Genomic DNA, 144,179 nt, shown 5'->3' with positions numbered 1-144,179 from the left:
GTTTGGTGGCAGACCTCAGGTGATGTCTGTGGACTTCTGGAGACCGCTCTAGTCCTCTGGCATACTGCCACTCCAGCTTCAGAGGAGAAACATCATGTGTGTGAGGGAGACCATATAGCAAAGTAGAGACTATAAGAGACTGAAAGCAGAAAGTAAGAGAAGCTTAAAAGATTCATACCTCCTTCTCTAAAGCTGTTTTTATACCAGGGGTTCACTGGATCATGCTTTTAAAATCCAAGTGGATGCCTCAGGCTGATGCAACTGACTTTGTTCTCAAGGAAGGGCTGAAGAGCAAGGGGTTGCATTGAGTCATGATGAAGAAAGAAACTTTGGTGCAGCTTTTGTGGTAAACGAGATCAGACGTCGCAGCTGCATTAAAGGACCTAGTGAGAAACACCACAAGGGCTGGCTGATATCCAGCAGCCCATCAAGTGGGTGCCATTTCAACATGGGGAAGCAGTGGTCTGCAGGAGCTGTTATCTGCAAAATTTTGTTATGGGCAAAAAGAAACACACCCTATGTGTAAAGTCACACAAAAATTATTATTAGTATAACTGCAACCTTACCAGTCTAATCAAAGAATTATTATTAGACCAGATCTAAATATTGCAGCAAAAGAAAGGAATTAAAACCAAAAAAATTGTATAGAAAGTCTCAATAATAATACTACAGTTAAAATCATTATGCATGCACTGTCTAGTACCTACCTCTTCTCCTGGTGTCATGCTGACCCTTTCACTTCCCTGTGGCTTCCATCTGGTGGAGGGAGCACAGCGGACCATCATCAGCATCCAGAGCCCTGTGCCTGTAGGAGTACGATGTTGGTGTTCATGGTTTCTTCTTTTTTCTCTGCTTCTTCTTCTTTTGGAAATAGCTCTCACCTGGGGCTATTTTTACATGTTTTCTAATAAAAGTTTTACACCTTGCTTTTTCTTCGTTAGTGTGCAACTATGTATTTTGCGGTTTATTTATCTTCGTTCTTCCTTCTCTTTTTTACCCCTAAGACTAGTTTTGTCTGGTCCCAGGTCTGCCTTTCTTTAACTGACCATTGACAAGTTGCTCATAGCCCTGGGGTCTTCAGTGCCAGCCTGTGCCCCACCTCTTACTGTCCCGTGCCTCTACTCTACACTGCAGCTGGTGTCTTCTCTTCTGCACACTGTAACACTATGTTAGACTCATAAATATAGCATTCTGCACAGAATAACTACTTATTGTTAATATCTATATAAAAACTGTGGTTACACCATACAAAGCAAAAGTAAAACAGATCAGCCATAGTCTCCTGTCATTAGAAAAATTGTTGTTATAGCTAAATCAAATAAAACCAAAGCTCCAAGAAGATCAGGGAAAGTTCAGACAAAGCACATGTGGTACACCTCCGTCCTGAGGTCTTGTAAACTCAGGACAAAGCCTGTGGACTGTTAATAGCAACAGCAATACAGTTGCAGCATTGTTTCTACTATTACTGGGCTACATGACATTTATTACCTTCCAATTCTGAATTAGTATTTGTATGTTGCATCCTGTATCTAGCAGCAGAGGTAAATATTTCCACAAAGGGCATGGGAAGGAAGCAGGAACACTACTGACTAGAAAACAAGCTACTGCACCTGAACTCGTTAGTTTTATGAGTACAGTTCATAGTCCACGCACACTGAGCTTCAGCACACTGGGTGTGTACGCTGCAAACAAGGTCACAAAACCCTGATATAATAATTACTGTGTGGCAGTTGAATTGGAGGCCACACTAGAATAGGATAATGATGACTCCTGATTTTATAGTTTATTTCAAGGAAGTAGGGGAATATTAAACATCTTCCAATAGATATTCTCTAAGTATAGAACAGGATAATTGTTTGAGCTTTTGTCTAGTCTCATTTAAAACTATTAAAAACTATTTAAAGCAGTGTCAGGTCATTTATTTAAAGCATATATTCATGGCAGAAAGGAATGAGCATTTGGCTTTAAAAAAATAATTTTAATCAATTTTTTCATCAGCATGGTCCATCATGTTATTCAGAAATGGCTTCTTTCAGTAAATGGATTGTGAATCGATAGTAGATATAAATAAAGCAGTGTAAAGGGCAAAGCATTCAACAAGCTGCCAATCGTTGGAGCACAAGACGGCAGAAATCAGCGTTCCAAGATGGATACACAAATAAATCAGAAACAGGCAGATAATACACCAAGCTGCCACCTTTTTACAGAAAGTCCAGAGTTCTGTCTTGTCTCAAGAACCACTGAAATATAGCTAAGTTTGTATGTTTTTTATATGAGAGATCAGCACAAGATGCAGCTTGGTCTGAAGTCTGCTTTTCACTAAACATTTTCAAGCTCATCCCTTTTAGAACTTGCAGAGTTCTTGAAATATAGACAATTCATTCCCAGGCTGCCAAAGATCTTTCTGGAGCCAGGAAAAAAAAAATCAAAACCTGCAGACTTTGTATTATACCTCAAAGAATCAATTCTTGAGATATATTGAATACCCGCAATTCCTGTAAGGTCAGCAAAAAGTGGTATTACTCAGCACTTTTTAGGATCTGGTCTCCAACAGAAAATGGCATAAAAAAAGTTTTTTCAAGCACACAGATTATAATGAATTTGTATTAATTATTCACATCAGGACAATCTTATTTAAAGGTCGCTGGTAAGAACTTAGAACATGACTCATATTGTGTCTATAATCAGAACTGTTAATTATTAATGAATAAATATGTCATTTGAGACCTAGCTAATATTTCCAGGGCATTTGTGAGAATAGTTGTTTTCAACTGTGAGAGTACATCCTTACATATTTCATAATTACTAACCAGACATTATGATAATCTGAAAAATCTCATTACTCTCTTATCCAAACTATGAGCTTTGTATCTGTTCAAAAAATGTGATTCTCATGGCATAATTTAGGCCTGCAGATTACACATTCAGTTATGTTTTTAAAAAAATAAAGATAAGGACAGAGTATTTGTAACTACTGACCTCCAATTTAAGATTGCACAAGCTGGCATGCTGACTAACCATGAGGTTTTACACCTTTTCCAGAATAATTTATTATTTAAATGGGAATTCTGGCTAGTTATTGCAAATCATACAATTGTCCAATTTCACTTTGAACCCTTTTAAATTACTGACTTCAAAAACCATGACTGCAGTAAAAGAGCAACTTGACTCACAGGATGAATGCACTTGAATCAGTTTCGAATTTGCCACATTTTAATGTAGCTGTTCTGGTCTTACTGCCTTACAAGACAAAATTTCCCATTATATCTTCTTAACACCATCTGTTAATAATGTTTCTGACAGTACTGCACAGGGGGTCAGCTGGGAATGGGACCCTAAATGTACCAACACTGTAGATAAAAGAAATAGAAGCTAGTCTCTCCCTGGAGAAGTCAATAGACAAAATGCTGGAAGGAAGCAATAGGGGCAGAGGGAACAATGAGATGGCTGCATACGTCGCAGCATTTTTATTTTTGTTTTCATTTTAATATTTCAGTCCTTTTCCTGAGGCTCTGTTATGAAGGAATTGAATAGACAAGACGACCAAGGTAATAAGGACACAGACCAAGCCGTAGCAAGCAGCCTATCAAAACACATCAGAGGAGATTTTGGCGTGCAAACTTCAAGAAAGCAATTCAGTGGTACTGCCTTGACTTCAGCTTCTAGATGTGCCTCACTTTTTCTTCCCTGTATAGCCCACGTTCAGTCCTAGTACTACCTTAAACGGCCCACCCCTACACACTCTGGATGAGAGGGTGGACTTTCTTATTTAGTACCTGCTCTCTAAGAGGGTAAAAATTCAGTGAATTTGTGCTTTCGATACATTTGTTAGCTAGAAAGCATTGCTATTTCATAGACAGAAAACAGAAAGACAAAAATTGTCTGACTCAGGAAATCTGGGAACAAATAAGTAGGTCTACAGCATCCATTTTTAAAAATCTATAATCTTCACTTCCTCAAGCATACTTTACAATAGCTAATACATGTAATACTTTTGTCATTATGTTGTAGTAAGAAAGGTATGCATTACCCTATTTTTGTTAATAAAGCCTTCCAAACTATACGACTTCATTGGATTAATACTAACAATTATTTTGAGCACACTTCAGATGAATATGGACAAAAAACACATGCTAATTATAGCAAAGCAGTCTCAGGCACCCTTCTTTTTAGTGGGATTGGCAACACCAGTACAGATGAGTGAAAGTCTTTCTTAGACTGTATCTCCCAAACGATCTAAGTACATTAATGCTTAGAAATTATAACAGTTGCAAGCCAGTACTGGATCCAGGATATAATTTAGTTTTTCAAAATTCAATCAGATGAGTGTAAGGTCCATTTGTATCCAGTTTTAACACCTGCCTGTTTCCATACGTGCCGTGCTTGACGAGAACACCTGCTTCCCCACATTTGGCACTGGCAGCCAGTTCTTCTTCACACAAAGTCACAAACTGAGAATAAAGTTCCAGCCCTTTTTCTTTTTCAATATTTGCATGGTACTGCATCTTTCTTCCCTTTGGTTTACCACCTAGGGTAGCTTGTGGTATGATTAGTACATCGCCTGGTAAGTCAAGAATAGAAACGTACTCGCCTCTCTCATTTTCACTTAATTTAACATTCAATAGCACGTTGACTGCAAATAAAAACAAAGTTAGTGTTACTAAAGTAAATTAAACGGGACCTAATATAACATCATAAAACAAGATTCAACAAATATTGCAGTATGTGACAAAATGTTCAAGTAAAAGACGCTTATTATTAATGCAATGAAACAAAGTCTGTAAATACTATTAACTGACTAAGATGTTTGAGTCGTGTGAAGAATGTGAAGGATATTTATATTAATGTAATATGTCTAATGAGTTATTGAAAGTGGTTGGCTGTCTGAAATCCTAAAGTTGATTCTAGTCGGACACACCCAAAGGAACCCAGGATCCAATTAGTGACCCTAACCTAATTGCCTGATACTCAAGCAGGCAACATTTGCACAACACTCCACATTGTAGGAGATAACACCATCTTCTGCGCGCTTTGGAGAAGTTTCTGCCCTGACTGTTTTTCCATTCTGGTCGCAGTCGTTCGCAGCAGGACCCAGCACTGATCAGGGCTGAAGCCACAGCTCAGCAGTTCGGTCTCAAGTGGAGCAAGTGCCCTTCAGTGCTCCACTTCGAGCCGTGCAGGTGCCAGCTTGTCTTTTGAGAGAGGAGATGGACAGCAAGATCAGAGATGCGGTTTGGCCCATAAGCCAGAATGTATAAACTTGCAAATAAAATCGATGCATTTACTAGCATTATATTTTCCAATGTTTCTATAACATATCAAATCATTCCCTCAAAACTTCCTTCAACTCTGTAAAAGCTGTGAAGATACCGGTTATGCCTCCAAACCCATAAAAATTTAATGTTGTTCGAAGCAAAAAGAGCTGAGTTGTGATTCATGAAGCAAAACTACTCATTTAAACAGTTTCAAAATATATTTAGGAAAAACTACTCGGTAAGACACAGGCTTGAGGAGGATGGTCACAGATGAATCCCCTAATAGGAAACAGAACTTTCTTTTTCTGGCCTGTTTCAGCTGCCACACAGCTGAAAAGGTCATTATTCTCAAGTAACACTCTCGTGAAACTCTCACAAGTACAAAATCAGTTTTCATATCATAGCTTTAAATACACCCAAAGATTTCAACTTAGTTTAGCATCACAGAAAGACTGTGCCCTTCAAGACCAAAAGAGAACCCCCCAGGAGCTGCTCTCAGCATTTTCAATAGCATCTGTGCTTGCACACTGCCAGGTCTTTTCTGCTGGTCCCAGCAAGCAGCCTGAAATAGACTATTCTTACATGACCTTTTGCGAAACTACTAGTATCAGCCAGCCGCAGAAAAGAAAAGGGGCACTTTTATGTGGAGCACATTGCATCACGGAATCTCCCAGGTTATCCAGTGCTACTGATGGAGGAAAGGAGGGAGAAGAAATGAAAAAAAAAGTAAAAAGGAAAAAAAAAAAAACCAAAACAAAAAACCTCAAGACACAACAGTGGGTGAAGACAGAAGTCACTACCACTTGACCTCATCCAGAGCATCTTCTCCTCTTTGATGTAAATGTTAAAGTGCATAGCGAGAAAAGGGAAAGAACGGCAGATATTGCTGTTGTCACTTCCAAACCAGAAAACTGCACTTGAAATGCTAACAGTGTATATATTATCTCTGAAATGAGATGGGAAGGACACTGTTTAGTTATCCACCCAACTCCCTCTACTGGCTATAATTTTAAATATCCTGCACATACAGTGAGATCAAACTATGAATGATTTGAAAACCGTTGTCTCTAAATTCAGTTCTGTGCTGGACTGTACCTATTGCCTGATACATGTAATATCTCAAAGAGGTGATATCTGTGCAGCAGGTGCAGCACTATCTGTATTTGCTAGAATGTTACAACCATGGGAATTGATTTTCTTACAGGTTGATCATGAGCAGACAGACAGAGAGGTATGGACAACTGTCAAAAGAAACAACACCGACCAAGGTGTTCTTTCAGCCAGATGATTGATTTGGAATTATGCTATCTGATGCCTTTTTGACAATTTCTTGTCGAAATGGTTGCTGCCTTCTCTGCTTCTATTGCTTTTCTTCTTTTTCAAACAATACAAGAATTTGTAAGGATTATACCATACCAATTTTTGGAACAAGATCCGCATCAGCACCTTTGAAGAAGCATATGTAGATAACAAGCCCTCGCTGGATCTGCAAAAGATTACAGAGAACAAAGTCAATGTTTCTCATTGTCCACCATACACAGTTATCATTAAAACTGGTATCAAAAATGACAAAACTACACAACAAAAAAGCTTCAGAGAGTAGTTTTAGTTATTCAGGATAGCTTCAGACATCAAGTTTACACACCACACTGTGGAAGCTTATGAGATATATACTGATTATCTGCACAATGCTTCTACATACAATTAAGCCAATTTATTAGCTCCATGTGAAGCCAAATTTAATTGGAATGTACAATGTACCGTATTAACATAGTCAAGGTGACAAGATGAATTAGTGTACTTAAATCCAGCATAGGAAATAATTTAAGCTTTTTTCCTATCAAACATACAGATGAAATAATTTTCAGTGTGAATTATGAGCTATTTCCAATTATGAAACATGACAAACATCACAGGACTTGTCAGTGAACTGAGTTATATTTTGATGTTAAAAGTAATCTAGTACAGGATAATTCTGAAAAAACACAGAGTTTGTTAAGTAAAGATTTAAATATGATGACCAATTTAAATATGATGACCAACAACTATTCAGTCATTCAGAGTATTATAAAGTTGTTTAAATATCATTTATCAGTTTGGGTGAAATCTTTTGGGTGAAATGGGACCTTTCCCCTGATTTGTATAGGGTAAAGGATATGCCACTTCTTTAGCATTCAGAGAGACTACTTGTAAGAACTATCTATTTGAGGGATCAATTAGATTTGTACAGAGGAGAGAGCACAAGGAAATTCCTGTGTAGCTTTTCTACTCTCTTGGTTAGTTCACAGGGAATGCATGTGCAACAAGCTATGCTTTATTTAAAGACAAAGTGATAGGCTCTGCAGCCAACAGCAATTATGTCTTATGCACAAGTATACCTGAATGGTTTAAGTTCTTCAGAAAAAAACAAAAAAGGCATACAATATCCACAGGCACACAGTTTCTAACAAACCTCACCACTGCTTTGTCCAGAATAAGTATCTTTATGTTTTTGTTAGAAGAAAAATAAATGTCAGCTTATGAAATACCACCTAAGGGATGCTAGTTAGATTGGGGCAGGAAGGAGTCATTAATATCAATATTATCAAAGCAAAAGGATAAGAAATGTGAATGGTTTCTTTGAAATACTTTTTTTTTAATTTTTCTGCTCCTCTGTTTTCCTTTCCCCTTTTCTTTAAAAGAGAAAGGTTTTTGGTGAAGAAAACTTAGCTACATACATCAGATTTTATCCCTTTGTTATTGCAGAGATTAAACAAAATGCTCAAGGCCATGACTGAGAAGAGCTATGCCTTCTCAACTATTTTTCTAGTGACTAACTTCTGGAAAAAGAATGTTCTTTGTAGCCAAAACGTCACGTGATGAGAACTTTTGAAAGCTTTAAATGGCTCCTTTCAGAACTCATTTGGACCACTGCAGAATATTATACAGGTTCCCAAATGACTGCCATATTTCATAAACACTGTAAGAAATTTCATGGCCTGAACCTCAAATGACATTTCAAACCACCTGTTTGAATAAGGGAGAGCAACACAGGCTGCCAGAATAAGGGAGAGCAACACAAGCTGCCAAAACTTAGATATCCTTACATGTTTAACTAAATATTTGTTCCAGAAATGGACCAGTGTCAGGATATTAATAGAGAATAACAATGCACACACACCTACTAATAAAAATGTTTGTGATAAAATAGGCCAAACACATTTACATTGCATATATCTGATCACTGCATTACAAATAAGTGACTCCATCATATAGCACACATCACAGAAAATCGTTCTAATTCTGAGACGTGTGACTTTTTTGCACAGTCTGACATACAGATGTAACAATATTCTGCAAGCAGCTCATTTAAAAAGACAAAAAGGTAAATAAAGTGACATCTGCAAGTCCTAAGGCCAGACAGCTAAAGATTAAGTAAAAATATTAATTTTTTTTTCCAGCCTCTCTCATGATTTGATGCCTATTTTTGAACATACTTTTTATCACAAGATGAGACACATTGAGGGAAATTAGAGGGACAGGAGGTTAAATGAAGAAAAAATTAAGTCAGAGACAAGTTAAAGCTGCAGGAGGATGCTTCTATCTATATTGCATGTTTATGATCTTCCAGAACACTTTTCAACCACGTTATAGCTGAAAACTCTTCAACTATTATTAAGTTGAAACTTACAGTTTCAACTATGACTGAAACCTGGGGTTGAATCCTACTTTCAACACACGTGCAACCATGTTTCAACCTCTTGTTATGTCTTAGTCTTTTGTTCTTTAGTTTTCTTAATTGAATAGAAGATGTAAAATTGAACGCAATTTCAAGAGCTAACCTAATAATAGTTCATGTCAGTTCTCTGATCTTGTATCAGTGTTTCAGGTGTAAAAGACTCATGCTGTTTGGCAATGTAAGGAATGGGAATGTGTAAACCTTTGAACCAAAGCAAAAACATCGCCATTGCTGAAGGTTCTCTGTGGCCTATCAAAGTCTAGTTGGCTGCTCTTCCAAGCTATATTTAACACAGGAAAAATCAAGCGAAATAACACAAGTAAGAAGGTCATAAATATTCAACATGCTGATGTGCAAACTGCCACTGCAAGGAACTTACGTAGTGACATGCAGGCGGCTGGGCAAGGAAACTGTGCTCTACGTGGATTTATTGCTATGAGTAAAATGCCTACATAAATAAGCCACTAAAGCATGTTACTTTGCAACACTGGCATTTATCATACAACTGTCCTAAGTAATCATCAGACCAGGCAACCTGCATCATGAAGGGCTGAAGTACCCAGCCCCTAAGGCCATACAGCCAGCCTTAGCAATGCTGCCTCCAAACACTGCTTTTTAGCTCTTCTGTGGGAAAAACAAATAACTAACTCCTTCCCCACCCTCCTTACTAAATACATTCATCTGAATTTTCCAGAATTTCATTAGCAAAACCCAGATATATTCTGCAAAATGTTATCTCAACTCTACTTTTTTCTTTTTTTTTTTCCTCCCCAGGAAAATGTAATACAACTGATAACGAAAACAGAGACACTTTGTAATCCTTAGGAAGCCAGTTTGTGGAACTAGCTTATATAAAGTATTCTTTGACATTTCCATTTCAAGTTCAGATTTGCCACCCCGTGAGAAGATTTCTTCATATTTCTTACATTCAGCTGCAGCAAAGAGAGATTACATCATCTACCACAGGTCACAGAACAAGTCTGTACCTGGTACTTTGCACCTCTTTTTGCTATCTCAACCAGAAAACAAATCAAGGGAAAGAAGATAAGGGAAAGACAGTTTTCAATGCATGAAGTGTAGACACTTATACTTTTCAGCTGAATATTCATTTTACATTTATTTTCTCCCATACACGTGAAATACACCAAATCTCACCTTATTTCTCCCCTATCTTTAAAAGGAGAATTCCTTTTTTTGCCTCCTAAGTCTTTTGCTGTAGACCTTTTATGGATGCTACCTAACAAACATTTCTCCATAAACAAGACATCCCATCCCCAGTAGTCCTCAACAGGCCAGAAAAACTCAATCATGAAAACACAATGAAGGCAGTGATTCATGTATATATATAAAGTACACTCCTAACCTTTTTGCAGATAAAGAACCTCTGCTCTAAAATTCCTAAAGTATCTACAAGGGTCTTTTAAAGCTCTGAAGCTATTCAAAGCCACCTACATAATGTGCTATTTATAGTAAACTAGAAATTTCTCAAGGTGAGGACCTACTTTTAAGTTGTTATAGAACATCAGGGACACACTGGTTTATGTAAATAGTGGATTATGAGGTCTATATTTTTTATTTTTTCATTGACATGCATATATGGGGAGTAACATTGCCCCACCAGAAAACATCAGCAGCAAAGATTCCTTCCAATGACATCTAAAGTAGCCAGACTAAAGAAACGATGAACTTCCCATAGCTTTTTGCTGCATGGTGACTAGTTCTTGTTACAACAGATTTCTCCTGAAAAGGCCCAGGTATCCAGGAAAGATTCCTAAGTGCCCATGACAAATATTAGTAAGGTTCATGTCTGAAAAGTATCTGCTGCTGAGACTGCCCAAATCTCTTGCAGATTCCTTTAGCGCAATCTATTACTTTCCCAGTGATTTTGGTTAAGCCATTTAAAACTTCAAGTAAGAGATATAAACAGCATAATGTCCTTGTAATAGAGTTAGTCATGGTATCTCTAAACCATAACATATGCCTCTTTTTGGATAGTTTAAAAGACAGCCAGTAAATGACATTTCTGCTTTTATTTACTAGATCTACAATTACTTCTGAGATTAGCAAGCTAGAAATAGGATATTTCACCCAGAGTTAATTTGTGCTGTGCTGAGCAACTTTCACAATAATTAACCTTACACCGCAAGGCTAATAATGCAATACACACAGATGCACTTCAGCCAAACGCAGTATCTGCGAGATGACACGTATTTCCTTTGAGCAAAATGTTCTGGTTTCCCAGACCACGCTGCAGAAACTAGGTCTTATGGATCCATCTGCCTCTTCCAAACAAGGAGAGAAATGTTTTAAAAACAATGTGAAAGTCAACCAGTGAAAAGACCTTTTTTAAAAAAAAACTTTTCAGATTTGTTGAATGAACTCATAAGCCCTTTAAACACACTAGATTTTTTACTTTTTAAAAGTTATGTGAGTGACTATATTTAGCCCTTTACTTCTGTTGTAGTAGTCTTTAAGAAGGACAAAAGACAAATACAAAAAACCCCAAGGGCTAAATAGCTAACACCTGCACAGATGAGTTATTCTAGTGTAGGTAACCCATAAACAGTGACAACTATAGTGTGGTGTGTGTGGTGTGTGTTAGGTTAGCTCTTGAAATTGCATTCAACTTTACATCTTCCATTCAATTAAGAAAACTAAAGAACAAAAAAGTACGGCATAACAAAGGGCAGCCTTCATGCTTTGGTAAATAGCCCTGGGCTGTGTGCACAGCACATAGCCCGAAGAGTCTGCAGACCTACCTACCTCTCCCCACAGAAGACTATGAGAGGAAAAGGGAGAAATGGCAACGTTTCCCTCAAGTTGTGTGGTGGTCTACATCCTAAATTTCATTTTTGGTTAGTGGTCTGGGAAAAAAAATAAATCAGAACTATTGCTGCCACAGTCCCACCGCCCTGCCTACCCCTTCTTTGCCAGCTGTACACTATTAACACAGTATACAGCTGGGCCCATCAGCCAAGACCGTAGGGTCTCTGTGAAAGTTTATTTAAGAAAGAGCAGCCAAAGTTAGAAGGGAAGGAGGGGCAGGCATGTTCCCGAAGGGGCTGCAGCCTGCGGAGGCCCAGGAAAAGCAGGAAGGAGCGGTGGAGAGAAGTCCCTGTGTGCTGTCCCCAGCCTCCTGGGCGGCCCGTTGCCTCGCCAGAGGGACAGTGTAATCTCTGGTGATAAGAAGGGGTAAGGAGAGGGCTCTGGAGAGGAAACTAGGAAGGGGCAGGAGAGGTGCCTGAAGTGAAGCTTAGCCTGGAAAAGGAGGAGGGGTGTTTTCCTCAAATGTCTATAAATATTTTTTTGTTTTGCCCACTACCCAAGTCACTAATTAAATGTTTATGTTAGTTGGTAACTTAAATTCCTCAAGTGAAGCCTGTTTTGTCCCTGACGGGTAAAAACTGGTAAATGTTTTCCCTGACCTCACGCTAACCCACGAAGCTCCTTACTCCTTTTGCTCCCGTTCGCCCCCCCGCCCCGAGGTGAGCAGCGGCTGGGTGTGCGCCCGGCTGCTTGGCGGGGCCAGCCGCCGCCGGGGGAGCCTCCCGCGCAGCCAACGAACCCTGGCGGAGGCATTTGAGGCACGGGTAGACGACGATTCAAACTGGGATCGGCTGAAGTCCCACGGGCGTCGCGACAGGGATTAGTGCGCTGACCGCGCGTGGGGAGAGGAGGGCGGTGCCGCCGGGCCCTCCCGCAGCTCCCGCCGGCGCCTGCGCGCGGGAGGCAGAAGCGTTCTCCCGCCGCCGGGGCCGCTGCCTCCCGCCCCGCGAGGGAAGAAGGGGCGATGCCGAGGGGGACGCGGCCCGCGGCGGACGTTACCTCCACCCACTCGGCCAGGGAGTCGCGTTCGGGCAGCTTCACCTGCAGCCGGGCAGACACGCACTGCTGCAGCAGGGCCCGAGCCAGCGCCGGCCGCGCCGCCGCCATAGCGGGCTCCCTACAGCGTGCGGGCGGGGGCGGTGCCTGGGGCGGCCGCTGTCGCCCGGTAACGCCTTTCCGCCAGCGCAGGCTGCTCGCATCGGTACCCGGTGGGGCTGGGTACCCAGGCTGCAGGAGCCCAGGGGTCACAGGCGACTATCGCAGGCAGCTGGAAGGCGGGGGGCGGGGGTAGGAGACAGGGCGCTGGCGCCGCCATCTTGCGGGGGAATAACGGGCGCGGCAAAGCGGGGCTGAAACCGGCGCCGAGGGAGAGGCTAACGATGGGGGCTGCAGGATGGCAACGGCTTTCCTCCGCAAGTATTTAAAAACGGCTTATGTGACATGCAAGCGATAAAAGTCCTTGCTAAAAATGCCAGAGAAAATATGCAAATACCATACTGGTTTTGCGGAGGGTGAAACGGGGCTCGTGATTTCGGCAGTGACCTCTGAGGAGGGGGCACGCAGCGGGGGTACAAGCTTCAGAACGGAATAAACGAAGTACTTCTACAGCTCAACTTACCGATGCCCTACAGCTAGCAGGGAGCGGGTTTTTGTTTCTTTTTCTGGCGAGAAATGAAAAATCTGCCTGTCTTCTAGTGGGGAAGTGTTGCATGCTTGGGGTAAGAATAGTATGCTGTGTGGCTTCTGCATGGAAATGAAAGACAATTGTTGTCACTTCTTTAAAAACAAGTAATGTTTGTGTTTCAGGTGACTGAGGTGAACCTATCAAGTTGGAGCATTTCTCTTCAACGGTGTTGCTGTGGAGCCGAGGGAGCAGAGAAGAATGCAGTTAAAAGGGACCTGGATAGCTAGGGATCAAAATCATGACCCGAAAAAAAAGTGCATAGTTCTGAAACGAGCTTCCGTACCTAACGGGAAGTTAAAATATTGCAACTGCTTCTCTTACTATCTTTCAGGTTCTTGGCTACATACCCTAATATTCATCAGGCAGCTCCTAAATTAGAAGAGTTGTGCCTTTCTCCTGTCCATGAATGCTGACAGATACAAATTTTGAATAACATTGGCAGCAAAGTCAGGATAAAGCGAGGCAGAATTCAGTCTCTAGGAATTAGTTTTAAGACTGTGGATTTTGTTTTTATAACTATGTTTGTTTTTAAATGTAATACACAGCAGCATGGGTAAGAAACCAAATTTTATTCCCTGGCCTCAATCATAGAGTACTGAAGTTATGTGTTGCGCATCAAGGGGCAATATCCACTCATTAATAGTCCGTGTTACACATAAGGATACATTCAGCTTCTGTCTGTTACTTTAAAACAACATTCTCTTGCATGAGTGTTCAGCTAGGTTGCTCTTGCTAAAGCAAACCTTTGTGAAAGAAGAGGAAGTGGCACTAGGTGGTTAGTGCGTAAACTAGCTCATTTTTGCTAGCTGTAGGGTATTGTTAAGTATGAGCTGTTTTTATTTAAACTTAGCTAATTTTATTTAAAATACCTTCTGTTCATTTACTCTAAAGCTGTATCCCCAGACACATTAAGAAGAGCTTAATGAGGTAGAAATCCACTTCATGTGAGGGTTTTTCCATAATATATAGTGATATAAATTGATTGTTAAGGAAAATGGTTTCTACTACAGTCTGAGCAAATTAGGTAAGCAGATTATACAGGAATATTAATATAGAGGGATATGGATGTTCTTTGTTGTACTATCATTAAGCCAGGATTTGATGGAGAACGCTTACTCATGTGCAAGTTTCAACACAAATGCCCGTGAAACAGTATAAAAAAATCAGTATGACATCATTGTTTATTTATGGATTCTTGGTGTAATTATGTCATATTTTCCTTGGGAAGCCAAATTCATTTTGTTGTAATTCATCTTGCATTTCTTGAATCTTACTGGGCCATAGTTAAGGGCCTCTCTTTATATGCCAAAGAATGATAGTAAATTTGTTGGTTAAATTTTAGATGAGAGTTTGGATTTGACTGTGGGTTTTGTATAGAAAAGAACCTCCTGACATGTAAAGAATATATCCATGCAGCAATTATATTGATATTTTTATCAGTTACTATATAAAGGCATTTTGCTGCATGTTTTGGATTTGACAGCTGTCCCAGAATATATCTTGTGTCCTCTCGGCTTGTTGTCCCTGGAGCACAGAGTAGGTATTTTGAGACTGGTATCCAGAAGACGTTTTGGTTATTTTCGCATCAGTTCTCTTTCAGAGGGGCAGATGGCAGTGTGAACCATTTCTCACAAATTTCAGTGGACATGTGCTTTTCCCTACCCTTTGTGTGAATGGTCATGCATATTTCATGTACATTTAATGGAATGAATCCTTTTGTGAAGAGGGACGTGGGTGCTGGGAGCTCTGCCTCTGCCAGTACTTGGCTTTCTCCTGTTTATCAGAGGATGAAATGCTAGAGATCTTTCAGTATCAAAATGGTCTCAAGTGGTCTTGAATTATTCTCTCGGGATGATTTTTTTAGTTATAAGTTTGGTATTGTATACCATTTGGCAGAGGCAATAGTTGACTGGACCTTTGAAGGGACAAGACTCATCATAGATGTTATTCCTCTGTCTCTGGTGTCTGAAACCGTGACCAAAGGTCTTTCAAGCAGCTATCACATCAACAGTGTGCTCCTGGGCAGTGTCATCTGTTTTGAAGAGAAACAAAGCTGCAGTGGCACTTAGATAACAAAGATACAAAATAGGTTGCTGGTAAGGGTTATGTCTTGGTAGAACTACCTCTTGTGGTACAGACATAGCTGAAAGGCTGCAGTGTGTCAAGGGACGAACTAGATTTCAGTGTTTTATTTTTTCCATTGTCCAGTGTGGAACTCTGTCTTCCCACACATACAGAGATTAAAAAAAGGAAAGAAGACAAGTATCAGGGCATATATAAGGAAAGAAAGAGTACTTTGCTAAATCACTTGGAAACATTTAGTAAAGCATCACAGGTGGATGCCACTACTGCTGTGAAGGGTGAGACAGAACTGATGGACTCTGCTGTGCCAGCTAGTAGAGGTTGCTGTTAGAAGAGACTTTCATCAGAGATGGCCTGGGAAGTGGCATTTGTAGCAATGAATTGCAAATTTCCATCATGAGAGAAAGAAAATTCCACAAAATACTTTGTAAAGTGGGATTAATGTTTAGATAAAGTACTCTTTTTTTTTTTTTTTTTTTTTTCACTTTGGCCATGCTGAAACAACAGATAAATCCCTTGAAGAAAAAAAGATATGCAATATCTTTAGTCTGAGATTTTAAACCTGCCACCAGACAGCTCAGAATTACAGTGTTTTTGAAGTGATGTTTACAGTCTAACATCCTGAACTGAGTCCTCTGCTTTCTGTTGGATGATGATCCCTTTTTCTTCTGTTTTGCTCCCAGTTTACCTATTCTGCTTCTGTTTTTCAGCTGCTTAGCCTACTCGTTCTATCAGTGATGAGCTGTCTCTTTACATTTGGTGATTACTTTTGTTTGTTTCTCAGTCTAGTTCAAGACCCAATTAAGCTTTCTTTTTTTCTACAGTCTTAGAATTGCTATCTGAAATGCTGATTAGCTGGAAAAGAGAAGATATTGCTGAACAGCGATGTGGGTGTAGAGAGGATTAGGTGGTACTGTTGGAATAATTTTATTTAAGTAGCAGACACATGACTGTATTTAGTACTGAATTCTTTCTTATTCAAAGCACTGTCCAGACATGAAGGTCAGGAGTATGTCTGCCTCCCAGCCATCCTCCTTCTTCCTCCAGAGGCATTTAAATAAGGAAAGCAGAGAGAGTGCATGAAGAATTTACCTAGTACAAGTCAAACAGCAGAAAGGAGATGGAATAGCTGTCCTGTCACTCAAAGACTGCAAGTATTGCACAATGTCTGTGTAAAGGTACCAGAAACAGCTCTTTCAGAGAAGACATGGGGTGAAGACTATCAATTGGCCTTCAAAACAGGCCCCAGATCTGGTTAGCCTTCAAAAAAAGCATTGCAGACTTCTGGGGAAGATGAGAGGATTGAGGATGAGAGGAAATGGCCTCAGGTTGCACTGGGGGAGGTTTAGACTGGATATTAGGAAAAATTTCTTTACTGAAAAGTAGTCAAACATTGGAACAGGCTCCACCAGGGAGGTGGAGTCACAATCACTGGAGGTGTCCAGAAAAATGTGTAGATGTGGCACTTTAGGACATGGTTTACTGGGCATGGTCGTGTTGGGTTGATGGACGGACTTGGTGATCTTAAAGGTCTTTTCCAACCTTAATGATTCTATGATTGAGAGGAAGAGATGGCACTGTGATTTTTATCTGTCTGGTTTGCACTGTAGCTCTGAGGAAGGTCGTGAATTCTTCATCCCCAGTTTTATAGCTTCAGAGTTGGTACACCTCTTTAGCTATTCCAGCAGAGCATTTACTGCCCCCACAAATGTCGGAATAGTTTCCAGTGAAGGCTGGGATTCCTGTTGTGGAGGAGCAATCCTGTGATTTGAGAAGTTGATTTTATGCGTGTTTAAAGTACACAGCAAAACCTAAATACGCTATTAAAAATAGATTAGTGTTTTGTTCAGTCCTTCATACAATTATAAAACAGATACTAAAATATGTTAAATTAATCAAAAATTAACTAAATTTCTGAAGAGAAACAGATTCAGTGTGAAGGCTGTGTCAGGTACAATTACAGCTTTTCTAAGTGAGAAGCAGAAATTTGGCTCTATTGGGGGGGGAAAAAAAAGGTAGGCAGATGAAGACACGCAATCTGGTTGCTTACCATGATTGCCTAAAGGAAAAAAGAACACTATTAATCATGTTTTTTTCTCTGCGGGTGTCAGGCATGTTCATTTGCCTATGACACTTAACTGCTGTATTTTTTCCTTGCTTGGGTGTCTCCTGCATCAAACCTTTGTCTGCATGATTGACAGACATTAATGTTAAAAGGATTTCTGTGTCCTGCTCCAATGAAATCAACAGGGCAGTGGGAGCAGCCTACCTACAGTATGTACCACAGGGTCTCATTGTAACACCTCATACAGGTTAGAAGCAATACAATTTTTTTCACAGAACTGAGCTAATCTAATGAGCTACAGTCCTGAACCTTTCTTGTGTAGAGCCAGCCTTGAGTTTCAACACAACACTCCCAGTTCTGGAATTTAGAGGGAGGTTGCACAGAGCCACCTCTGTAGGAATTAAAATCTGGTCTTTTCCCCTGGTATTGCTGCATCACTGCTCTCTTCACCTCATAAACACTTTTGCAATAGCAATTAGTACTACAGAAGTGTGGTTTTGTTAGTTAATCCCATGTCTTTAATTTTCAGTGAGACATTTTGATGGTAATGCTATAAATAAAAATGCATCAATACCTTCTAGGATTTGGGCTGTGAGTTCTCCATGTTTTCAACAGATGCCATATGTAAAAAATACACGTGGATTGAGATGTGGCTCTTTCTGCTCCTTTCACAAATGGCATGAACAGTCATTCATTATTCTCTATGTACCTGGAGAACTCCTTGCCTCCAGTTACTGTTGAGTATGCAGGTGTTATCAGGCTGCATGTCATTTTTTTGCATTTATATGGATGACTTTCAAAATAAAACTCTTACTACAGCTTCAGGCCAAAAGCTTTCTCCTTGAGCCACAGCTCCTATCATTTTTTTTTCCCCTTGGGCATACTGATCCTTAGCTAGTTAGGAAAGCATGCACACAAATGATAGGTCATTAGGAAATTCTCTGAATAGCAAACCTCTGAAGTCATCCCAAGTGCTATTTGCCATGCATCATGATGAAACTGGGTAAGTTTGAGGAGGCACTAATTACATGGTCGGTCTGTCATTTATCACTTGCTGGAGCTGTTGTTCCCAGAACATGACAACCTCTTTCACAGCGTAGTTCAACAAGATTGCCAGAGTTCAATGAGCCAAGCAGCGTTGACAGATTTTGGCATTTTATGCCCTTTGATGCAAGATCATTGCATTACAACACAAATGGGTATTTTGCTTCATCATCATACATAGATACAGTAATGTTTGTCCATCTGCTTTTCTTAAAATTGTATTTTGGGAACTCATCCTCTTAGAACAAATAGCAACTGTAGGACTTTAATTTACCATCAGCCTTTAGTTTTTGATGGTTTGTTTCAGTTAATACAGTAGTGTATACATAATCCTTTTATGATTTTTACCAACTTAAATAGAAGGTGATCTTGTTTCCCCTCAGGTCTTGGGGGGGGGGGGGGGGGCCGCAAAAAGCAGATGTTTAATGCAGTGAGATAAATAATAGAAGATTGTAAATTCTAATGAATATTCATGGTGTCAAAGAAGATAATGGACCATGTGTCAAGAAATAATGTGGCTTCCTGCTATGACTTCCAGTGTGGCTTAACATGTTTCAAAGAGCTTCCAGTGTCAAGAATTGGTTTTTAATTTTCACACTTTCTTAGAGCACAGGTTTTTTTAATGCATGTTTCTGAACTCATTTAGGGTGATGATATTTCTTCATTTGATACCTCAGAAGCACTGCAATGATGAAAAAGAGATTTTTCACATAATCTTTGATTGTTTTTGTTTAAGCTGCCAAAGGGGCACAGTTTCTTTCTTTTACAATAGATGCTAAATAGCTGCTAAAGAAATAAAACATTTTATCTTCAATATTTGATGTTCTAACAAAATAGAAAAAATGGTATTTGGTATAACTTTTTCTAAAAGAGCTCTTTATTTCACAGATAATTCTTGGAACTGCTGGAGGCTTACATTTTTATGAATAGCAGGGTAAAACAATTACTCTGTAACTTGGGATATGTTAATATCAATTACAGATATTTAATCTTTCCCTGGATACTCTGTTGCCCATAGGACAAAAAATAATTGTGTCTTCATAGTGACAGTCTGAGTGAAGGCCACATCCAGAAAACATTCATTTTGGTGCCCACAAATAAATTCCAGCACAAATACGAGGTGTTTTAGCTCCTGTTGTAGAAAACACAGGTCTAACTAATGTACTCTTGAGCTTAGAGAATAATTTGTCTCACCTTCAGGTTAACTTCTGGGCTACATCTGTACTAGGAAGTTAAACAATTACAGGAGATCTTCTTGGATATTGCAACTCATCTTTAACGGTTCCTGACATACTTTTGGCCAGGGATAACTCACTAACAAAAAAAATCTCGTCCTGGTTCATATGTTAAGAGGGTCCAGAGCCCATTCTCAGGAAGCAGGTTGCACCACACCACCCTGCTTCGCAAACCTCCTTTCTCTAGTGACTTAAGTCCTAAGTGTAAGCTAATAAGTCAAGTGCTGAATTCCACAATTTCTTAGTGTAAAAAAAAAAAAAAAAAAATTGTGTTTTCTATCAATAGTTCCTCTATTTCCTGTAATACTGTTATATTTCTTCATGTCAAAGTTTGATTAAATTGGCATTTTGAAAGGTACAATGCAGTCCTTTAGTGGCGGTAATTAGAAGAATGTAAATTACATTTATTTCTGTGATAGAGTTGTTTTTTAGACCTTAGTTTCGAGATCCATAGGCCAAGAGCTTTCATGAAGGATTCACTAGAAAACTACCTTCCTCTGAAGCAATTACAATGAGAAACCTAGTTACTTTTTTGTAGGGAGCCATGAACCCAGTCCCTCTTCCCTTCATGCCCAGGGAGCTGGGATGGAAAAGAAAGCAAAGTTCTCTGAACTGAGAGGAACTTGCTCAGGTTCTTGTTAAAAGTCAAACTTCAAAGGTGCTCTTCTTTAGGCCATTCTTCCCTTGGTCTAAGCTTCCTATAAAGGAGAAAAAAGGCAGGTTATAAAGATGCCTATCTTCGCCCTCTATGCTAGGAACATAAGTTGGTTCTATTCTGCCTAAAGCAGCCTGCTGTTTGATGTTAGAGGATGTTAGCATGATTAAAAATCTGAGGCACTGTGTCTTTTTTTTGTTGTTGTTGATAAACCAGTAATAGTAACACTTCAGCATAGGAGATTAGAAATCAGGAACTCCAGCTTATATTCCTGGATCTGCCTCTGGCTCAATATAAAAAAAGTTACGAAGACTTTCCTTCACAGCTGAGGATTAACCAGAGGAACGCATTCCAATAATCGACTGCTCTGGCTCCACAGTGGTGGAGTGCCTCACAGTTTTACATGATAGTACTTCAAACAGGGTGCACAGAAAATAAAGGAAAGAAGAAAGAAAATGCCAGTCTTCCTTCAGTGTTTGTAAAATATAATGCAAAGCTTAGGAATACTTAAAAAAAAAATCAAACCCTTTGCTTTTTTCTTCAAGTATGGAAATATTGTTAATTGGAGTTAATTCCATTCATGCAAGGAATATCTATATATTAAGTACCTAAGAAAAATTATGTGGCTTTGTTACTGAAGGGCATATTCAACAAAATAAATCTCTTCATTTTCTGCACCACTTGCTTAAGGCTGGAAAAATTGCTGTAATATCAGCTGCATCTTCACTGTGATGTGACTGCTACTGTAGTAAGCAATATTAACCTGAAGAACTTGATGACTGACTTCAGAAGAATCTAGTGATAATTTAAATAAGGTTTTAATCTCTTCTCGACTGTGAGGGACTGCACTGATTAAAATGTCCACATGAAAGCAATATACAAACTAAATGGGGCTCAATTCTGCCAGACTTTCTTCCTCGTTTAGCAAAACAGAACTAAAGGAGACCATTTCTTTCTCAGGTTTGGCAAAGCATTCACATAGGATGAAGCTACTTTTGTGGCCCTACTTACTATTTCTTAGGTGTTTTCACTGTGCTTGTTAAGATGTTGCGGTTTCAAGTATTGCCATGTATAATGAACGGTAATATGCCAGGTAAGGTAAACCTCACTTATTTTGTATGGGTATTTGAAATCAGAATCTGTTAAAATATTTTGGGCAAAATTTACTTTGCAACAGGAGGGCATAACTGTCTCGGTATCAGTGATGTTGGCCTTGGTACCTAAGCCTAGCAAGGAAAAGCTGCAAGAAGAGAAATTCTAATGAACAACAGAGAAGCAATAGCGTGAGACTCTCCTCATATGTACCTGCAGTTGTTTTCTCTTCTCATGCCCAAAATTGCCTACTTATATGTTTCTGAGGTGTGTCTTACTGGTACGGCTGGAGCCTGTTACCCCCAGGTGCGACACACACACTTGCCCTGGTATGCTATGGGTATACCTCTGCGGCCAAAGGTTACAGGCCTCGTCATAAAGCTAAAATGACCCCTTAGTTTTGAAGAACATTTATTTAGCCTTTCTTTAATATAATTTCTAGTTTAAATTGTGACCAAAATGCATGGCTCATATGAGTAAAAATCTGCAGCGTGCCCTTAACTTACTATATTATTAATATGGTATGATGCTGGCACCCGGAAATGAGAATGGAAACATAGGGCTCCATCAGCCTTGAAAGCTTACAGTCTTGATAATATACTCTTTTTTTTTTTTTTTTTAGCGGCTTGCTTCCTATTGCACACATATCAACCTAGTTATCTACGACATCATTTTTCAAATGTTAATTCATTTTTAAAATTTGGACTCATTTGGCAACAAATCTCTCCCAGCTATACCTAGATACCCTTAATTCATTTTGCGAGGAGAAAGAATACATTTAAACACAAGACAATCTAATTTCTGACAAAAACCAATTATATTTTTATTATGTTAGTGTTCAGGCTGAATAGTACTTTAAAGTCTTTGAAACATTCTTACGTTTATTTCAAGAAAATGTTATCAATTTGCATTAAAATTAAATACTGTGTTTTTCATTTTATTGAACAACTGAAAAGTCCAGAGTGGAATTTTCTGAAAGATGCAGAGATTGCCAGTAGCTTCCATGAAGACTCAAGTCTGGCAGTAAAATCTTCGTTAATTTTTGGTTGCATTTTCCTAGACTCATATTTTAGCATTGTATGTGGACTGCAATGAGATGTTGGGCAAATAATTTAGACCACTACTTTCAAATGTTAAAAATTAAATAGGAAGCCAAAAGCAATTATAAGAAGTGTATAATCCATAAAACTGTCTTCACAATTAGTAGAGATGGTGGAATACTACTCAATCAAACTGTCATCAATGTATTCCACTATTAACAATCAAGGTATTTTGAAAATGTCTGCTTTATTGTTGAGCATATTTAATTCCTTTCTAACGGCAAATTCTACTTTTCATATTCACATTCAATACAACCTTCTGCCATATTAACTCCCGTACTACTAACAAATCAGTGCTAAAAGAAATTATTAAAACTATTGAGAATTGTTCTTGCTTAGGTGGCAGCTTGGAAAACTCCTTCGGCTTACTTTTCTAAAAATCAATTTTATTTTGTGCTAGATCAGCTTTACAAAAAACAAACCCAGAAAGTTTTTTGTGAGGGTTGTTCTAGTTGGTGTTAGAGCTATTCTCAGAACCAAAGAGTATATGATGGAACTTTTTTGCCATTTTCTTTTACTTGGTATAGACTTTGAAGTGCTGGGTATCTAAACTGTATGCCTACCAGTGATCCTGCAGTACCGATGTAATTTCTGTGAGATGTATTTTGCACTTTAACACCATGTGGAACTGCTCAAGGTAGGAAAAAACCAATTATGCAAATCTCTTGCAAGGTGAAAGGTAACGTGGTTTCTTGAGGCAGTGAAAAAAAGGCCCTTGAGGCAGATCTATATTATAGTTTCAAAATGAAGTGGCTCATTGGTTTTCAGTGTTCTTTTGCATTTTGGTTTGGCAGTAGGGTAAATTATTAGGAAAATATTTGACCTCTTCAGGTGTCTGTGCTAGCTACGCCAAATATGCTCATGTGGGTACCACAAAAATGCAGTTGAAAGAGATTCACGTAAGGATAGCAAAAAATGTTATCATTGTAATTTTTGTGTGGTAGCTGAGAACTGGAATAAGCCTTTGAAAATGGTGGTTTTCAGCAAAATGCTTAATTAGCACTTTTAATAATACAAGTCAAAATATAATATTTAAAATAGTGAAAATTCCACTCACTGTGAAAGAGAGGAAATGTTTATTATAATGCTGCTTTAAACTGATGTAAAATCCTCTGATCCGTCACATATTACAACAGATACCAACAAAGGACACTATCTACACTGTATTTTGTCTTTGAAAACTAATGGCCTGAAACTGCCAAGATCTGAATTACTTTTATAATACCACTTGGATGAATCAGGTCTATTCATGGAATTGTGAAGAGCAAATCATGTCAAACCAATCTAATTTCCTTCCGCAACGTGGTTAGAAGCCTTGTAGGTGGGAGAGAAGCAGTAGATGATGTGTATCTTAAAGCTTTAAACAAATCTCGCACGACATAAGGAACAGAAACACGGTTTTGATGAAAATCCTACAGAGTGGGTGTAAACTGGCTGGACAACCAAAACCATAACCAGAATCAGTGCTTCAATATTAGTATTATTAACAAAAAATACCGAGTAGCATCTGTCCTGGCTACAGGTCTCTCTGTTTTTTTGATTAATGACTCAAATGATTAAATGGAATATATTTATTATATTTGCAGAGGACACAAATCAAAGAGGGACCAAGCTCTTGGCCAACCACTTTTGTAGGCCAAGATGAGAATTCAAAAGGCACCGACAAGCTGAGAGAGCACTGCAGAGAAGCAGAACGAGATTCAGCGGGGACAAGTACAACAAAATGAAGAAGAACCCCAAACCTGGTCACCCGGTGTTTTCTCCTTGGGCTCAGTTTTCTTACAACCAGCGCCAAGGAGCTGCCTTTTTTTGTGCTGCTGCTTCACACTGCCGCCGCTCGGCACTTCATCCGGGAAGGCCTCGGTCTGGTCCACCAAGGTCCGGGGCCGCAGCAGTTGTGTCAGCGCAAAATCCTCCATCTCCGCTCTCCCCGGGGCCTGCCGGGTCGGGCCAGCCTCAGCCCCGGGGCCCAGCGGAGAGAGGCCCGGCCCAGCGCGGCGCAGGGGGCGGGCCGAGGCGCGGCGAGACGGCGCCATCTCAGCGCGCCTGGGGTGGGGGAGGCGGCGGGCATGGGGGCTCTCGCCTGGCGGTGGGCTCTGCGCGCCGCCCGCCTCCCCGGCGGCGGGAGGGCTCCAGCAGCGCCGCGGCGCGACCCGGGCTGCCGGCCTGCCGCTCCCTTTGCCGACTGCGCGGTGAGTGAAGCGTGGGGTCTCCGCCGTGCCCCGCCCCGGGGCGGGAGGGGAGCCGGCCTCGAAGGGTCGGGCTGTCTGTGTGTGCTGGGGCTGGGGAGGGCTGGAGGCAGGAGGGCCGCCCTGGCCTAGACCTGCTGGGGTGCGCCGGCGGGCTGTGTCCTGCCGGTTCAGCAGTTGCTCTGCGCTGTGGGGATACGGGCGGCGCGGGGTAGTCTGGGGCAGCGGCCGGACCGAGCAGAGGACGTTGAGTCTCTGCCCAGTTTTTCCACTCGATTCTGTGGAAGTAGCGAGCGGTCGCTCCCCGCCTTTGGCGGTAAGATTGGGACACCGGGTAGTAGGTGGGACGCTGCCCGTAGAGGTGCAGGCTCCTGCCCGGTGGTCCGTCCGCCCCGCTGCGGAGGGTCCGCAGGGCGCCGAAAAGCCGTCGTGTACCTCTTCTTCCGAAGTTACTTCGGAAGCGCCCGAGCGGGGCTTGCGCCAGCGAGCCGGCCCTGGCACGGCTGCCCCTGAGGCGGCTGAGGGCAGCAGCCCTCTGGGAAGCCGCCTGTGCTTCGCCGGCGCCTGGGCACCGAGGGCTTCTCCTGCTTTGGTATGGGCGGGATTTGTTGTGCTTGAAGCAACCGTAGCGTGAAAGACCGCTAGGTCTAGTCCGTTTTTTAAAGCTTCCAACTTTTTAAGTGGTGATTTGGTTCATTTTAATACAAGCCCTCATTTTTTTTTCTTCTTTTAAGTGTTAAGATCGATCATATTTAACTGTTTGTCTAAACAAAATGCCTGCTGGGTTTTTTTTTTTAAGTAGGCCCTATTCCTGCCTGCCTGTGAAGCAGACTCCCTGTGGGTGAGCCTGTGTGCAAAAAGTCTTTTTTTGACCAGTAGTGAAAATTCCTTATCGTGCCGGTGGTTGCTTCCCTGTCAGCTTTCTTTGAGAACACTGCAGGTTGGTGCATACACATTCACTTGCTTTCTGTTTTTGTTAGTCCTCAAGCTCCAGGGATGAGGCTCTAAGGGACAAACGCACCCGGATCCTGTCACGCGGGCTGCCGAAACAGAAGCCCATAGAAGGAGTTAAGCAGGTGGTGGTCTTGGCTTCTGGAAAAGGGGGAGTTGGAAAATCAACAACAGCAGGTAAGACTTTTTCTTATTGTTTACTTTGCACATTTGGTAATACATCGTAAGGGATATTTGGACACTTGTGTTGTTATCTTGTAATTGAGTCCCACTAATGCAGCCCTTCACCTCTGTCAAGTCCCATTGCAGTCCTTGAGAATCTATGTGGGTACAGAGGTCTTGGCTTTAAATGAGGTGCAAAATCGAGCAGACAGCTTTGAAATAATATCTTTGTAATAGTTCAGTGCTGTCTTGGGACAGCCTGCTTTCTTAGGAGGCAATGTAAGATGAGGTGGGGGGGTTCATATGGCGGTGCAGTGATACCGTTCCTCCTTCCCTAGTGCTCCTTTGTGCCATGTCAGCAGTCATGTGCTCTGTAGGGGATACTAATATTTAGAAGGTTTCAGAATCAGTTCTCTTTCCAACTTTCTCAACTACTTGTATAGGCATTTCATAAACAAAAGGTGAAACAAAGCCTTGTGTATGTTTAAATACTTCGGTTGTTTTTTCTTGTTGTTTTGCTTTGCCTAGTACAGTGTTAAACTGTGTGTTTCCTGTGCTTCCTATCTTCTTCCTGTCAAGTTGCTGTCTTTTACCAGTGTTCTGCTGTATTTACTTCATCTGGCCAAAGTAATGTTTTTGGTGGATTTTTTTTTGGTGTGGGGTGTTTTTGTTTTGGTTTGGTTTTGTCTCTCCTGTCTCCTCTTTTGCATTAGAAAGATGAATATTGTAGAAAATTGATCCTGTCATTTCAAGGTTCAAGCTGTGGTCTTGAAAGAAGAGAAGTTTCTAAAACTTACTGAAACTCTTACTGTTTTTAGCTATGGAAAATTAATGGCTGGTGTTCTTGCTCGCATTTGTTAATCCTGCAGTTTGAGGAAAATAAAACTACTGATACTACCAACTACTTTGGCCTTAAGACATTTTTAGCAACGATTAATGGGCTGAGATTTTTTTATTATTTTTCAGGAGAGCTGATACATTTGACCACATGTTGACTTCATCTCAGTCATATTAACTCTATTTTATTTTTTTTTCTGTCGCATGCTTTTATTCTGCATGTATAATGTCCTGTTATTGAAACTTACCCTTCCAAGGCAGAGGCCAAAATCCATCTGTTCGCCTGACCAGCCCAGACACAGGTCTGAGCTTTGGCAAAGGCGATAATAGTGGTTGTTCATGGTTCTTTTCCAGGATCAATGTCATGTTTTTTTCATTCTGGGCCTTCTCTACGTGTTAGAATATTCTGATAAATAGTCATAAACTGGTTATTCTATTTCTAAATGTCATTTACATTGATATGTAAGTATTGAAAGTTATCTTTCAGACAGAATTAATCTTGGTTATCTATAGGTATTTTATTGATGATGTAGATTAACCACGTCACAAATGCAGACACACTCAGCTGGCTCTGTACATGTCTGATTTTGGGTGAAGAAGTTTTATTTGTATTGTTAGCTCAGTGGTCTGAGAATTCAGCTGTGCTATTCCTGGGGCCATTTTGGATTTGGAAGTTACAAAGTCCAAACTAATAAACCCTCCCAGAACTGTACTGAATTCAAAAAGGCTAACTCGTATCTCCCTGTGCATTGTTCTTGATACTGGTTGGCTGGTTTAGCATGGGCAGCGATACCACGGTGACTTTTCTTGGACCCTGCTGTAAAGTTTAAAAAAAAAAAAGTTTTATTGAACTTATGGAATGTATCTACCCTGCTCTCCTGCATTCCTGGTTATGGGAACTTACTAGTTAGGGTCAACATGAATGTTTAGGATCAGGTTAGGTCCTATGCTGCATTTCTATGCCCTCTCGCAACTGATGGTAGTACAAAGACAACGGAGTGCAAGGATCAGCTGGGATCCAACAGAACATGAAATGTCCATCTAGAAAACTCAAGGTTTTTCCCTCTGTATTATTCTAACTGTCTCCCTTTTTTCCCTTCAGTAGTCAAATATCCTTTACTGAAGAAGCATTGTGGATCATACTTTAATTTTCACACATGATAATTATGTAGGAAGAAGACAGATCTATAAAGTGGTTTTAAGGAAGTGTGTGGGGTAACTCGCTGCTTCCTTTGTGCCTCTTCAGACGTGAGCTACAGTTGATTTTTTTTTTTTTTTTCCTTCATTTATCATTGGTTTGCATGTTTTTTTTCTCCTTCTCTGTGGTTTGTAGATTGGTCTCCAAGTTTCAGAGGATCAATTTTCCTGTCATTGATTCAGGGAATGGCTAATCAAGCATCTATTTAAATAGCAAACTGAAGAATAAAATCTATATACTTTATCAGCTTAGGAGTAAACAGGCTGTGTGCTTCTTAGGGAGCGCTGTACAGTTTTTCTTGTTAACCTCCTCACCATTTTGTTTAAAGGAACTTGTCTTTCTCAATACTAAATTCTTTAAGCTCGCTCCCCAGCTTTTTTTGAGTACCTTCATACTCTTCTAGTAGAATAAGGCTGATCTTTCTTAAAGCTTATCTTTCTTAAAAAGGCTCTGTGGACTGACATACAGCAATGTGTAAAGAAAGCAAAAGATGTTACCCAAGAGAGAGTTTTGTGTGGTGGGTTTTTTCCATGTTTTTTTTCTTTCCTTTTGACACATGTTACTGCTTTGGATTATAGCAGTCACTGTTGGTTATACTGAAGCTTCTGGGAGGTCTTCCAACATAATTGAAGCTGGTGGGCAATTAAAAGATACCATTTCTTGCATGTGCTTTTTAGTTATGGGAGTTAAGTATTGATGGAAATGTAAAAGCTGTTAAAGTCACAATCTTTTTAATTGCTTCATCCTGTTTTTGTGTTTCTTTAATTGTTACAGAGGCTTTCAAGGTAGATGAGACTTTGTTTTATGACATAAAAATCAAGTGAAAAGCATGCATTGCACCTTCTTCCAGGAAATATTAATATTTAATACGTCACAAGAAATCAGAAAGAGGGGTATGATCATCTTTCCAGTCACTGTACTTTAATAGTGGAGGTCAATACTTACCTAATCCCTAGTTTTAAGAAAGTTCACTGGAGACTGTGGTGAAGGTTGCCTATGGTAGGGTTATTTTAGTTTTATAGTCCGCTCCTCAAAAGTCAGGTACCTCAACAGTTTTTTTCTTAATGTTTTCCTTTGGCAAAATACCTAGATTGTATTTTTATTTTGCGGTGTCCTCTAGAAACTCAGAGTTTGGAAGTTTTTGCAGGTTAGCTTGAGTACTGAAATGTGGGTGCTGCTGCCACTTAAACTAGTAATATTGCAGAGGTGCAAGAAGCTTAAGAACCGAGATGATGAATGCAATTATTAAGTAAGTGTGATGCATTTATATGATATGTTAGTAATTCTAATTTTCTCAATATTTAGGAATTAAGTTTTATTGCACTTAATCTTTTTTTTTTTTTCCCCTTTCTTGCAGTAAATATAGCCCTCGCCCTAGCAGCAAATGATTCGGTAGGTGAACATCTAATTATCAGCCTTCATGTGAAACAAACATGTGTCATAAATAAAATGGTTACTGCTGGGGGCAGTCACATACATTAAATCTAAGTATTTACTCTGACAGTTAATTTCTTTATTTGTTTTTCATGGACTTTTGAGTTTTTATTAATTTGTTTACATTTTATCAGTACCATGTATGACTTAGTAGCTCTCATCCTTCATCTGAGTTTGGCTGTGTCCTTTCCCTTGTGTGTCTCTTGAGTTCAATTGCAATTCTGTAAGGATGTGTAGACATAGTAGAGGATGTTTGTGCAGGTTGGAGACATGTAATAAATAATTAAATTCTATCACTTCAGAACACTGACTTGGAAAAAATATGAGCAAGTGCTGGATGATGTCCAAAACATTTTTTTATAGCTCTAAAGATTTACTTTTTATGGAGAAATTAATGTCCAAAAATATATATAAACAGCCGAGGGAAAAAAAGGAGCTACGTATCTTCCCTAAAGCTTGGAAATACTTTTTTTTTTTTTTGGGTGACAAAATATCATTGCCCAGTTTGGCATTGCTTGAACTGTTACTTAGACTATAAATAGACAGTAGGAACTGTTCAAGTGTAAAAACAACAGGTCTTAGTTATGTCCACCTGCTGCTATAAACTGGGGGTGGTTCCATTGTGCACATTTATTGCCACAGAGGTAAGCTCAGAAGCAAGCTTCACTTCTGTGTAAGAGCGTATAATGGAGGTTTTGCAGTCATAAAGCATTAATTAAATACAAAATATCCTCAAGTACTTTAATTTGGTAAATGTAGAATCTTTTTCTTGTTGTAAAAGACAACAACAGGTAGAAGGAGTGAGGTTTACATGCAATCTCCACACTTCTTTTAGGAATTCTGTAAAAGATGAAAAAAAGTCCATACACTCAGTCATACTTGATAAGAGGAGTATGTTTAGAGCTGTTATATGAAATATGTACTGTTTGTAATGGCATCTGATATTTCACAGTTTTTAATTCTGTCTTTTAAATAGGCTGCTGGAGTAATTTGATTTCAGAAAAAAAATCTGTCATCTTGAAAAGCAAAACTGAATAGTTCCTTCTAATTAACTTTAAAACATGGCATTTGCTGTAATACTTTTACAAAATGAATGCAATCCTGCAATGTGATCTGTTTTGTGGCATGGTCATGGAGTAGCTCCATGGAAACCATGTCAACTAACTGCACATAACTTTCTATACCAACTTAAGTGTTTTTTGCATTGTGCCTGATACTTTTCAAACATGCAGTTTTGTGCATTGTTTAAATTTATATTTACATAAAAGCATCCCTTAGTAATTCTGACATACACAAGTTTTTGGGATTATGCCCTTTGTTAGGAGTTAAACATCTGGCTTTAAACATAATAATGTGATACACCACTTCAGTAGCCCATTAAAACGCTTGTAGAACACACAAATAAGAGAGACCATAGTCTAGAATGATTGAAGAGGTTGTTGCTGGAGTTACTTGGAAAATCAGCACCTGAGAAATACCTTTAAAAGAAATTGAGCCAAACAAGTTAAGTTAGAATGCACTAGTAATTTCTGATATTATGATTATGTGCTGGTGTAAAATTGGAGGCCAGCATCCAGTGGATGTTTATCAATGAGTAGCAGCTGCAATTGATGAAGTAGCTGTGACTTGCATGAACTAATGGTCACAATTTAGCAAGCTGATGCTGTGGCAAAATTGTTCATCAATGTAGTTACAGATTAGAAAATATGAAATTCAGGTGGATTGAATAAATGCAATTCTAGCTGTATGTTCATGCATTAATATCTTTTTAATTAAAGATAATGATGGCATATGTAATGTTTATGTTTAACCTTTGGGTTTGAATTTGCTGGTATGTTCATTTGTGTACTCTGGTTGATTTCAGTTCACTAGTTTTGTGAGTCAAGGTTATGAAATGAATATCTCTGTGACCTTGATCTAGGCTGGGATGGTCCAGTGCTCTGAATTGTAGGGATCATTGTCATGTTCAGTTTTGTTATGGTGAAATAAATAAGGAGGTTGTTTTCCAGAGTCCGTTGGTGCCTCTTGCTGAAGTTTATAGTGAATGTCTTTGAGCTCTGACATGCAGCAATGGACTTCGTCATTTTACTTTTAAAAACTACTGGTTGTGCATCACCTTCCCATGGTTACCCTTCCCTTCGTTGCTATTGTAAGTTCATCTCTTTCTGAGGAAGCAGTAATGATTCTGTTAGTAGATCCGAGCTTCAACAGCCTCCTGCAACTTCATTGCAGTCCTTATGTCTCTTATAAGCAAAATACAGATTTATAGAAACTGATGCTTGAACTTGATGTACTGTTTAAAGGAGGAAAGAAAGAACTCCTGAAGAAAAATAGGTCACCATGACAATAAAGGTCTGACCTTCCTTCATTAGATACAGTCTGCTTCTGTTACAAGTTTAATGTTTGTAACTAGATTTTCAAAGCAAGTAGTATGCTGGAACTAAATCACTTCAAAAAATCATGTTGTCTTCTGATCTTTCAAATGCTTTTTTTCTGAGATTATACAGGTCTCGGACTATTTAGAAAACTGTTTTCTGGTGCGGGAGGTCCACAGATCTGAAGATGCTTTCAGAGGAGATTGGATTAGAATAGATTCTTGCTGCTTTCAGTAACAGCTGTGACATCTTATTATTGTTTGATAATGTCATAAGCTGGAAGAAGAATAACAGTAAAAACATAAAAGAATATTTTGTCCTCTTGATAAGAGAAAGTTTCCTTCCATTTTCACTTAAAACTCTACTTTCTGTAGTTAAAAAACAAAACCAGAACTCCACTGTTTCTATAGATACATCTTTTTTTTTTTTTAAACTATGGAAGCTTTTTCAGTTAATAGTGGTGGTCTGAAATATTAAGGCATTGACAGAGCCTTGGACATTGTCATTGGCACACAGTGTTGTTGGCAGAGCTGGGTTTAGAATTCAGGAGTTCCAAGTCTTGCATGCTGGTGCTCAGTCTGTTTGGCATATTATTACCTCATGGATACAGAGTAAATAATTCAAGACAGGATTTCATTTAGATGCCTAGATACCACGTCCAAGACAAAGTAGGTTTTTTGGGAGATTTGTTTTGGTGAGTTTTTTGTTTTTTTGTTTTTGTTTTTTTGATGTAGAGCAGGGCAGGCCCCTGATCCTTTCTGGAATATTAAGCTTTTGGTACCCTGGGTTACCTGTTGTAGATGGATTAGCGAAGAATTGTATAAGCTCTTGTGCGTGTTCCAAGACCTATAAATCTATACTGTCTGATATAGAAATAAGAAATAACTTACAGTTTTACCCTTGTGTCCTATTTTTAATTGCTTGCTTAGTTTGACCGTGGATTCTTTTCATTCTTTTGATGTACCAGCAGTCAGTTGTACTCCCTTGGGAGCACTTGGGAAGAATTTTTGTGTTTTGTGCCAGGACGATTCATATTCAGGCTAGAATGACTACGAAAGCTGCCTGGCCAGAGACGATGTATTATAGTAGCAACAAGTTGAATTAATAGATGGCAGCAATAATAGGATAGAGATTGCTTGTTTATGAACAGAGTATTTTAGTGAGAAAACACCAGCTGTGCATGACTAAGGATGGCACAAATCCAGTTGGGAGGCTGCATGCTTGTGCTGTCACTATGAGGCAAGCTCCCCAGTCAGATTTCCTTTGACTCTCCTTTGCAGGAAGATCTAAATTTTTTCTCTAGGGGATGAAATGGTTTTTGTATTTTGAAGGACAAAGGAGCAAGAAGTAAAACCATATGGAACAAATTAGCATGTAAGCATAAGCAAGTGGCTTCTGCTTGCAGTAGTAGGGGCACATGATTAAAGGCATCAGTGTTAACTATTCCAGCCTAACTCTGTGTCAGGGGATTACTGGGTCAAGCAGACCAGGACCAAAATTTGAAAAAAATCAAGGGTGGTTTTATCTCGGGGAGTGGCCTTTGTTTTCCCAAGCAAACCCACTGGTTGTTGAGCAACGTAGTATTTTCAATATAAGACCATCAATGTTTCTGTACTGGGGAAGGTGGCCAGCAGGGGAGTGCTGAGGGGTGCGCAGAGCTCTTCTCCCCTGTTGTATTGCATTGAACCTCGGGCTGTAAAAGGCCAAACACATTGTCCTGTAATGGAAATAAAGCTGGGGTAAGTTGATGATTAGCTAAATGAAAAACACTTATTCAAACAATATCACAGTCAAAATGTCACAGTGCAGATTATTATTATTTTTTTTTAAAAGCAGAAAACTCATGTGACATCTGCCTGTTATACACATCCACAAGTAAGAGGTCTCTCACAAACACATAGTAAATTATAGCATAGAAATTATGTAGTTACAAGCAGAGTCTTCATGTGAATAAGCTGTTGTGATAATAAAATTAGTTCTAATTACTTCAAAATGTTATTTAATGAAAGAACACAGATTAATCTTCAGACTACTCAAAGTCCACCCAGCCTGTGTTCTTTGCATTCTAGCTTTATTTTGAATATTTGGCTCATGTAATTAAACTGTGTGTCTACAGGATAATATTTGACTTGTTGCACTAACAGATGACTTCACAATGTATATACATTTCTTTGTGGTAAGGAAAAAATTCCATGTGGGGAAACCAAACAAATCTAGAAGAATTAAGACAATAATGGACTCCTTCATGAATAATTATAGCATGAAGGCAAGTTTTGACCTGTTTTGTCCTCCTCCCATGCAGCTTTACTTGTTATTAGAGTTTGATTTCTAGGCATCTTTACCTTCGTTGCTTAGAGAATCAGAAGACTTTAATTGCTATAGATAAGGTGTTCATGCTTGTTTCTCAATGCTAAAAAGTGTCAGTAAAGCTGGAGATGCCAGTTGGCATTGATTTGGGTTATCTTGCAATGACAGCTCAGCTTCTTGATCAGCTGACAAAATAAGAGAATAAAGCTTTAAAAATCTTACTGCTTTTCAAGTAAAAATGAGTGCAATTAAAAATATTTTTAAACTTAAGGCTACTTAAAATGTTTTCTTTTAAGCAAATGGCTATATGCTTAATTTGAGGAAAATAAAAATTTTTACTGTTTGGTTTTGTTTTTAAGTATTGCATATAGAGTTAATTACCTGCATCCTGAGTCTTGAAGTCATTGAAAGCCTAGTGCAGATGTCAGAGAGAGAGACTGATGTGAAAGGTGGAGTATATTTATAGTAATTCGGAATGCTGTGAAAGCAGTGAGGCATCTTGTAGAAATGTAGTAATGTTTGGGATTCTGTTTTGGATTTTGGTAATTTATTTTTAAAATGCTGCTGTATTGAACTGTTGTTTTTATCAGTAGGATACATAATGTGCAAGAAGGCCAAATAAAGTTGAATTCCTGATTATTTAGGAATCTGACTAGGAGCTCTACTGCAGACTGTTGTGGAAAAGAGTGCCAGAAAAGTTCTGCAGCTGACAGAAAATTAAAAGATCTTCATATGAAGGAGAAGGGCTTTTAAACCAGTAGAAGAGTGAGTGTTTAAAAAGAATAATTTGCATTTCTAGGATAGAGAGTGAGAAAACTGCAATGCTACTTTTTTGGCTTTAATCCAATTAACAGCTAGGCACTTAAATAGTGTGCAGTTGAAAGAGTTAGAGAATTAGGGATTAAAAGATGGCTTTTCAGTGTGTCAGTATGTCAAATGAGAAATCCAGAGCCTATCCTGATTTTAAGTTCTCTTTTGTCCTGTGTGTTGCTGCTTGCAGTTTGGAATTAGCTCTAAGTCTATAATGACATTAAAAGGTTAAATTGAGGGTCCTGGTGGTGGATTTTTAAAGCATCAGCTTTAAAAATAACTCACCTTCACTGAGCAAAGGTGGAATTTCTGTCTTTGGAATGGGCTGCAGCTGCTGAGTATTGGGAGTGCTTCTAATGTGGGGAATCCTTCACCGTATAAAACGATGACAGCTCATTAACCTGTGCCTCTGTCCCTCCCAAGCTGAACACCAGGGAATTCTGGTGGTTTGCAGATTTTACTTCAAAGTGAAATATCATCTACTAACGTCCAGTGGGGATACATATGCCCTACCAAGTATGGAAAAAAAGTCTTAGAAAAGATGAGCAAAAATGACATTAACGCTGGCAAAGAGTCTCTGGATGTTTAGCAGTAACATGGGCTATGTTGATTAACAGCTATTTATAGCATCTTTTTGTGAGTGAATTCCCCCCTCCCTTTCCTCCCTCCCCCTTCTTTCTCTCTGTTGGCATGAAGTCTTTTATCAGGCTTGTTCCTTGGAAGAAATCAATGAACATCACAAGAGTCTCCACTGAACACAGAAGCATGTGTGGAGCGGTTCGCTGTGATATATGACTAGAACCGGTTGCATTTAGTTGAATAATCTGTTACTAGAAAATGTAATTGATTTCATAGTTAATATTACCTGAAAGACAAAAAAGGGAACCTACATGAGGTCTATCTGAGAGACTAAACAACTCTTAACTGTCTGCTAAAATAGTTAACAGGAGGAAAGATACGGATCATTTTATCATTAGCATGGACCTATGCCATCTGTACAAGGACCATGTGTAGTAAAACTCACCTGCCTAAGAGAACAAATGTAATGGCAATTGAATAATTTTGAATCTGTGTAACAAAAAGCAAAGGAGGCAAAATTTACTGGATTTTGACAAATATATAGAGGGACTGTGTCTAATATGACCTTCAACAACTGTATTTTAATTCTTTCCCTCAAAAGGATTTATTACAACTAAGTTCAGAGCTTGAAAGTCATTAATTCAGAGTACAGCTATCTTGCAGATCGCTGTTGCTCACAAGGCAGTGGCCAAGTTCAAAGGCTAAACTGAACTTTAATTAAGTTGAGAATCCTGCCAGAGAAGTTAAAGGAAAAGATCTTTTTAGTGGGGTTATCTACGCCTGTAATTTGTACACTGCACAAAATGAAGCTGTAGGGATTTTTCAGGGATATATGCAAGAATATCTTCTTTATCTATTGATGTAGCATTTGGTTTTCTTGTAAATACAGACCCTATACCTGGTGATCGTGAAAACTTATTTTCATTTCTTAATGTAGGTGAGAGAAGTTTTTAAATTGGAATGTAAACTTTACTGTATTTATTCCGGGGTAAGAGATGCAGTGATTATATAGATGTATCTTATGCTGAATATGTGTCAGAAATCTTTAGACACGTCTAACTGGGCAAATTAATACCTTGCTGAGAAGATGATGTAAAAAGTGGTGAAGTAAAAAGGATGATGTAGTCAATGATGTAAAAGCAGAAGATGAAGAGAAGTTATAGTTCTTTACCGCAGTCCTTTATCCTGTAAAAAAAAAAAGTGTTTTTTTGGTGGTCGTGAGCTCACATCATCGGATGAGACCATGGCAGCTGGCATCAGCACTGCAGAAAGAGCAAATGCTAGCAGTAGTTAGCTTGTGCTAGAGAACACTTAGCTAGGGAGGATGGAAACCTTAAAAGCATTGATAAGAAGGTAAATATGAACATCTGTGAGTGTTTAAGTATGCTTCTTGCTGAACAGGCCAATAGAGTACTTCTGTGTTTTCATGTGCTGACAGTGTATTTATTTCTAATTTTGTGTTCTCTTTGCCTGATGGAATATTGACAAGGACCTTACTGAAGAGGTCGATAATTCTGCATGAGTTACTTTAGTATATTTTTTCAGAGCAGCTTGCCATATGTCCAGTGGCAGTTAAGTCATATGGGGATGATTACATTGTCAGTTATATCTTCAGAGTTTAAGCTGTTCAGAACTTGCAGTCAGGCAACAAAAAAACACAGGTCTCGAGAAAGTATTTTCCAAGTGTAGTAAACTTGAAGGTTGACTCAAACTTTCTTGCATATCTGGGCAGGCGGAAGGAAAAGGACAAATGTAATTTGAGAATAACTGTTTTGAACTTGGGTAGCTGGAGAGACAGAATGGTGTTTGTTAATAGCACAGGATAGAAGTATTTTCATGAGGAGAAAATGCAGCCATAAGAAGATGGTGGAGTTGTATTACCTGACATCTTTTCCTACAGAGTGCTGAGGGTGGCTGTAGCAGTGGTATGTGCTGTGCTATGAAAAACGATTAGAAGCAGGGGGGACTTTGACATGCTTGGGTGCATGTCTGTCTGCATAACCCTAATATTACTTCAGAAAAAAAATTATTCAGCATCGGTATGAAATGTATATGCATATGAAAATAATGTCAGAGGACATTAGAGGAATCCTAGAGCTTTTTTTTTTTTTTTTTTAAGTTGTCTTCTTGGCCCTGCTTGTGATCCCCTGTAATTTATTCCTTCTGTCCAGATGTTCTTTTTTGACTTGTCTGATGTTACGCATCTTTTTTAGGATTTATTTTAATACAGCAGTACTTTGAAAGATGTGCTGATTTATATGAGGTATGAGTTATATGAGTGAAAACACAATTTATTAAAATTTTTTTATTATTGTAACTCATGCATCTGGATTAAACTCCACTCAGCATGAGAAGTATCTGGTGTTGGTAATTCTGATTAACAGTTTCATCTGGTAGCATCCAGGTGTATAAAAATTATTTTGTCTCTTGGGGATTTTAAAACATAGTAAATGCTGGACTGTGCTGTGCCTGTCTTAAAAGATCCCTTGGTAGCTGCCATAATAATTTTTCAGGATAATTATACGTTGAGTAAAGGATTATTATTAGTATTCTGGGGATGCTTACATACTGCAAATGCAGGAATAGTTGGGAGAAACAAAACTCAAAACCTTCTTATTGGGCTAATGCTTTCTGTATAAGCTGCTACTTTTAGGCAGTGTGAACTCTTTTTACCTAACATATTGAATTGCTTGGTGAAGAAAAAAAAGCCTACCTTAGGCTATCTTGAGTGAGGTTTTGCTAGTGATTTAAAGATTTTCCAGAAGACCTTTCTTCTATAATCCTGTAGAAAGCACCATGCCTACAGGAACACTTGTGCTATCATTAACAAAAGAGTTGCAGAAACTGGAGAATCTGTTAATTATTTTTCTGTTTGAAGAAAACCATTTTATTGATCCATATCCATGGAGAAAAGCAGTGTATATTGGTAACAGGCATCTTTCTTACTTTTGAGAGAGTGTGTAAATTTTTTTGAGAAACTGTCAGGTTTATTGTATTAGCTTGAAACAAAGATCAGCTTTGTAATTTGGAGTAGCAGCTGAATTTGCAAAGTCCTCCTAGACAATTGAAGGATATCTTTCTCCTGTGTGCATGTATTTATTCCTCATTTCAGGAAATTTGATACACTCCTGCTGACTCCCAGGAACAAGTGGCCTGTGGTGGTGAAGGTTTGACTATGCTCAGGAGGTCATTAAGTCAATCTAATGAATTTAGTTAATTCTATATCTTAAGTTCCTTTAGGCTGAAAATAAAACTGTAGTGAGTTGTAAGATCGTTGTAGTTAGTCAGTGGATAGTCATGATCCTTGCTGGGGGGAAAACCTCTCAAAAAGTTGAGAGAAAGGATGTCAGTCAGGTTTAAAACATTGTGTAGGTTTTTCTGCAAATATTTACTTTCCTTTCAGAAGTAATTAGGTGGCACAGCCCTTAGATGATGTTTTGATGGGCTCGATTAGCTGCCGACACAGATAGAGGGAATGAGTCATGAATCTTTTTAATGTGTTAAAATATGCATTTTGTACAAGAACGAAGAAGCTCTAATACTGTTGTTGATGTCTTTGAAATCTAACATAAAAATGGGTCTTTTCAAGCTTTTGAAATTGCAGCTTTCATACAATAGGCAAGTAGTAGAATAATTTGTCAGAATAATTCCTGAAATTTTTTGTAAGAGGTTTCACAAGATGTTGTAAAGAAAGAAATACTAAAATACCAAAATGAAATAATCCAGGTAATTACATATGATTTGCTCTGTTTAATAAAGAAGTATATTGAATAACTGAACCCAAATTTGATTGATTTTTGTAGTAAAAACTTGTTTTTCAAAGTACTTAGTAGATCATGTGTGGTAAAGCATTTTTTTTTTTACTTCTCAGTTGTAAAATTTAAGATACATTTAGCTTATATTAGGTAAATTTGAAACTTTAAAATGCTGAGCTGTTAAGGGTGTCTTCAGGGTTTGCTATCAACAGCTTAAAAAAAAAAGAGAAGAAGAAAAAAAGAAAGGAAGCCCCCAGGAAAACAAACCCCCAAACCCGAAGTATTATATATGTTGTAATAAAAAGGGTGAATCTTGCTTCTCAGGTGTCTAGGCTTGTATGATTTAGTTTGTTCATCTTTATTGAATTCCAGATTTATTTGGAAGTAGTGGCCTAAATATCTATGTTTTTAATCCAGTTGCATTTCTGTTTTAAGAAAAAAAATCCAAGCAAACTGATTGTGATTCCAGAGAATTCATTTCATGTTTAGAAATCCTGTTGAAGGGTAGAGATGCTGTACACTTGCATTAAAAGCCTCGTTATACTCCTTCTTTTAACCAGAAACTTAATAGTTATCACTGAGCCTTTGTCTTTCTCTCCATCTTTCCCATCAAAACTGTGATAACAAAATGGCTTAATGTACGATGCCAAATGATGAAAGCTTCATCCAAAAAACGAAGCACACATTTTGAAACACTGACAGTGGAAGTCTGATTCGGCGTTGTTGGAAAAGCTTCCATTGCTGCCTTAACCTTTCAAACAAGCCCTTAAACATACTTACTTGCAATTTTGCAAAATGTTGAATACAGTTAGCTTTTTATATTAGAGAATCTTGACGTTCAGCACATTAAAGGGCTTTCTCTTTGCTTCTTAATTTGCAGAACTTTGTAATTGGTAGTGTGTCGTGCCATCTGTAAGAAAAATAGTTTATTTCCACAAAATATGTATGTGTATCTATAAAAAAATATAGACATGGATCTTCTAAGTCTAGATTACATAGCTGAAATAATTTTTACGTTTGTTGCCTAATGTACCATCTGTAGTTGAATAAACCTATTTTTTTATCATTCTTTTGTGTAAATGCATTTGAGTAAAACATTATGGCTGCTTAATTGGCTTCAGAGACTTGCATCTAGAGGTCTGCAAAAGTGTTTAAAAAAAGTGTTAAAAAGTTAAAATATTATTTCTGCATAAATGTACATGGTGTAGAGAAAACATTGTTTATAATGTTTATATAAAGTCTGTGGTCTACATTGTAAGTAAGAAAATGTGCAAGTGAGGATTTTATGTATTGAGAATTAGATTTTGTGAAGACGTCTGGCTCAACTTGTAAAGACACTGTTATGAAATGTTTCAATTGTGATTTAGAGGAGGGGAAACAGTGATAACTTAGGTCTCAAATAAAGATCATATTTTTATTTCTATGGGCAATTTTGACCTTTTACAGAACTAATAAATCATAAAGGAAGACAATTTGGACAATTTTTTTTTTGTTCCTTACAGACGAAAGAAGTTGGTTTACTTGATGCAGACATATATGGACCTTCAATTCCAAAGATGATGAACTTAAAAGGAAACCCAGAATTAACACCAAGTAAGTGGAAGTGGTATTTCTTGCTATCCTCTTTCTAGAGGAATGAACGTGGACCACTCATTAGTGCTTTCTTGGTGTGGCGCAGAAGAGATGCAAACAGAAGATGAAGACAGTGTAATTTTTTTTTTTTTTAATTTTATTTTTCATTTGTAGTAATGAGGTTGATTTCAAGACTAGCTTGTACAACCAGGAGCATGTTCAGGATCCTTTTTTTTTTTTCTTTAACGTTGGTCTACAGGCTCTGGGAGTTTCATGGATTATGAATAGACGCTGGAAAGGGTAGCTAGGAAATAAAGGTTAATGTCAGTAGTTTTAAACTTACTATACACGTTCGCACTATAGACAACCTCCAAATTAAAAAACAAGAACTAGTCTAGGAAAAAAAAAAAGACTAATCTAGGAAATAAGAGAAGGATCATTACAGTAGCTTGTATAAAATATCATTGAAATGCATGTGTTTGATCTTTCTTTCTTCAGCCAAGCATGCCAGGCCACTTGATTAATTTTCATTTGAAGTTTCGTGTTTAGGAATACAGTGGTGGTGACTTCACTACCAGAAGGTGAAGACAAAACACCTAGTTTTCCTTCTGCTAGGAAGGATTCTGGTCTGGGGAAAAGTAAATTCAGGTAGAAGAGTGTGGGGAGAAATAAGGAAAACCTAGAGTAAGAAGGTTTCATCAACACTGTTTACCTTTCAGAAATTTAACTTCTGCTCAGGCCAACCAAGGGTGAAACTGAAGAATGGCTTTATCCTCATACCCTGTTTATGTGATGCTTGACTGCAAGGGAGTGTGCTTTTTTGGGGTGGTAGGGACCCTGAGGCGATAGGATTTGTTCAATGCTTTGTTTTGCCCGTCCTGTGATAAAGTGCATGTAATTATAAAAATTTAAAACATGAAACCACAGACAAAAACAGTCCCACACTATAACACCTGGTCTACACATTATAAAGTACTAGGATCCTACTGAAGAAGGTACAAACTGGCAATACTTGTTGACAGGGAGAGATCAAGGACATATATCAGTTTAGATAGGACATAAAAGGGACATAAAAGTGGAATAATCAACTGTAAATACCCATTAATGTTTGTGGGCAGTAATTGCTAGGTAAAAGGGAAGTTAACTATGCCTTCCACTTCCTTTCATGCCATGATCTTTGTTTAGTTATCATAGAGTAGTTTGTGTTGGAAGGAACTGTTAAAGGCCATCTAGTCCAAGCCCCCCCTGCAGTGAGCAGGGACATCTTCAAGTAGACCAGCTTGCTCAGAGCCCCGTCCAACCTGACCTTGAATGTTTCCAGGGATGGGGCATCTACCACCTCTCTAGGCAACCTGTGCCAGGGTTTCACCACCCTCAGTGTAAAAAATTTCTTCCTTTTATCTAGTCTAAATCTACCCTCTGTTAGTTTAAAACCATTACCCCTTGTCCTATTGCAACAGGCCCTGCTAAAAAGTCTGTCCCCATCTTTCTCGGAAGCCCCCTTTAAGTACTGGAAGGCTGCAGTAAAGTCTCCCTGGAGCCTTCTCTTCTCCAGGCTGAATAACCCCAGCTCTCTCAGCCTGTCCTCATAGGAGAGGTGTTCAGTCCTTCCACATCTACTCTGCTGTTGTTGTAGAATGTCCATTTGTAACTGATCTTAACTTCTGCATGTGCATGGGTGTTGTGGTGGTTGTTCTATACATTCTCACTTGGTATAAAGCATGCAGAATGAAACAGTGCCAATATCTTTAAAGGGTGGCTATTGAGCTTGCAATATTAGCCTCTGAAAAATTAAGAAGTGGCATACTTAGGATTTCTTATATAATTAAAATTCTGTCTCCTTATGCTTATACCCTGTATTCTGGATAAAGGCAATTGTCAAATTGAGTACTCTCTACATTTATGTACCTGGCTTACAAATACACGCTTTATTTAGATTAGTTTCTAAGAGAGAGGAGAGTACTTGGTTTTATTTGTTGGGTTTCTGTTTTATTTTTGAAAGTCAAAGGCTCATTCTGTTGTGTAATAATTAAATAACTGAACCCTCTCATGAATCATCGGTAGAGTTTGACTTCCTGATGCGAAGTATTCTTGCATTCTTTTGTACTTTGGACCCCGTTGAGGGTATGTGTCATATAGGCCGTGCTGTCCCGTAACAGATTTTTTTTGCCATAAATTTTGCATTTGAAGTACATTACGCAATATGAACACAGAAGGGATTATGTTGTGGTGTTCTTCATACCTCTTCTCTCTTCCTTTTTATACGACGTTGCCTTTTTCCTTTCTGAAGGAGATCAGGTAAAAATTTGATTCTTTTTCTTTTTTTTCTCACTGCCTGAAAAATTGGTTAGATAACTTTGACCTTCTTACACATTTTGCTATGTATTTTATCAATCCATAACAAATCTAAATCCATGTCACGAGCCACAAATAAGAAGCAAGTTGCCCAGTGTATTTCATACAGTTAGGCACATTAACTTGCTAGGAATGCAAGAGCTTAAGAGTATTTTTAGTCAGATACTAGGGCAGCTCAATTTTGTTTGTGTATAAATTTCAGTGACTGTAGATATTTTGGGTGTACAGCTGAGAATTCACTATAAGCTTTTGTCTTAACATGTTTTGAGTGTTAAAAATACGGAATTCAATGTAATGGAAAGAAATTGGAGGATTTCCCTGAATTGAAATTGCTGCTGTTGACTTGTAAGCACTAACAGTTTGATTGCTAAAATGTATTCTTTCTACTTCTGTGTGGAATGTACAAGCAAATACTATCAGGATTTAAGAACATACCTTATTTTTTTTTAACTGACAGGAAATGAAGTTGTGTATTTCATAAGCTTGACACATTACACAAGTCTACTGAGAAACTAGTGTAGTAATTCAGTATGAATGATAACAGGAGAGAATTTTTATTTCAGGAATTCAGTTTACTTCTCTGTGCACTTCTAACTCTTGAATTGATGCAGTTGTAAAGTAACAACAGCGAAAGTGCTGGCAAACTAGCTAATATTAAGGTGATTTCATTTTGAAAACAGGAATGTGGAGGGCATAGGAAGCTTTAATTGTGATCTTCAAGGATTCCTTTAATGAGTGACAGATAGGATAAATTTGCAAGGAAGTGATCCATCTAGGTGTACATATAAAAATATGTATGACCCTTGTATTTTGGTATAATGAGGTTTAGTGTTATTTTCTGATTTCTTACTACATTTTAAAGAATAAAACATAAAATCTGAACAAATACTGTTTTGTACAGTAATTGAGCAAACCGAGGAAGTTTTGTGTTAAGATGTGCATTAACAATATGTACATAACAATAAGTCAATTAAAAAAAATTTTTAATACCATAGCAATCAAAAATTCTATTTGAAGTCTATTGCTGTCTCCAGTGTGAGGCCTGGCTTTGAAAACGAATGTGTAGTGTAAACCTGGGAGGTTCTGAGCACTCTTGCACTCTTTGATTTCTACTTCTCTTTTCACATGTAGCAGTTGAAAAGGGATTAGGGATGCCTAGTACCATACAGAATAAATCCATGCAGCAACTTTTACTTCTGAATAGAAATTATTATTGTTATGCTATAATTTAAGTTTTCAAAATGAATTAGGAGTTCTTAATGAGGGGAAAGTGTATAAATGGAAGATACTCCACTAATTTAATTCTGCAAACTGTATTACATTGGAATGTCTGCTAACATAGGGTGTAATTCAGAATACTTTAACTGGTCAGGGAGATGTTGGTTAATAAATTCACAAATGAATTTGATCAGCTAATGGAGAATTATCTAACTATGGAATACATGTTAACATCAGCTACAGTACATACAACAGAGCAATGCTTAGAACACGAGTAACAAAAGCATTACTTCTCTTCTTTCCTCAAATAATTTACTTAAAAGCCATTTTCTGGCTTAGTGAACTGCATAATTTCATTTTTTTCCTTTTTTAAAAATCTATTTAAACTACTTGGCAGAGAGTAAAAGCTATTATATTGCCAAAAAGATATTGCCAGTTTGCCAGGTAAGTGTAACATTTCTTCACTTAATATATATGATTATGGAGGTTTTGGTGGCTTTTTTCTTTATGACAGTTGAGTGCTTTCTTAATATTTTAAAGCTTTGTTGCCATTTTATGATATTCTCATTGTCTTTTTTATTAATAAAAAAGTATATTCAGAGGATCAGTAGTAGGCATCTGTTTTCAAAATTTGGAATAAAAGGAATTTCTGAGAGAAAGCTAGCAGTAGTTTGTCTGGCCCCATGGAGTCTAATAATATCTCAGGAGCTATAGAAATGAAATTACTGATAAAATTCTAAAGTCAGAAATGGACACTTGCATTTTTTCACTGGGACACATCTACACGTCTGCTACTCTTCATATTGTGGTAGCAGAAGCTCCTAACAGAAAGTGAGAATTTAAAATTAAATCTATTGTGGCTGTTTAAAAATGTCTGCTGGAAATAGCTGTATCAAGGGATTGTGGTGCATCCATTTGAGGGTTATAAGTAGAAAATTTGGAATGGACTAGTTTAATAGAGAAAGTGTTACATAGGTAGGGTAGTTATTGCAGTAACCATGAAGAAGTTTCTTGATCTTACATAAGGGTTTAATTTTAAACACACAGCTTGTATTCTCAATGTTGTCTTTATCATGTTTTACCAGTGGAACTGCATCACAATTAATTTAAATAAAAACTAAATTTGATTCTTTAAAAAAAGTCATATTTGCCACTGCCATCAGCTATTGATTTGTGAATATGTGATTTTTAGATTGTGTATAGTCTAATGATATGCTTTTTTGATTCTATTTTGAAAGAAGTCTGAACTGAAACCTTTTTTTACTTTTGGTGATGGCTTATCCCAGTTTATCTGGGTGGCTGGAGTAGTCCCATGTATCTTACATGTGACATAGTAGTAATTCAGAATGCTGTAATTAGTTGTGGTTTATATTTTGGAGGCTCCTTCATATGTCATGAGGTAGTTGAAAATGAGAATAATATTCAAGTGTTAATTATTTTACTCTGGACCTTGACTATTGCCCTCAAGCCTGTAACTGGATTAGTTCAGCTATTGAGTTCACTTCTTGAAAAAATTGATGACCTTTACTTGGAAGGGAAAGGAGGTGGAGGATACCCAACTCTGCAGGGAATTATTTTACAGGCATACAGTTGTTAGCTGCTGTTTTAAAAAATAAAAACCCTCTAGACAGTTAATTTATTAAAATGTTATTCTTCATTATACATAAATTCATACTTAAAATTACAAAAAAAGTAAGGCAAAAAAGTACAAGATGAGAAATGTAGTGTAGTAATTAAAGCCTCTTCCTGAGAACAGTGTTTTTTGGATAAATGGCAAATTAAATTTTGCTAAATGCTATTGCAATATAAATTACTGAAATGTAACCTGAAAAAAATACATTTCAAGTACTTGAAAGTGGAAGTGTATTATTCTTCATGTTGTTAATCCTGCAGTCCAGTAATTACAAATGTTTTGATATGGATCATGGCTAGCAAATATTCATTCCATTATAAAGTTTACTCTTAGAGATACAAATGGTTTGTCTGGTTCAACTTTTGTACAAATGGGAACTAAATTGCAAAATGGTTTTATTATGGTAGTGTCGTAGATACACATTTAATTGTACATACATAAACAAAATGATTGATTTTGCTTGTACACTGAACACATTTCCCTTTTTGCTTATTTCAGAGGGATAAATGTTTCCATCCTTCTTCTCTGCTAGAAGTAAAATTAAAGAACTGTAACTAATTCAAAATTTTATCAATATTTTTACCTTGCAATTTCACTTATTTTTTTTCTCTCTATGGGTTTCTTGCTCTATTTTCACTCTTTGTTTGCCCTTCTCTGCAGTACAATGGAGTGACTTTTCAGAATAAAGAAATGAAGTGGAATACATCAAAAATAGAAAAAAAAAAAAAAAGGCATTTTAATCCTCTCCCTATAGTGACCAGAGGCTAAAAGTAACAGTAAGAGTTTAAAAGCTAGTATCTCTTTCCTTTGCTTCATTTGATGGTCATAATCTTGTAAAGTAATAGAACTTCACTTTACAAGTGATGAAATTAGAATAAAATCACAGGAGGATGTATGAGGCCATTCATGTGAAATGCAAAAGGGAAGATTTAATATATACAGAAACATATTTTTTCAAAAGTGGAGAATCAACAAGTTTACTGTACATCTATAACAACATAACATCTATGTTATCAACGTCCAGGTGCGCTTTTTGTTTTTTAAATTACACATAATCCTTTGAACAGGTTTTTTTCTTCCATGTCTTTTCACCTGCATTCTTTTTTTGGGGTCTTGGTTACAACATTGAACCTAAAAAGGCTGAATCGACTCAAATGTATTGAGGTCCATAGTTTTGGTTTGAAAACAATGGAAGTTCCTAGTTAACTGGAATGTTTTTTGAAGTTAGCTCTTGAATTAAAGATAATGCGTAGCTAACGTCTGCCCCTCGGGTTCCGCCTCTCCCTGCTCTGCTTTACTGTTATCTGTCGCACTGTTACGTGACTGACCTGGGCAGTCCCCCTCTCACAGAAGCAAGTCAGTGCTTCAGGCAGCACGAGCCTTCCCAGAGGTTTTGTGTGTCAGGGCAGAAACCTTCCACTGAGTGTTGTATTAGCCTATTTCATTCCTCGTGGGTATAACAAATGAAAAGAACCCACCCAAATTAGTCTAATAAAGCTTTTGATGCACTATAAATAAACTTTTTTGGCTCCATGGGGATCTGAGGGCTTTGCAAAATCTGGGTTATTTTAGCAATTGTGAGGAAGACATTTGTGATGGAAGGTAATGGCAAGATACTTAAAATTAGCCCTGTATTACTATTTTAAACCTAGCAAGTCGGCAATGCTTTAAAATGTAACAAAGATACGACTAAATCCCTGTGCTGTTTACTTGTGCCAGACCTGTTTTTGAAGTAGTCTTCCAGCAAGCAATTAGTTCTTTTGCTTTTAGGTAGGACTGGTGAAGTCATATCTGCAAAACAGTTCCGTTAATGAAGAAGCTTTTACAGAGCTTTGTTTCCTTTGCAGTCTATCAGGAGGGGAAAAAGTGGAAAACCTACTCAGGTAATTGGATTGGTAGACTGACTAAATGAGAGAAGCAAATCTTTTGGAAAAAAATGGCATTTCTTTTTGCATTTGTTTCTTGAAGTTGAACTGTGAGCATTGAATAATGCTTTTTGAGTCTCATTGCTAGTTTGCTTTGGTTTAAGTACTTGTGATGTCTTTGCGGTTAGATAACGCTGTTAGTGCGGGGTGTAATGGGAAATCACAGCCTTCCTTGTGTGGAGCTCTTCAAGCTTAAAATACAAATTGCAGTATTTCTGGGGCAATCCTGCGAATAAACTTATAACAGTGTGAAATCAAGCTTGAAGTCTCAATTAGTCTGTCACTTGCCATAGAATATTCTGGGCTCCTGGCATAAGCAACTAGAACAACGATTACAGTGAAAACAATGATTTAAAATTTGTGACTGACTTCTTTTGGTGACAGCATCCTTCCCCCTCTGACATAGGTTGGTGTCCCTGTGTTTTATTGCAGGATACTGTGGGGCCCTGTTGCTATTTGTCCCCCTCCCCTCCGCCATGTTTCACTGTGAGTGGAATTCACTTGCCTTTGCGTAGGAAACCACTACTGCTTTAAACACGCTACAGTGTGGTATCTGGCATCTAGCTGCCCCTTCAGAAGCTATGGCTGTCCCCTATGCCCTCTGTCAAATCTGCTAGCCCTGTACAAATCTCGGGTCCCTAAGGCATCCAGAGTAGGAAGAGATATCTACATTTATACAAGTAAAGCCAAACCTTTTTGTTATTCTTCCTGTCCCATGTCCCCTTCCTTCCTTGTTTTGCCCCTCCTGTTGTTGGAAACCCTATATAGTCTGAAGCCTTTGTGTCCTTGACTGGAACCTGGATCCTCCCATTACAGAACATTGATCTTGGGAAGTGACTTTCAAAGTAAACAACAAATAAGTTCCTTTTACATAGCAACAGTCATAGAAGAATTACTGTTGCCTGTGATTAACAGAAGGTGCTGTGTGAGTTGGAGTTCTAACTTAGATTGTGACAGAGTATTCTGTAGTTGCTGCAGCATGAAATTGTACACAATTAAAAACTAGACAGTGCAAAGATTTTTGAGATTTTACAAGTGACCATGCCCAAAAATCTGTTTCAGCTTGTCTGTATGTATGGCACACTCATTGAGTTTGTCTCAGATAATCTTGTTTAATGTACTGGAATCCACAGACTATTCTGCAGTGTTTCTCTCTGACTAGCATGGTGGCTGTGTGTTTTGTTGTGCCATACATCTGTGTTTCAGGCAGTGAGATGTCACTGGGATGTCAGGAGGTGGAAAATAGCAATTTGTCAGCTAATGATGAGCTCAACTAATGATGAGCTGTGCAAACAGCAGCAGAACCTTTAGCTTTTGTATAAACTATGAAGAAGTATCAACTTGCTCAAATTTTGATAAATGTATGCAGACGAGTTAAAGTATGGGTTTTATTTAAATAACATACTATAAAAGATGAAGAAATACTTAAACTTATGAGCTATTCTGAAATACACTTTTGAAGCTGCTGCTTTAATGCTTACATGTGAAGATGCTAAATTTTTTTTTTGAGACTTAGGTATTCTAGAGAACATGTGTAACTTTGTACAGCTTCTGCTATACACTGTTTGTGCCTCAGTTTGCTTTTTAAACTTTTAATTCTTTCAGGTATATTTAGGAATTTCAAGGGAAAATACGTAACTTAGAAATGCACCTATACTGTTTAGATCTCCTAGATGTTTATCTAGGATGAAAAAAAAAAAAAAGGCATTACATGCTTTCCAACATTGTAAGTGCTGTAAGTGTAGCCATGGCTCTGTTAGATCATCAGACCTTGGGGTAACACAGCATAGGTCTTCAAATCCACAGGATTCTTGAATAACCTAGGTCAAGTTTCACAGTCCAGGTCTTGATTTCCTCATCTGTAACATGAGGTAGTAATTCCCCAGCTCAGAAGCATGTTGTTAGGTAAAAACGTTCATCTTTGGTGCATGGGTGTTATAGAAACGGGGCTTGTATAAAAATTAAGAGTCAGGAAACAGATGCATTCAGAGCATAGCTGTGGTGGAGCTTGCAGTGGTGTCTGTGCTGGTAGTGTCTTTGGAAGCATTTGGTAATCTGCATGCAAAGGTCAGTAGGATGTTCTTAACTGGAAAATCATACAACTGTTCTACTTTTTGATAGATTTACCTATAGATGTCCCATCTTATAACAACTTAAAAGCACCACTTTCCTGCCTAATGACCAAAATCCAGTTAGGACAGATAGGTGACTTCCACTATAAAGATTTTTTGAAGACAAACATTAAGTAATATAATCAGTTATCATTCTAGGAAGTTTCTGATCTTCCATTGTAGTGGCAAGTTCCAAAAATAGCCAAGTACAGTAGGAAATTTTTAACAAGGAGGAAAATCTGAGCTTCTGGTGTTCTCATCTCATGTTTGGTTTTTTGTTTTACCTTTGAAATGGTAAAAACCCCACAACCTACCCATTATTTCAGACACTTGAAAACTCTGAGCAACTCCTCTGCATTAGTGCTCGCTCAGTCAGTGAGCTCCAACTAGTTTGCTAGGGTGTTGCATGGTCCACTATATTCATATTTAATAATTATAAGCTACCCTTGCTTTTCTTACACAGCTTGATGCCTCCTAAGGAGGTGTACTATAACATCACAGTGTTCTGGAATAATGATCTTTACCTGATAAGACTGAATGTAAGCCTTTGCTTGCTCTTATATATCAGTCAGCAGACCTCTTCTGAAAACTAAGCCAAGAATTGAAATGTCTCCTTGTAGCTTAACCCCGGTGGGCAACTGAGCACCACATAGCTGCTCGCTCACTCCCCCACAGTGGGTTGGGGAGAGAATCGGGAGAGTAAAAGCACAAAAACTCTTGGGTTGAGATAAAGACAGTTTAATAGGGAAAATGAAAGCTGTGCACACAAGCAAAGCAAAGCAAGGAATTCATTCCCTACTTCCTATCAGCAGGCAGGTGTTCAGCCATCTCCAGGAAAGCAGGGCTCCAAAACACAGAACGGTTAACTGGGAAGACAAACACCATAACTCTGAATGTGTCCCTCCCTTCCTTTTTCTTCCCCCAGATTTTATTGCTGAGCATAACGGCATATGGTATGCAATATCCCTTTGGTCAGTTGGGGTCAGCTGTCCCAGCTGTGTCCTCTCCCAACTTCTTGTGCATCCCCAGCCTACTCGCTGGTGGGGCAGCATGAGAAGCAGAGGTGGTCTTGACACTGTGCAAGCACTTCTCAGCAATAACTAAAATATGTCTATTACCAACACTGTTTTCATCACAAATCCACAACATAGCACCATGCAAGCTGCTACAAAGAAAGTTAACTCTATCCCAGCCAAAATGATATATATTGCTCTGTACATACTTTCTGTGCTGCACTAACCTATAGCTGCCATTGAACATCTATGTTGGGCTTGCTAGAGAAAAAGAATGGAGTAACTCGGTTACCTTGTCAGGATAGTCTGCAAGGCTTGATTTTCTGGGGGAAAAAAAGTTAAAAAAAAAAAAAAAAAGACAAGACAAAAGGCAGAAGATACATCCTAATGACTTGAACAACATTCTTCCCCACGAATTACAGTCTAGCCTTCAGACCAGTCCTAGAACTCTTTTAATCAGTGATATGCTGTAATGCTGTAATGAATTTGTATGTGTCTGCCTTTTCCAGTGCCCTACTTGTCCTACCAGAAAATGCATTTATTGACATTTCATTGGCACTCTGTTGATCTTACTGATCTGGTTTTGGATTTTCAGAGCAAACACGGCATCCATTTATTTAGGGCCATCAATCTTACTGAAAGGTTGTAAACAAGGATATTTTATTGATCTCTTAACATAGGTGGCATAGTACCGCTGTGTATTGTGATTTTAAGCAATCTGTTTTGTTGCGTGATGTATTTTTGGAGCTGTATGGTAGGCATCTGATGACAGAGAAGGAAGTGTTTACTCTGAAAGCAATGGGAATTAGAGATGTTACTTGAGATCTCATTAAGCTAAATCTTCTTTACATGTGTTATGTTTTAGAAAATCTTCATGAGACCCAGGGTGAAGGAGGAGGAATGCCTGTTGCTTTTGATGAGACAAGGGTGATTACCAGAGCCTGCTGAAGCACTTCAGATTTGAGATAGTCTTTAGAATGCTTTCTAGCAGTAGGCAGACAGTGGGGTGCTCTGCAGTATTTTGTATTACTTTGAGAATATGCAGAACATTATAGCCAGAATATACAGCAGGTTGTGCATTGTTCTTGTGCATTGTATAAATTTGATTAAATCCTGCTGCTTGGAGCAGTTTATAGTCCTTGTTGTTAACCAAAGAAACTAAGATCCAGTTTTCATAAAATGAAACTCTGCCCTTGAGAAATAAACAGTGCACATGTTCCAACAACAGAGAGGCCCCTTTGGCTACTCTGTAGGTCAGTGTTTGTGTACTTACAGCAACTCTCCTATTGTACCCACTGAAGTGAAGGAGAGGGAGATCTCTGAAGGTGTGTCTGTTCTGTGACATTAGCATGTCTTACAGGGCTCTATACAGAAGAAACCATCCATGGAGGTAGTGGATGTTGAGATGTTAGCCTCTGGATATTTGACTGACATACTGTAGGGCACTTGGATTGAACTGAGAAGTGGCATAGTATTTTGGTGAATTTCCTCAGAGTAAATGCATCTCCTTAGATGCAGAGTAAATTCCATTCTCCTTACCCTCCAGTTCCTGGTCCTCATGCTGAGTGATCAAGGATTTGGCTCCCCTTTTTGTTTTCTTCTTTTTTTTTTTTTTTTCCTTAAAATCACTCCTATTTCATGGTAAAAATAAAGACGACCTTGAACCTGCACTGAAATGTGCTGTTGCAGATAGGGGTTTTTTTCTGTTTCTTTTTTTTTAAAAGCCCTCTCATAGGTAAATATATAGTCATTTTTCTCAAGACTTGCAACTGTTATAACTTGTGGTAGTACGTATGTTGTTTACAAGGACACCAAAGCAGTGCCTAGAAATGGCTCTAGGCTGAAGTTCAAATGTCACCAACCTCTTCTTAACAAAACTATCTTACTGCAGGGAGCAGAAGACAGACTACGATTCCTAGAAATGCGGTTAGATGGTGTAACACCACCAAAATAAGCCCTGACTGAACACTGAGAAGAGCTGCGCAAATAGAGGGGAGTTGTATTACGCTGATGCAGTGCCTCAGTCCATGCCCATCTTTTTTCCAGTAGCAGTTCCATGCTCATTCCTGAACAACAGTAGTCATGCAAGTGATTTGTTTACCTTCCTATTTTGTTCTTTTTGATTTGTAAACCAAAACATCCAATTTATTTGCAGCCATATTTCTACAAAATTACATGGCTTGAATGCCCACTTACTTGATTGCTTGAAAGCTTTCATCTGTAGTGTTTAGCTGTTGAATTTGCATGCTTTTGGGTGTTTTTTTGCCTGAATTTGGAGTTAAGCTTTGAATGCACTGCATTATATTCCTTGTTTTTATTTTACTATCTATATATATTTTAGTTTGAGTGCATCAAAGTTTTCTGTCAAAATATGTATTATAATATATTTTTTTATTGCTTAAGGTGATTCTTTCTATTTTCTACTGGTTCCTGTGCATGCTCTTAAAATAAACCAGCTAGTCCAAATAAAATTCCTGTTGTTCTTTTGTGTGTGTGTGTTCGCCATTTTGAGATAAGGTGTGGATTTAGATCCAGAGACTATAAAGAGGAACTTTCGGCTTTTGCAAGGTTTTGTTTTGAATACGCTCTTTTTGTTTTGTTTACTTTCTGCTTACTTGCCCCGTTGTGGGCAGAACAATTACAATATTCTCCCCCCCCCCTTTTTTTTTTGTCTTGACATTGGAAAGCATAGGAATATGGAGCATGACAAGGACATTACCTCTGCAATGTTCACATAAGCATCTTTTGTTCCTAAAGAAATTTTAGAAGTCCTGCAGATTTCTGCTAGTCTGAAGAAATCCAGGACTTCTGACCTGGAGCTGTTGAGAGCATGTAGTTTAGGGGTGGCTTTATTTGGCACCTCTTCTCTGGGATTCCAAAGCAGACTAATACTAATTAGACTAATACAGAAGAATTGCCCCAAAATACTTGTGTGTTAATGGGAATGATCTTCTGATATGTGAGATAAGTGAATAGTTTAGTTTAAAAAAAAAAAAAAGAAGAAATCTCATTTGTTTTGTAAATAAAATTAAAATCCACCAAAGTTGTAGGACTTTGATTTTGTTCTGATATAAATGACTCAGCATTTAGTGAAGTATTGCAGAAATAGAAGGCTGCCTAATAATAGGGATTTATGCCTCGCAGCATGGGGATTTCGTACAAATAGATGAAGTTGGTTTTGGCAGCACAAAGTGACATATGGGCAAATGCGTTGTTATTCTGGCAAAAGATGAATGGTATCAATAAAATGTAACAACCTAAGAAAAAGTGGGGCCAGGTTCTTGGGTAGAATAGATATGTGTATACATGTATTGAAGGGATGAGGGGGAAAAATAGGCAAATGCTTTTAATAGAGAGGGGAAAACTGCTGTTAAATGGTAAAAAATTGGGTAAGCTTATTTCTTTAAAAAATAAAAACAAAACCCAAAACCAACTCCCTCCCCCAAAAAAACCCTTGTTTGCTTCTGTTTTAGAAAATCTAATGAGGCCCCTTAAGAACTATGGAATCGCATGGTGAGCATATGTTTTAATTTAAATCAAGCTTCTTTACAGACGTACTTGGTATTGTGCTGGAAAGCTGATGTTTTTGCTTTGTTGTTTCAGCATGTCTATGGGTTTCTTGATAGAAGAGACTGCCCCAGTTGTGTGGAGAGGGCTCATGGTAATGTCAGCTGTTGAGAAATTGTTGAGACAGGTAAGGACTTAGGTACATATTTGTGTTTCAAACTAATCAGTTATTTTAAAGTGCATTTAACTGATACATGAGTGTCCATGACATTATTTCATATATTAGTGGTGAGCATTTTTGTGTCTTGGTCTTCTTAAATTCTTAAGAATTTAATCTTAACTTCAGGTAAGAAGGAAAGTTGACACTTTTTGCTTTTACCGATCCCCTTCAAATAGAGCTATGTTCCATGCATTTGATGAGTGAATCACCCAGTTTGCCTGCCTTCTCATTCCTTTTTGTGTTTCTTTATGCAATTAAAAAAACCAAAACGTTTTGAAGTTGCGTAAGGATTTGAATGTATAGATATCTATGCGTATCTACAGCTGTGTTCCCTTATGTGCTTGTTAATTTACCAGCACTAAGAATCCTTGGATGGCGTTTGTCGTGTGACAGGTATTTAAAAATCAGTAGATACCATCTCTGTGTAATGTTAATAGTTAATAAATATCCTGGCATATGGAAGCGGCGTGGCTTTTTTATTTCTGGACAGATTTTTTTTTTTTTCCCCGCTTTTATTGTGAATAGATCTGTGAAGTGCTAATGAGACAAACAGCTGAAAAAATGCATTGAGGTTGCATGTTTAGACTTTGAAGTGACCCAAATTGTTCACAGCTGACATCGGTTCCAGGGATTTAATGTATACATCTTGGAGATCACTAGGTTTCTGTATGTCTTCTGTAAATGCCTCCAAATCTTGTGCTCCTTAATGACTGAAAAGAAGATATTTCTTTTTCAGCCTTTTTCCATTTTTACTGAATCCTCCTGTAACACAGACTTTAGAATAGTGGCAGTCATTGCCCTAGTCAGAAAAGCCATGTGTCTGCCAAAATTTCGGGAAGAACATCTTTGTCTAGATTTGGCCTTTAAAAATAAGGAGTATCCATGCCAATAACTGTGGAAGGCTGTTCTGGCCTCTTTGTGTGTTGCATTGTGTTGGCCAGGCTCATGAAGACTAGAGCCTAAAACCTTGAAGGTAGAGCTACAGTTAGCACCTGCTGTATTGGCGTACTTGACCCTGGGAGACTGAAGACTGGCAGGCACTCCAGTGCCGTTACTTCAGTCAGGAGTATCCCCAGATGGGAAGCATGTGCCAGTGTCCTTGTGGAGGGTGTGGATGATGCTGTGTAGTGAGCTCGCTGCTCCTTAGCAACCGATGAAGCAGTTGAATGCTGGCCGATCGTTCTGTAGGAATGAGACAAAGTCCATTAATGCTCGGGGCATCAGTGATTTCCCTGACAGTGGAAGCTGAATTCTGAAAGAGGAAGGCTTTACAGCTAAACTGCTTCTCCCCACAAGCATTTTGCTTCTCCATGATGACCAGAGTAGCCTTAAATCTGTGCTGGAAAAAGTTGCTTGCATCTCCTTCTTCAAATAAAGAAGCTCACAGATCCCAGGGAGAGCCAGCAGGTTCTATCTGATGTGTAGGTGGTTTTTAGAAAATAACTAATAAATTTTCCAGACTAACTCATGCTATTTTGGTTTTAAAAACTGTAATCTCCCATCTGACATAGTTACTAGTCACTGTCAAGAAGGGGTTAACTGTAGCAGCAATAGTGTTATAGCCTTGTACACCTAAACAAGAGAAGACCACAGCATGTGATGATGTTTTTAAAGGTACTATCATTCCATTTTATAGTAGAAATATTTTTGTGATCTGTTGGGGGCTTTGAAATTTTTCCTTGTTTTTTCTTCATCTGTTCTGATTCGTCTTGGCTATTACCTTTTGTTTGACAGGATAAAGTTGCCTGCAAGAGTAAAGTACTTCTTGTATTTAACTTTCTAAAACCACATTCTCTAACAAATAGCTGCTTTACCTCTATAGCTACTTATAAACCATTTAAATGAGCTCCCTAATCTAGATTTATAGTCTAATATAAGTGTAAGGAACCTGTGTGCATTCAGACAAACTGATAAAATACTAAATTCTTAAAATAATTAAGTTAGTTAGAAAACACAGAGGTTCTCAGACTTTTGGTTTAAAAACACTGGTGTTATTTTATAATGGTGTTTATTGTTAGATGGTGGAGTTTTTTCTGTTTTGTTTTAAGAACATCAAAACTATGTGTTCGCTCTGTAAATAACTTTGGATGCTTGTTTGTTTTTTTCCACATGAACAAATCTGTTCTCCAGAGCTTATGCTTCAGATATGCCAATAAAGCATTGAAGGACCTAGTTTCCAAAGTCATTGATGGGGACTTGTTAACATATTAACTTGTTAACTTATAATTGGTCTGTGACTGTAATGAGTATTTAAATGCTTCTTTTACACTTGCAACTTATTTAAATTTCTGGAATTCTTACTTTGAAAAATATATTTGTTAAATATATACATTACGTGCTTTCTTATATACTTACTGCATGTAACCTCACTCTTTGTAATGCATGTATATTTGTCCTTCTCTGGTTTTACTACTTTGGTGGATGAATGGCTTTTCAGCACAGTCCAGAGTCCAATCTCATTTTTGTCTCTTTTCACTTCTGGCATATGAAGTTTTTTCTGAACTTTTCAGATAAAACACCACCTTTTAAATCCAGGCTCTCTTTTTGCCACATGTCTAGTCTGAGAAGCTACCTTTGTTCTTGTGTGTTGTATGGTGTCACACTGGTAGATAACAGGCAATAATATTGAAGACAATAAGGGTGGTTTTCTGGAACACATCATATCATTTTCCTTAAGCAGAGTTCAAAGGAAATGTGCCTTCTAATACAAATAGAGTTAACAGTTTAGTATCCTGTATTACATACATTACATGTATATTCATGTGTATCAAATTGGTATATAAATGAAAATATATAGCATATTGATTCTATAATGTGTCCTTTTAATAAAAATATTGCTCAACAGAAAAGAAGAATGATAATAAGTTGTTGAAAGAACAAGAAATACAGAAGGAAATGATTTTTCATCCCTAGCGAAAGTGAATTACAAACAGTAATGGGACATTTGAGTCTGTATAAACATATTAATAACTCTTTCAGTTAAATATATCTGTAGTTTACGTGCCTTGAAATTACCCCAAGTTTTGTTGTGGCTGAGAAGTGATGTCTTCTTTCATGTAACAGAATGTACTGTAGGCCCATTTATACTGCAGGGTAATCTTTTTCTCTTATCTGGGTTTTAACTCTTCCAATTTCCCTGCCACAGTTATCTTCATGTAAAAGTTCTTTCACCTCTGTTAACGTTTTCTTTGAATCTTGCTTGCCTCTGGGTGAGATAGAAGAGAGTACTTTTTTGTTTACTGGAGTTTTTTAAAAGAGAGTTCTTTTCTCTGAAGATATCATTAAAGCCCAGGTAAGGAAGTTTTGATAGTTCTTCAGTGTCATTTGTAGCACGAAGCTTTTTCTATTCAGTGTTCACTTAACATACACTTCAGAAGCTGCCTACTCTTTTGTATAGTCCCATTCAGCACTTGTTGCTTTACTCTCTGTGTGTCTTGACTCAGTGCTATGGTACTTGGTTCACATTAAACAAGCTACCTGAAAATGCATCACCTTGGTGTATTTGTTGTGAGAGTGACTTCTGATTAACCTTTAGGCTAAGTGCAGTAAAGATACAATTTTTTTTCAGTTACCTAAAGCCTATACTTGAATAGTAATGTGTCTGAAAAGCTCTGTTGAAATAAGTATCAAGTAGACAGACAAGAACCGTAGAAATAGGATTATGAAAAAAAAACAACCAAACAAACAAAAGAAAGGGCAAGCAGAACTTTTTCAATGGTTTAAACTGCTTTTGCAACAAGGATTTTAAAATGGTTATCACCACTGTCCCATACAGTCTGTAGGGTGAGTTTTCTAGCACCATTCTCATTTCTGTCTGAGGACATCTTGACAGTTCAGTGGCAAAGGGGCAATTAGAAGGGTTCAGGCACAGTCCTGAACTGATCCAGGAGCAGCATGACTGGCAGCTGTACATCCTGGAGTATATTGTGGCAACTGTTCTGCCAGAAGGTTGGGGGAGAAATGGCACTGTGTTGGCTGCCAATTTAATAGCTGCTATAGTCATAGCAGCAAAGCAAATGGAAGGGATTTCTTGTTCAGGTAGTAATTACAAGTCAGTAGGACTTTTAATACCAAGGATAGTAAGTGTTGGTTTCTCTGATCTTGAACTCTCTATCCTATTCTATGTATGTTATCAAGTTGAAATACCAGCAGAGAAGGAAAAAAATTCAATATGCAGTGGACAAGTCACCTTTTCTATTTAAAAAAAAAAATCAAAAAATGGGACTACAGGTAAAATAGAAGTGCATATTCCAGCATATAGTGTTCTCCTTGTGTCTTTGTCATATCAATAGATAAACGTTGTATCACTGCTAGAAGCAAGCATTGCCTACACAACATGGACTATAGATGTCAGCAATTTTGTTAAGTGCATACAATCCCCTTGGAACTAGCCCAAAAATCTGTTCTCTTTTCAAGGCAGGGATCCTTGGTTGATTAACATCCTTAACAGGATTTCTTACCCTGACATGACATTTTAACCTATGTTTTTGCAGACTAGTCAGATCTTACATGGCAAGACTCTCTTATTTCTTCCTTGTCATGCTCCTCTATAGTATCAAGAACATTTTGTGCATTGGAAGCATCCTTGGTATAGTATGGCTGTAAAGTAGAGCCTCAGCGCTGTTAAGTGTATTGTAAGCTCTAAAGGTTTCTTACATATACCTGATAAGGATGAATACTTTTGTCCCAGAAAGACTATGGAACTTTTCCTGAGGTGGCTCAGTTCTACTGAGTCCCTAAAATACACTTTTACTATCTAAATATAATTCTTCCATCTCTTCCTTGATGCTTCTTTTAGTACTACTTTAGTGCCTCTATTTTATAAATGGTATGTATTGAAAGAAAACTAAAATATAAGAGTTTCTCTGGAAGGGATATAATTGGAAAGGAAAGAATACAGGGAAGTTAGCAAATTATATAAAACTTCCAATGCGGAGCAGTTGCACAGGAGTAAAAGGAAATGGGGCCTTGCACTTTGAAGCATGGACAGGCTTTATCACCTGTAGATGTTGAAAACCATAAATTCAGCAGAAGAATGATCAGAATTATCTTATCCCAACCCAAAGCTGAATAGGGCTGTGGTCTGAAGATCCGGTCTTGTCCTTTAAAAAAACTGTGACTCAGTTTATGTGATTATTACAATTGTACGTAACTTTGAAAGTTTGGCTAGAGATCTTGTGTGCTGCTTCCCTTCTGAAGCTCTCCTCTACTAAGAGAACTGCTTTGAAACCAGCACTTGCCAGAGGTGATGGTGGTGGTATTTATGTAGTAGAGTGTGTACATGTGACTATACATATATGTACTCAGACCTTATTTGTAGCATAATTCTCTGATGCTTAGTTATCATACATAAGTAGTTGTAGAGTATCATATGTTATTGGAAATAGGCAAGATGTGGACAGATGGATAAATTGTCTCTGAAATTTTGAACAGACTGTGGGTTGTGAGGTCTGGAATATTTCAAGAGCCTCTGTGAAAAACCTGTCATAAAAGCAATACTGGAGTGAATGGAACAGTAAAAATTTATGTTTAAAGATTTGGAGTTAGATTAACTTGGAAACAGTAGTAGTATTTAATTCTTGGGAGAGCAAAGACTATGGAGGCTATATTGTTGTGGGTTTTTGATCATTTGCCAAAATGGCCCATCTCTATAGAGGAGATTATAGATGTTCAAAATGTTTCTGTTTGACATATATTAGTTAGTAAATTATTATCGGCAGTTGCTACTGTTTGAGAAGTGTATATGTATTTCTTGGTATTCTCCTTTCCACCATTCAAATTGGAGAGGTTGCATATGTGGATTCAGGGACAATTTTTCTTTAAATGTGACTTATTTTAGGTATACGTTAATGCCACACTTGGGAAGACAAGAAAAATAGATAAGGTATTGAGAGGAAATGTATTTATACCTGGTAAAATAGCTACCACACTGCCATTGGCCATTTTACTGTGCATGTTCTATGCAGCAGAATGTTCTGTACAGGGTGTCTGTAGACATCAGTCTGATCTTATTTATCATGTGTTTATACCATGCTGTGTTAAATCTCATAAATGCTTCAGCATATAAATTTTTGCAGTTTTGTACTGTCTTGTTTGCCTGTGTGTATAAATAGATTTCTTACAAACAGAACAATGGAGAAACTGGGAGAAACCATTCCAAATTAGAAGGAATTGTGTGTATTTGATTTGGAGGCAATATACGACAAGAGCATTATCAGTAAGGTAGTTAGGTGCTACATGCTGAGCCATCTGCCTGATTGATTTTTTTGCTAAGAGTTTGCGGTTTGCTAAGAGTTGTCCTTTGGCTTCTGTTTGTGTCCACATACTATGTTTTCCCTTACATTTTTGGGACCAGGAAATTTCATTCTGTGTTTATATAGTATTCAGCAACGTAGTGAGTTACCACTTACTGAGAGATGCACAGAAATACAAAGACTAGTATTTACATCTTCCAAGTAAATCTAAACTTCTTCCTTTGATACTTTTTTATATTTATAAAATAAATTTGTTACACTTTTTTTCTGCTGAGCACAATATATTTTGTGTTTCACGTTTCCAAAGTATGTGTGTGTGTCAATGATAGAAAATCTGTTAAGAATGACAAAGATAATATAAATGCATCACTGGCATTCACCACAACTAATATTGAGCAGAACCTAAGTGTCTTTTGCCGATATATGCACAATTACTTAACTTCTGATGGTACATGCTACCTTGCATATATATTCTCCAGCAAAGAGCCATCAAGGTGGTAAGGGGAATGAGAGACGTAATATGTGAAGAGACACTGAGAGAACTGCGTTTTTTGGTTTGGGGAAGGTTAAAGGGAGAGAGGAGCTGCTGTCTTCAACTACCTAATGGATATGTACAGAGAAGATAAAGGTAGAAGCTTCCTGGATGTGCACAGTGATAGCACAAGAGGTAATGAATGCAAGTTGGAATACATAGTAAGAAATGTGAGGGGGTGGGGAAGGTTTGTTTGGGGTTTTTTTTTATGGTGAAAGCATAGATCAGAACAGGTTGCCTAGAGAGATCCTAGAATCTCTCTCTTGGAAGATACTCAGAACTCAGCTGGGCAAAACTCTGAGTAACTTGCTTTGAACAGCAAGATGGACCAGACAGGTAATCTCCTGAGGTCCCTTCAAAACTAACTTGTTCTGTGAATCTCAGATTAGTTCTAAAATTGGCATTCCACCACCTGTTTGACTATGGTATATAACTCCATTAAACCCTACAGCTCAAAGAGGAGAAAATGGTTCTGCCTTTCACAGAGATCACTGGTTAAAGCACTCGGTCAAAACATAAACTGAAATACAGATGTCTCTCTGAGTGCCCTAATCACTAAGCTAGATAGTCATGCTAGCTCATCTCTCTTGCTCAAATGAATATACAATTAATTCTTGCAATCAAATGAGCAAGATTCAACAGAATGACTGAGAGCGTCCTTTCCTCAGTAGCATTTCCAGTCATTTGGCCAGTCTCTTTAGACTTCAGAGGTGCTGATCAGATCCTTGTAGGCAGAGACATAAAAGTCAAACCCAAATAAGCCTTATCTCTTGAATAAGCGTCCTTATATCAACTATGAAATTAAAAAAAAAAGATAAATTAGGTTTTTTTTTCCCTGTCATATCTCTTGTTTTGCTAGAAGTACCTTGATCTAGAAGAGGTTTAAAAATGGGGATTCTAGGCTTGTGTGCGTTGATGTGCTCTCAGGCATCTTAGAATTGAGTAGCAATGCCATAAAGAAGGTTGTGCTAGAGACTTGGGGTGTTTTTTTGCTTTAGCTTTAGTAGTTTACTGCCTAGGATGCAGAACTTTTTGAAACTCAATCTAAGGCATCTGGACTCCCTCTGTAGTACATGGAGAACCATAGGTTGATTTTTTTGTTTAATTTTTTTTTTTTTTAACTGTTGCTATCGGTGTCAGCCATGAATTTCTTTACAGTCTAAATTGGACAAAGAAAAATTCAAAGATGGCAGCAAAGGACATCTTAAAATAAGAAGTTACATGTTTAGGATAAATCTCTCATATCCAAATTTTTTAGAAGAAAGGTTGAAGAAAGGCAAGCAGGAATGAGTTCAGGAATGGACTCTGGAGATGTGAATTTGAAGGCTAGCATGTTTTGAAGTGTTTGCTAAACAGAAATACTGGGGGTAAATGTTCACATGAACTATTTCAAAATATGGGCTATGGTAGGCACCTAATGCCACTCTTCTTTTCCACTGATAAAGAAGTCTGTTTTTTCTAGCTGCTGTAGCCTAGATGCAAAAAGAGACTCAAGTATTACTGTGCTGAACTTTGCACTGCCTAAGAGGAATGTGCCCTGCCTGCAGGAATGGAAAGTCAAACCAAAGCCTAGGCTTGAGACACTGCATACCTGATATTGTGGGAATACATCACTTGTCATTCCCAGTGGTCCTGAGGGGTTACATTGCCCTCCTGGAGGTACCTTCAGATGCTTTGATACTGTCTTAGCATAAGAGGTGCAAGCCTTGGATTTTAAAGGTAGCAAGAACTTTGCTTTCAGATCCGTGCCTTGAGCAAATTGCTGTAAAGTTCCAGTTTTGCCGTGTTTCATCACTAACATGGTAAATGCCATTTGGGGCTTGCTCAAAGGTGAAGTTGTTATTGTGGGCAAAAAACTGTTTCTCATCAGTATAAAATTAGTGAGAGAGTGCATTAGTGGATGAGAGGGAGCAGTGAAATGGGATTTAGCAGAGAATGACACATATTGGGTTAGGAGGGAGACGACAATAACAAGTTGATGGCTCTGATTTTTTTTGGCAGTTATATTTTGAATGAATTGAAAGGATCCCCAGAATAGTAATAGTGAGTCAATGATGAAAATTATTCTTATTGTAAATATAAAGAGCAAGTGAAGAAAAAGCACTGCAGTGAAGCCAGAAGACTCTTTTTAGTGTGGATTTTAATTTTAACACTTTTTGGTTTAGAAAGGACACTCTATCAAGAGATTACCATTGAAGGCATTTAACTTGCATTACGACAGTAAATTTTCAAGACGGGAAAAGCAAGATGCTGCAATGGGAAATTGTAGCAAAGGTGGTCAGAAACATGAATAGCTCTTAGGTTTTATTTCCAAACTTTTACTGTCTTTTTGCCTTTTAATGTACATTTGAGGGTCTGCACACTTTTCTCTTTATCAACAGAGTAGATGTACCTAATGTGTATATGCTAAATGCAGATTAATATTGTTTTCTTCTTTCTATATTTTGTGTTTTGGCAACATCTATGTGATTCTAATTTCAAAATTGTCTTCTGTTTCAAAATATTCATGTATTTATCCATTCTGCAGGTAATTGAGGAACTGAGGCAGATAGTCTGTAGCAAAGATATTTACAGTTTACGTTTCATAGAGCTAAACAAAGCTGTGCTTATATTATAAACTACAAAGATATGTTTATACTTTGCAGTGCATAATTCTAAAATACAGTAGTCTCACCAGGTGTCACTACAGTGAAAAATTTGCCAACATTTCAGCAATTACAAAACTATTTCTTCTGTTTTATTTTTCTGTCTTGAGTTATCGTAGCCTGAGGTGGGCATAGAGATTGTTAGTTAAGGATAAAGTCTCTACTGTCTGGATAAAAGCAAGTAAGTTGAGACATTACTGTTCTTCAGAACAGTAAGAACAGTTGCGTATTTAGGGACGATTTTGTATTTTTGTGATCCAAAGTGGAAAATGAAAAGATCTAGGCATTTCATCCCTACACATAAGATTACTGATATTTTGTATTTGTTCTATTTAGAAAGGTGAAGATCTGTTATTGCGAAATTCTGAAAAGAGGAATAACACTCAATGATAAATGTTGCCAAACTTTGCAGTGCTAAGACTGCATTTTGATCTGCTACTAAGACTTCATCTACAGCTGGCAGACAGTAAACAGTGACTGAATGCTTGTGAGATATTTTTCTTAAATCTTTAATAAGCTTTCATTTAAAGCAAGGAAAGTCAATTGGCATCTGTCTTCATTGCTGAAATTAAGGAAACTGTTTCAAGGGCAAGGTATGCAGATGACCCACTCATACCTTCTAAAAGAATTTGTTTTTAAAAAATGCTTATACTGATTTTTTTGTTAGATGTATTTTGCTATGACTAGAGGATGAATAAACTAATTTCTTCTCATCCAGAGCCCATTGAAATCAATGGAAATCTTGACACTAATTTCTGCACCGTGCTTTTAGTTGTGATGTTGATGTTTAGAAAAGCCTGTTACAGGAATTTGTATAATCATCACTAATTTGCTCAAATGCTAATAATACCTTGAAAGGTCCTGTCTGTCCAGAGAGAACTGCCTTAACCAGTCCCAGTCGATATATACATATTTAAAGGAAATTATTGTACTTCCTGGAGATTAGAAGCTAAACATAGATTCAGAGATATCCCGCAGCCAAAAGTGTGAGAGATGACAGAAAACTCCTTCTTTCCACCCCTCTGTGGAAAGTTAGAGTATTCCTACCATCAACCTTTGACTCGAGTGCGCCTGTATGTTTTGGGATGGGTATGACTGAACGAATGTGGGCTTGATTCTTTTTTTTTGTTTCTGACTGAAGCTACAAAACCTGTTCTGTTGCCTTTCTTCCCTTAATGAAGGAAGCAGGATCTATACAGATCCCTGTTGCTTTATTGGCTCGCGTTAGAAGCTGATATGAAAAGGGATTATAGTCTCTGAAAGGAATTGACAATCACAGAAAGAAGTGTTAGGAAAGCCAGAAGAAAACAAAAACATTAGCCAACAACTCGCTGCTGAACTGGAAGAGTTTGCAGTAAATGTATTTTAACTGACTTTGAAGATTAAAAAAAAGGCAAAAAAAAAAAAATTCTAACAACATAGTGAGAATGTATTTACAGCAAACATTTCTTGGCCTGGTTCCTCAGCTGTCATGGTTATGACTGTGCAGCTACTGCTGCTGTGGGAACAGGCTGTGAGAGTGTTTTCTTTGCTCTGCTTCCAGACCTGTTTCATCTCTCGCACAGATTACACAGGTATGCATGTGTATGCCCTCCTTTGCATAAAACAAAACAAATGCAAAACATGCAACTGTTTTGCTGGGTTTGACTAGACAGGAGGAAATGGCAGAGAGCTCATGGTGTCTCAAAATGGCTGCACTGGGGCTAGAACGGATATTTTTTTTTTCCTTTTCTCTTTTTTCCCCTTGAGCTTTTAAAGGAAACTGGTTTGAGGTTTAAGGTTTCTCTGCAATAAAGTTCAGAACTTTGTGCCTAAATGGCATCCAGCTTCATTCTTGGAAAGAGGTGGCGATTTAAGCATGTTCTTAAATGTTTGCTAAACAGGAATACTGGTGATAGAGGAACTATGAAAAGAGAAGGCATTATTTGTTTTCTTTTCTAAATAAAGCTTCCATTATTTACATGAGACTTTTAAAAAAATAGTAGACATCTAATGCCACTCTTCTATTCTTTTCCTATTCTTCTCCACTAATAAGGGCGCTGATCTTTTTTTCTAGCTGCTGTAGGTTAGATGCAAAAAAGGGACATGGGTATTGCTGTGCTGAACTTTGCACTGCCTAAGAGGAATGTGCCCTGCCTGCAGGAATGGAAAATCAAACCAAAGCCTGGGCTGGAGCCACTGCGTACCTGATATGGTGGTATGATACATCAGTTGTCATTCCCAGTGGTCCTGAGGGGTTACATTGCCCTCCTGGAGGTACCTTCAGACTCTGTGGCAGTGCTTTAGCAGAATAGGTGCAGTAGCTTAGAGTGCTGAAGTTTAGAGCTTGGTGTGGAATAAGTGGAAATTAATGGTGTAAGTCAAAGCTGGTAGGTTCGCTGGCTGGAAATGAACAATACTGAAGACATTGAGCAAGAGGGCTAGTAGGAAAAGCCTATGGTATGTGTCTTTCTGTCTCTGTCCTGGATTTTAGCACCTAATTGTAGCCCTGTGGAGCAGAGTTTGAGAGCCAAAATCAAATATCTTCTGTAGGGTGCCAAGACCTTCCTTTCGGTTTAACTTGACAGACTTATTCTCTATTCATAACAACATCCTGGGAAGTTTCCATAACCATTCAGCCAGGGCATGGGAGCTGCCAGTTCAGTTACTTTCTCAGTTTAGCATTTAAGCCTGTATTTCCCACTACCCAGGAGAGTGCCCTGAAACCACATACAGCAGTCAAAACCTTCTCCTCTACATCTAGGGATTCAAGATTCCTGGGGCCAGGACTAGACGTGCGAAGGGGGAGCGTGACCAGTGCTATGCAGGAAAACTAGTTAATCTGAAGTTTCAGCTTTCCAGGTGAATACCGCAGCTGTTGGCCTGGTTGCTGGTTGCTTCTATGGCTTTTGCATTCTTGGTTGTGCAGTGGCCCAGGTAAATGCCATCCGCCTGAGAAATTGAAACTCGCATCTTCCAGTTCATAGATAGATTCCCTCATATGTCTAATGATATTAAACAGCTGCAAATACAACAGTAGAACCACAGGCTTTGACTTTGTGGATTTTTTGTTTGGTTGTTTTTTTGTTTTTTTATGTGTGTGTTGGGTTTTTTTTTTTTAATGGCTGCAAGTGCTCAGCTTTGTGTTGGATGGAGCGTTATCAGGTGATGGGTGCATTTAGATCATGCCTGCTAGATTGGGCCTGCAAGACTTGCTCCTTTCTCACAAATGTGTGTGTAATTAATGGACCTCCAAATGGGCTTCTGATTGAAACTTGGTGCTCAGTGGAGATTTTGGTATTTCCTTTCCTGAGGGATCAAGTCATCATTCTTGGGAGAATTTTTAGGGTTGCTTTTGAATGTGTAGGTGGAGCTCACCAAAGCTGCTTTTTTCGGCTTTTTTTTTTTTTTTTTTAATTTTTCAGCTTTTTTTAAAAATCTTTTTGATCAAAACAAAAGTGGAACCTCCCCACCCCTGAACATTGATATGCTGTTTAGCATTGCACACTAATTTTACTTAGTAAAAAAACTATGAATATAACTGTATAAACAGCTATATAAAATTAATACTGTATTAATGCATGTTAAACTGATTGCACAGAGGTTATTTTTTAATAATCCAACTTGCATCTGACCGTTGGAAGCTGGCAGACTGATCCTTTACTCACACCATCCTCCCATATCTCTTCTGCTTCCAGAAAATAACTGCAGATATCAAAGAATAGCAGTGGGTTTTGTACCACTATTCTTTGTAGAAAGTGATTTTTTTCTCATATACTGAGTGATTGACACAAACATAAAGTAATTGTGTTTAAGGTACCAGAGATTAGTGTCTGTGATTTTTTTTTTTTTTTTGTACCCCCTCCAAAGAAACACCCCCACTTTCCTGTACTATTTATGAAGCTGTGGTAGATGTTTCTCCTCTTACAGTGTTTTACTCTACCAACAGCATCTTTTAAAAGAAGAGATATGTTTTCACAGCCTAATGAGGGAGGCAGGCTCTACAGAGGGATCTGGACAGGCTGGATCGATGGGCCGAGGTCAACTGTATAAGGTTTAATAAGGCCAAGTGCCGCGTCCTGCACTTGGGTCACAACAAGCCCATGCAACGCTACAGGCTTGGGGAGGAGTGGCTGGAGAGCTGCCCGGCAGAAAGGGACCTGGGGGTGCTGGCTGACAGCCGGCTGAACATGAGCTGGCAGTGTGCCCAGGTGGCCGAGAAGGCCAACAGAGTCCTGGCCTGTATCAGAAATAGTGTGGCCAGCAGGAGTAGGGAAGTGATCGTGCCCCTGCACTCGGCACTGGTGAGGCCGCGGCTTGAATCCTGTGTTCAGTTTTGGGCCCCTCACTACAAGAAGGATGTTGAGGTGCTGGAGCGTGTCCAGAGAAGGGCAACGAAGCTGGTGAAGGGTCTGGAGCACAAGTCTTATGAGGGGCGACTGAGGGAGATGGGATTGTTTGGTCTGGAGAAGAGGAGGCTGAGGGGAGACCTTATCGCTCTCTACAACTACCTGAAAGGGGGTTGTGGCGACGAGGGTGTTGGCCTCTTCTCCCAAGTAACTAGTGATAGGAGGAGAGGAAATGGCCTGAAGTTGCGCCAGGCAAGATTTAGACTCGATATTAAGAAAAGTGTCTTTGCTGAGAGAGTGGTCAAGCATTGGAACAGACTGGCCAGGGAGGTGGGGAAGTCGCCATCCCTGGGGTATTTAAAAGACATGTAGATGTGTTGCTTAGGTACATGGTTTAGTGGTGGATTTGGCAGTGCTAGGTTAACAGTTGGACTTGATCTTAAAGGTCTTTTCCAACCTCAATGATTCTACGATGCCTTTGGAATACAGCTCTTTTATTATGCAACTAAAATGGGTGCTCATTTTAAGTACTTTTTCTGCTAGATGTGAACAGTTTTTTCTGTATAAAAAACATGAAGTAAGAATTGGAGCTGAATAAAAATCTAGGAAGCAAATGAAAATATGAAGACTGTCCCTTGCTTGGCAGTAATCACGGAATGTCCCTGAAACTCGTGGTATCAGCATCTTCAGTAAAGTGTTTCAGTTAGGTTTACAATACAAGTAACAGTTTTAATTTATTGTTGCAGATTCATAACTGAGGGCACTGGTGAATGCAAAAGCATGGTTCTGTGGGCACAGCAATTATTTTGGCAATTTATGTGCAATGCTTTCACAGATTATCTGCTGTCTAATTCATAGTAAATGCTCTTACTACTCTAGGAATAAGACATTCAGCACATCTTTAAATTGTGGGAATGTTATGTGTGCAACTGCAAAATGTGTACAATTTTTAAATTGTATTTATTTTCATTTTTACATCTTGTCTGTGTCTTTAATGCACTTTCTGTGTTCCACTTTTCATAACGACAGCCTATATGCAATTGTTCTTGCTCCCTTCTGACCTAAAGGCAGCTAACAGAGCATATACCAGCTTCACAGTCCCAGTCCCGTGGTCAAGAATCCCAGCAAGTCAGTGATCTGCTCTGCTTGCTCTTGCACGTGCTCTTGCTTACATTCTTTTTTCACATTCTCTCTTGACTCTTCCTGTGGAATTGAAAGGTTCTATATTTTGTGCAGCCTTGTTGCGGCTTCTTGTTGGGAGTATTGATTGTTGTGTTCCAAGGTAATTCAAGCAGACTCTCCAATGCTGGTTTCATTAGCAAGGGTTGACTATTTTGAACTCGGTGACTGGGGAGGGTATGCTTGTGAATTTTAAGTATGGAAAGTTTGGAGGATGTATTTTTGTCCATATTTGTGAAAAACAGGTTATTAAAAAAATAGAATACCTTTTTATTATTGAAAATTAATGTTTGACCTCAAGGCTACTTACTCTGAGGTGTGATAACATCTCACCAGGCAAAAAAACAAGTCCGGTATTGAGATTTACTGTTTTTTGGCCTCAGTTCAGCGGTCTACATCTAATTGTTTCTATTCTGGTTTTTATACTGCACAATTTATGGTAATATTGGAGGGTTTCAGCAGCATTTTAAGGACTTGAGTAACATCTATCACGTTATTTTCTTCTGTAATCGGTTTTCTGAAGGCCTTAGACTGGTCTCTATAGAAGTTCCCTTTTCTGTACAAAAAAGCATTATACATTGTACTTAAACAGAATTTTCTGACCTTTTTAACCTAATGATTTTTAGTTTAAGCACTAGTTTAAAATCAGTGTCTTGATGATGTGCATGAAATGGTGCCTATATTAGTCCATTGGTACCCCAGTAAGGAATTTATTAATTTCCTTATTGTACCAGAATATGAACCGAAACTTAAGGAAGTTAAGTAACTTGTGAAGAGAATTAGGAACGTTGCTTTCCATTGCATAGCTTAAGCATTCAGTCTTAAACAATGTATCAGCTTTTAACATCATTACAGAACTATAGGCTAAAATACATGTGGGGAGTGGTCTTGATAAGGGTCCTGATAATACTGCCTTAAAAATGTGTTGTTGGCTTTGGGTTTGATAGCTAAACAATGCTTCTGCCTTTGTGTAGGGAGAGCTCAAAGAGAATTTATAGTTTAGATGATATGCTTAACATAGCTGCATCAACCTGGTGATTAGTTTAATTAGATGATGTGGTGCTAGCCCACTTTCTTCTGATTTGTCTAACTTTATATTATTTTTGTGCTTAATTTTATTGCTAAAAAACATTGGAATAGAAACTTGCTTTGTTCTGTATTTCTTTTCCAGACGTCGTTCAGCAGCTGAACTACAGACAGTTCTGCATCACAGAACAAGAAAAAAAGATGGTGTGTTTCTGAAGAAAACTTTCTGCAAATTATGTAGTGCAGACTGTGGGTCAAGGGTAGAGAGCAGCAGATCAATGATCAGTCCCAAGACTGACTGCGTAATAACTGTTTGCTTCTCAAACTGTCATCTTTTAGAGGATAGTGCTTTGAATCCCTGAGAAATGGGAATCTTAGTTCACCAAAGTTCTTTGTAGTAACAAGTTGAACCTAGTGGAAGTGTCTTTAATATGCAGTAGTGCTGATACAGTCTCCATCAGTTGTGCTGGGAATGCACAGAACTCTTCAGTCATCCCCAGAGACTGTCCCCAGACTGTTGTGGACATGCCAGGCTGCCCCACAGCTGTGTGCCATCTCCCCTTCAGGCTGACATGTCTTTGACTGGGATTTCTGAAGGTGAGTAGGAGGCTGGCATTGAGTGCCTTCCCTTTGTCTCCTGGAACAACCCGTAGAGAATAACCCCTTTATTGTAATTTTCTGGGAGTTGTTTAGTTTTGTAGATCATATAAATGAAGGTGACAGAAACTTAAGGCTACTGCATTTGCCTTCAGTTCTTAACATTATTAAAATCCATCAGGGAGGAGGAAAGAGGCCAGTTTCTGTTTTGGCTGTTGAATTGAACAGGACTCTGGCTTTATTCCTAGGCACTTATTTCTAAAAGTTACCCTTAATCTATGTTGAGAAAGAATAGGAGAATTTCCTTCTCTTTATGGAAATCTTTGGAGCAAACTGTTCTTAGGCTTCACCTCAATTTCTCTCTGAACTTGGCAGAACAGGATGCTCAGAATACTTTAGAGGGAATCTGAACTGCTGCAGTGCATTTGTTTTTCATGGTGTTAGATTGCAAGGCTTTGAGATTGGTTAAGCATCAGAGGACAAGTCAAAGGGGCAGTCGTCTTTGTTCAGAAAGTGTCGAGTTGTGTTAAGCACTATGGAATATCCTGCTATGGTGTAAGTAGTTATTTCTCTACCAGAGAGAAAGGTTCTGCAGGAACTAAAATTCTTCTGGTTTATGTCTGGGGAATGTATTTGTTCTTTATCAAATATTTGTGAAAATACAGAAAAATATTTTTTAATTAAAATGCCATGTTTCATTATACTATTCCTAAATTATCTATTTTCTTACATCACAAAACTACTTACTTGTTCTCAATGTCTATGTAAGTTTAAGCAGAATCTTTAAGTAATTTTTCAAGGAAATATTTTTAAATATTTGTTTTATATTGCACTAACAGATACAAATGCCTGTGAACAGTTACATACATATTCATTGAACAGCAGCATTTCTTACCTTTATGTTGTTCAGCTGTTTGCCTGTATGAAATCATGTATATACACAACAAAGTAGTTAGGAGGAGGGGGGATCTGGCAGGAGCAGACCTTAAGCTGCGTGCAGTGTAGCTCTTGGTACTTTTCTGATACTGGTGTTTAGAGTTTGGCTGGCTGCTGTCAAGTCTGCACCTGCAGTGGTGCTTGATTGAAACTCTGCATGTATTACTCTTAATAAGAACAAATAAATAGTATCTTCTGTTATTTACCAAACACCAGGATTACTTCAAAACCATGAGTAGAAATCCTTCTTCTGTCATTTCTGCTTCATGCACAGAGGATGCTCAGGCTTCATTCCTCAGCAGAAATGCCATCTACATCTCCCTGCTCTACCTTGGGTTTAACTTGCTGTTTGGAACCCTTATTCAAAATGCATGTCTGGTATTTTGATTATGAATTGTCACATAAACAGAGTGATTGATTAAAGTAATTTACATAGAAGCATTCATGGTGTTTCTGACCAAGGGAAAATACACAGAAGCACATGGCACTTAATTACATTGCTTAACCATAAATGTCAAGTTAAACCTTTTTAAAAAAAGATGAATGCTATACTTAAGGGAAGTGCAATTACATTTCTATGGTTTGAAATGTTTTACACACTGTATATATTAGAGGGGCAAGGATATTAACACTTCTGTACATGCAAAGGTGCTGACAGATTTCAGATGCTACAAGGCAGGCTTTTGTAACCACTGCCCGCTTATTGCTTGCAAAGGGAACTCGTTTACTGTAATGTGCTGTTAATCTGAGCTCATTTACTTGTATGCAGCTGCATTTGCATACAGACCCACTTCTCAGAACTGATTGAGAACATGAGGACTAGTGGTCCTAACTTAGTAAATTGTTGCATATAAACAAGATTTGCATTCAAATTAGTGTGTTATATCACAGCTTGATTATACATCCCATTTTAATAATGTTGAATGAATGGCAATAGTAGATTTCAGTAAGCCGCTCCTCTGATTATATGTTCCAATTCTAAATTTAATTAAAATGTCTTCTCCCCCCTTTTTCCTCCTTTGCTGAAATTTTGTAACAGACCTGGAATTTCTTCTCCCATTTAATAATAAACACTTCTGTAACAACTAGTCATACCTTCCAAATTACATTCAATGATTTCTTTAATAAAAGACTGTCATACTGCTTCTGTATTCCTGTGGGAGGGTAATGGAGGAGCAACTGAACTCCACAGTGTTCACCATCTACTTCTGGCAGAATAGAAGAGAGTAAGAGGAAGTCTACAGAGAGTAATGGGATGAGGTGCTGAGTTCCCCAACCTGTCTGAGCAAATCTCTATGTCTGGAGGACACTGCTCACTACTGGGCAAAAACATTAGCTCAGTTCTTTTCAACAATTATAGCTACGTCGTTGTGGTGCAGCTCCCCATTCTCACCCTGAATTACAAATGAAATAGAAGAGAATAAAATTGTGACGATAACTATTTGACTGTATCAGAAATAAAAAAAAACATTGTTAGTTTTAATGAGGAGCGGTTTTCCGATTTAGTTTGCCATCTGACTTCCACCAGTTCAGCACCACAGCAGTGGCATGGCTCAGAGAGGTGTGTGGGGGGTAGTTCTCACGCTTCTCCAATGCTCGCACACCTAGACATCTTCACTGTTGCCTTTTCTGAATTGGTGTGACAAAATCCTGTTTTCCTCCTATTCTGCACAGCAGCAGCACATCCTCTCCACTGCTGCTGGGATGGTGTAGCTTCTCCATGTTTCTGTGCTCAGATTTGTAAGTATTATAATGGAGCACAATTAATTTGATAAAGACAGCTCATTTCTTTTATTCAATCCATGAATTTGAAGAAAATATATGAAATAAGATGGTTTCAGTGCCATAAATTAAGTAAAGTGTTATAATTTAATTGCACTATGTGTTAGCAGAGTATTTTTCCTGTTGCCTAGCAATGAGATTTACCATGAGATTCACCATGTGTTTAAGATTCCATTATTAACTTCTATTTTCAGAGGTTTATAACTTCAATAAAAATCATTACTCGTAGGGCAATCCAGAAAGCGCATGTCGGAAATTCTTTTTGTTGTTAGGGCATCACTTACTAAGAAAGCTTGAGATGGAAAGCTCAAGTGCCCTCTGACTTCTGTACCCGTTCTCCCATTCTACTCTATGTGGTAAATTTTGAAACTAACTTTTCAAGCAGCCACTATTTTGTGTGATTTTGAAGCAATAAGCTATTTATAAAAGTGGTCTTCTACTTTGAAGGTTCTGCATGGAGACATTTTTACCAAGGCAACTACCTCTGCTGAGAAGAGCAGCAGCTGCTTTGTGCTTCCCCATGAAACTGAACACCTAGGAAGGGGTTTGAGCACTGGCATTTGAGGTCATCTCTGATTGCGTTCCACGTAGCAGTGGAATAGGTCTAGATGTTTTCTTTGTGGAACTGTAATGCTTGTTAGGTGGGAGGATCACATGGAGCTTGATGAAGGAGACTAGTGCTTGGAGAGGTTGGAGTGGCAGAACCTCTGGTAAAAGTGATGACCAAAAAAAAAAAAAAAAAAGAAGAAAAAAAAAAAAAGGTGCTATAGGATAGGCCCAGAAAGTCACCTTGTTCTACAAGAAGAGCTAGCTTAAAGTTGGGGCCAGCAAGTATATGCAAACCCAGACAGGTGTGGCCTTCCTCTGGACCCTCTCCAACAGGTCCATGTCTTTCCTTTCCCTCAGCCCTGTGCTGAGGGCTCCAGAGCTGGATGCAGGACTCCGGGTGGGGTCTCAGCAGAGCGGAGCAGAGAGGCAGAATCCCCTCCCTCGACCTGCTGGACCTGCTTTGGGTGCAGCCCAGGATATGGTTGGCCACCTGGGCTGGAAGCGTGCATTGCTGGCTCTGTAGAAGTATTTAAGGAAGGAGAATATAATTACTGGACTTGTAAATTTGGACTTAACAAAAGATGCCAGGATCAGCCTTTACGAAGACACGGCGGGGAAAAAACGTATTTTGAGTTAATGCTTTTTAAGAAGCAAAACTCTCTATACCTTTAGCATTTCAAAATGGTTGTGATTATTATGAAAGATTTGATTTTGTGTATTGAGATTGATGCACTTAACTATTTATAGAGGATCTGTGTGTTTAGTTGCAGATCTTTAAGGAACTTGACTTTACTCGTGTTGTTAACTACTGCTACTTTTTAACATCTGTATAATTTCAATTTGTCACCTTTATAGTGGTTAATTTTTAATTAAGAAACATAGAAATTTAAAGTTCATGCCTTCAAATGAGCAAAGTAATTTTCACTGGAAACGGAGGCATTCATCAGCACTGGCATTCATCTCGCTTTATAACTAAGCAAGATTAGTTAAGAAAAACAAAGTAAACCCCACCTTTTTTTACATAAACTGGCTTCTCTAGCCCATGCTTATGTTTCAGTACATAAATTTTTTCACATATGTAATTTTTATTTGGGGTTGTATAGTCTCAATATGATTATGAATGCTAAGTATTTTTAGAAATTTGCTAGGTATATGTCTTTTGTGGACAAATTATAGATATAAAATCATATCGATATTATCAATAATATAAGTCAATATTAAATGTGAAAAAGTGCAGTGTTTGCTGTGGCTCACATGAGTAGCATTTCCTGTTTGACTAGACTGTCTTAGGCACCATGTAGTGCTCCTGCAGCCTTTGTATAAAGAATGAGGATAGGGAGGTGTGCCTGAGAGTCCCTAATTTAGATCTCTAAAGTTAGAATTTGCAACTAACCTTCACCATCCCCCTTCTCCTGTAAGTGCTCTGAAATGTTACATCTTCATCTGTCTTCCTTGAAAAACTCCATTTTTCACTCGAGTGCTAGATGGGGTTAGTGGTCTGGATTTCGCATCGCTTGTGCTTCCCCTGAAGATCATCATCCGTACAAGGACTGAATGAAAATGAATGAGTGTTCCCCTGACAGGGTCTAACTCTCCAGGACAATAACTGGGGGACTGGCAAAACGTCAGTTGTTTTTGCGGTTAAAATTACACTGAGGGAACGTGTAAAATAAAAGAGAAAGTAAAATCGTGCTCTTGTTTGGCATTTTCCTCTTAATTAAAGCAGCTCATACTGTTGTGTCTTACATATGTTGTATGAATCAGAAACATACCATATAACTGCGTTATGTTTGTGTGGAGAGAAAAATGAGGGGGAGACATTTGTGGGTCTTTATTTTTAGCGTGGTTATGATTTCTAAAGCTTCTGTACTGCAGAGTCAAAAGGCTGTGTACATTACTGCTGGCTAGTAAGAGTGCACTGGTACTAACCTGCATCACAGCAGAAGGGAATGGAGGATCTTCCAAAGCTTAGTTAAACTGTTGCGAAATGTTTAGGTGAAGTATAGCATGGCTTTACTGATTGGATTTGTGTGGCAAGGTTTTGGTAACAAGGCAGCTACAGGGGTGGCTTCTGTGAGCAGCTGCTGGAAGCTTCCCCTATGTCTGATAGAGCCAATGCTCCAAGATGGACCTGCTGCTGGCTGAGGGTGAGCCCATCAGCGATGGTGGCAGCGCCTCTGGTGTAACTTATTTAAGAAGAGGGGGAAAAAAACCAGCAACAGCAATTGCAGCCAAAGAGAGGAGTAAGAGTATGTGAGACACACAACTCTGCAGACACCAAGGTCAGTGCAGAAGGAGAGGCAGGAGGGGCTCCAGGCACCGGAGCAGAGATTCCCCTGCAGCCCATGGGGAACACCATGGTGAGGCCAGCTGTGCCCCTGCAGCCATGGAGGGCCTCACACTGGAGCAGGGGGATGCCTGAAGGAGACTGTGACCCTGTGGGAAGCCCATGCTGGAGCAAGCTCCTGGCAGGACCTGTGGACCCACGGAGAGAGGAGCCCAGGCTGGAGCAGGTTTGCTGGCAGGACTTGTGATCCTGCGGGGGACCCAGGCTGGAGCAGCCTGTTCCTGAAGGACAGCACCCCATGGGAGGGACCCAGGCTGGAGCAGTTTGTGAAGAACTGCAGCCTCTGGGAAGGACTCATGTTGGAGAAGTTGATGGAGGACTGTCTCCTGTGGGAGGGACCCCACGGTGAAGCAGGGGAGGAGTGTGAGGAGTCCTCCCCTGGAGAAGGAAGGAATGGCAGGGACAACGCGTGATGAACTTGACTTCAAACGGCATTCCCTGTCCTCCTGCGCTGCTTGCAGGGAGGAGGAAGAGAAATCGTGAGCAAAGTTGAGCCTGGGAAGAAGGGAGGGATAGGGGGAAGGAGTTTTAAGATTTGGTTTTAGTTCTCATTATTCTTCTCTGATTGGATTGGTAATAAATTAAATTAAATTTCCCCCAAGTCGAGTCTGTTTTGCCTGTGATGGTAATTGCTGAATGATCTCTCCCTGTCCTTATCTTGACCCAGGAGCCTTTTGTTATATTTTCTCTCCCTTGTCCAGCTGAGAAGGGGAGTGATAGAGCGGCTTTGGTGGGCACCTGGCATCCAGCCATGGTCAACCTACTACACTTTGCATTATATTAAGTAGGCCTAGGACCATTTCTCTTCTCATGAAGAGAGTATTAACTGCAGTACACAGTGGTCTGGAGACAGTTATTTGGCTCTCCTGGAAATCTCTCCTAGTAAAGAACATAATCACAGCATTCTCGTATTTGAGCCCAGTATCTTTAATGGTCACCCTCATTTGATGCCTAGCAACCAGTAAACTTTTTTGTTGTGTCATGTCTTATGTATGTTGTACGTTTGTATAATTATACCTGGTGATTTTAATTTAACAAATCTGTTGGTTGGGGTTTTTTTTCCTCTCAAGAGCTCTTTTTTTGAGGAAAAAATCAGTACTGATAGCTTTAACTTTGCAACAACAAACCAGAAAAAAATGACTGAAGATTTATATGTGGTTTCAAAGAAGTGATAAGCAAGCAAAATTGATTTTAAATTAATGGAAACAATTTCTAAGCTGTATTTGTTGCACAAACCCTGGAATTTTAGCCTGAATTGTACCTAACATCTGCTTCTAACCTGTGATTAAGCAGCTTCAAAGTAAAAGTCTTAATTTAAGTTGTTGCCACTTTTTGGGGGAAAGACTTCAGTAAGGATTATGCTCATACAGTTAATAATAAAGTTGTGCTCATAGTTTTGAGTGATCAGCAAAGATTGCACTTAGAAAAATGATATCTTGATCTGGTACTGAAGGTGTGACTAAACGCACATCTTGGTATCATTCTTTTGAGGTGTCCTTGGTTCACTTGTTTTACATTATAGGAAACAAGTACTGCAATAAACCACAAAGTCCCTTAAGTAAAAACACTTCAAACTTCCAACATACATTTTTATTGTCATCTGCTAGGTTGACTGGGGTCAACTGGACTATTTAGTCATTGACATGCCACCTGGGACTGGAGATGTACAGCTGTCAGTCTCACAGAATGTTCCAATTGCAGGTACGTGTATTGCTTGAACTGTTTCAGAGATTTGAAGTTAGTTAAGTCTGGTAGATTTAGAAAAATCTTATTTTAAAATGCCTGTCAAAATTTCTTTTAATTGTCTTTCTAACACATGAAGAAACTGTTCTGTCAGTTGTGTGATGATGAAAAACACTATCAGTGATTTTTAACATGCTAGCATTTTGATTGTGTTACTTTCTTTTAAGTTACATTTCGAAAAGATTGAGAATTTAAGTATAGCAGTACTCTTGAAGGAAAGGCAGTCATGTCAAAAACTGGTAAGGTTAGTAGGAGAAAATATTTTCTTTGTGTATATCTACTGTATAGTAAAGCTAATACAATAAAATAGTTTGTCTTCATGATTGCTTTTTAATTAGTGGCTGACAACGCTGTTAATGCACATTTATTTCTGATAATCTATGTAGCACTGTAATACACTAATGCATTCTTCTTCCTCTTGTGTTATGAATTTGACTATTTGTAGGGGGTTTAAACCTTGACAAATCAATCTTGGGTTACGCAGGCTGCCTTCTAATCTCATTGGTTTCAGCAGGAATTAGAAATACTGCTTCTGAAAGGATGCTAAGCATCTCACGATATCTGATAGATTGTAATGGTTTATTACCAGTCTGACATACTTCAGCAGAAGCGGTTGTCAATAGCCAACATCATCAATGTTAGGAACTCAGTGGTAAAAGACACAAAGCAATCTTTACAGTTCCAGGAATAATCACTGCTGTGACTCTTCAGGAGGAGGGTAGTGCAGTGCTGGAGCATGCCATCCAAAGAGTCCATGGGATCTGCATCTTGGCAGTTGTCCAGATTGTACTAGACAAAGTCCTATCTGACCCTATCTAGTGTTGCCAGTAGATGACCTCCAGAGACCTTTTCCAACCAGAAATTCTGTGATTCTGAGTTATTAAGGAATCAGTGGGACTGCTTGCTCCACATTTTGGTGATAATCAGATAAATATGTTGATACAAACCCAAAATGGTAGCATCTTTTACTGCTCTCGTTCTTTCCTGAGTGCAGACTGGCTCACGTGCGCAAGCAGGCCTGGTTCCTTCTGACACTCCTCTCTGCAGTTTGGTGGCAGTAACGCACTGAAGTGAAGGCACTAAATATTAAATTTGTAGAACTACTTCACTTGCGTTTAGAATTCTTACCAGGCTGTAAGAATTGTGTATCTCAAAGTTCATGGAATAGGATAACAGTTAGCTACAGGTGTAGGTAGAAAGACTGGTGGGCATTATAGACATGCTCATATATAAAGGCATTAGAGCTAATGGATTTTGCGACATCCATCCAGTTTTCACAGCAAAACCATAACCACTGTTACAGCACAGTGAAGTCTACAGGAATGAAAGGAGCCCTTTAACAATCTGGCAACACCTTGTATCTTTTCCTTAACACAGTCATGTCTGGGCTGCAATCATACATGATAACCACATTTACTCATATATATGTACAAGCCAAAATTTTTGACAAGTAGTTTAAATTTAGTGTTAAGGCTGTGTGCTAGTATTTCATGATCTTCCATGATGTCAAGTTCAGAAAACCTTGAACCTTTTGACATATAAAAGTCAAATGTTAAGACATATGCTAACTCAGCCATAATGCTGTTGCCCCAAAATTGTTAATAACCATGGGAGGTTCTCTCTGCTGCTGGTGTTTTTTGAGTGGTGGAAGGGAGCAAATCAACAGAGTTATGATGAAGGATTTAATGAATTTTTCCCATAAGAAGGAGAAGAGGAGGCTTCTAGTGCCTTAGTTTATCTGTGACCTGGAGCATATGGTGAAAAGCAAACCCATCTTAAATACAGTGGCTAGTAGATTGCATGTGTGAGTAGCAAAGCAGGAGGGCCTTTTACTCCCAGGGTTTTAAGCAGTGAGGTGAAGAATGACAGTGGTACGGAAGTTTTTGGTAAGGTAGAATCTCAGATTAAATCTTGTACATAACGACAGTACAATTATGAAATTAGAGAGGTGTGGCTTTATCTTAATGGATTATGTGGGTTTTTTTAAAGTACAGTGGGTATTGATAATTGCTATTCGCTACAGTGCACCTAAATGTCCTAATTTAACATAGGAAAGGTGATTAGACTCTTGATCTTCAAGCGATTATTGTGCCCTTTTCACACAGAATTCCACACTGTCTTCAGAAGCGTGCGTGGTTGTGGTGTTGGTGCACTGGGTTCTCTGGGGTTCTCTGGGGCAGAGGTGATGGAGGAAAGTACTTTAATTGTCTATTTCTTCTAAGTTTTGCTGAGGTCTGTTTGTGAAAGGTCACAAGATCTTTCTAACTGATACACTACATCAGTAAATGGAAACCTTAATTTAGATAGTTTTTTCCATAATGCTTACATCTTCTTGGAATGTAATAGATGTTAACAAAAGCAAGACAAGTTAAAAAAAAAAAAAAAGCTGGATTTTCTTGCTAAGGACAGCAATGTCCTCATTCTTGTGTAGGTGTAACAAAGTGGGGAATTAAGAGTAAATAATTTTAATGCAGCATTTTCATTAGTTTTCCAAATGATTGTCAGAGACCTGTGGTTCTCATACATGTTGAATCAGGTTTTGAGGCAAGTCAAAGTAGACAAGATGTTGATTTAAAAAAAGAGAAGGAAAACAGGTTTCAAAGAACAAGCAATGCAGATTTTTCTGATATGCCATAAAAGGGGATAAATTCTTGCCCATGACTCTCTCTAAACTCTTCACTATGGCTTTTTGGCTTTTTTTTTTTTAGTGTTTATTTGTATGACTATGGCCTTTTACAACTTCCTAACCGAAGACAGCATTTTGATTTGAATGCTGAAATGACTTCACATTTTTACCACAGTTGGTCAGTTCAGCTTATTACTTCATCAATCCTAACTTCATAAAATTAGGAGTGATAGCATCACTTTACATTTGTCTTTCCCATTAGTTGTTTTTTTTGAGCATGTTGAGGTCAACTCTTGCAGTTTAAAAAAATAAGTGTGTTGTGCTTTTAATGAAGACAAGCACAGCAGACAGGGAGTGATAATTGTAATTCCCTGTGTTCTTACTGGCTCAATGAATTTTAGTGATTTATAAAGAATTTTCTCTGTATGTTGTGAGTATTTTTCATCTCATTGGAAGGGCCTTTTTTTCTGGGTGTATTGCAGCTTGAACTGTGCTTTCTTATTTTACTTGCTACTTTGTTTCTGTCTTTTTGGCAGTCCGTAGCTTTGTTTAGCATGCTTTTATTCAACCTTGTTCCTTTCAAGGGTATGGAAGATAGTGTTACAAATCTGGATGATGATGTCTTTGGAGCAGTCTACAGCATTCTGCTGTTTTTGTGGGCTTCATCTTCATTTGCAATTCATGTTTCTAAGCTGTGTGTTGTCGTTTTCTTTTTTTACAGAAAGTATTTGGTGTGCCATTCTGTTCCCTCTGCGGTTTTCTTGTTCATTCTTTATCCTTTGAGGATGTCTTGCACAGTCATGGTATTAGTGGCATAATTTCTCTCTTTTTCCTCAGAGACAGCATATATATCTTAGTTAAGTACATTTAGAAGTGCATTATCTAGTTTGCATGAAAGTTGTACTTTGATTTGCATGCATGCATATGTGAGATACAGTATTTGCATTACAGTTTCTTCATTACTGTGGCTTCCTAGGGATAGACAGTGTAGAAAATTTGTATTCTGTCTCTAAATAAATTTACAAAACCTGTGCACATTTTTGCCAGCCACTTACAGATTTTTCTGTGAGTGTGAAAGAGCACTGGTAATGGTGTTTTGGGGCAGGTTTGCTCAGATGGGGCATTAAAAACTGTGGCATCACAACATCTGCCTATAAGAGAGGGACTGATAGGATGTCTGAAATGGTATTGGGTTTTAATTTTAGAAGCCTTTTGTTTTTAATGCTGCATCACAGGTACCATAATTTACTTGAGTCAAAAAAGAAATTAGAGCAGTGGTTCATGGGTAAAAGAAACACAACAAAAGATGTCTTATAATTCTGGTTGTCACTGAAGAGAATATTACCCTCACACAACGCTGGAGTGACACTTTTGTGTGGGTACTTTTCCTTCTTTAAAAGAAGGTGAAAAAGGAAACTACTGTGGCTTTCAGTTTTTATTTTACTATTCTTAGTTACCTTACAAGGAGATTCATCTTATTTAGCACATTACTCTGTAATCATCCATAACTTTTCTCACGTTGCAGTCATTCTTTAACAAACTATTAGATGAAAAAAAACATGATAGCTTGAAAATGTGATACATATTTCTGCTCAACCACCACGTCTTTCCTCATATGCAAGTCTGGTTTCCAAATAGAAATTCAGGGTCAGTCTGGAGAAAAAGGCTTTGTTTATGGTGTGTTGTTATTTAATTTGTATTTAGTTCTATTTCTTCACTTCTACTTTGTTCTTCTGTTTCATCTTTTGCATGAGATGTGCAGAAATGGGTTTTTCATTATGTATTGAGCATGCATGCTTGGGAAAGTTTGATGTGTCCTTAGATATTTTCCAGCTTTTAAAACATAGGGGGTTTCAAATGACATTATGATGTTTGATATCAAGGTATAGTGTAAACTAATGATATTACGAAGAATAAGGCTTGCGATTCCTTTGCATTACCTAGTTGCTAAATTGAGAAATCTAAGTGTGTGCATTGGTTCGAATATAATCAATAGCAATGTGAATGCTAGTGTATGTTTTTCTTGAGTTCTATAAAAGCAGAAGTGTTGCCATTGCTAGTCATAGAGGGAATGACTTTTGTCACTTTCTAGATTTAAAATCAACAGTGTACAGAATTCCTACCATCTTTTCATTGCCTTATCCTATAAATGGTGTAATTTTTCCTAATGATTGCATCTTTCAGCAATATGTAGATCTTAATTTAATTATCTCCTGAATGACTTTTGCAGATAAGACCAAAATATTTACCAAAGGAGTTTTTGTTACTTCAGATATGAATTTTCAAAGAATTGTAATTATTAGGATTTCCTTTGATGGCAGCAATTTGATAGATAGGTTTAAATAAAAACAAAAAGCATATTTCTGTCTCTACTGATAAAGCATTAAAAGTCTTATTTCTATTCAGGTATGGACATTGAAGAGGAAAGAGTAGAGGGATGCCATGAACTTGAAGATACTTGGCATTTTAAAATTCTGACTGAAATGTGACATACCAAACTGATGAACCAAACTATTTACTCATATTCACGTCAGTGTCACACAGACCAGGGTGTAGACTTGTACACAACTGTTTTATAGCAGTGTGTGGGACTTAAGAGAACCGGATCCTGCCTCATCATGTAATAACGTACAAGAACAGGAAGTTCCAGGTGATGAGTAGACTGTCTGTTCAGAAATGAGCATTAAAAACAGCAAAAAGAGAATTTCAAATCAGATTTTTTAAAAGAAAATACTGTTGATGTTTTATAAAACTATGCACGAATTAGTGTGAAAAAGAATTGTGGTTTGTGAGATAAAGGTGTCTTTTTAAATGAACCAAAATTGCAAGCTGAGTAGGTATGGTGCTGTTCTCTTGTCTTTTCTGAAGAGAAATGATAACACAACACGCCCCCCCGGCAATTCTGCAGTACAAGTTGCGTGTAGCATAGAGTTTAATATTAGAGTTATATCTGTATTTTTTCACAGAATCATGGAATCATTAAGGTGGGAAAAGATCTTTAAGATCATCAAGTCTAACCATCAACCCAACACCACCACGCCCACTAAACCATGTCCCAAAGTGCCACATCTACATGTTTTTTGAACACTTCCAGTGATGGTGACTCCACCACCTCCCTGGACTTGTGGATGTCCAGGTGGCATAGCAAGTCATTAACTGCTTCCTTCTGGATTATGGGGAGTTTATTGTGCTCTCCATCCCCATCTTCCAGCTCAGGGGGCTGGATACCCTGAGGATACTTGGTCTGGCTATTAAAGACTGAGGCAAAGAAGGCATTAAGTACCTCATCCTTTTTCTCATGCTTGGTGGCAATGTTCCCCCCACGTCCAGTAAGGGATGGAGATTCTCCTTGGCTCTCTTTCTGTTGTTAATATATTTGTAAAAACATTTTTTATTGTCCCTTACGACCGTGGCCAGATTGAGTTCAAAAGCTGGGCTTTTGTCTTTCTAATTTTCTCTCTGCATGACCTAACGAGATCCTTGTACTCTTCTTGAGTTGCCTGCCCCTTCTTCCAAAGGTGGTAAATTCTCTTTTTTTTCCTCAGTCCCAGCAAAAGCTCCCTGTTCAGCCAGGCCAGTTGTGTTCCCCACCAGCTTGTCTTGAGGCACTTGGGGACTGCCCGCTCCTGCATCTTTAAGATTTCTTTGTTGAAGACTGTCCAGCCTTCCTGGATCCTTCTCTGCCCTTCAGGACTGTCTCACAAGGGACTCTCAACCAGTGTCCTGAACAGGCCAAAGTCTGCCCTCTGGAAGTCCATGGTAGTGGTTTTGCTGACCCCGCTCCTTGCTTCACCAAGAATCGAGAATTCTATCATTTCATGGTCGCTAAGTCCAAGATGGCCTCCGACCACCACATCTCCCACCAGTCTTTGTTTGTAAACAGCAGGTCAAGCAAGGCGCCTCCCCTGGTGGGCTCAGTTACCAGCTTGTGTCAGGAAGTTATCTTCCACACACTCCAGGAACCTCCTAGACTGTTTCTTCTCTGCTGTGTCATACTTCCAGCAGATGTCCGGTAAATCAAAGTCCTCCACAAGAACAAGGGCTAGTGATTGTGAGACTTCTGCCAGCCACTTGTAGAATGCTTCATGTGCCTCTTCGTCCTGGTTGGGTGGTCTATAACAGACTCCCAGCAGGATATCTGCCTTGTTTGCTTCTCCTCTCATCCTTACCCATAAGCACTCAACTTGGTCATCACAATCGTTGGTTTTCATACAATGAAAACACTCCCTAACATACAGAGCCAATTGCATTGTCATTCCTCTTTGTGTAGATGTCTTTGCCCCATGTTGAACATCTCTTACTTTGATGCAAATCACAGCCGCAAGGCATCTGATCTTCTTTCTGTTTACTTTAACAATAATATACAATGTTTTTCTCCATTTCTTGCTTTCTTCTTTTATGGTGGTACATCATTAGTTTCTACAGTAAATTTTTGAAGATATTTTATGGAAGCCATCTGGGTAATAGTAAATTTTACTTGATCTATTTTTGAATGGCAAATATTTTTTAATATCAGATTTTTATGTAGGTTTACTCTTTCTTTCATGGTGTATTTTGATATTTTAAATAACTGCAGGAAAGAAAAGGCACATAGGTTTAGGATAGATTGAAAAACAAAAAAAACTTACACCAGTGGGGACTTAAAAATAGTTCTTTGTATTCATCCAAATGTAATTTGTATGCTGCAGTAGTTTGCTTCTGTTGTCAGAAAAAATGTAGTTGACAAATGCAAATTATCATCAGGGTTATCTTAGCTTTTGGACACTCCTGATACTTCATAATGAAGTGTCAGACTCAGTAGACTCTGTAAACTTAATTTAGAGACCAAAATACAGCATGAGTTTACACATTAATGCCTCACACTCTTTCAATATAAATTTAAATTTAACTCTTGGCTCATGAAGATTGATTTAACACACATTGCCTGTCCAAGCTGAAGTGATAGTATATTCAGTGGAAGTTCTTTAAATTTTATCATTCCTGAAAAATAGTTTCTGGGTATTGGGGGAAAAGAGCTGTGAAGTATAGAGGCTTTGAAAACTGAGATTCTCTGAGGTCTGGCAGCAGTAGCTAAGCGTATGTTAAGTTTTAGATTAGCTGCAGTTGTCTTGATTTTTTTTTTTTTTAGACCAATGATTCTGAATAGGAAGAATAAACGAGCATAGTGTTCAACTGACAGTTGCAAAAGATGAGAGAAATCCATATGAATAATGGTACTGCATTCTCTCCTCTAGCTATTTCCTATGAAAAAAAGATGTTTAAATCTGCCTCTTATCACCCCCACCTGGGGAGGGGGGGAGTAAAAACCAGAATGTTTTTTGGAGGTGATTGAAGTAGTCTTAGTGTTGTCTTTTTTTCTGTAGTAGAATCACTCTTTTACCCAGTTTTCCTCTTTGGATTAGGACCTCTCATTTAAAAAACAATCATATTCATTTGTGAAAAGAGACTATTTGGACTTTGCTCTTGCCTAGTACAATGGTCATTATAATCTGGACGTGATTGGTAAATGCCCTTGAAAGCAGGAGGTGGAATGGAGTAAAGCAGAAAAATGCTGATTCAGATAGCTAATGAAAAGTGGAAAATGGCAGAGTGTCCATAAGGGATTAGCTTTTTAGTTTATGCCTATACTTTGCAAATAATGCTTGTTCACAGATGTTACTACAAATGTTTTCAGTGTTTTCACTTTACTAAATAAATATTGCATTGTAAATTGCATTAGTGTGACATGTATTCAGTTTGCCATGACCAAACCCAAACATTTTAACACAGTGAGAGTTGTCTTTACACGTCTTCCTCCATGTGATCTAGTGTGAAAGAGATGGTGCAATACTCACTGATCAGCTAGTTGAGGGCGTTTAACTTCAGGGCGATAGCTTTATCCAGCTTGTGATATTCCTCTGTTGAGTGGTTTCCCTGACAGTTCCTCTTGCTAGGAGGAAGAAGCTTGCTCTAAGATTTATGTCCTCTTTTCACGTGGGCAAGGCAATAGTGCCCCAGTCTCTAACTGCCCGCTAGTTCGCGGGCAGAAGAGGATGCGTGGCTGTTAGAAACATACACTGTCTGAGCTGGTGTTCAAAGACTCCTCCAAGAAGAAGATAACAAGCAGGCTGGAGGTATGACACAGCCGGGATCCAGCCTTTGGGACAGTTCTGAGGTATGAGTCTCCAGTAAGGATCCCTTAAGTGAAAATCACACTAGTGATTCTTTTAAGCTGCTAGCTGTAATGAGATGTCACACACAAAAGCTGAAGGAACTTCTTTACAAGGTTTATCCAAGGAAATGGACAATTTTTTAATGTTAATGTATCTGTAATTATTGCCAGCTGAAATTCTAGCAGAGCCAGAAGTCTTTGTTCTTGCAAGATCTGGTTCTGCATCTTATCTGTAATTGCAGGCACATTTTACCTATGGCCTAAAGAAATTTAACAGAAGGTGAGAGGGACCCTGAAGAGATCCACAATAGAGAAGATTCAGGTTCACTAGGCTATTTATACTTGCCTAGAAGTTGGAAATTGGTGCAGTGGAAAAGGTAGCAAAAGCTACCAAAAAACGCATGAGTGGTGTGGTCAGGTCAGGCCATCCAGAGCTGCATTGAGGCCTGAATGTGGTTTCTTGCAAGAGTCCTCAGTGCCTGTCAGTCAGCAGTTGCAATTATTAGAAAAATGCAGTATATCTTTCTGTGTCTTTATCTTCCAGAACTCTATTTGTCAGTCTTTCTGGTCAGTTACACTTCACCCCACACGTTTTGGGGTGGAATTCTTTGCTAAGTTAATAAGAATCAGGATGATACAAGATACAGTAGACAGTCTAATACGTGTGTGTGCAGGGGTCCTTAATCAGCTGTCTGGATGAGATGCACATAGCCTGGCTCTGAGGAAATTGGGGGAAAAAACAATATGTTAGAGGGATCTTTTTCATCCTAAGGTAGACCTTCTAAACTGCTGCTTATCAGCTGCTTTTTAGACCTGCCTGTTTTTCTCTTGGGTACAAATCGACTATAGCTGGGTCTTGGAGAGATTCCACCTTACGTCTTGTAACCCAGAGTGTATAATGCAAACTTTAATGATGCAGTGAATATAGGTGATATATTCTATGCAAAGGAATTATAGGCTGTTTCAGTGCTTGTAATTTCCTGAACGCCAGTCCACCAGAGGGTGAGTACCAATGTGCTGTGTAGGCACACCTTTCTTCTACTGAGGATGAAGGACCTGGGGTTAAAGAAGAAAGGCAAACATCAATGTTACAGGCTACTGTTAGTTCTGTCTCTATGTATTATGCATACTAAGGATTAAAAATATAGTTAGCATAGTTTTTGCTAATGCAACATGCATCAGCGTTTTGTCAACTGAAATACAGTGAAGTTACAAAAATAAATGGAATGCATGAATAAGTGAATATGTCAGTTAAACCTAAATGTGCTCAACTTAGATATCCTTTGTATGCTCAAGGCACACAGTTTATTCTTCTGCGCACAACTGCAAACACAGAATTTGTAGTTCGTTTTAATGTGCAATGTGATAGCATTATAGTGTCTGCAACTTCTCTGTTCAATTTGTCAGTCTTAGCTTGCCTCGTTCAGACAGAGGCTTGTGTAAACCTTCGCACATATTGCTTCAAGAGATGTGCTGTGCTCATGAATTCAGTCGTATTTCATTACTTTATTGATCAAAATAACTTTACTGTTTGATGTTCCTGTTAACTGTGTAGAGCCAAGGTAGGAAAGAAAGTGTGGGCTGGCTTCTTTCTTGCTCATAATTTGAATCACTTTCTGAATTAAACATATGCAAACTTACTCGGGGAGGGGAGCACCGTGAAAAGTCTCATTTGCCATATTCGGTTGCTAGTGAAGGAAATAATGGTGCTAATAAATTTGAATTCTTGAACTTCAGGTTGGGTTTGCTGGACTAGCAGTTGTACCAAAGAAAGAGAAATTATACCAACGCCCTTTAAAATAAATATAAGTCAGTACAAGCTGGCTGTAAGTACATCTTGTCTGTAATCCAGCTCAGAGTGAAAAGGAAAATAGGAGAGGCATATCTATTACACCCTCAGCAGCAGCTTTTTGAGCATGTTGGCTTTCTTTCTGTGGAAGAAGCCATGCAAGTTGTCCATGACCATAATTTTAACTCATGTTTTTCAGAAGCCAGAGTTTTTTGTACAGGGAGTTGGTGTTTGTGTCAGCCTAAACCCTGCAATGTGCCATTGGGTCTTTTTGGCATTTTAGCTTTTTCTTTTTGGATGAGAATTTGCTAGTCAAACATACCTCTCAGATAAGCTGCTTGTGGTTCTCATGGGTGTTCGCATTGTGCATAGTCTCTACCTTTCATGCCATGCCAGTTATTGGATTCTTAAAAAAAAAAAAAATAATGGGCCAGAAAATGTAAACGGGAGCTTTGTTGACTGCTTATTAGCTTCTACCTGAAGACCCAGGGAGTGCTGAGCCAGCATCTTCAGAGAAGAATGTCAACAAAAGTGTGAAACGACTATGGGTGTATACCCATAAGACCAAATTTCCAATTTTCTTAGAAAAGAAAGCAGTAGGAAGCATTTTGTCCAAGTATTGAAAAATCTTTGTTTTACAAATATGCAAAAACCATGAAGACATTGAGTCTAAATTACTTACTTGCGGACTCTGCTTTTAGGGAAGGGTATATTCCTTTTGTGGAATTAGCCCTACATTTCAATGTCAACTGTGAAGCATAACCTTACTCTTCGTGAAAAGAGGTGCTGAGGTGACTTGGATGTAACTGAAAGGCTTCAACGTTATTCCTTGTGATGCCACTGGAAACAGGTTGTCTTGGGAAAAAGAGCAAATTATTCGGTTGCCAGAGTTTCAGTGAACAATAGGGGAATTGCACTTGCTTCGTACATTACATATGCCATTCAGTTTTTGGACTTGTGTCTAATATTACGTAAGGCAGAGCTTGGCAGATTTTCAGGAGCGAGGTGCCAGATTGTATTTTTCTTTCGCAAATTAGAGGTTAAGAACGCTGGTTGAAAACATTCAAACGCGCTGTCAGGCAGTGTTTGGAAGCGGCTGGCTGTCAGGCAGGCAAGATGCCACCCGGCATCCGGCGGGGGGCTGTTGTGAGGGGCAGGGCTCCCTGCACCAGCGCTGCCAGAGCCGGGAGCGCTCTCGGGACGCTGATGCTCCCAGTGCTCCGGCCCCTGCCAGCCATGCCAGCGTTGTGTGCCTCTGGAAGTCTACCCACCTCTTCCTGTGCTGTGTGTGCCTAGGGTTGGGAACTGCAGGCTCAGTAGGAAACTGTCCCATGCATCTAAACTCGTCTGTTGTAATTGCTGTTGGTGTGAAGTTTGGCATAAACTTCTTGTGCGAGGTTGGCTTAACATGGCTCTGAGAGATGTTTTTGTAACAGATCCTTGGGAGACTGGATGGTCACTATGAAACCAGAGCTAATAAATTGGCCAGTAATGTCCTTTTTTACATTCCATTTTTTCTGAAATAGGGACGAACATGAGCAGATTCCTGATGCAAGTTTCGAAGAAATAATATTCGAAACCCCTGAGCACGTGCAAAAAGATGCTCTTTGTGAAGTGCTGTGGAATATTATAATGTCTATATTGGTTTTGCAGGCTGTATTAATCAAGAAGTACTATAGGATAATATAGGATAGTAACCTGTAGGCGTACTTTAGAATCTAACCTTTGACAAAGAGCTCTAGCTGGTTTATATGCTTAATAACTCTTGGGAGTACTAATTACCACGTAACCTGGAGCTATGCCTAAACAGTGAGCAATACTGTACTTTTTTCAAACCTACTGCCAGTGTGCATGGGTTGGCCTCTTACTTCGTGGTGTCATTCATACAAATGCACTGGTGATACGTCTAGTGTAACATCTTTCAAGACTGTGCCTGTCAACACTTGTATCAGAAAGTGTAGCAGGTTCAGAAAGCAACAGTCTGATTACAGGCAGCTGCCTCTTGATTTTAGGACAAGGCTTATTGTTAAATCAAAAGCTTTCAAAGGTAATTATGGCATGGGACAGTTACTGTGTAGATATTCCCAGAGTACTGCCTCTGCAACCTGTCAGCATCTGGACCATGTTGTCTTCTATCCATGGCCATATGACAGCTAGATCAATTTTCTCATTTAGAAAATACAAATGGTTTCTACATAGAAAAATGTATGATGAAGATATCTGAATTATTTCTATAACTCCATAGCATATCTCAGTGATTTTGCATAATAAAAAAACTAGCATCATTTTTCTTCCTTAAATTAGAAAAAAAATCATAGGAATGTGTGGCTACTTTGAATTTAGTAGCATGTACTAAATAGTAAAAATATTTAACAGTATAATTAATAATACACATTTAAACGGTATTTCATGTTTTCTTTTCCCAGGAGCTGTGATTGTCTCTACTCCTCAAGATGTGGCTTTATTGGATGCACGCAAAGGAGCTGAAATGTTTAGAAAAGTCCATGTACCTGTAAGCCTCTACATTAAAACTGCCAGTAGATTGTTTTTCTAAAATGTGAAAAAATTCCATATACTGCAATAGGTGATCAAACCATTCAGGAATCACTTGAATTTCGTAAATCCTTGTTCAAAAAACAGGATTAGAATCCATCTTATATCTTTATCAGAAGCTTGCTTTAACAGAAGGGAAAGAATTTTCTCAGGCTGAGGTCATAATAGTACTTGATTTCTTTTAAATAATTTTGTTTAATTACCTGGAATGGATCAGACTGCTAAACAGAGTATCTTATGAAGTAATATGTGCTTTCCAAATACACCGTCTTAAAACAGCCTCATTATGTGTCCTATTCAGCACTGTCCGTGTGGGAGCTTAAAGTCTAAAATTTCTTGAAATGTGGAAAAAGTCATGTATTGGTACACTTACAGAAGGAAATTTAAGTTTTTGGAGAGTTATGGCATGTACCTAATTGTTACTTTGCCATTTGAAGTGTTCTATGACTGTCACAACAAGTAAAAGGCTGTCTATATCACTTCATTTTTCATAGGTTTATACCTTATATGTAGCTTGCTTGTTTGGGAAATGCAAAATTTAAAAATATCCAGAATATTCATATGGATTGGGAAAAAATATTAAACAGGGTGACATCTTTGACTCGATATTTTCTATGTGTGCTGCAAGTTGCTAAGTAACTGAATGTTATACTCTAGAGTATGTTCATGAAGAGATTCATTTTTCATTTGAAATGTGTGGTTGATGAGAAAATAGGAACTGAAATGCTTCCTTATCTTAAACGGTAAAGAGAAAAAGCCATTTACTATATTTTAAAAAAGATGTTTTCTTGCTTACCTGTGTGAAGGTTATTTCTACTCTTTATTAAGAAAGGAAATGTTTTTATAGCTAGTGCTTTGTTAATTTAAAAAATACAACAGAAACCTTGAAGTGACTGCTTCCCCTTTTTTGTTTTAATTTACAGAATAACTTAACAAAAGAAATGCATTGATAAATTCCGTATTGATAACTGTTCCTTAAGCATCTTTGCACCAAAATGAAAGAATAGTAGCATTTATCATTTGCTACTAGAAGAAAAACAAATATATATAACAGAATTGTCTTGATTTTATGTTTGGGTTTGCTAAATCAAAAGGAAAATTCAGCAAAGTATTAACTTGAACACAATTTTTTTGAAGAAAATAATTTTGCATAATGAGAAATTACCAATTTCTTTCTAAGTCTGTTTTGTTCAATGTTCTTTGAAGAGAATGGCCTCTAAGAAAATCATGCATTCTAGGGTAGGCTTGGCTGTTACTAATTTGACTAGTGATAGATGTGGTATTAAATATTATCTATTTTGATTCGTTGGAATTTTCAGATCTTTCCAAATCACATGAACAGTCACGGCGAAGCTGTTGCGCTAGATGCTGAATTTGAATGCACTTGAACCAGTCATCAGGTCTTACCTTTTTCATGGTGCTGCTTCATTTTATTCTGACCTTGTATGTATATCTGTACAGACGTGTCATCTACTAAAGTGTTAAAGCAGCTCCTGCCTATGTATTGTGTTTCTAAGTGTCAACTAAATCTGAGGCTCTAAAGAAAGCTTACGTACGTAATTTTTGATGGACAACTTTAAACCTGAGGTTTACATCTAAGAGGTGGAATCTGTGGGGTTGTGCTAAAATTATGTATCCTGATTATATAGTTGACTGGTCTTTAAAAATCTGATCTTTAAAATCTTGAATCTCATCTTTAAAAAAGTGCTTGCAAAGAGTCCACTTCTCAAAGAAGCAGAGAGTCTATAGCTTGCTGAGCTCTGAGTCTTTGAGCGTGCTTGCTTATATTTAGTGAACTGGAGTGTCTCCCTTGTACATATAGGCATTATATTTAATGAACTGCAGTCTCTCCCTTGTACATATAGGCATGCCTACACCACCTTCATTAGTTACCAAAGAGTCAAATGACATATGTAGTATTACCACAGTAAAGTCACATTGTTTGTTTGTCTTTTACTACATTGAAATTAGAGTAGAATGATTGAAGGAACTGATGAAAAGCTGTCAGCGTTAGAACCAGGATTACCTTGCAAAAGTCATATTTTCAGTCTTAGGACATAATCATTAGAAGAGGACTGCTGTCTCTTGTGCAGTGGCACACAGCTGGTAAGGAAGGAGTTTGCAAAGCGATACTGACTCCTATCACAACAAATGTCAAGATTCTTGCCCATTATGTGAGTGTGGCCATCGTTTTCAGACACCCCAGAGGCTTTTTCTCAGCAAGTCACCAAAAAAAGAGGTTAATAACTTTGAGTATTTAGGATAAAATTGCCTGTTTTCACCTGCTGAAATTGAGTTCAATTCGGTATGGTTTCTCTTATCAATCATATCCCTGAAAGAAAAAGACTGGGTTTTAGTTAAATCTGCAACTTTTCTGGTAGTTACTTTGAATTGGAAGGTTATGTTGTGGATTTCACAGGTTTCAAAAACCTGCTTATGTAACCTCAGCCATGTATTTCCTTCTAAGGTACTAAAACCGTTTATTTGGCTATGCACTTACTAGTATTTCTGTAGTGTCCAGAGTACCCAGCTGAGATTGTGGCTTCATAATGGGAGCAGAAGTTAGAGACAAAAATTGCTTGTTATAAGACGAAAAGTAGGAGGACAGAAATATTATTGTGCACGTCTACTTGAAGCACTAAAACATCAAGTGACTGGTGGTTACGTAGGCAGTCGATGTCAGACTGCAGAACTGTAACCCTGATCACTTCAGTCCCCGTTAGACTGGAGCTGGACCTCAGCACCGTCTATCCTTAAGTACAGTGAATGGACTTAAGTGAGTTTCTCAGGAATTGTCTCCTTGTGTAATGACGGAGGGCTTTCATTTTCTCACTGTATTTTCTTTAACTTAGGAGGTAGTATATTTGGATTTCGTCATGATTTGTTGTATAACCAGAAGGTTAATTAAGCATAAGAAATATGTAAACATTCAGAAACAGTGACTGTGCAGGTAATTCATAGTGAAAGGTTTCTTAATTTCCTGTTATTGCTTGATAGATGTCTCTTCACCATTTAAAATAACGATTTGACAAAATGAAATTCAGTTCTGTGCATTATAACTATCCTCTCCTCCGCTGCCTGTATTGCGGTGCATCTCATCATACTAGTTTTCATGTCATTACTGAGCCAAGTTTGCCAAGAAATACGCAGGGAAAGGAGCTCACTTAGGACTAGAATAGGATTCACACATATTTACGGGATAGTTTCTGTAGACAGTAACAGCTGCTTTGAAGCTTTTCCAGATTTCTTACATGGACAAGGAAATGAGAGTTACTACTGATTTCATTAGCAAGACCTATTACTTTGTAGATTTAAAAGCTCTTAATATCATAGTGAACTCTCCTTCTTCTGTAAATTTATCTGCAGAAATATGCATGTTAAAAATACACTTCAGCACTAAAGTTTATGTTTGCACAGATTCTTTATTAAACTATGTGTTTATAATTGGCAACTACTCCAAAAAATCTCTTCATATTCCAGAAAAGTAATTTATATATGAATAAATATGCACTACTGATTGGCTCACAGATATGAACAACACTGAGAAAATAAAAATGATTGTGTAATGCTGAAGTATCATTTGCTTTTAGTAAGATTTGTTGAAATTAAAACAAAAAAGGACAGTGAATAAGACTTCTACAACTGATACAGCATTGGGGATACAGCTGTATCTCAGCATTTGCATTAACTGTGGCAGAAGGACTTCTTAGTTATTAGGTCATCAAAGAATTAACAGCTGTAATAGTCCTTAACTGTTCACAAAACAACGGCAGACTACATAACTTTTTCTTTGATTGTGAATTTGCTGAATCATAAATGTTGCGTGACTACTTTGAGGAGAACAGAAAGTTCAAACCCTGAGATACCTGAAGATGAATTAATTCATTTACAGTATAAATGTCAAGTGCTCCTTTTTTCCCAGTGCTGCAGAAAATGCCTTCCCTGTATCCTGGTTAAAATACTATTTTTCGTTTGTCAAATAATACTCCCTCCGTTGTTATCCAGTTTACCAACACAGTGAAAATTCCATGACTTTAAAATAAGGAGAGCAGGATGAATGCCTGCTCAGAGGTCATTAGTAGAACACTGTGGCTGTAGAGAACCCTTTTTACCATCCCTGCACCTTGTACACTTGGACACATAGTATTTCAGATCTGTCTTAGTTTAAGAACTGGATGAGAAAATTACCTGTAATAATGTGCCAGTAAATAGAAACTTGTTCCTCTTGTTCCTCTGGCAGTCCCCAGGAGAGAGTAGAAAATAAGGAAAGTTTGTGGTGTTAAAATTGAACATATGTAATTTTTTTAAAATATTTTTTAAAATGTTCCTTGCTTTGAACCCTCTGAAAGTTTTACATAAGAAAAAGACTTCTAGAAAATAGAGTAAAACACATTGTGGTGGTATAGAAAAAGCAGGTGGTCATCTGCTGATAATTTTTAGCTTAGTTATAAGGACATTTTTTATTAGGATATTGCAAATAACATGCTTTTTTATTTTCAGTTTTGGTGCCAAGAGTTGTATGTTTGCTCTTAATTAAATAACTTAATATTTGTTGGTTGCATTGAACGCTGGTATATCCTTTTAGATATGCTTCGTTAGCATAGTGGATATGTTACTTCTCTAATAACTAGGCCATCTTGTTCAAGCACAAAACTAGAATGCTCAGGGAAATTTAAAAATACAAAATGCTACAAAGTAAATAACAGCTCTTTGTACTTGAAAATACATATTCATATTTTTAAAACTTGTCTATAGTGTGTGTGACATATCTAGATAAGATCTAAATCTTAAAGTGAAATATTGTAAGATGGAACCTCTTAAAGCAGGTCCTCTGTTGGTAAGCAGATGGGTAGAAGCTTTCACCATGGTGTGTTTGAATGCTGTTTTCATCGCTTTTCAGAAATTCTGCTCTGCCTCAATGAACAGTTTGGTTTACTAGGGGAATAAAATGAGATCAGTGCTATCATTAGCATTGTTGTACATTGTGAAAGAAGATTTTTGTGCATGTGATTTGGCAAATTTTCATTTGACATATTGTGCAAGGATGATGTTGAACACCTGGCATCAGCAGAAGGGTACCAAATATGTGTGTATTAGATTTTTATGCTGTGGTTTTTGCCACTTAGTTTCACATAATTATTTCTTTTGTTTGATCTTTAAAATGTGTTTCTGCTCTTTAGAAGAATAACAAATATGGTTCTGTTTTGAAAACATTTCCCTACAGGATAACTTAGAAAAATATCTTAAAAGCATGTCTGATTGTGTCATTTCTTGTAATGGTATGTTATTATTTTGTGTTTCCTGAAACTGCAAATTACAAAGCTGTAAAATGCAACATGAAAGTTCTTCCAGTGTTCAGAGTTTGAAAATGAAATACTGTCAGGGAGAGTTCTTGGAAAGATAGGCCTGTACAAGAGGTACTTCTTGTTACAAATATGTTTGTTAATCTTTGAGAGGTATAAATGTGAAAACCTTGAGATAATATAAAAATGATAGTGCAACTGAGAAGAGTAATAAGAGCTGATAATGGTGTTAATGAGTCTGATATTACTGCTACTTCCCATTATAAATGAGTACTCTTTGTCAATTCGTTGCTGGTAATTTCCTCTTTATTCTCAGATATGAATAATGGAAATACCGATGCTTGAATCCCAGGTTTGAATGTTCCTTTCTTTAACAGGTTTTAGGACTGGTTCAGAATATGAGTGTTTTCCAGTGTCCCAAATGTAAGCATGAGACACACATTTTCGGAGCTGATGGTGTAAGAGATCTAGCAAAAACCCTTGGATTGGATATTTTAGGTAAGGATGTAGAAATGGTTTTATTTTTGAAGAAAAATTTAATGGCATGCATGGGGGAAGCATTAACTGAAGTATGGAACTGCATTATCCTAGATTACTCTATATTCAGACAGTGTTCAGATATAATAGAACTAATAACTTAAGTAGTTGAATGTCATAATTTTTGTATGCTCTGGTCCTTATCAGGATCATTCTTGTAAATGGGATGTGGACTGGATGTGGAAATTCTTGAATTGCATCTTGAATCTTGATGTATAAATCTTCTGATTTATAAACAATCCAGAACATGAATTGTTTTGATATCGACGTGCTATATTACCTGAAATTCATTATGTTATCGATCATACAACAATTTTTACAAATAACCAAGAATTCTGTTTGGTCTTGTAAAACTGACCTAAACTTTGTCCATTAGTGTCAGTAGAGGTTTTCTCATTTTTTTTTCATTTAAATGAAATGAGTTGTTACATATTGAAATAAATATGGTAATTTGAAATGCTGTCCCTTAAAGTAGTTGTTTTTTTGCCCACATGAAGATATCTTGACTCTTGTATGGAAGCAAGCAGACTGTAATGATTGTATTTAAGAGCGGAGATTAAAAGAATATGCTGAATTGCAAAATGTTGTTTCAAAAGAAAATTTATCTTTATTGAAAACAAAAATTAGCCATGATTAAACAATCTGGCATGCCTATAAGCTAAAATATACACTGATCTTTAAAATATACATAGCTATTTTAAAAGGGCATATTTCAACCTGTGCTGTCAGTAAAAAAAATTACAGAATATAACACAGCGTAATTAAGTTGGTAAATGGGATAATTGCATGCGCTAATGATGTGTTTCCATGTATTACTATAATTATCTCAATGATTTTCCATAGCTATTTCATTAAAAAGAACCAGGAAGCTCACTTAGAAAGATCAACACAGAAACATCAAGGTCTGACATAAACTTAAGATAGCAAGGCAAGACATAATTAAAGACATGCTTTTGGGCTATCTTTTGGTTTTCTGAATATATAATGAGTTGTGATCAGAGCCCAAGGGGACTTCTACAGCCTTGGGTTATGTGGATGGATGTAAATCCTCTGCAAGCAGTTGAATCAAACATGCATTTAGATACACAGGCACAAATGATGTGCCATGCCATTGGTCCCATAGATGGTTTTTGTTATTCCCTAAGAGGGCAGAACTGAATGTGATTGCATTTAATTAGGAGAGATTTACAGGTTGAGCAGTAGATGGATGAGATGTATGAAGAAAAATAGAATGAAGTTTACCTTCAAACTGTCAGCAAAAGACCGGATTAAGATTAAGAATAATACCCCAAGGGTTAAAGTTAGAATTACAGTACTTCATCTGATTCATATGCTCCTCCTTCCAGGGATATAATACCATACAGTAATGTAAGAATTACTGCTTACAGATTTTACGTTCCTCTATCCCAAATCAAAGTTTTATCCCAATGTTGTTTGAATTTTGCCCCAAAGCCTTGAGAACTTATATATAGATATAAAGTGTATATATTTAAAATCAGTCTTTCTAAACTTACTTTGCTTGTATTTTACAACACCTGTGCCTGTTCTGTTTGTTCAGCTAAGTGCCTAGTCCTCTTGTGAAACCTGACAAGGTTTTATTTTCCATGATAACATCTGACAAATTCTGCAAGCTAACAATGTGTAGGATAGAAAAGTATTTTCCTTTTATTTGCTCAGAATCAACTGCCTTTAATATTACTGAATACCTCCTTTATTTTTGTTTATGACAGAAGACAATTAGCAGTTGCCAGTACACCTTTGAGTGCAGTTTATTATTTCATATACTTTTGATTCTCTCATCTTGTTATTGTTTCCTAAAGGAAAGTGTGCCAAAGTTTGCAAGAAAGACTTCGTGCTGCTGTTTATCTCCCTGTCTCTGAAATGTCCCTATTTTGCTTTCTTTTTTTTGAAGTTTGGTGACCATAAGTATGTCCAGAAAGCTATACCATTGATATACATAATACTAAGATAACGATTTATGTACACTCCATGCTGACCTTTGCACTTTCTAACTTTTTAAACTTTATCTGCTAATAGAACCAGCACCAGTGACTCACAGATTTTTGAAATTCTTTTTGTTTTTACTTCCTACAATAAATTCAAATCATTCTCAGTGCTTACCCTTTCTTTGCAGTCAGCAATGATTGTTAGTATCAGAAAAACGTACGATGGCAAGTTCCCATCACATTCTGTAGTGAAGACTAGTGCAAAAACTTCATCTTCCTCAAACCCTTATCACCCAAACAGCCATGCAGAGGCTTTTGCTGTTTGTATGCTTCTGCTTAATTTATAAGGTTTTGATTTTTTTTTTTTTTAATTAAAATTGCATTTTGCTTTGTCTTCTGACTTGGAGCTCTGACTTCTGCTTAAACAAGTCCTGTTACGCTTCTGTTGTACCAGCGCATCTTTCTAAGTATGAGGAAGAAAAGAGAGAGGCTGCCATTTTTTAATAGGGCAGTTCTCTTTGTAGTTTTCTGAGATTGTTATTAAGCTGATAGTGAAGAAATATTTTTTCATTAACAAAATATCCTTGGGAAAAATATGAAAATTAGTCTTTGCATAAAATAATGGTAGGAACTAATTCCAGGGAGATACACTAAGTTATTGTTATTCTACTAAGAATGTTTAAGGTGAAAAAAAACTTTCAAAGGACCCCCTAAATATTTTTTTAATGAATAAATGAACAGAGTTATGCCTAAAGAAATTTATTCATGACTGAAACAAATAAGAAACAATTAAATTTGAAGGAAATGGACTGTAATCATCACAAATAACAAATTTAAGTTCTTTGAAGATTCAGCTTACTAATCATGGAGCCACAGCTTTTGTTTGCTATTTGTTTGGCTTTTTTGATTGTATTCCTGCTTGTTTTCAGTTTGTTTTTTCTCTTTTCAGCTGTGTGGATTTTCATATAGCTTTTTTTAATGTTTCTTTTTCTGACTACATTGAACTTCAGTAATTTACTGGTTTGGTTTGGGTTAAGTAAATGTTGCTGAAGTCTATGAATTAAACTGATACAGTTTCTGAGACCAGTCGAGATTGAACTAAGGTAGGCTGTTCTGTCTACATCTATCAATGATGTAAAATGTAGCACTATCTCCTATTAAAAGAAAGTTTGTCTTCAATTCACTTCGTAATTACCTATGTGGCAATGAACTAAACATGGGAACTTCAAGTTTTCTTCAGTGCTGATAAACTGTATTTCAGAAAGTATGTTTCAGAATGGAATAGGGCTACTAATTGATTCTCCTTTGGAGCGTTTCTTTCCTCTCTGACAGTTCTCTGCTCATTAGAAAAGCAGAATATAAAGATGATTTCTCTTGGAAAGAATGAACTGAATTGTTGTCTACCTTTTAATTGGATCCAAGGCCTAATAAGGGCAATAACAAATGCTATTATTTGGAAATTAAGTATTCAAAGAAGTCTTTGAACAGTGATTAAAATCTTAAAACAGCACTGAAAAGAATATACAATAAGGAGATAGACTGAACAGTAAGTTGCACGATGAGCATTTGCCTAACACTTAAGCAATTTTCTTTTATCTACGCAAAGTAATTTGTATCTCAGCCTGTATTTTTCTGTGTATTTGAGGCAAAAAAGCAAACTGCTTTCTCTAATAAATGACTACAAAGCATAGTCCTTCCGATTCAGAGAATGAAAAATCCAGAATATGTTTGGCATTAATCATTATGAATGTACAGAAACTATACTGCAGCCAATTTTAATTTTAAATGCTAATTTTTTGAGATTAAGTAAAAAAATATACCAAACTCGAATTTGATTTCAAGTTGCTTGAGGGCTATTTTAATGGAGCATTTAAGAAATATTAGGTCTTCACATATGTGTATCTTGGTATTTTTGATACAGGAGACATTCCACTGCATGTTAATATTCGGGAGACGTGTGATTCAGGACAGCCTGTTGTGATCTCGCAGCCTCAAAGCGATGCCGTAAGTTTGGTGCACTGCACTTAAAACAACAAAAAGCCTTCCTGCAAAAGTGCGTGGACACTGCTTCTCGTTATTACTGTTTGAAAAGCAACGTGTATCTCAATGTAACTTAGGGAAGTTAAGTAGAAGAGGGTGGTATCATCAAGTAACTCAGGCCCTTCATTGTGGAATGGTGGTCATCCATTCTCCTTCTGTGGGTTTGGTTTTGTTTAATTAGTCTGAATCATTCAGAATAGCAAAAATTTGATCCAGGTTCTGGCATGCCAAGAAGAGGAAGGTCAGTGTCAAGCCTCATGAGACCTTGCAGCTAATGTAGGTCCTCTAAAACTGTCAGTTGAGCCTTTGGTGGTTGAGCCTGGAAACTGTCAAAGGGTCCCATCAAAAGATATGTGGAACAAAACCTGTGTATTGTCAGTACCTGGGTTATTTTCAGCAGGAAGTGGAACAATTTACAGACAAGAGGAAATTGATTTTTTTCAGTGCCTTTACCATAACATTTTATTGCCAAAGGAAAACATGAGTTGTTTAGGTGATGGGAGTCAAATATGCAAGTCTGTAAGGAATAGCAGTCGCACATATAAAACTTCATTAACACTGATAGAATAAGATTTTCCTGGCTAGTATTTTCACTTGTGCCTCTGCTGGAGTTTGTCTGCTGGGCTCTGTAGGGCAGGGTGTTGTCTGCCAAATTGTGTTTGCACAGTATATGGCATGATAGAGCCTCACTCTTGATGGCTGCTTAGATGTTAACATAAAAAAAGAGTGATTAATGCTGATAATAGATGGTAGAATCAATTACAGATAAAGTAGAATATACAAATAAGGTAACCTTTCTAGTATCATGATTGCTAGGCACATGCTGAAATATTTTTTTTCCTTTCCACTTTTTTAAAAGGGAAAAAAAAAGGGATAATCCAGTGTTATTAACATACTGCCTGGGATTCTGGAGGAATAGTGACAGTCTTAAAATTGTCATACATCATTTTGTTTTGAACTTGCGGATAAGAGGGCTAGAAACACAGCAAGAGATACAGAACGTGATTAATTGCAGTGGAGTCATTCTTCCACCAAGCAGCAGGCATGTTGATTTCTACTTGAATACAATATTTCTGCTAGACTTGGGCAAGGCCCATGCTGATCCTCTGTGGAATAATGTAGTGATCTCAAGTCTAGATCCTGTGAAAAGGAATCATTATAATCAATACAGTAGTTTCTATCTGGGAAGTTTGATCAGCAGTGCGAAGGTTTGAATAGATGCATGGCTTAGGTCAAAGTTGAAACAAAACAGCTGAGCAAACCAAGATGGAAGGCTCACAGTAGCTGAAATCTGTAATAACCAAGAGTCTGTAGCCTGAAGGATTATCAGTCTAAAAATTCAGACATGTAGGATAGCATTCTGAAAATTAAAAAAGACAAGATAGTCTGTTGTGTTGCCATCTGTTCCTCCTTGGACTATGTTCTTGGTAATGAAAGGAGGGGTTATAAGCACCATTTGTGGCAATTAAGTTAAATAGGAAGAGGAATAAAGATTGACAAATATGTGTGACTCTGGGGAAAACTTTTAATATTCTTCTCTGCCGTTGTGTCTGTGAGATAATCATTCTCCTCAGAAAATGAGGGTTTTTTTATATGTCACTAATATCTACAGAACAAAAAAGAATTTCATTTTATCCCTGGTTTGCTTCTCATTTTAAAGACAGAGAAAATTATAGTTGTTCTCTTATATTTTAAAAGAAAAATTAAAATCTTAGCACATAACTGATGGTGGGAGAGGTCATATAAGGTCAGATTCTAATCTTTAATACATGACACCATCACCATGTTTCTCAAATAAACTAAAATTATGGCTATTCATGCATGAACAATCACAATGTTTCAGATGGAGAACAATGTGTGCAGAGCTGCTGAAATTATCTCTGCTCTTGTCCCTTAATTTTGCAGGGGTTTTGGTTTTTTGTGTTTTTTTTTTTTTTTTTTAACAAAATTCTGTGCTGTTTTTATTAAACACGCTTACAAATCAAATACAGAAGCACAGAACTGGAATAATACCTAGCCAGTTCAAACAGTGAGGAATAAGGATGGTGATTGACTTCTCAGAAACCCAGCATGCTGTCACACCTTCTAAGCTCTGTCAAGGCTAGAATAAAGGGTGTTTCTAAAACATGTTAGTTAATACTTTTTTTTGCTTACACACCTGCCATGGAGTTCAACTTGCCTTGCTAATATATAAAAGTATAGCTCTTACTCCACACTAGAATTTTAAAATGTGTAAGCAAACCTGTCTAAATTTGTTATTTTAAAACTTAGATGTAGTTGGTGGAAAATGGAAGCTTCCTTTTCACAACTGGCAAGGAAATTACTAACAACCAAAACAACCCTTCCAGAAAAAAGAAAATTACTTGTAGAATTGTGCATTTGTGAACTTAGAAAGCTCTTCCTCTGGGAAGACAGAGAATACAGAAGACTTGTCTACTTACGGAAAGGACTGACTATATAGCTAAAGGATGTGAAGGTTTAATGGCCAGGGTTCTCTTCTGGTGAAGCTTGAGACAGTCCGCAAGGAGAAATAAACAGTGCTGGTAAAATGATTTTGCTCCTGGTATAACATTGTCTATGTTAGTGTTTCTGTCAGCTTAGTTGTTTAAATTGTGGCTTTTTTTTTTTAACACTCTTCATTGACAAAACTTTGTTACATGCTGTGCAAATGGAGTGTTGCTGTACTCGCATGTTAGCCTAAGTGGCAGAGGCTAATCTAACAGAAAGAGAGCAGACAGACCACAGCAATTGGGACTGATCTAAGATCCTCTACAAGAAGCTAATAATTTCTTAGTTTAATCAACAGTGAGGACGTACCAGAAACTTTTGGAGTTAACTGAGTGTCTTGGGAGTATTTTCCTCCTCCATTAAGCTGTGGAGGTGGATCGGCTGACTAGGGTTTCCTTTTTTGCTCACCCAAATTTATGAGAGAGTCTCTAGACAGCGAAGGCTAGAAAAGGAAAAGCAGGAACGCTGCTAAAATGGTGGAACAGGGAAAACAGTAGGAAAAAAGCTAGGATAAAATAAATGAGGAATTACTGAAACGGAGTAGAATTGATCATGCTCAGATGTAGAGGAACCTCCTAGGGATCACGAGGAAGAACCAGCAGCAAAACAGGCATTTGAAAGAGGCATCCTGAAACTTGTGGATAAGTGGGCTAGAAACACAGCAAGATATACAGAACGTGATTAATTGCAGTGGAGTCATTCTTCCACCAAATTAGTTTAAATACCTGGTGAACTCTCCATTAACACTGGAGGGAAAGGTAAGTAAAGGTTCCTAAGAGGTCTTCCATCTGAGAGCACAAAACTCAGAGAGGTATGGCACAGTTAGTGGTTATCTTGTAAGGACTTCCTGCTAGAAACTTTTGGGTATATCACAGCCTTGATGGCACAGTATATTTTTTAATACCTTGCTAGAAGAGACAGGCTAGCTGTGACTTTTGAGCACCAAACTCCCATCTATCTCAAGATCAAAGCAGCAGCTTAAGCAAGTACAAAACACATACGCTGTACCAGTGTTTCCCTTCACCTTCTGAAAGCTAGGGAGTCTTGTTGGGATAGACATTTCGGGGAGGAGGCATGCTTCAGACTGAGGCAAGCAATAGACGTTGTGTCTCATGTTCTTGTCTTGGGAATGAGGTGATTAAAAAAGAAGGCAATTGAGGAGAGATGATACACTTCCAAGATTCAGCAGGGATAATGTATTCAAGACACCAGAGAAGTCATGAAAGAATGAAGTTCAGATTTCACCTTCTTCCCCTTCTCCATTATGAAAGAGATAGTGAGCCCTCATGGCAGAAAGTATAAAGAGGATGACTGCTTTTGGAGAAAACCCAATCTCCAGGAAACACATAATGGTCAGTTAGTTCCTTAGTGTTTTATTGCCATGTATTGTTATGGAAAACATTTGGAATCTATTAAGGAAAAATACTTTGAGTTCCCCCTCTTGTTCTGTAAAAATGAAGTGGCGTATATTGGGAAAGCAGGGGAAGATGAAACAGAGCAAACCCAGTGATTCATATATAGCTTAGAGTGTTGGATCCCCAGATCACACAGCCTTTTCTAGGTGTGCACAGACTTACATGCAGTGTGGTGAGGAATTATGACTCGAGTAGAAGAAGAGCCAAACTTGTCCCAGAGCAAGGAAACCAGGACCTGTGGCTGGAAAACATGCTTAATGTTGTCCTATCCAGCTTGTGATAAAGACCAGTGTATGATACAAACCCCACATACTTCCTGGGGGAGGTTCTGTTACTGTCTATTTCACATTTAACAAAGTGAAATGTACTCAGCCCCTTTGCAGATTTCATATACTCATATATATTGGTGAAGGATTTTGAAGCCAGTAAATTGCACACAGACCTAATAAGGGGAGAGAAAAAGCCCAGTCAGGGGGAAGGTAAGGGCACAAGGCGTCAGCACTCTGATGCAACAGAGGAAAGTAAGCCTGGTTAAAAATACCTTTTCAATTAAATTAGAAATGTTACAGGCCTTACTGTGATATTATCCAGAGAGACGGGTGGAATCTATATTCAGAAAGATTTTTTTTGTAGAACTCTGTGAAAGGGTGATGTGTGAGTAGGGTAAAAATGTACAGGCTTTTAAAGCTTGCAAGAAATAGTTGGAGAAAAATTCAAGTTGTGGTAGCAAATAATGTTTGCTGTTGTTTAGCTGTCATGAGTAATTCCATTTAAGAGTGGTTTCTCCAGGGTGTGATGTCTTCAAAAGAAAAGCAAACCCTGAAGAAGGCTGCATGATATGATTTATAATATGCCTTATCATCAAGGCTTCCTTTGAATGATCATGGTAGCATTTGGTATGTGTAGGTTCAAATCCTTCATTCAGGGTGTAGATAGTACAATGCATCATCAGCCCCTCATTTATGCGTCACTCCTGAAGAAAACGCTGAGTGGTAGGGTAGTCTGTTTGAAGGATGTTACTGTAGTGCCTTTGAATTGCACTGTTCTACTTAACCGTGTTGTCTGGGCAGGATGACTCTTTTGATGTACATAATGGCACCTGAGTAATGTACGTGCATAATGGCACTGTGGGGCTAGCAGCGTTTCCCAGCTGAGGCTCCCTCAGAGGACAGCTTGGCTTTTGCAACTGCTGATATACAGGGTTAACAGGAAATTTCCTGTGAGCACTGAGGACTTTTTTTTGAGGTATTAGGTTCAGGAAGCATCCAGTTTACTTACCCATCTCTTCCAGTTCGTGTTGTAATTTATGGATTGACTTTTATCATCTCACAAAGTTCCCTTTCTGGGCTGAGACTTCATTGTAGCTCGGCAGGAGTTGCCAGTACACGCAAAGAAGAATCTTATGGTAGAACTGTCCAGAGGAGGACAGAGTGGGAAAGGCTCTGGGCCTCTTGCAGCCGTCAAGAATTTCTCTGGGTGACGTGAAGCTTTTATCTGAAGGGGAAGTACATTTAAAGCTGTGTTTATCATCATGCTTTTAGTGCCTTCTAAGCTGACCACAGTAAAATACAGACATCGGAGGGCAGCTCCAGGCATGCACTGAAGGTTAGAGTTGTGTCAAAGTAACAAGCAATTTCCATGGAAATTAAAGCTATTTAAAAATCTGATTGAACTGGAAAATGGACTGTGGTTGAGCAAAAGAGAGTGCTAATAAGAACAAAAACTATCGCCTATCATTATTTTCATGCAGATGGTAGCTAAGTCTAGTATTTGTCCTTGTGATCGTGACTATTTGGTTAGTTGCTCATTGCTCATGGTTGCTAATTTCCTTTAGCAATGAATAAATTATAAACCCCTAATAGCTCAGTTGAGCAGATTTAAATACCTCATCCTTCTTTACAAGTATAGTAGCATCCACAGCATTTGATATTGCAGATATTCGGACCTACATAGATTCTCCCTTGTATTTCTGGGCTGGATAACACATCTCAACAGTTGTGGAGTCTTTTAATCACAAGTAGAAGTTGGGAACCGTGTCAGTAGCAGGATTTACACTCTGGTGTATTTGACCTGCAAAGTGATGGGATAGTTTTTTCTGAGTTGCTGGTCTGAAGTTGTTTGTATGCAGTGGTTTGGGCGAAGGCGAATGGGGATATCAGCTCCTACCCATTTTGACTTTTTTGATGGGTAAATTGTATCTGTATTTGTGTGACCATTGCACTAAACACTGGAAGCCACTGTAGTGAGCTGTTTGCAGGCTAAGATCTGCACTTCAGTGAAAGGCAAACTCGCAGGTCAAGCCAGTCCAATCCATGAGAACAGGGCAGTCAGCTCTGACCTGTACGGTCAGTTTGCAGCAATCTAAGCAGTGATACATACTTCCCTCATGGGTAAGATTTTTAGGGAGAATGAAATGCCATAGCTGAAAGGCTCACATTTCTCTAGGATTACTGTAGGGCTTAATTAGATGAGCTAATAAAAAGACTTGCAGTTTAAATCTACCCCACGTGTATTATCCTGTGACAGAGTAATGAATCAGGATGTTCTGATTATTTAGGCCAAGTAGGACTTTTCAGTCCTTTTCCTGATGAACTTCATTACAAGTTCTCCATTTCCTACTCCAGGACCTATACTGTCATTAGTCACTTCATCATCTACTGTGCCCTCTCAGTCCTAAGGAGGTTTGTGATTTAAAGAATGCTGCACTCTTTTTTTGGCAGTGTTTGTACCAGTGTTTGAGAGGTGAACAGTCTTTCACATGGCCATTATCCAGCTCTTTTGACTTTCTGAACATCACCTTCCACCTCTACCTCTGCCCTTCCCACTGCTGCTCTCAGACTCCATCCAGGCAGCATTCATAACAAACAAGACTGGTCTGTTTTTAGGGAATTCTGTCTTCCTGTATACTTTTCCTTCATCCTCTCAAAGCAGGGAGACTGTTTGGCTTCCAGCTAACTGTTATGTTACTGTTAAATACAAAGTTGTCCACCTGCAAAAAATGCATTCAGAAAGACAGTCTATAAACCATTCCTTTAAAGTTTCCAAGCCATAAAGGGAAAAACTGATCTGTAAAGTTCACTTTTATCCTATTAAAATGAAAATGGTTGTGAGTGATGAATAAGAACGCATCCTTTACTTTTTCCTCCTCTGGCTTTCCACCCAAAAAGGAAATAAAAAACCCTCTCCATTTTCAGTTACAACCCATATTCTTTTGCTTAGTAATGATGGAGTAAACAGCTGAACTGAGCTGTGCTCTCCGTCTACAGATACCATATTGAAAAGATCACGAGTACGAGAAAATATTCAATGCATGTAGGGTTGTTTTTATGGAATGAAAGGCGTGTTGACAGTCACCGACATTCCATTTAGACCTTTCACATATGTTGATGTATGTTACTGCTGATAGACAGGTCCTCACTCATAGCTGAATGATTTGTTCAAAGATAGGAGACTAAGGCTTGAAACAGTTGATTTTGTCAGGCAGGTTACTAGTAGAGTTCTCTAAGGACATGTATAAGATACAGTTCTGTTCAACATATAAAACAGCCGTATAGGGAAACAGGAAAAAAAGGATGCTTAGCAGTTAAGACCAATTGCTGATAATATTAGGGCTGGGTAATACTAGCACGCTGGCTACAAAGAGTTGCACCAGGAATCTCCTGTTAAGAAGCGACAGATCAGCTGCTTGTGTGAAATTGTTGCCCAGATACTCATTAACAGTGGGGGTTTTTTGGGAAAAAGAAAATCTAGTTTATTGGGATCTTGACATAGGTTAACACACAAGCAATGAAGTCTCCCAAGCAGGATTGCTGGTTGCTGTCTGTATGATTATGGAAGTGTGTGTTGCAGGGACCTTTGCCAGTGGTGTCTTCAGCTGGATCAAATGACACTCCCTGAACTGCTGTTTAGCTCAGTTTTGACAATGCAGCTAGTCTGTTGGTCCTGTATGACAACTACAGCATATGCATGATCCATTGCTGCTGATTATCTTGATTTATGTACAGAACATCTCCTGTCTTAACTATGTACAAAAACACTATCCTATGTTACTATTTCTGCACCTGCAGGAACAATTTCTACAGTGTATTTTTACTTCTGTGTACAATTTGGTCAACTCTGGAACAGGAACAGCCTGGGCAGTCTCTAGAAGGGGCCATACAGGTTGTTAATTGACTCATTAAAACACATGAATTGATCTGTGCAAAGTGGGAGCTGCCTGTGGGACTCTTCAAGGTAATCCAAAAATCCCAATTAGTCAAATACTCAACTGCAAAGACAGCTTGACTTCAGTCAATCACGTTGTTTCAGGTTGGTCCATTATCTCATCTATGCAGGTGGCTAGCTGGGGAGTAGCTAGATCACCCAGGGAATTAACAGCGAAGTATGGTGGGTGTTGCACATGGGCACAGCTGTGCTACCCAACTGCATTGCAGTTATACCCATAGGACAAGTTTGAATTTCACGCTTGTGACTTAAGGTCTATAGTTTTTGCCACAAAGTCACACATATAGGACAAAACAATTCTAGTTTGGTGTCTGCATTCCTTGCAAACTCAGAAAATTATGTGACTTAAGTTTTAAGGCGATGTGAGCGCTGAGCCTGAGGCGCTGAGGCTGGGAGTGCCAGAAAAGAAAACCCTACAAGCCAGGAGCAAACCCTAGAAGAGAGGAGACATGTTAGGGGTGTCTGGCCCTGCAAAAGGCTGCTGCCTGGTTGAGACGAGTGACATTTGGTGCTAGTGGCCCAAGTGAGAGACTGACGTTCTCTTCTTGCCCCTCAAGCTCTGGCCTCAGGCTTTTGTCAGCTTGTTTGATATTTTAAAGGCTCATCAGGGATACGAGGTCTAACTTGAGGTTAGAGCCATCGAAGAGTGCTGCAGGAGGCAGGAGAAGATCAGTGCGGTAGGGAATATTGTGATTTCTTCTAGGAGAACAGGGAAGGTTGTCAATACGGGTTCCATATGCAGACTTACTTGAGAAGATGAAGTAGCTTGCTTATAATCTAATAGAGTAAAAGCAAGCTGAATAGCAGGGGAGTTTTCTGTTGTACTAGACAAGCACAGAACATAATGTACCAGCTGGAAATTGAAGCATGACAAATTCAAATTATAGATAAGGTACAAATTTTTAACAATGGAAGTAATCAACTTCTAGAACAATGTACAAGATATATATATATACACACACGTACACAAAGATACTCTTTTAGTTGAAAAATCTTTATATCAAGATTGTAGACCTTTCTAAAAGTCATGTTCCATTTTGACTACAAGCTGTTGAGCTTGGTACAGGAATTATTTGGTTTCATTTTGTGGTTTGATCTGTGTTGGACCTTAGGCAGTGTTTTTATACATGTCTCTTGACATTAAATTTATGAATACTTGATGTTAGACTGATCATGGTCCTAGCTGTGTCATGATTTTAGAGATGTTAAAAGAAGTATGCTTATTTGGGTCACTTCCAATAGTCTTACAGTTCTGTGCTCTTCTGCCCTTCAGCTGATGGTATCTGACCAGATGCCACAGGTTGGTGTGAGAGGGAGATTTTGCTGCATGGATTCTAGTGTTGCGGAATTAGTTCTTTCCAATACCCACTTCAATCTTTTGGAAAGATGTCTTTTTTTAAAATACTTTAATTTTTAATGTCTGTATAGGAAGTTTTGTAGTGTAGTCTAGTCTGTAATGAATGAATAATCTAAAAAAAATTTTTTTTTTTGAGGGAATGTTTTTGTTTTCTCTGATTCTCTGTCTCAATCCTGTGCACAGTGCATCTCAGTCTTCAGGGTGAGGGGAGTTTATAAGCAATAGTACTTGTGGGTTTAAAGAGTCTCCTTCCTTCTCAACAGAAGAATATTGATTCTGTTTGCCTTTTAAGACAGATAGTCAAGTTCTATTCTCAGAATAATACCAAGGTTATATTTTATAAACAGTGTTCCCCCCCCAATATTTTAAATAATGCTTGTACTTATTTTATGTATTAATGCATCATTTTTCCTGAACACAAAACTGGCTAAAACGAACCCATTTATTGTAATATTTTTCTTTTTCTTTGAAGGTGTGTGAAAGAGCATATACTGAACAAGGTGTAAAATATTCCTTTTTATAGAAAATGAAAGGTGCTAAATATATGTTTCTGTTTTTACAGGCTAAAGCCTATCTAAAGATAGCAATGGAAATAGTAAGACGACTGCCAGTACCTCCTGCTTGAAGTGTTTAACCCTGAAACTTACCAAAAAAGAGGTCTTTTGGTGCGACCAATGCAGAAGAGTCCTGCTACCTAACTATGTGGATGTCATATTTTAGTTCTTAGAACCTTTTTAGGAGTTAATTTACCAGAGATTAAATTATGATTGTGATATTTACTGTTTTTCAAATCATTTTTTGGCTATGTCCAAATGGATTGAAGTATGCAAAAGGTGACAGATAGACAATATTTAACTGCTGGATTGTAACATCTTCAAGCAAGAAGGGATTAAGTACTTTTTTTTTTTTTTAATGTGTCCTGTTTTAAGGTCAAGAATGAAAAACAGCTACTCCAGACAAGCAGAATGATGAGAGGGATGTGAAGGCATAAGTCCTCCTTAAAAAATTATATTTGCCAAATTTCTGTCAATTTTGGTTCAACTTTTTAATTTGGTAACTACCAAGCTGACCTTAAGTTCTGCAAAATTTTAAGAAGCAAATTGAGTTATGTAACTGCATTACTTCTGTGTGTTCATGTTAAAAGAAAATTAAGAAAACTCCACGTATACTCTGAAGAGTTCTTGTGATGGATCATGAGCAAACTCATTCATTATTAGATAACATTCGATCGTGAGGCAATTAACAGTTTAGAAGAGAACTTATTTCTTGACTGCTTTGCATTATCATGGACCCAGACAGAAGACTAGGTAACCAAGGTCTTCACTGAAAACCAGATGTTGTCCCTGAGCTCAGTTTGCCAGGGAATGCAAATGATCAAGATAAATTAAATTTATGATTGCATATTCCTATTACAGTGCAGCAACTTGGAATTTGAATATAAAGATGTATTTTTGAAGTAAAGAAAAACTTGGTCTTCAAACTGCGTGGCCTTCTGGTTTGTTTTTTCATTGCCTTCTATTTCTGCGATCTTTATTCTTGTGTTGGTGTGTGGACATGGAAGAATATGCCTTCAGGAAACGAGTTTCCATTTACAATTGGATGTCTGAGTTGACATGTAGGCTTTTTCATTTACAGTCAAGGATACGTATCTTAAATATACATCTTAACCATACCATACTGGAAATTTAACCATACTAGAGAGTTCTGCTGTTGACCTCTGTGGGACCAAGATTTTCCCCGTAGTCCAAATAATTATTAATAATTTTGGATATAGTTGGTTTTCTTTACTGAAGTGATAGAACATAAAGAGTTGGTATACATTTACATTAAGGATACTTAAGTAATATGTATCCAGAATTTACATGGGAAAGCTAGACACAAATTGTGGGTTGAATTTCAAGCTTAGGTAATTTTGTAAACATGTAAATTACATAGTCCAAAACTGTTGGTTTTCTGCTTCAGGTCAATCTCTGAATCCCCTCGCCTGCACCTTCCGCCATGAGATCTCATATCAGTATTCAGCTTTTTCAGTAGCATATATTATCCCAGGCCTGTAGAATTAATGCAAATATTCACTTCCTTTCAGTTGTCTAATACATATTAGAAAAATTAAAGCTGGCTTAGTGTTCTACCCTTGCATATTTTATTGATATGTATGTCTATAAGTAATTCTGTGGTTGTTTTGGTATAGTATTGTCATAAATTTCAGTGGAAAAACTGGGATTTCTGACTTTTTTTAGCAAAAGACTGATACTTTCTGAACTTTGGTATTTATTATTTTTCTTCTGTTAGAAAGAATGTCTCTGACACCCAGTTCATGTTGAGGTTGGGTGAACAATCACTATACAGATATAAGGTTGTTTTCCCTTTCTTTTCTTTCTTATTATTTCTTGTGTTAGTGACGGATGAAATTTGCTTTCAAATGTCCTTTTATTTTTACTCCTTTTTATATTTTTTCCCTTTTCATTAAGTACTGCGGTTTTGCTCTGTTGAATCTTTCACCTGTAGAACTGTTTTGAATGCCTTTATCAAGAAACTGCTTATAATAATTAAATATGGTTTCTAAGCCAATCTGAAAATTCATATTTAATTAACATTTTTGTGGAAGGATTGCACAATGTAGTAGGTGAAACCTGATTTAGTGATTAAAAATTGTCAGTCATTTAAAATACGTATATAAATATATATATATAATTTTATAGAGTAGGTAGGACATTTCTGGATTTAAAGATAGCAATGGTCAAACCCAATTTAAAATGAGAACATATTTGCTTTACTTCCCTCATTCTCATGAGTGAAAAGGTATGTTTCCTAGCCCTGCACCTGCGAAGGAACTGAAGGGCATTGATACAGTGTTATTGCTACTTAATGTTATAGAAACACATACTCATATTTTTTTATTATACAGTACACTGTTAAATACATATTAATGCATTCTAGTCAACATACTGGATTTGAAATTGTAGTTTATAAAATCACAGATGGAAGCTTATTGGATTGGGGTGGTTGGATCAGTTCAAGGTTGAGCAGGAGACAGTGGCATTTAACCATAGTTTATAGATGATAGACTTGACACACAGTGTTGTTTGCTTTCTTCAACTCCAGTATTTTTCTTCCATCTCTGTGATATTTCCTTGTGTACTAGTAGGTTTTTTCTAAAAATGTTGATCCTAATAGGACCTTGCTCTCCTAAGAGAGCTCTTTGCTGAGGAGCAGTGGAGACTTACTGCAAAGTCACTGTGATTGTGGGTTACCAGCTCAGAATTAGTGAAGTCGGAAGCACTGTAAGCTGCAGTTACACACTGCAAAATACCACAGAGGAAGAGAAAGAAGGAGGAAGGCTGGGGAGGCGTGGGGCCAGGCTGGCAGGGGTGGGGACAGAGGTGAGTATCAGTCCCAGTTCACCTCCCGTGTATGTTAAGAGCACGATTTCCAGGCCACCTTGCATCACCGTTTGCTTCCTCATTGACGCCGCGGCCCGTTGTATAGTGACCACAGTTGTTGTGTTTGCAAATAATTCATGTTGTTTCTTGGGTGAGGAGCGTATAGGCTGTGTCTTAACACAGTGTATTCCCTGGCTCTCCCAGGTTTTGGTTTTGATGAAAATAAAGCTCAAAGAGGGTATAGAATTGTTTCTGTCAGTGCAGTATTTTGCTAGAAAATTTTTACTGCTATGTTCAGGTCACTGTGAACTGTTTAGCCCTTGAGACTATGGTTTGTGCAATCCTTCAAGTGTTGGATTTCTCCCAACAACAACATTTTTAATTGTTATTTGAAGTTATGAGAGGAAAATTATTTGAAAATCATTTTTTTTTGTCTGCTAACTCAATTTGAGTTTAAACTAAAACCCATTTTAGTTGCTCTGATGGTGGTAATGGTGATGAAATAATGCTATTGCAGAGAAGAAATGGCAGAAGCAGCTTATCTTCAGTGCATTAACAAAAAAACCCTGTAATTCTGGACTTGCTTCAAATTAGACTCACTTGGATCCAATGCAGCAGGTGAATTCCTTAGTAAGTATATGATTTTCACCTGGACCTACTCAAACTCTCTATTGGGTTTTCCCTGCTTGTGATGCTGTTGGTGCCGAGGAGAGCAGGCTTTCATCTGAGGCACGTGCCGCATACTGGTTTGTTGGTAAACTTTGTTCAGGCTATTACTGGGCCCCCTCATGTAAACCAAATGCTGCAATCAAGGGAGAAGAAAAACGGGGTGAAGAAGGGGTGAATCGTATGCCAGTGGGAATATCTCCAGTTTCCCAGAGACCCTGCTGTAATAATATTGGGTTTGCAGGTGTGAGAATAACAGCAGGAGAGCAACAAGAAAGGAAAAACCTTCTGTTGCTTAGGTGAAAGATTAGAGAGCTGAGAGAGGCTCTGTGGGCTACGGAACTGATTTGCAAAAGCTAAGGCACCAAAGACGCTGTGCGACAATACAAAGGGGATTTTGGTACCTGCTCCAGCTGTGCAAAGCTTCTGTTGGAGCATCCCCAGAGCCGAGACTGCACGTGGGCTCTGTACCCGAGTACCCATGTCGCAGGCACTGGTGTGTGTACGATCTCCATGCTTACTTTTCCACAAGGTTTGCGGTATTTGCCCGAGGTGCAAGAAACTTCTTCCACGCCTGGCTTTGCGAAGATTGAAATCCATAGCTCCTAAATTTAGGAGAGGTTCTCAGCCACCTGGCTTAGTCTTTGCTAAGGACCATCAAGGAGCATTCATCACATTTTCTGATAAAGCTGTATTGCTTGTAGAAGAAATAAAGAACATAGTCCTTTATTTTTTAAATATTATCCCTTTATTATCACAGCTAGCTATTTTTTAGCCTAATGACTTGGGCTGGACTTTGATCCTTGCTCCCAGTTTTATTGATGATTTTTACCTAACGAATCTGTGAAGAAAAGAATCAATTCTTAGGATAGATGTTTGGCATTGTAGCTGCTTACAGACTTGAGAAAAGGCTGGGAGGTTCTGCTTTTGGATTTTGATACACCCACGTCATTTTAGTTTCTTATGACCACATCTGGGCTTAGATTGCTGTTGTCATTCTTATTAACAGGAATGCTTCCTAGCAGAGATGGTTAGGGGGAAAGGCTCCTGCTTAAGGACGCTTGACAACAAGATGAATCTGAATTGCTGATTTAATTTCAGAATTGACTTATAATGGCAGGACTTACAATGATGATAATATTTTATTTTGGCAGCATATCAGCCAAGGCATGGTTTGTCAGCCACATTTCACAAAAACAGCAAAAGAAAAAATTCACTGGAAAAGTAGTTTTCAGACTAAATTGAAGACTTATCTTTTTTTACGGGCTCTGTTTTACGTTATAAAGATATTAACTCTGAAGAAAAGGTGTATTCAGAGGTCTGTATTTTTCCATTATCTTCACATATTCAGGGAGGCTTTTTTTTGCTTTTTTCAGCAAGAAGAGTACAGGCACAGCTTGTCATTCCTTATGTACCTATTCCTCTCAGTCTCTCCATTTGTATGAGTCTGGATCTGAATATCCTCGTTAATCAATGCAAATAAATGACTTCTCCTAGGGAGTACGTGAGTCTTCGAACAAGCTAGCGGGGGGGGAAGAACATCTGTTGTCCTTTAACATCGTTTTGAATGCTTACGGATTTATTTGAAGTGTTTTCACTCATACCACTGGGATTTTCTAAAACTTGTGTTATTTCCTGTGGTCCAGAGGTTTTGTCTTTTCTATGAGAGAAAAATGGGCGACTCCTCACACTTGCCTCACCCCATGTATGCTTCCTGTTGCTAAACAAGGTCTATTTTAAGAATCTGAATTTCTGGTTACTTTTTCTGAGTGTTAGTTTATAATGACTTTCTAATGGTACTTAGGAGTACTTCATCCTTTTTACTTTCAGGAATTTTTTTTTTTTCCATATTGATATTGAAGAAATACTGTAATGTAATTTTAAAGCCCAGTTTGGCTGCATATTTGGGAGAGAGAAACAGAGCGAGAAGCTATCTTATAAAGCCAAGCCCATCATCTGTAGATTTAATTTTGGACTGTTCCTCCAGTGTGTAAATGTTGCAAATATTTTTACATCTCATTAAGGGAAACTGTTAAAATGAACAAAAGTTCGGGAGTCTGAGCGCTTCCCTGCTCCGCAGTAAGCATTCTGAGGGTGGCGTGAGATCTGTCTGTAGGCTGGTCAGACAGGCCAGGATGAGTTTATATGTTGTTTTATCTGCTGAATCAGGAAGTTTTTACATGTCTCTTTTCAGAGGAGGAATTTCCATATAAACGGGCTTTTGTCTGTGATACCTTGAGGCCTCTAATTAATTACGTTTCAGATGGAGTCGGGAGGGTTTGGGTTCACACTCCCCACTTCCTCCTGCAGGATAATAGGACCCAGTGGCTACTTTGGAGAGTTACTTTTTAAAACGAGTGTTAAAAGGCTGGGAAAATGTGCCTCATAAGTATCTAGGCTTTGAAAACTTAGTCTAATAAACCCACGTTTATTCATGAGTGCCAGCGCTACTGGCATCCCTTTTGTAATGCCGTGATATCCTAAGCTTTTCGAAAGCCTGTGAATTTGTTGCTTGTTTGCACTTTTTTATAAATGCGACTTCTACAAATGCATTTCTTATTAACACAGACAATGCTACTTCACTTTTGTCTTAATTTCTCTACAGTGCAAATAAAACTCTCTTCGTAAAGCCGTTTTCCTTGACTATTGGTAACGCATCTAGAAAGTTATTCCTCTAGAGAAAGAAATGACAGGGCTGTTGGCTGCTGAATGCCTTCTTCCCTGTTGGGTTAATATAGGAAACTGTAATCGCAGTCTCGGTGAATGTTGTTGGTTTTGTTACTCTGATGGGAAATACGTCTTCACTAATACAAAATGAAACTGCTGATAAAATGCCTTTTAATTATTAAGAGCTTGTAGCTCATGAACATTGAAAACAGTACATGCTAGAGTAATTTACTTTAAATATTCCTGTTTTTGCACTTCTTCAGTATGGTTTTTAAGAAAGTAGTAGTAATGAAGACATTTGGACAAACTCTCTGCTGTTGAAATGGATTGCTTTCCACTGGCTGAAAAGGTCTGCCATTTTCACAAAGAATATGACTCAGACAAGTTAAGTGTTATTATTCACCATAGTGCTTCTGTACAGAAACCTGTATATGAATCTGCAGGAGCAGGTGACAGGAGGGAAGAGGGATGACGTACCAGTATTTGCCTGGAATGACCTCATGCCAGGAAGCAATATGAATTTGTTTGGCACAGCAAAAATACAAGCAGAATTACGTTTTTAGTGAAGGGAGATGGGTCAGGGCAAAGCAGGGGATGTTGTGTTAGTTTGCAAATGTGACTGGTGTGTGAAAGGAAGTAAAACATTTATACTGTCAGAAATAAAATTCTGAATGTACCCGTCCCACTTCTGCCAGAAATGTGCAGTCAGGGAATAGGTGACCTGGGGTGCCTGGTAGCCCGGGGATGTGTTGATCCCCGTGCTTTAGAGATGTGTTGGGACAGAGTCGTCAGATCTCTGCAGATCATCGGGAGTCCTCATTTATGACAAAATTTCTGCATGCTGGCGAAGCTATTGAAAAATGTATTTACAAGTGAATAGTTGAAAACAGTTGCCACAGAATGTTAATTGAAGAACGGGACATCTCGGTTCATGGTCAGTCTGTTTTACGTCCGATAAGGTGCCAGCCCAGGGTGGTGGTTTATCAAAGCATTTTAGCTGTCTTTACCACCGGAGCTGAAGTTAAATACAATAGCGAGATATATAATCACTGCGAAGTACTTTTCCTGACACTTGGGCGATACCAACAACCACGGAGTCATTCTGAATGCCTTACTGAATTACTGTACCAGAGCTTAACATACAGTAGCCTGAAGTTTCATCCTATTACATTCAATTTTTTCTATACACAGTGTTTCACATTTCCTTTTCCAGCATGTTACTACTGTCGGTTGGTCAGATAAAGATAAGATTTATGCACAGGAGCTCCTACAGGGAATTTTGTGCTTTGAAGTGAGATTTTTTTTTTTTCTTTTTTAAACAAAATGATGAACAACGGGGTTGTTCTTTATTTTCTGTTTAGTTTTCAGGAACTACAGTCGTCATAAGATAAAATCCCAGTTGGACATAATTTTGGATAGTCTGATGGAACGCTTCTATCTAGGAGCTAATCGTATCTTGAGAATAAAGACATGCAACCAGTATGAAGCTCTGGGCTTTTTTGTATGTGAATGTCTTTAGTGACCTTATCTTCATAAGCATGGGAACGATAATGAACTGTGGCAGATAAAATGCAAAGAGTGTTTGAGAAGCACATGAGTTAATTGTCACAGTTAAGGATAATGAAAAAGTATCTGTTGAACTCAGACTTCTGGTGCAGCGTGCGCATGCGCTGGAGGAGCCAGCAGCATTCAAAGAGTGCCACCGAAGTTTTCGCCTCCGTAGCTGAACTCCAGACTCATGCTGTGATTTGCTGTTGGGAAAAGTCGCACCCTAAACCGTGTCAGCCTTGAACCTTTGGTCTGTACGTTCGCCTGGCCCTAACGTGGGAGGTGACTCACCAAAATGTTTACTCCTCACACTGCGATCTACTCTCCCCAGGAAATCGGGGTCTGTTTACTCCGTAATGTATCAGTGCTGCTTCCCAGACTGTGCGATATCCCTGCCGGGGCTGGCACCGGTCAGTATTGGTTAGTAGCTGCTACTCTGTAGAAGGGCAGTTGCTGTGTGTAATACTTGGGAACCATGTTCTTAAACTGCACCTGGCTGCACCTGGCAGTTGTTACGGGCTACGGTTGTTGTTTTGATTTACTTTCCATTTGAGTGATGCTGCGTTATTGGTAGGCAGTGCGCGGCCCTGTGATTCTGTAGCGTTGCCGTTCACAAGATAAAATCCTTGACCGAGCGTGACCCTTCAGCAGTGACGCCTTAGCCTTGTAACTCCATCGCGTTGGGACGAGCTCTGCGTGGGCACGGGGAGCGTGTGGCAATGGCAGAGCTGTCCGCTCTCCTCTTTGCCGTGAGGGATTTATTAGGGCCTGCGGGGACACGGGGATAACTGAGGGTCTGTAAAATGGTCTGAGGAAATAAATAGCCTTCCACGTTGTGTTTGAACATGAAACTAGTAAGGAAGGAAGCCTGGAGGAAAGCTGGAACCTCTCTACTGGTTTTGTGGCCTTCTCACAAGGAAAGCCCCTCTTTTGCAGCACTGGAAATTAGCGGTTTTAAGTCACATGGCTTTGATAGAGATAGTAAAAATACAGTTTATTATTGTAATCATAAAAATATAAGTGGGTTTTCTGTGCACATTTCATCCATACCTATGTTGCATATTATACAATTAGATTGAATATGTCCTGATATTTTTTTGTGTCATCATACTCTGCTTGCCTGCTAACACTCTGATCACTGATGATTTTAGTTGTATTAGTTAGTGCATCAATTTGTAATATAGATAATCATTTTTCTCTGTATGTATTATAAAAATGCCCCATGGCACTTTCATGCATGCAGTACCTCTCCTGCTTTCCATTGGAACTCCTAAGAGACGAGGGGGAATGGAAGCAGGTCCCTGCTCGGGGCGGTGAATCTCTTCCTGGCCCCCCTCACCGTCATGGCTGCCCTGACACAACAGCTGTGGGGCTCTGGAACTTGAGGGCCAGGGACATGAGGACCCTGACGAAGGTCCATCCAGGGGGTGCATGGGGCGAGTCAGCCAGCCCCACGCATCAAGACGTCCTCTATTAGGAGAAAAAGGAGGGTAATTGTTGTAGGCGACTCCCTTCTGAGGGAAACAGAGCGCCCAACATGTCGACCGGACCCAACCCAGAGGGAAGGCTGCTGCCTCCCTGGGGCCTGGGCGAGAGATGTCACCAGGAAACTCCCTGGTTCAGCCCACCGATGACTACCCGCTGGTGGTTATGCAGGTTGGCAGCGACGAGGTTGCGCTAAGAAGCCCAAAAGTGATTAAAAGTGACTTCAGAGCTCTGGGGCGACCGGTCGATGGAGCGGGAGCACAGGCAGTGTTTTCATCAATCCCTTCAGTGGCGGGGGGAGCGCTGAATGGAATAGGAAAGCACACCTGGTCAACACACGGCTCAGGGGCTGGTGCTGTAAACTGCCCCATGGTCAAAAAAACCCAGAATTCTGCCGACAGCAGAAGGGGCAGGCAACTCAAGAAGAGTACAGGGAACTTGTTAGGTCGTGCAGAGAGAAAATTAGAAAGGCAAAAGCCCAGCTAGAACTCAATCTGGCCGAGGTCGTAAGGGATAACAAAAAATGTTTTTACAAATATATTAACAACAAAAAGAGAGCCAAGGAGAATCTCCATCCCATACTGGACCTGGGGAGGAACATTGTCACCAAGGATGAGGAAAAAGCTGAGGTACTTAATACCTTCTTTACCTCAGTCTTTAATAGCCAGAGCAGGTATGCTCAGGGTATTCAGCCCCCTGAGCTGGAAGGCAGGGATGTAAAGCAGAATAAACTCCCCATAATCCAGGAGGAAGCAGTTAACGACCTGTTAAGCCACCTGGACACCCACAAGTCTATGGGACCTGATGGGATCCACCCAAGAGTACTGAGGGAGCTGGCAAAGGAGCTTGCCAAGCCACTCTCCATCATTTATCAGCAGTCCCGGTTCACAGGGGAGGTCCCAGAAGACTGGAGGCTTGGCAGTGTGACGCCCGTCTATAAGAAAGGCCGGAAGGAGGATCCCGGGAACTACAGGCCTGTCAGCCTGACCTCGGTACTGGGGAAGATTATGGAGAGGTTCATCCTGAGGGCGCTCACAGGGCATGTGCAGGACAACCAAGGGATGAGGCCCAGCCAGCATGGGTTCATGAAAGGCAGGTCCTGCTTGGCCCACCTGATTTCCTTCTATGACCAGGTGACCCGCCTAGTGGATGAGGGAAAGGCTGTGGATGTTGTCTACCTTAAAGCCTTTGACAGCGTCTCCTACAGCATTGTCCTGGAGAAACTGGTGGCTCATGGCTTAGACAAGTGCACTCTTTGCTGGGTAAAGAACTGGCTGGATGGCCGAGCCCAGAGAGTCGTGGTGAATGGGGTTAAATCCAGCTGGCATCCAGCTGCAAGCGGTGTTCCCCAGGGTTCAGTTTTGGGGTCAGTCTTGTTCAATATCTTTATTGATGATCTGGATGAGGGGATCGAGTGCACCCTCGGTAAGTTTGCAGACGACACCAAGTTGGGTGGGAGTGTTGATCTGCTGGAGGGTAGGAGGGCTCTGCAGAGGGATCTGACAGGCTGGATCGATGGGCAGAGGTCACCTGTATGAGGTTTAATAAGGCCAAGTGCCGGGTCCTGCACTTGGGTCACAACAACCCCATGCAACACTACAGGCTTGGGGAGGAGTGGCTGGAGAGCTGCCCGGCAGAAAAGGACCTGGGGGTGCTGGTTGACAGCCGACTGAATATGAGCCGGCAGTGCGCCCAGGTGGCCAAGAAGACCAACAGAGTCCTGGCCTGTATCAGAAATAGTGTGGCCAGCAGGAGTAGGGAAGTGATTGTGCCCCTGCACTCGGCACTGCTGAGGCCGCAGCTTGAATCCTGTGTTCAGTTTTGGGCCCCTCACTACAAGAAAGACATTGAGTTGCTTGAGCGTGTCCAGAGAAGGGCAACGAAGCTGGTGAGGGGTCTGGAGCACAAGTCTTATGAAGAGCGGCTGGGGGAACTGGGACTGCTTAGTCTGGAGAAGAGGAGGCTGAGGGGGGACCTTATCGCTCTCTACAACTACCTGAAAGGGGGTTGTGGTGAAGTGGGTGTTGGTCTCTTCTCCCAAGTAACTGGCAATAGGACGAGAGGAAATGGCCTCAAATTGTGCCAGGGGAGGTTTAGACTAAATATTAGGAAAAATTTCTTTACTGAGAGGATGATCAAACATTGGAACAGGCTGCCCAGGGAGGTGGTGGAGTCACCATCCCTGGAAGTGTTCAAAAAACGTGTGGATGTGGCACTTCAGGATATGGTTTAGTGAGAATGGTGGTGTTGGGTTGATGGTTGGACTTGATCTTGAAGATCTTTTCCAACCTTAATGGTTCTGTGATTGTGTGACTCAACTGCAGAAATAGAAGAAGAAAATACATGATTGGTTTCTTTTTTAGTAATTATTGTAAGTTTTGATTATTCTAATGTGTGCTAGCAATACGTGCAGCAAAATGCAAAGACATTTCTAACTAATATGCCCTTATTGTTCTCCAGGTTCTTCTCAGAGTGTGTTATTCATAATCTTCAAAAAGATTATGAATTTTTTCAAGAAGTGGCAATGTTTAGTGTGTTCAATTAAGAAAGAAAACTCAGAAAACTGTTTTTGATAGTTTTATAATTTGTCATGGGGCATATGAAATGCATATTTTCTATAACCTGTGTTCTCTAGTTTAGTGCCACTAAAATGTAAAATAGTAGAGCTTGGCATTCATGGAGAAGAGGTGGTCAACATAAAATGCAAAGAGGATGTTTTTTTGTTTGCATCGTAGCATAGAGAAGGTAAGAAACTGCCTGCTGCATCTCAAAGCCAAGCTCTAAGAGTAATGTTCTCAGCAAATTAGAAATACTATGACTTCTAATCCCTAGCTGTAAATAAGAATTCATTTTACTCCTGTGATGTGTTGTGGAGAACCGGATCACTGTCTCTCTTAGGAGGCCAGTTAACTGCTTGACAAGGCTGGCAGCAGTGAAGTCTCCTAGCATGAATGCCATAGTCTTCAAGAGGATTATTGCATTTTGATTAAGATCAATTTATTGGCATTACTGTACGCAAACAATTTGATCCAACCCTTGAAATTGCTGAATGTTGATCTCCAGGGATTTTGTCCTATAAGACATCTGAGACTTTAATTTGGCAGGTGGTCCAAAAATCATTGACTGACCTGCAGTCTGAGGCGCACAGCTCTGCTTATGCATGGGGGAGGCAGGCGTTGCAGAAGTTGCACTGATCCATCATCTCTCCCAGGAAACCTCTGCCTGGCTCACTTCAAGCCTTGCTTCCCCTAAGGGAGTTTTGAGCGTTTGCGCTCTTTTAACGAGCTACACTGGCAGATAGTCTTGTGAAGCAGTGATTCCACAAGAGCAGAAATGCCGTCAAAGCTAATTCATCCTGGAGCTTGTATTAACTGCTCATTACCAGTGTTTGTCATTATGTTTTCTTCAGCTGTTGTTTTGGTGTAAGCAATGTCAAGTGATCTGACAACAGCAGAAAATCACACAGCTTTCAGAGGGTTAGATGCAGTTTAAGTGTATTTCTAGCAGTTAGCAGTCATCTGCAGACTCACATCTCTTGCCGGGGGACACCCGTTCTGCAAACCGACCCAGATCTCAGCCTAAGGGCGCGATTTGCTGTGGCACCAACGCCACTCTTTAGTTGCACGAGGCTGGTGACTTGCTCGGCTTCACGCAAAGCGGGTGCTGGGCTTTGGGGCCCCGGCAGCGTGCCAGCTCATCGCAGTGCGGTGCAGCGGTTCTGAGGGCCGTCCTGCTGGGGGGACGCTCCTACGGACTGCAAAACGTTCCGTAAATGTTGGTGTTGGTAATGCGAAGCAACCCCCTTCCATGCGTTACAGAGGCTCAGAACACTAGCTCCCTCCGGAAAGGGGAAGATCAGCCCCCTTAATTCACTGTGAGGGCTATAAACGGAGGTGCTTTTTCCTAACATTTCTCAGGATCGGAAATTTTCCCAACAAGGTGACTCCTTGGGCGACAGAGTAGGCTGTGGGAACCCCCCGGCCCTGGGGCTCGGTGGCAGGCTGGAGCCCACGATGAGGGCACAGCCCATCCCTGCTGCTTCCTAATGGATTTCACCCTTTAATTCTCTCTAGGTTGTAAATCAAACCCAGGAGTTAGAGACCCCTTTTGCACCCTTGCCCAGCGCTGCCTGAGTCGGGTGCGTGTCGGGTGCGATCCGCTCGGGTGCCACGCCACGGGAGGGGGGAGATGGTGACAGTTTTCATCAAGGGACGAAGCCCTGCATGCCAAGGTGAGCACTGGGGCGTACATGGACATACAGAGAAACACACGAGCCTGCGTGCGTCTGCGAACTAACTGCAGGTTTTGGTGAAAGAGAAATGTCCCGTAGAAGTGTGGTTTTCACTAGGAGGCAAGGAAGAGGGAGAGCAGAAGAGGTAGAGAGTTGTGGTTGCATAGGGAAGCTGTCATATGTGTAGCTAATGCAGTAATTCTCCAGTTCAGAAATTTGATCTAGGTCCTCTCTTCCAAAGAGAAACTTCACTTTCCCCCCCTCCCCTCACAGTCACTGTGAGAATCGCCCTTCCGGCCCTAACTTCCCAAAACAAGGGGATGTTTTTTCTCATAACTTTAATATCGCTATTCCATTCAGAGGTGAAATAACAGCCTTTATTAATCTAAAAGAAAGTAAGTGGCTTACGGGCAGGTTTTTTACCCCTAAGGTTCATTGTGTACTGCAAAGAGCTTGCAGATTACAAATATGTTGAGCTATTGTGTCACATAGGGTCACCTTTTTAATGTCAGAGTAAAAGTCACGGTGCTAAACTCTTCAGCAGCTCTGCACAAACAATTTTGCGGTAGGATGACTACCATTGCCTAGTCCTTGTGCTCCATCAACAAGCTTGTTTCTTTAAGTGGCTGTAGAAGAATGAAACAACACGTAACTTTATTTTATGATTATCTAATTATCTTTGATAGGAATAGGATTAAAAATCAGATTATATTTGTGAGAAAGTTGCTGAACTGCTTCTTTGCAACTCACCACACAAAACATGTAAACTGAATCTGCAGAGAGGCAGATACAAGAAGAATGAACACTTTTTTTCATTAAAAAATTTCCTCTCCAAAAGTCAGTGACTTTCTTTTCATTGACTTTTCCTTTGTCTTTCATTACTTAAAAAAAACCAAACCCACAACCCAAACCTCCTTGGTTCTTTCCTTTTTCTGCTTTCTTTACATGACTCAATTATTCAACAGAGAACATTGAGCTAGTTCTTAGGTGTAAGTTCTAAATAGTGGGAGGCTTTGGAGCCGGCAGCAACATTTGGGTGAAGACTTTCAGAATGCACCCATCCAAGCAGTATAGTCATTTGAGGTGGATTCCATTAATTTATCTCTTTACCAGAGAATACCCGTTTTTCTTGGCTTTATCTTCATGACAGATACCGAGAAACTTATGTTCCTTGATAATTTAATATTTAATGCCTACCCATACAACATGTTAAAAGAAGCTTTTTTCAAGACATTTCTTTATTCTTCTAAAATATATATACATTTTTCTTTACATTTTCAATACAGAATTGGTAAAATTAAGGCTTTGATTTTCAAACCAGGATGAATTGCAACTTATATTCCATAAGGATTTTTATTCCAAATTTTAATATATTGTATACCAGGCCATTGTTAAAATTATTTCTGTAGTTCTTATTATGTGTGTGAATTTGAAATGCTATGACAAAAGTAAATAGGTGTGCAATTGCTTCAGATCTTTTTCTAAATATATGATGATAGGATATATACCACATATAATTGCTTCTAAATCCAACTGATTGATTGTGACTACGTTTCTGTAATGTCCTCTTGTAAAAGCATCCAGTTTATATTTCAGAATATGCTGCAATTTACATTTATAACAACATTATTTTGACCCTGCTTATGCTAATACTGAGATTTCAAAAAAGAAAAGGGAGCAATCCTCCTCCCCCTTTTTAAAGCACAGTTGGTGTGGCTAGATGAAGTACCACAGTATGTGTGGAATAAGAGATCTGCCTTGCAACCTCCGTTCTTCTTGTCCAGTTTTGAGATGGCTTGATCAGATGCCCCTGGAGTCTTCCCCTGAGATCTACCAAACAAATAGATTTGTCACAAATGTTAACAGCAGAGGCAAGGAAACTTGGTAGATGTGTCATCTGAGAAATCCACTCTGCTATATTGCTAAAATAAAATACAAGGAGATGGCATAGATCACAGCTTGGATAGGTAGCTGTCACCAGGAGGAGGAAAACTGGGCTTTAGTCCAATTTTGTGATGTTAAAAATATACACAGAAGGAACGGGATTATCTCAGTCTCTGAATCAACTACCTTAAGTACAGTTCGTACAAAGATACCATTTTCATTTGCATCTTGAGTAAGTGATGCCTACATACCTAGAAGGTATAGTATTTCTGCAGAAAATACCCACGTACTCAGATTTGGCATATGAGAGAATCCCTGCTGCAGGGAACAAACGGGCCTGAGCTAAGTGAATGCCTGTGAAGAGATGTAAACCTGTCTGTAGGAAGGGATGCAACCCACGCTACCAAAACTGTCTGGAAGCTTTTTCAGTCCAGATCCTCTGTGCCTATAATTCCTGCGTACATACAACAGTAAGGCATTTGTGTAGCTACTTTTATATAAGGACACAATACTCGGCACGTTTATTTATGTCTTGTGCCTAGTAATACTCCACCTAAAACCTGTATGCCTTCATATTTACTTTGCCTATAGACCTGACTGTAAGCATCCATGCTGAATGCCTGCGCTTAGGCACTGCTGGTGTCACTGCCTGCGCCCGCGTGCAGTGCAAGTTCCTGCTGTCCCTCACGCTCCTCTCTGGTAACCCTGACTTTGTTTTGGACGAACTTCCGAAAGAGCTGTAACGTGAGGGGACCCCTTCTTCAGCTTTTATGATAAAATATCCAAATGAAGGCCCTACCTCAACATTTTTGAAGCTTTCCATCTTCCCGTTCCTTTAGGTGGGAGCACTTTTCTTTTTCCCTCGCCACCATAACTCTTCTGTTATGCCAGAGATAGTAAAAGAAGAAAAAAAAAATTGTGATTTAATATTGCTTTCACAGAACAATTAAAACACTTTTTCTGTTAAAATGGTATTATTTATATTGATTCAGCTGTCTAGATATGACTCACATAGGGACGGAAAAGCGTTTTTATGGAATAGGGGGCTGCCAAGCAATTGGTTTGGCAAATGTGAGTGGGAATCACTTCTAAAGAGGAAAGGTCATCTTGAGTGTGTATGAACAAATACTGCCAGATATTCTTTAAGAACAATTCGTAACTATCCATCACTTCTATTTCAAAACTTCTTGGTACGGCCTTATTCTAGTCTTTTCCCCATGCAAACAAACATCTAAAAATGTTTCTGCTTTATGCTTATTAGCATAAACACCTTTAACAACACATTAAAAGTGACTTCTGCATCTGGTTGCCTTGTGTTTTATTAATAAGCACATGTTGTTTAAGAAATAATTATTTTTTGTAAAAAGCATTACAAAGTTATGTTTGAGATTTTTTTTTCTTTTTAGAGAAGTGAGAACATAGTTTGCAGTTGGATTTTTTTTTTTCCCCTCTTTGTATCTGCTGTAGATATCTATATTTTCTGTCAAGATACCAGGTAGCACACAAAAGTGGAAACTGCAAAGGTCAAGGAAAACATCTTTTCAGTACAATGAGGCAGTGAAATGCTGAACAGGGAACCCAGCCCTGGAAGGTCACCGTTGACTGTGAATAATTTAAAGAAGCAAAACCACTACTCAGTTTTGCTTTATGATTTTGCATTAGAATGATGGCCTTAGCTTTCAACAGTCCAGTCATCCAGATTTTTTCTGATGGCTGTTACTGATTTCCCTCCGCCTCCGTACTGAGATGCGGTTAGTTAGAGCTTATGGTTTTACCACTTGGATTTGTGTTTCAAGGTTACTTCCTTGTGGCTTGAAGCTTTGATGAGCTAGTTATAACCTCTCTGTTTCTGATATGCGTTTATGCATGATATGCCTCCTTGTATGCATGGCATACCTACTAAAGAAATGATAATTATCAAGCTGGCACAGTCTGTATATGGCCTGTCAGGGCATCTGGACATTTGCTGAGTATTGATTTTTCTGTACAATGTGAATTAATGGAAAATTTCAAATCCTAAAGTCTCTTCTCTGACCTGCTGCTTCAAACAGCATTGCAGAGGGAGCATTATCAAAACAGGAGCTGATCGTGTGAATGCTTGGTGTATATGCACAAGTTGGGACAATTAAAGCTAAGCAAGGCATGAGAAATGGCAGGGAAGTGCAAAACACTGTTTTATCCAAGTTGAAACCAGGTGACTTCAGACACCAAAAGGTTCCTCTCCTGTGGCAGCTTTCAAACAGCCCTCAGACTTCAGCTGGCACCAGCTGATGCTATGTAGACTGAATCCAGTCATTGCTGGCCTTTTCTGGCTTTATTTCCAGGGAAGAAAGAGGTCAGAGTGGCTAAAATAAAGTCAGTATAAGGTGTCCAAAAAGTTTTGTATTTCTTGATGTGACCTCCAGTTCTCAGCAAACAGAAATGAAAGTGAGAACGGGAAGTCAAGAGCTAATATTGACTCAGGGTGATCCCAAGTTCAGTACTGCCAAAACTGAATTTGCAAACCATCAGGCTGCATAAAAATCATGATCTGCTTAGGCAGAAGTGAAAGAAACAGCCAACCAACCAACAAAAATAACCTTTTTATTTGCCTATAGTTTTTGAGACTCTATTTGAGACTATATTCACAGGTTTCTGCAGTTGCGGAGACTAGAACCTTACCATTTTGTGTTAATGGAAGTCAACATAATAAGCTCCCAGAGCTGCAAAAAAATTAGGAGTATTTTAATGGAATTGTGAAAGTGGGCAAAATTGCAGGTTGTGGAGATACAGGGCAAAATCCCATTGCTGTTGAATTATTGCTTAGATACGACAGAAAGGATTAGCTTTCTGTAGCCCTATTTTAGTGCAGCTGCTGTGGCCATTGAATAAATAAGGTTGTAAATAGGGCTAATCAATGAAAGAAGAAATCCTGTGGCAGCAAACAGACAGTGGCTGATACGTGACAAACTATAAATATTAACTGAATGCAGGTCTCAGACAGAATGACTTCTCGAAGGAGCTCACCTATCTCCTGAATTAGATGGACCAGACTGAAAAAATGAGGGACTTGGCTGGATGCAAACGTCCTCATCCCCTCTGACAGCAGGCGAGAACAGAAAATTGCCCTCTGGGGACAGCACCCCTTGCCCCGAGCTGTGCGTTCACTTTCGCAGGAGGCCCGAGCCCGCCCTGCTGGGGGTGGGTGCTGCGGGAGAACCGGGCAGCGGCAGGATGCTGGATGGGTGCTTGGTCTCAGCGCCGCGGCTGACTTCCTACTGGCGCTGGAATGAAATGGCTGGTGAGGATTCCATGCGATAACCTGATTGCTTGGACTTCTGCGCTTTTGTACCAAGCGGATCACCACGTGTAGCACTGAGACTGAAGTAAGTTGTATTCCTGATGCGTAAGACACCAGGTGAGCTGGTTGGGAACTTTTTGGAAAAATAGGGTTTCGTCAATAAGTGGTGACTGAATAAAACAAAGTCTTCACATGTTAATTTCAATTTCTCTTCCCTCTCTCTGGCTCCTGTCCTCCCCTTCTTCCTGCCTTCTCATCCCTTTTGTTCCTCCTGTTACCAGTGCTGCAATCTTCCCGTGCCTATAGCATCTCCTAGTCCAAGTTCTGCTTCTTGCTAGACTGGCATCAGGTGTTCAGAGATCCAGGAAGTAAAACCTACCCTGAGACCTAGGAGTTACTTTACATGGCTTATACACAGCCTCTGTGTCTACCTTTTTTTCTGGTTTTGTCCATGTAATTAAACTTCTTTTTTTTTAATTGAAAATATTTACAAACAGACTCTCTGCCTTTGTTTCCCCAGTCCTGGGCCCTGCTTCTGCTGGGCTGGTAAATATTTTGAATTAAAAAAAATTAAATTTGATTATATATTAATAAATTCTGCTGAGCTTTTTACTTTTTCTTAGAATCCTTCATTTTGACAGCGCTCCTAATGTCCTCAGATTCAGGCATTGTCTCAAATGTGCATAAGCAACCTGTGAGGTGAAGGAGTGACTAATCCATATGAACTTACTTTTTTGACTTTTTTTCAGGGTTTTTCCTCATATGTAATGCTTTCCTATTTGCACTTCCTCTCACCTTCTTCTTCCTTGGTCTGATGAAAGAGTGCTAGCACAAAGAACTCCTCAGTAACAACAGCCTTTGTGTGTGGGGAAGGGCAAAGAGGGGAGATATTCCCATCCAGAACAGCAGGAGAGATGAAAAGAAGGACACACAAGGAAGCATATTCGCAGCATGAGCATTAGTAACTGGTGTCTACTAAACGCGTAAATCTTGGTGTTTCTGGCCAAGTAAAACGTCTTGATCACAGTTGCCAAGGGACTCAGTGTGTTTTCTATATAAATGTAGAGGTATGGCCCAAAACTGCTGCTTGTGGCAAGTGACAGTTCTTAAAGCTCGCCATCAGATTCCTGTGCTGTTCATATGTACGTTGGATGTCCCCTCCACCCTGAGAGCCCAGGCTGGCTGACTGTTCACACAGGCTAGGAAAGCACCAGTTTTTCAAATGTCCAGCCAGTTTCCATTTCCATTAGGCTTTGCTGCTCCTAGTTTTGACCACCCTTGTTACATATCACCAACCCCTGGGTACTTCTCAGCCACGGTATCCCCAGGGTCTCTGGAGATTTTTGTATCTACCTTAATAAATTGTGAGATAATGGGCATTTGAAATACTGATCAGATCAATGAGTAAAAGTTGTGCTGGGAGCTCAGAGAACCACTTGCTCCGTGCCTGTGAGGGGGAGCAGTGCTGCTCCCCTCCTCGGCTCCCTCACAGGTTGCGTCTGGGACAATAAGCCTGTGGTATTTTCAAGCAGCTCCACAGCTGCTAAAAGCAGTGACCCAGACCCACGCAGAGCGAGGAGAAAGAAGGCACCGCTGCAAGGCCTTTGGGGCTGAAGTGGGTGTTGAGACTGGGTCGTCATGCTCCCAGTGGTGGTGGAAAGAGAAGCAGTGCTGGAGAGAATCAGCTCTTCACTCTGGTGTCCTTTAATAAACCATAATCCGCTTTGGAAGCTTATTTCTGTATGCTAATCAAATGGAATTGCGTTTCTGAAAAGTGTCAGTATCAGCACAGTATGCAGGCTTTTACAGTGCAAAAAAACCCCAGAAGTTCATAGCCTCTTCTACTTTAGTAATCGCTGCCGTTAATTAATAAGTCTTTGTTATCTCTGAAGTAAAGTAATACTGTGAGCTACTCCTGCTTGCTGCTTAGCTTTACTTAATCATCCAGACATTTGATTCAGCCCTGACCAACCTGGATGCCAAGTCCATGTGCTAATACGTTCCCCTGCTCTGAGGGGACTGCTAGTTAGTTAAGCTGCCCATTTAATGCTGCGCACGCGGGAGCTGCTCTGTAGTGGGAATATGCTGGCCCAGCAGACTTGTTTCAGTGCCAAAACGCTTCACAATCGGATGTAATTTTTCAGTGTCACATTCCCTTCCAGAGAACTCTCCCGACACGTACAGGCTTTTGTTTTCTTCTCTCTGAACCACCATTAGGTGCTGAGAGGTCCAGGAAGTAAAACCTGCCCTGGGGCTTGGGAGCGCTTTACGTGGCGTGCGCACCGCCTCCCTTCCCTTCCAGTGCCGGGGTGGAAATAGCCATGAAAGCATTTAGTTGCCCCCTTTCCCCCCCTCCCTTTAGCTTCACAGCGGCCTCTGAACCTTTATTTCAGAGGATTATACTAGGAGCTGTAGGACTGAAATATAGGTAAAGTAAGATGAAAAAGAAATGAAGAAAAACCCTAATTCTTTATTTAGGGCAGATGGCATCATTAGGCATGCTAACAGCGCGATGTCGTGCGTACGATACCCTAACGCAAAATACAGCGCCCTACCCCTACGGCCCATAATTCACGGTGGGGTGTAACCAAGGAGTTCCATTCAGCCTGATCAGATACCAACCCGCACATACAGCTGTCTCAGGCTGTAAGTAACAGCAGTGCACTGCGAGGCTGCCTCTGCTTGAGGTCGTGCTTTGTTGCAGTTGTGATAGACCAACGATATAAGCGATGTTAAGTTTGCAGGTGGAGAGAGTATCTTTTAGGTGATCAACTGGGAGAGCTGGAAAAAACTGATCAAGCCCTCTACCCCAAAAGTTTGCCTTTGGGATGGAAACAGAAGCTTCAGTATAAACTCAGTATACTGATGTTGTAGAACCGAAGAAACCCAAAAACTTGTCCAGCCTTTCCAACTCTACCCGTTGGTCTAACAAAAGATGTTGTCTCTACCTTTAAACTTTACAGGCATTGCATTATCCCTTCTCAGAGCTAGACAATGAAAAGTCGTGGGCCAACTTTACTGAAAGAAATGGTACTTCCTAGCATCACTGGTTCACTGGCACAATGGATTGGATCCAGTCTGTCATGTTCCTTTGAAGCCCCTCAGGTGGGAGGACAGAAGCAGCTGTATCTCCCACTAAGGTGTCAGAGAAGCTCAGCATACTAGAAAGACCATATTAATGTATTTTCTAGGCACTTATGTCGGCTGTTTTCCCTCTCAGCACAGCTCAGTCTTCAGGCTGCAGTGGGCAGTTCAAGGGTAACAACAAACTCCCCAGGGTCCTTGGTTATGGTTGGGTAAATCCAGCTCTAGGTCTTAATAAAAAGCAGAGAGTGAACAAATATGGAATAACAAAGTGCAAGTTGAGAACAGGGCATTGGCTGTATTGAATCATACCATTGATCATCACTTTTGCTCTCTTTTGTTTCCTATATTTATGAACGGTATTACTAGCTCAGTATATATATATAGATGTTCCTGTAACATCACACTGACCCATAGCTTTGTTTACCTTTTTGTGGGGCTCTACCACAGTGAAGCTTGCAGGAGCTTTCCTTCTCTTCAGTATTTGTACCCATCTCTATTTTGTTCCTCACTTGCTGAGGACGGAGCAGTACCTGCTGTTGGTGCTGTGCTCTGGTCAGGCAGAATGAGGTCTATCCAAAAAAAAAAAAAAAAAAAAAGAAGGTGAGGGGGCATTTCTTTCCTTCCTGGGGGCTTCAGTAGGGCAGTGAATGGGACTTGGTATTTTACAACTAAGCAGAGTGCATAGTCCTTTCACAGTCTATGGTATCATGGATGATTGCACATTGTGCTCTTAGCAGTTTATTAGTCTGACGTTTCACTTGCTTTCACATTTTTGAATGGAGATTTCTGCATCCCCAACAGGCTAGGGATGCCTCAGAAACAGGCTTAGTATTACATATGGAATGTTGGAAACTTTTGGACAGACCTTTTTCTTTTGAAAAATGCTTATTCATTGAAACTGTGCCGTGCAGGTGACATGTTTTTGTTTTGTTTTGGCTTTTTGCACTTTTTGCTGTAGATTATGCTATTATATGACCCTGATTTTAGTTTGTACCAAATGAAATACAGAACGAAAAAAAGGATGAAAACAAGATGCAATGTTCTGATTTTTAATGGATTTTTAATGCTGTTTTGTGGGAAATTCGAATTTTTCAGTCCACTCTGGAATGAAACAATTTTTGCAACAACAGCAGTTCATGTGAGAGACATTTTGCAATTTGGCCAGCACTGTGTGCTGATCTGCATTGCTCGTCCTCCTCTTTCGTTGGCTGTGCTGTGCAACTTTTGCTGTGGTCTGTGGTGTGACCTGTTAGGAATCATTAGAAAGGTTGTCTCGAAGTACCAGCCTGGAGAAAAGAGCGTGGCAGCAGCGAGCAACTTCTGCTGAGGATGGGCAGAAAGAACGTCTGGCTAAGGGAAGGAAAATGGAGGAGCCTCACTGGCTGCAGTTCTGGGTTTGGAAAGTCTGAGGGCAGAATTTCAGTAACTTTATTTATTATTTGCATGGCAGTGTCCTCTGCAGAAAGGAGACAAAAAGAGTCCCTAGGAAAAGAAAGCACCAGAGGGAAAAGGAAAAGTAAAGAAGGAAAAATGTTGGTCAAATTTTCACAACAAAAAAGTAGCAAAATTACTGAAAACTTTGTAAGAGGAAGAAAAGGGGAAAAAAAAAATCTGAGCAAGTGAAGGTGAAGGAGCAGCAGGTGGCTTTAAGGTGCTGCCTTAAACATGCTGCCAGAAAAGACAGGATGGCTGTGATTGAGATGTTACAGAAACTGAAATTATAGGGGAGCGGGGGGCGGGAAGGAAAGAGGGAAATGAAGTGAGGACAAAACCAAAGAACATGGTGAGATTCCCTTCCTAGTAATTTTGTGGAAACGAACAGTGGTTCTGGGCATGAGATGCTATTTTCTGTGTATTGAGAGAGCGGTAAGTGCCCTGACTTTTGGTACATTTTCGTGTCTTGAGAGGCACAGTATTGGCCTAAAGTCTGATAACAGGAACAGGCTATGCCGTGAAATTCCATCACTTTTAATTTATCTGGCCACCATGGATGTCACAGGGCAGGAGTATCATGCAATTACTCTTTAATTATATGATTAGTTAATAGGGTTTCCTATTAAACACCATGTAACTACGTGGAGATTACCATGTAATTACCTTCAGTAGATCCAAAACTAATTAGCATATAACCTGTATTCTTGCCTTGTGGTTCAGAAGGTATAATCTTGTAATGATATAGTACTCACTCTGTTGTTAGCCTGCCACTACACGCTAATTTCCATGTAGTTAAACACACAGTAGTTTCCATACAAGTGGTATTTGTGCCCAGTTACCAGTTGTCCTATAAACTTGTGCCCCTGTTGGCTTTGACAATAACTTAAACCAATTACATTTTCAAATTGCCTTTGTGAAATGCTTTTGTTATGCCCCTTGCTTGCTGCTACGCTGTAAACTCAGCTGGATGTGAACTGTAAAAACAATCACGAGACAGGCGACTTGATTAGCTTCATGGCACCAAACTGAGTGCAAAATGTACACGCCCATGTTGCTGATTTTCACTGTTCATTTGTGGAAGACAATGAGTTTTGGGTAATAAATGCTGCAGGTAATGCACCAGTTCAATAATCATAATAACATTATGTGCACTTTAAAGATAAGCATCCCTGTCCAAGTTTTAGTGGAGGTAAATTCTTCCTGTGTGGTGTTTCTCTTTCAATATTCTGCTGAAATGTGGGTGAGCAAAGCTGGCTTGCTTGATAAACAGAGGCGAGGTTATATCTTTTAGTAGATGAATAAAAATATATTTAAGATATTCGCTCTATGTTTTTGCATGTATAAGAGCAAATTAACAGTTTTTATTCTGCAGTGCATTCTTTGCTATTCAGTTTCTAATGAAGGGCTCCACCATACCTCTCAGCTGAGATAGGACAGGAAAAATGACTGAAAAATAAATATAGTTGGGTTGATTTTTCTGGGTGTTTGTGATTTTTTTTTTTTCTCTCTTTGTCTTTTTCCGTCGTTTTACCCACTCAGGTTGCCTGTGCCGTGGTTTTCCCTGGCAGAATAGAACTTCAAATCATTTTTCATTGACCAAGAGTTGAGCAAACCTAAATTGTACATAGCAGTACTTGGTCTGCATAAGACACAAAATTTTACACCCCATGGGCTATAAATCTGTGTCACTTTACACAGGAATGGTACAAGCTACAACTCCTTCAGCTTTGAGACTTACCCAGTGATTTGCCATTAAAATGAATAGTGTTTTTCAGGGATTGACTCTTAGCTACAATAATAATTTCTGCACTGATAATTCTTACTGTGCCTAGTGTGTGATTTCAGAATAATGCCAGTTATTAGGATGTCAGTATGTACCTTGTCAGTGTCTTTTTGCAATAGCTCTCCACCCCATCAAGTCTTCCTGACAGGTGCCTATAAAGACTGTTTGGTCAACAACATTTTCATTGGATCATTTAAAATATTAAAAAGAGGAGGAAAATATTCAAACTAGTAATGTGGGGGGTTGTCCTTGCTATTTTTATTTTATGCATTATTTGCAAGCAGGAGTTTGGATGTAATCACAATAAAGCAATGCCTCAAATCCCAAAGGTTCTATATGTATCCACCAGCAGGACTTAGAATCATAGAATAGTTAGAGTTGGAAGGGACCTTTAAAGGTCATCTAGTCCAACCCCTCTGCAATGAGCAGGGACATCTTCAGCTAGGTCAGGTTGCTCAGAGCCCCATTCAGCCTGACCTGGAATGTTTCCAGGGATGGGGCATTTACCGCCTCTCTGGGCAACCTCTGCCAGTGCTTCACCACCCTCATTGTAAAAAATTTCTTCCTTATATCTAGTCTAAATCTGCCCTCTTTCAGTTTAAAACTGTTACTCTTTGGCCTATCACAACAGGCCCTGCTAAAAAGTCTGTCCCCATCTTTCTTAGAAGCCCCCTTTAAGTACTGGCAGGCTGCAATAAGGCCTCCCCGGAGCCTTCTCTCCTCCAGGCTGAACACCCTCAACTCTCTGAGACTGTTCTCACAGGAGAGATGTTCCATCCCTCTGATCATTTTTGTGGCCTCCTCTGGACCCGCTCCAACAGGTCCGTGTCTTTCCTGTCCTGACTCCATGACTCTCAACATAATTTGGCATGAAATTATTCTTGGACAGAGCACATTGGGAGCAGACTGCAACATCAGTGATCAACTTACTCACGAGGGTCTGTGCAGGCATCCCCAGGGCCGTGCAGGCTGATGTCGAGCTGGTGCTGATGGATGGCCCAGCAGGAGCTGTCTGCCATGTCGGGCGCGGCGAAGCGGCATTGAGCCACGATGTCTGTACGCGGGCAACTGGCCTGAGTTTGAGGTATGTGGGTCTTGTGGCCTATCAGTCTCTCGTTGTACCCACGCACGCGCACACACGCGCTCCTAGGCGACCATGTTTGAACCTGTGATCAATGACAAATACAGTGATTTGCTGCCTGCCCCTGCGCCTGGCCTCCCGCCATGCTGCTGTATCTTCTGCCGCTCTTCGCCTCCTGGTCTAGCCCCTCTCCAGCTGAACTCAGACTCTCACCAGGTTCATGTCTACCTTCCCAAAGTCCAGCTACCCAACATCTACGCTCCTGCAATGCTCCCCATGTGGTTTACAGTTTCCCTTGAACCTAGAGAAACCTCAAATGTGTAAATCCAGGCTAAAAAATTGCTCTCTTGTTACCCCCGCTTTGCTCAGAGGGTCTGCGAAGCCCGGGGACAGGAGGACCTTGAAGACAGTGGTGGGAGTGGTGGGTGGTGGTGTGAGCTGTGTTAGCAAGGTGAGCTGGTTGTGGTTTGGGTCTGTTTAACGCTTCCGTCACCCAAATGGGTTGTGTCCTGTTAGAATTCTGTCACCTGCAGGCGCAATAAACACACTTCACGTTCCCATGTTCAGGCTGCCGGCGAAAATATTCAGTAGGAGAGGACCCGAGTGGAGACCTGCAGATGGCTGCAGATCTCCCTACCCAGTCTCTGTGTCCTTCACTTTGACAGGGACGTTCTGTAGGTTTTTTCCCAACCAGTTCTGCACTTCTCTTCCAGTAGTTTCATCTGGACTGAATTTCCCTAGCCTGTTTGTGCTAGGATATATCATGTGAGACAGTGTCAAAAACCTTAATAAGTCAAGATATATGACATGCACTTATTCTTTTTTATCCATCTGCCATGTCTGCCTCTTTGTCAGAGAAGGAAATTACAATAGTTTGACATGACTTGTTCTTGGCAAATCCATTATTGGCTTTTACTCAGTCTCTCTCCCTCTCTCTCTTTTCTTCTAAGTTCTTTAAAATAATTTGTTTATTTGCTCTAATATTTTTCCTGACTACTATAAAAGGGGTTTTGCTCCTAAAACTGTCTCTGATTTTTTTTTTTTAATAAGTTAAATCAGTTAGCTTAATGAAATGCATTACATCTCTCTGTTAACTGTTTCTGGTGTGTATCTCTACACTATCTAAGCTACAAAACTCTGCTGCTGCTACAGTATGTCCACAGACTGGTCTGAAATTTCCTAGCCCCTCCATTCACCTCTCTTATTTAAGAGCACGATATTGCTCTTTTTTCAGTTTCCTGGACCTCATCATGTGCTATCCATGAGCTCTGAGAGATAACTGCTAATGCTCCTGACACTCTTTCACTTGCTTCTTCAAGTAACCCATAATGCAGTAGCCTGGCCAGGTGAACTGAGAACATCCAGCTACTCTCTAATGTCTTTTTCCCTCTTCTAGGCAGAGATATTAACCCATGTGTTGTTGGTACTACTAGTGTTAGCAAACTGACTGCAGCTGGACAAATTCAATGCTTTGACCTCTTACAGATTTTCTAATGACAGCTTTCTTCCTCTACGAGCAGCAAACCAGCTCTTTTTGTGGTCTTTTTACTAATAACCTATTTATAGAAATATACTCTTCTTGCCACGGATGTTTCTTCCTAATTGTATCTCATTCAGTCCTTTTCTGATTTTGCCCCTGCCTTTATTTTATATTCATTCTTCTGTGACCTAGTTTACACTTTTGAGTATGTTTCCTTCTTGTGTTGAGGGCTATAAAGAGCTTATGATACAGACAGATGAGATGAGCACCACCTTGTACTTAGGTATTCTGAATATTTAATAAGTACATGAGATGCATAAATATAAAACCACATAGGAATTCAGATGTGCAAGTGGACACAGGTTCAGCAGAACCAGAGTTAGAGAAAATCTTCCTGAGCTGCATGTGATTGTTACAGTGAAGTGGTTGGTTTCTGCAGCAGTTAATGTCCAGCTTTACTGCATGTTGTTACTTGGGATTGATGATGTGATTTATCATTTCAAAGTAGCTCTAGGAACTGAGATGATGCAGCAACACGGGAGAACAGAAAATTCTCTCGCCTTACAGGAAAGCTGCAGGATAAACTTGGAGGCATCTTTTATCTTTCAGCTTGTTTGTATCAGCTTTCATTTTTCTCTGTCATTTTTCTCTATCTCACATTTCCACTTTTCTCTCCTTATCTATCTTGAGGTGCCAGAAAACTCTGGAAATCCATGTGGAAGCTGGGAAAGCCCAGCATGTCACCGGCAAAGGTAGCAAACGGCAGGGAGTTAGCAGGTGCTCTTGGCTGTGGTACCTGTTAGTGGGCTGAGGACGAGCCAGTACCTGTGAGGTTATTGTGGTAGAACTGGGATCACTGGTGGAACTGGGATTTGTATTACCAGAGGGCTGGCAGCTGCGACGGTGATAAGGGCTGCTGTGAGGTCCTCCTCGACGCTTTGTGTGATATCAGGAGCACAGCAGGACTGCATGTACTGCCTGGATCTGGGATGCCTATACCAATCTTAGGGAAGTAAATGAGGAGACGAGCTTCGGTAATTCAGTCCTGACCTTGTTGCTTCTGTTTATTTGAAATTTTTAAAGGTGACAAATCTGTGGACTCTCTGCCGCCATTGCAAAAAGGATCGGAGTTCCTTTGCCTGTGGATATACTTATACTCTGATATCTACTTTGAAATAAACGATCTGTAATGAAGCTGGTTTCATCTGGGGTGCCTGACAGAAATCTGGTGTCTGATGAGAAGGCGAATACAGCATTGCCCATCTTTGTTTCGTTTCTGGTCTGTGATGTACTAAATAACTTCAGGCACATGTTGTGCAGCTTGTGCTGGCATTGAACCAGAGGAAGCTTTGTGTGTTCGCTAATGAGATCAGTGCTGTTGGGGGCAGGCTTGGTGCTGTCAAGTTTAGTTCGTGACGTTTTGTGCTGTCAGCTTTTGTCCTGTGTGCCAGTAACATGTTTCTGCACTATACAAAATCTGGCTGCCTAGAACCCTTCTCCCCCCCCCACCCCATGTGAACTTCTTTCCTTCTTTGGAGAAATCCTTGTGGTTTGAGTGAAGATGGTACTGGTCCATCATGGGATGATGACAACATGGTTGTCTAGAGTCTTAAATGCAGGAGAGGGACAAATCTGTGGGATATATTCAATACAAATCTGGGAACAGGTGCAGCCTCTTTCTGGGATTGTAATGGGGATATTAAAAGAACAATGTCCTAAAAATGAAAGAAGTTTAGTAACAGTGACAGTAAGAATGGGTGGAGTTCACTTTTCAGCAGAATATGAAGCTGTCAGTGGCATTCAAAGTTTGATTTCTTTGAATTTCCTGTTCTCACAAGATCTCTGGTACTTTTCCCTGTTACAAATGGAGATGGTGAGAACCCCCTGAAAGAGTGACAGCACTCGCATTTTACTCAGGCCTTAAACTACAGCTGTGAAGTGACCTATCAACAACGTACTTGTGATGAAGCTGAAGGGCTATCCTGGGTCTCAGTTCTCCTTCCCTACATAAGAGCAGAGCCATTTGCCATTGTCACTCTTGGAGAGGTTCACGTGATGACAGATACACTGAAGGCAGAATCTGTACGTTGATCTTTGATTAATTCTGCTCCCAGATCTCAGACTTTCATACAGGACCAGGTACCTTGGCTTGCCTCCTTCTGGGTGGGGTGCTGTGAGCCGGATAACATAGCAATGGTGGGTTTTGCATACTGTTTCTGAATTGTCACAAAGAAAAAGGAAAAGTTATTTGATACATATTTTAATTCATTTGGAAATGCTTGTTCATCTCTACTGACCTTTTTCTCTTCTCTCTTTTAAGACATGGATTTTAAGAGTACATTTTTTCCATCTGTCTCCCTGAATCTCAGTTGTGAGCAAAATACCGTATCTATCAGCAGCTGTGCATGAAGAACTTTGCTGAGAAGCCAGTCTGCCATTTTCCAAACATTTTCTTGTGTTCATTCTTTTGCAGTGACTCAGTAGACACAAAATCACCCTGAGCACTGTGGTCTGTTTAAATTCTGTGGTTATTTTGCCACACCTGGAATAAACAAGCATAAATTGTTTAGAAACTTTTATTACCCATGTTTTTAAATAGTTCTCTCCGATAACTCACTTGAAATATTCACCCTGCAGATGCTAAAACTGTGGATGTCAAAATCATCATCTGCTTGTGCTATTCCCTCCAACCCTATTATGAAAGTATTATTAAATTGTGTCATACTTATTTACAAAGCTACATAATTTAAGTGAATATAAATATCAGCTTTTGATAAACCTTTCAACTATAAATCTTTTAATTCTCAAATTAGTATAGAAATAACTTCTGGGGGAAAAAAAAGTGAGTCCTAACAGAGAAAAAAAAAGGCCACATAAATTCCAAACATTCTTACAATGGTACTTGTACTTTTCAAACCAAAATTGGTACAAGACTGTTATGAAATGTACTCTGACTAATGCGTAGATACTCACGGACAGTGTAAAACTTCTGCAACAGAAAATGCACTATTTGCATACTATTCACGTTTTATATTCATATGGCATCAGAATTTACCTCAGTCTGCTATCATACAAAGCTATTGCAGAAACAAATAATCACTAGAACCATTTTTACATTTTCACATATCTGGCACAATGTTTGAAGATGTACAGACATAATATAATGCATTTTTCTAATCTGTGATGGGATGAACATATGTCTTACCAGCCTTTGTCACAGCCTTTTCACAGCCTGGGTATCCTAAAACCATTACAGTGTCTCAAACAGATCCCAAGACAATTATTTCTCTCATTTGAGCAAAATAAATTTAAGTTTTCATTCAACTTGCTAGTTACATGAAAATAGTTACATACCATCATTTCTGTCTCTAGGTTTTTGCTTCTAAATCTTCCAAGGGTCATGTCCTTAGGCTAAGCTCACAGTCATAAAGGCCAACTTAAAGTTCCTCAATGGATTTGAATTAATTTCTGGGTCGTTGCTCTTTCTGTAATGTGCATTTGGTAGAAACTAAGATAGTGCCCTACTGACCATATTAGAGCTTCAATTTCAAGAGGAGACTTAGGCTGTTTCCATTTATGACTCTGCTACGTTGTATAGCAAGATAGGACAAACGTGCTTTGTATTGATGATATCCCTTACATAACAAAGCTAAGAAAACTGGCCAGAATTCTATTCGTGCTGTCCCAAATATCATTAAATGGAAATCATATTTACATAAGAACACAGACAAAGGGGAAAAAAGTGGCAAAATAACAGATCAAAGGAAATACTTTTTCTCGAAGGTGCAATGTGATTTTGGGACTCTTAGCCAAAATAATTTCCAAGTGTAGAGTTTAGCAAAAATTCAAGAAAGGGTTTAAACGTACAAATGAATTTCAATCAGAAAACATTGCTTGAATACAACAATGAGCAACAGACCGTTATGGTAACAGAGCATTATATTAAAAACACAGCATTATGATTAACAGAGCATTATCTATAAAAGCAAATATTTGTGCTTCTGTATTTGGACCAGAGTCTTAACAGCTTGGATGAAAATCATGTCCTTTTTCATTACCTCTCAAAAAGCTGGGTGTTTAATCTAAGCTAATCTTCTAGAAGTTCTGTGTAGTGTCAGGGGAGAAGGAGAGACAAGGAGCTATTTCCTTGGCATTTTAAAGCTCTGGTTCAGCCGCGAGCTCTCTATTTATCTGCACCAGACCAATACTTCATCAGGTCCAGACAGCAGGAGCTCCACTGGTCATGCAGGGCTTGGGGCACTAAGGCCATCAGTGAGTGGGGACAGCTGCGTTCAGTACTGCAGGCCAGGGCAGGTGCAGAATCAAACCACACAAAGCTCCTTCAGGACTGGGACATGAATATGATCTATGGTGATTACTTTTCTAATATCATCTGTGTCTAGACAGATGAGTATGTTCTTGTTAGCTGATGAGTTGTGTTAATGGCATTGGTAGGAATGTGTCTTCAGACAACCATTTACTTTCTCTGAGAACTGCATTTATGATGTTCCACGAAGACTGTACACAATTCAGTAGATGCTGAAAAGCTTCTGAATGTTTTTCATAGTCTCGATGCTTTATTTTAAATAGCTTGTCATTTACAAGACTCCCAAAGACAGATAGCTTCTCCTGCTAGCTTGCAGTCACTCTGCAATTATACGGAACAGACATTGAAATGATGATGGTGGCGTCTCACTGCTACATTTTGCTGCTGCTGTGATCTAATGTATTTCAGCAACAAGCGATTCCCCCTGCATTTTGTATTCATCAGATGTCGACATTAACACGCTGTCACTTCTATCAGCTATGCTCAGGTTTTTTCGAACCTGAAAAATGGTATTCAAGATAGAAAAAGTGCCACTATATCGCTGTAACTGTAAAGGTGGAAGTTGCCCG

At 39.1% G+C, this 144,179-nt stretch overlaps 2 protein-coding genes across 2 annotated transcripts; one reads left to right on the top strand and one right to left on the bottom strand.

Annotated features, from left to right (window-relative positions):
* Positions 1-4,307: 4,307 nt before the first annotated feature.
* Positions 4,308-12,906, bottom strand: DTD2 (D-aminoacyl-tRNA deacylase 2; the record flags this gene model as incomplete). The annotated part of the gene is made up of 3 exons (XM_082001074.1): positions 4,308-4,633; positions 6,672-6,741; positions 12,799-12,906. 3 exons carry the CDS (start codon positions 12,904-12,906, stop codon positions 4,308-4,310), a joined length of 504 nt encoding a protein of 167 aa, XP_081857200.1.
* An 11,919-nt stretch (positions 12,907-24,825) lies between these two features.
* Positions 24,826-112,801, top strand: NUBPL (NUBP iron-sulfur cluster assembly factor, mitochondrial; the record flags this gene model as incomplete). Its single annotated transcript, XM_082000832.1, has 11 exons — positions 24,826-24,948; positions 25,926-26,073; positions 29,451-29,485; positions 40,856-40,946; positions 54,654-54,693; positions 54,784-54,874; positions 78,690-78,783; positions 91,818-91,903; positions 97,625-97,745; positions 101,652-101,734; positions 111,837-112,801. 11 exons carry the CDS (start codon positions 24,826-24,828, stop codon positions 111,897-111,899), a joined length of 975 nt encoding a protein of 324 aa, XP_081856958.1. The 3' UTR covers positions 111,900-112,801.
* Between the last annotated feature and the right edge of the window lie 31,378 nt (positions 112,802-144,179).

Source organism: Phaethon aethereus (genome assembly GCF_964289735.1).
Source record: "Phaethon aethereus genome assembly, chromosome: 5".
NCBI lineage: Eukaryota > Metazoa > Chordata > Aves > Phaethontiformes > Phaethontidae > Phaethon > Phaethon aethereus.
The sequence above is the reverse complement of the archived record's forward strand: the minus strand, read 5'-3'. Positions and strand labels throughout refer to the sequence as shown.